Below are 112690 nucleotides of genomic sequence, written 5' to 3' on the forward strand. Positions count from 1 at the left end.
CAAGAATGACTCGATTGGTCTAATAGGCTGGTAAACCACGCCTGATTCCCAAATATGCAAAATAGTAATTAATTAATATATTGAGTCGAGTCACATAAGACTCGGGTCGAGTCTTCTGACCCGACCGAATTGGATATTTTGTCCATTCGTAAGTGGTACGTAAATCTAGTGATTAAGATGGTGCTTCAGTACAACGCGGTGGATCATGCTCTTGTGCATGTTCAAATTCAGTTGGATGGTCCACATGAAAAAAATGTGACATGTACATGTTCCTAAGCATTTCATTAAGGAGAAATCATACAAATTAAATCCAGAAGGTCTCGAGTCAAACTGGTGGGGCCACAATTTTAAGGTCATCTCAGCTGTTAATTTCCGTGTTCTATCGTGCTCATGCAACATCCAACCGTTCCAATAGGTTGGCCATGATGATCGCTTTTGGAAAAAAATCATGGTCATTCGTTCATTAGGTGGGCTATTCCATTGAAAACAATTTCTAAGCGTTGATAGACAACAAAATACAAATGTGGTCACATCCAACCCTTTCAATGAGTTGCCCATGATGATCGCCTTTGGAAAAAATCATCGCGTCTATACCATTGAAAACAAAATTTAGGTGTTAATATACAACAAAATACAAGTATCATCACATCCAACCCTTTCAATAGGTTGGCCATGATGATCGGCTTTGGAAAAATTCATCATCGGTTCATCAATGGGTGGGCAATACCATTAAAAATAATTTCTAACAATTTCTAGGCATTGATAGGCAATAAAATACAAATGTGGCCACATCTAACTCTTTCAATAGGTTGGTCATTGTTATGGGTAAAATCGGACTGATCAGGCAATTAAAATATGAAAAAAAATACAAGGTGAGTAGCTTAGAAACGGAGGTTGGATAAGTTTGCTTGATCCAAATATCTGAGCACGACCTCCATGATCAGTTCGAGCACCAATCACAAGTAGTGACCTTGGCCATGTCTCTAACATCTCATTACTGCAATCAATGAATAACTATAAGTACTAACTTGGCCTCAAAGATAGGCCCTGATTATAACTAACAATTCGGCTTGGTCTATAGAACCTTGGCCAAATCAATTTAGAGGCTGGCCATGACTTCCCCGAAAGCCAACTATCGGGAGATCTCCTTCGTATATGAAGATGATGAACTTCCCAAGATCTTCGCCAAGGATTGTGCCGTAATGCCGTGTATTCCGAGGACAATTCCTTCCATAATACATGACTATAGGGTAGATTCATCGCCATATACATAACTAACAACAAATGACTATAAATATGAACTCTCTATACATATGGTAAAAAGTATGCACAAAAACCCTAGTTATACTATGGACCCCTGCAGTAGTCAGGTTCCCATTGCAGTTTGATTTTGCAAGTACATGAAAGTCTAGCTGGGACAACAAAATTTCCACATTCACCTTTGGAAAAAATCATCACCATATGTTCATTGGGTGGGCCTGTACTACTGAAAACAATTTCTAGGCATTGATGGACAACAAAATACAAATATAGTCACATCCAACCCTTTCAATAGGTAGCCATGATGACCACCTTTGAAAAAAATCATCACCATCCGTTCATCGGGTGGGCTATACCATTGAAAACAATTTCTAAGCATTGATTGACAACAAAATACAAATGTGGTCTACTCGATTGATGGATGTGGCTGATTTTTGCATAAGGTGATCCTCATTAAAGGACGTGTTACATTGTCGCACACATAAAAGTTGGAAGTTTTTCATTGGGTGGACAGTTACCCGTGGTTCAACCGGTTGGACCTGAGATATTCTCGTTTAAACGAGTGATAGAGAAAATACCGTTTTTTCTCTCCTTTCGTTTTTAGCATCGAAGATTTCAGAAAAAACACATTTTCAAAGTCGCATGCGTTGATACCATGGATGGTGGAGCGTATTAATTCCACGGTTTGGATACGGTAGAGAAAACGCTTTCTTTGGATGGGCCGTCCTGCCGTTAAAATCGTTCAATTGTGTGTAGTGTGTTCGTATGCCGTCCAATCCATTCATCTGATGCGCCCAACCAGGATGATTGGATTCAAAAAAATCAGGTAATTCCAGTTCTTATGTGGGCCACACCATGTGAATTTAGAGTTTTTAGAAAATGATTTTACACTGTTATCTATGGGGTGTCCCACACGAGTCGTGGAGAGGACACGTTTTTTAGGTTTCTGGGGGCAGACCGATGGACAGAGTAGATCTGATGCAGATTTTTCCCGTGTGGTGGTGGGTTAGTTGTAGGTACGGCTTCCGGGTGACTATGCTAGCCAGGTAGTACTGGTCAATCGGAAGGGGATTATTCCTTGTGGCAGGCTGGCAGGCGAGGTGGGCCCCACCGTCATGTATGTGTTTTGTTTTTTTGGCGCCGTTCATCTGTTTTTCCAGCTCATTGCTCATTTTAGGGATGAGCCCGACATGGATTTTCTAAGAAAGCCGCCCTTACTCATGACTAAGTGGTAGACTCGCAGGAGTTTAGAAGTCGAGGTTACGTGTTGGAGTGTATCCATTGGGAGGGTTGGGAGTTAGGTGAGGCATACGTTGATGCTCGTAAAAAAATTCACCTATTTTTAGGAGAGTAGGACCATATAAGTCAAAAAATGATGTAAATCCAAAACTTGAGTGGACCAAAAGCTCTGGTGTATATGACACCACTGTTGAAATTTCTTTGATCCATGGTGATATTTATTTCCAATCAACCTGTTCATAAGGTTACATATACATGAATGAAGATAACTCACAAATATCACGTAAATGCAAAACCTTTTATGGCACGTAAGAGGTTTTAAAAGTGGGCATTCAATTGCTATTATTTTTTGTGGTGTGGGCCACTTGAACTTTGGAGATGTTTCATTTTTTGGATCATATGCTAAAATGATCTGGCAAGATAAATGGCGTGGATAAAACACATCATAGTAGGCCCCACAGCTCTTGAAACACCATAACTTTTAGGTAGGGCCCACCATAATCTTTGTCATCCATCCAATTTTTCAGCTCTTATTAGGATGTGCCAAAAAATGATATAGATCCAAAACTCAAGTGGGATACATGATAGGAAAAGGTGGGGAGGGAAATGCCTAGTGTTGAAATCTTCTTAGGCTCCACCTTGATATTTATGTGTCATCTAATTGGGGTCCTTAATCATGTATGTGGTAGGGTCATAGGAGTTTCAACAGGAGTTCATAGGTTCAAGTACCCGTTCTGGTGAATGTGACACATACATATTAGCCTGGTTCAAAACTTAGGTGGCCTTGAGAATGTTTCAACAGATGAGACTAGAGACACGGAATTATTAGCCTGATTCAAAACTTATACGGCCCAAAAATATTTCAAACCAGCTCTTCAGTGACTGCTTAATCCCCACAAACTAAAATGCCTACAGGGCCACCTAAACATCATGGTCGGCATTAAGAAGATCTCAACGGTGCACATTCCCTTCTACCGTTTCGTTTGGTATGACCTACTTAGTTTTAGATATATCAACTTTTAGATTCATATACTATCCTGTTATATGGTCTTGCAAAACTGATGAAAGATTCCCCTCCTCTTGTCGTCTTACAAAGTTGCTGGATGGGATGGATTTGTGATGTAGGTCGTGCCACGTATGCATTCTTAGCATAATTGGGCAAAAAAAAGTACAAATGAAAGGGAAATTAGTTCGTTAGAATTGTTTCCTATCTCACATAGGGCATAATGTAACTGAGTCTCAAGCATATTTAATTCGAATAAATTCATCCGAGATATGAAATAAATTTACTGTTCCAAGTTCTATTTGTAAAAGAGTCATAATTTTAATCAAAGTATCATTACAAAGTCATAACCTATCGATATTTATGTAACGATGATTCAGAGTCAATTGATCTGCATAGCAAGTTATGCACCTCTATTTCACATGAAAACGCACGCTTTCAATTTAAAATTGTGATTTTAGAAAAGTTTAATATTTTTAGTAATTTTTATTTTTGTCATATTTTTTTATTTTTAGAATTTGAGGATTTTTATCTTTTTAAAATTTGCTTATAATAATGCTAGGAATGATTTGATATAGTTTACTTGAACCTCTTTATTTTTGATAATAGAAGAGTTTTACTATTTCAGATAACTTTTAAATGAATTAAAAAATTAAGATTTAGAAGAGTTTTATTATTTTGAGTTATTTCAAATTATGTTTTTAGTTTTTATTATTAGTAGTATTTCAAATTATATTTTAAGTTTTTATCATTAGTAGTACAATCAAAAAATCATACACACATTATTTAACAAAAGTACCAAAATATCTGAATTTTCGCTTTTATTTTCTTGTAAATTCAAGAACTTTCCTTGTGGATTCAAAATTTTAATCACATGAGAAAGACAACAATCTTTCTCCTATTGTTTCACACTCTTCTCTTTGTCAATTTGTTACAGGCACCAATGTAGACCCCACACAACTTTCCACAATAGGGAGCACAAGCAATTCACGTATGGTACACCATAGGATTGCCATTCAACAGTGGATGACAGCTTTGTACCATGTTTAGTTTATACAAAGCTTTGTATAGAGTCCTTACTCATGCCTAAGCAGCAGACTCACAGGAGTTTCAACACGAGATCATGGGTTTAAGAACCCGTCGTGGTGAAATCTCACTTGTGGTGTGAGTGTGTGGGTGTGGATGGAGTGTGAGTGTGAAAATAAATAATAATAATAATAATAAAAAAGATTTGTATTAGATTCAACCTTATTGAAAAATGGAGACTGATACATTCACTGGTTGTCTAAAAAAAATAAAAATCAGCAGATTTGAAATCAAAATCAGTAATCCAATATATTAGAAATTCCTTTTGAGAGCAGGTCAGGTGTCTATAAATTAGCGAAACATGTAGAAGAGGTGGAAAGGAACTGTCACTTCATTAACGGTAAACTTGTATTAAAAAAATGTCATGAGACCTTAGCAGCCTTTATGAAAGCTAAGAAAAAAAGGGAAGAAAGAAAAGAAAAAAGAAAAAAGCAGGCCACAGGGAATTTTACTATTATTGGAGCATGTGTTGATAATTAATACTGCCAACATGTTTGAAAAGATGGTTTGTATAAATGTTGAACATGGTTCCATGATACAAAAGTCTTCGAGAAAACATTAACCATTATTAAATATCATTTCATCGTTTGAGAAAATATTAGCCATTGTCTACTGGATTTTTTGTTAGTCTTGCGTTGCAAAAGATGAGGAGGATTGGATTAATCCAATTATCATAACATGCACTCAGAGCAAGAGATACGGGGGATCTTTCATGGACTTTGAAATCTGCTAAGATTATGGCCCCACATTGATGCATGTGTTTCATCCATGCCCTCTATACATATATGCATCCCTTATATGTGACAGTTGAGTTGCATATGAATACAGGTGATTGACATTGATTGTGAAATTTAATGCATTGATTACAATTCCATGATCCATCAAACAAAGGTTTCAATTAATATGATGATTTTCCTAGAGAAAGAATTTGATTCCAAATGTTGATTAAAATGTTAAAATTCCATAGTATTTTTAGACATATAATCATCATGCAATAATGATATTAATTCCACCAAATGCAATTTAGGGCCTCTTTGTTTTTCAAAGAGATGGTAAATATACGGTGAATGGTAATTCCCCCTCTTTCAAGTGTTTGAAAATTCACAAGAATTCGTGTCTTTGAAATTGGTTCAAAAGAGGTAGCTTTAATTTTTGAACCGCATGATAATGCATATGATATATCCATTCCGTCCATCTGTTTTACTATAATATTTTAAAGCATGAGACAAAAAATGATGTAGATCCAATACTAAAGTGGCCCACGCCAAAAGAAACAGTGGCCCCACAAAGTTTTTAACGGTCAGTATTCAATTTCCTTTTTCGTACGACGTGGTCCACTTGAGTTTTGGATATGCCTCATTTTTTTACTCATGCTATAAATTCAACTGGAATAATGGATGAATGGTGTGGATAAGCAAAATGCATCACAGTGGGACCTACGGATATTTTGCAATATTCTTGGTTTTTGTGTCAAAAAGTAAGCAATCAAATCAGATATGATATAAATGTACACGGAAATAATTATTATTTTTTTAACTATTTACCATTTCACCGGGAAATCAAACATGCCCTTAATACCATTTAATCCAGTGTTCCAAATAAGTGGTCAAGTTAGAAATTACAATTCAAACAATTAAATAAATTGTGTCTATCAATTTTAATGATAGACAATAAATTGGTCATTAATACAAATTCAATGTGTACAATGAATTAGGGTGTATTTTTTGGTAATTCTTCATCCACAATTAGTCATGATCTGCACATGTCAAAATGTATAAGTAGTACATGAGTAATCACATCTTATAAAAACTGGTGGACTATTTTTAGAGTCTAGTTGAAAAGTAAAAAACCTACATGTATATTTTATTTTAGTCTTTATTCTTACCCCATTGTTCACAAGAGTTTCAATACAGATCAAAGGTTTGAATACCCAAGGTGGCAAAATCAGCGTGAGCGTAAACGGGTGTGTGTGGAAAAATAATACTTGTATATATATATATATATTATTTTTAAAATCATTAATTAATTTATAATGAGTGTTTATTTTATTTTAATGAGATTTCCTTTAAAATATCCTAAGAAAATCCTTACAATTTGAAAATCTCTCAAGAAATTTCCAAATAGACCCGGTAAGATTTCTCATTATGATAATGTGAGACAAACACCAAACTGAGTTTTCTCAGCATTCAACAACTTTGATAGTGTCAAAGTCTTTGGTATTATGAAATATTAAAAATATATAATATATAATTCATGCATTAACATAATGAATTTAGTTAATGGTTTGTAAGGTTTCATTGAGTTACCAGTGCATGAACATCAACTATCACACTCTGCCAGAGCATCAAATAATTTCTTTGACTATGTTGGGCTGAATGCTTTAGGCTGTTGGTTTAACGTGAGGCTCATGGCTCACTCATCCAAACCATTGATACGATGGGCTCTGCTGTTGGTGGTCCATGCCTCAAAATTTTCCAGAAAAGTCCAATATTTATGTAGCTAGGATCTGTCAATCTGGAGATTTTGGTGCATGGGCCATGTAAGTGAGGATGGGACGAAACCTTTTAAGATAAAAATACATTAGGGTCCATATTCAAATGTTTGAATCACTGGAACATTCGACCCATTGAACGTATAAAAACAGGAACGTTGTATTCATGTGGGCCGATCTCTGACGCGGATTGCGTCCTAACCCTGCCCAGACGGTAATCCGTACGGGCAGGGCTCTGTGGGGCCCACCGTGATGTAAGTGTTTTATCCACTACTTTCATCGCTTTTTTCAGATAATTTTAAGGTATTACACAAAAAAGTAGGCAGGTATAGGGATTAAGTGGACTACAAAGTGGGGATTGAACGTCAACCATTAAAAACTTCTTGGGAGCTGGAGAAGTTTCAGATCAAGCTGATATTTGTTTTTTCACTTCATCCACGCCTGCATGTGTCAACCATTAAAAATTTCTTAGGAGCTGGAGAAGTTTCAGATCAAGCTGATATTTGTTTTTTCACTTCATCCACGCCTACATGACCTTATGAATAGGTCAAATGGTTAAAATAAAAATAAAAAATAAAAATCACGGTGGCCCTTAGAAAGGTTTCAACGGTGGGTGTCATTATCACTGCAGCTTCTTTTAGTGTGGTCCTCTGGAGCTGTGAAACTGATTCACTTTTAGCAAAATAACTTAAAATGATCTGAGAAAAGCGATGGACGGAGTGGATAAAACACTTACATCACGTTGGGCCCCACAGAGCCCTACCCGGACGGACGTAGGACGCGATCCACGTCCGAGCATTGGATATCTAATACCTGAAAAACAGCCTTATCGTGTGAACGGGCAACCGCAATAGCAACCGCCAAACAAACACGTGAAACGATAGTGGCATCAGAGTCAAAGAAGACTCAGTTCATGGAAGAAACAAATGAATCAGGAGTGGCTTACAATCAAAGAGGAATTATATGATACACATGCCCATGCGATATGGCTGGTGGTCGGTGCTCTGTGAACCCCACCATGGTGTATATGTTTCATCCATGCCGTCTATCTATTTTTCTAGATTATTTTATTATATGAGATTAAAACTGAGGTATATCCCAATCTCAAGTGGGTCACATTACAGGAAATAGTGTTGAATGAATGACGACCATTAAAAACTTTTTGGGGCCATAAAAGTTTTGGATCAAGCTGATTTTTTTTATTTTTTTTTCCCTTCATCTAGGTCTGTATGACCTGATCAACATATTGGATGTCAAATAAACAGTACAGTGGGCCTTAGGAGGATTTTAATGGTGGATATCCAATCAATATTGTTTTCCTGTGGTGTGGTCCACCTGAGATTTATATCCCTCTCATTTTTGGGATCAAGCACTAAAATGATCTGTTAAAATAGATAAGAGGAATGGATGAAACAAATACATTATGGTGGGCCCACAGAGCACCGACCACCAGCCAACGGACTTGTGGCAGGGGAGTAGCTAATCCGTTTTCCCATTTATACTGCACACTTGTTTTTAGTTCCGACAGGTGGAGCCCATGGTTCAATAATCCTGACCTTACATTTATTTCTGTCCCACCTTGGATAAACCATGTCCAGAGAACATTCTCCTAGGACCATCTTAGTCTTTGGATCAGTTGCATTAAAGCTAGTTGACTAAGAAGAGAAATACAATGATGGTCGACATTCAACTAAAAGGTCCTTGTGGTTGGGATCTTCCAATCTTCGAAATTATTGAGGCCTGCTACGTCCACTGTGGGACCCACAAGGGAAAATGGCCTAGACTACCAAACCATGGCCCACATGTCAGAAGCTTCTGTTTAAAATGGTTAGAACTGAAAACTTGCGTGCGGCTGTAAACGCTATACAATTCTTTCAAAATTAATCAAGGGGAATTATTCTATCCGCCGCTGCATGCTTGATAGCCAGGCAGGCATTTGGAAGTCACATGCACTCAGTTTGAACCAACTAAATTGTCTGAGGCCCACCTCCATGGCTCAGTAGTAGATTGTTTCATCACTGAGATCATTGGATTGAGTGCCCATATACGTGTTGGTGTGTGAGTTATATTAAAGAAAGAAAAAGCTAAATTGTGCAACTCAATGCAGGAATTGCAACCGGACTGTTAGGGGCTTTTTGGCAAGTTGATTTGGAAAGGATTAGGTAGGATGGGATTCAAAAAACATAATTATTACCCATGGCAGGGATTGTTCCCTGTTTCCATGGGTTAAGATTAATGCCATGTTTTGTTAATAATACAGTGGTACATTAAATGGATATACCTACTATCATTTGAAACTATTGAGAATAACACACATGTGTTATATCTAAACCGTTCATTTGTTTTGTAACCTCATTTTATGGCGTGGGCCTAAAAATGAGGTGGATCCAAAACTTATGTGGCCCCAAAGAAGTTTTCAACGGAGTATTCAGTCCCCATTGCTTTCTATGGTGGGGTCCACTTGAGCTTTAGATCTACCTGATTTTTTGGCCCATGCTCTAAAATGATCTCGAAAAATGGGTGGACGGTGTGGATATAGCCCATTCCAATGTAATTCCATCACACCTAATCCTTTCCAATGCAACTGACCAAACAGGCCCTCAGTGTACTTAGTAAATTTTATTATATCAAGGTCCTTACTCTTGCTCCGGCTGCAGGCTCTTATGAGTTTCAACACCTGATCAAGGGTTCGAGTGCCGTAGGTGGTGAAATTCCACTACAGAGTGTGTGGGGGTACGTGTGCGTGGGGGCTGTCCACATTGAAGGTGGAGCACACACGTTGGTGGTTCACATGAAAGTAAGACCATACGATAGACAGGCTACATCAAAAGTGGGCTCCATATTATAGATAATTAATAATGGTGGGCCACACATGATAGATGATCCGCATTAAGATGGGCCCCACATGATGAATGGTTCTCATTAAGGTAGGCCAAACATGATGGGCGGTCCACATCAAAGGTCATCCCTGACAATGAGTGGTCCATATCCAAAGCGGGCCTGCCATGTATAAGTAACATCAAAGGTGGGGCCCACATGATGGACGATTCACATCAAAGGTGGGCTCCACATGATAGGCGGTGAATATTCAAGTTGGGCCTCAGATGATGGACAATAACATTAATGATGAACCCTACTTGATGGATGAGCAACATTAGGCTCTACATAATGAATAGTGCATATTAAAGGTTAGACCATAATGACTTATTTATGTTTAGATGTATTGAAGAAAAGAAGCTAAGAAAGAAGGAACACACTACGCATAGTTTGACGAGTCCATTGATTTGGTTGACGGGTCAAAATTTCACATAAAATTCTAAATTGCTTATTGGTTGATTTTTGTCAATTTAGACAGATTGAGAAATCTTATTAACAAGTTGAGAATTATAGAATTTTCAAGTTAAATTTTTTGATGCTTTTTTGCTGTTTTGACTGATCGATGATGGATGGATAGATGAAAAAAAATTGCATGATTTTTTGAATTTGTTTCCTAATTTGATTAGAACTATTTGATTATATTTAAAGTTTATTTGGAGTTATTTAAGAATATTAAACTTATTTTTTAATCAATCTATCAATCATTCATTCAATAAATTAATTCTTTAGAAAATTTTTTATTTCTCTCATAAATTTGAAAAAGCTTTTGTGAAATTAAGAGAGCCTTGTGAATTCAAGAAAATTATCGATCGATGAAGATGATGATCAACCTCATCACATCCTCCCCTACGTTAATGACCCACATCTAAGGTGTACCCATTTGATGAACGACCCACAATAAAAATGGGTCATACATAATAAATGATCCACATCAAATGTTGGCCTCACATGATGGTTGGCAGATGTAAAGTTTAACTTAAAAGATAATTACTTATAATGTTGAAAACTAAACACACTTTTCTACCTTTTAGTTGATAAGAATGTAAATGCTATATTAGTTGAACCAGCATAGACTAAGACAAACTACATATGGCATAAATACCGCGTCGAAAGTAATTTATGGTCCGTCCAACGTAACTTACGGTCCAACTACCCCCTCCCAAAATCTCCGGCTGCCTATAAAGTTTGATACTTAGGTAGTCAAAAGTTGCATACTTAGCCAGCTAGATTGTCCAATTCAGATTATCAACCCACTTTGGGACCCACTAGAAAAGTAGTCTAAATTACCAAACCTGGACCCAGTTGGAAACTTCTTACCCAGCTCTCGAAATCATTGTAAGGGAGTTATTAGATCCTGGGTTGATATGCAGGCAGTTGGAAGTTGTATATACTCAACGTATGCTTAACTCAGTTTGAACCAATTAAATTGTCCAAAGTAGACTGGCTTAACCATTTTAACTTCTGATATGTGGACGCTTGTTTGTTAATTCAGGATCATTGGTTTTTTTTTTTTTGTTCAACCATTTAATAAATATCAACTAATCTGATGCTCAAAGAAACAAATATGGTTAAATTTTTATTTTTTATTTTTTGGGTTCAAAATAGATATAAAGTGAACCCATAATTTGGATAATTTATTCTGAATTACTTGTAATCTATTTATATAATTTCAAAGTATTTTTCAAGTGCCTACGTATGATTCATCATACTCTGTCGGAGTATCCATGTCTTTCTCATCAAATAGTTACGAAAAGCGGATTTCCTGTGTCCCCTGCCACTGGACATCCCTGTGGCATGACAGGGCCAAGCTATGTGGGGCAAATTGTGATGTATGTGTTTTATCCACACCGTCCATCCGTTTATCCATGTGATTTTAGGCAGTATCCTATAAAAATCTAAAGTGGACCACACCACAGAAAACAGTGGGGATTGAACACCCACTAATGAAAACTTCCCAGGACTAACCGTTATGTTTTATTTACCATCCAATCCGTTCATAAGATCACATAGAGTTAGATGAAGGTAAATCACAGAGACAAGCTTGATCCAAAACTTCCGTGGCCCCAAGAAGTTTTCAATGCAATCATTTTTAATCCCACTTTTTGCTGTGGTGTGACCCACCTGAGCTTGTGATCTGCATAGTTTTTTATTTCTTTACATAAAATGATCTTTAAAAACAGATAGACGGAGCGGATGAAACAAATACATTACGGTGGGCCCCAGAGCTTGGGCCACGTCGTGCCAGAGGTATACTCTGGGGCTGGTGCCACAGGAACTCCGCTTCCAATAATTATAAGGCGTCAACAGTTTTATTTATTTATTTATCTAACGTCAACGTCGAAAAAAAATAGATAGCCTCCTTCCTTGTCTTCTCGAAGAAAGAAAAGCTTCGTTACTCGGGCAGAAAGTGATTCTTGATACACACATCAGTACTTATACACATTATGAACATAATTAATCATATTCAACCGTTCAAGTTGTGGTGCTCTGCTTAGATGTACTAGATAAAGAAAGATAAAATTTATTTATATTCTTAGCTATTAAATTTCTGAATATTTAATGGACGGATCATCATCATCTAAGACTTATCCGAACTAATGGACGGATGCGATGAAAATACCTCTAAATCAGAATACAAGGAACAAATGTTCATTAATCAAAGTCTAGGATAATTCAGTCAATCAGATTTTGAGTGAATTAAATGGCTTCGTTGGATTTGGGTCCCACAAATCGGACGGTTTAGTTGAGTTACCATTTATTTCTACCGACATAGCAACTGTAACTTCAGAAGGTACATTTTTGGAAAGCAAATTGAGTGGTGTACCATACACGCTGGAACGTTCAAAGGAGATGAAAGTTACATGGCCCTTAATAATATATTTATTATATCCATACCGTTCATCCATTTGGCAAGATCAATTTAAAGCATGAGCCCAAAAATAAATCATATCCAAAGTTCAAGTGGGCCACACCATAAATAGAAGTTGGACAATGATTCTTATTGTTAAAACAGTAGTAGTGCCCACCATATTTCTTTATTTTCCATTCAATTTGTTCATAATGTCACAAAGACCTGGATGAAGAGTAAAAACAATTATCATATTAATCCAAAACTTCTTGACCCCAAAAGAATTCCAATGGTAGATGTTCAATCTCTTACTGCGTTATGCAGTGTGGTCCATTTGATCTTTGGATCTGCTTTTTTTTTTTTTTCCACTCAAGCCTTATTATGAGCTCACAAAATGGATGGATGGTTTAGACATAACATCACAAAATGGATGGATGTTTTGGATATAACATATATGTTATGATTAGGCCATATAACTTGGCAACGTTAACACACCAGGGGTTGTGTGTTTCATTTGGTAGGGGCCACCTGAGTTTTGGATATGCTTATTTTTAAGACACCTGTCCAAAACAGATGGACGAAGTGGATTTGTCACTGACACCTCCGTGGCCAACAGCACAGCCCCGTGCAATCCGCCTTATTTTTGTTTTTGAGAAGTTATTAGGCCCCGTTTGGCCGGGCGGATTGGAACGGATTGGATAGTATTGGAAGGAATTGGAAGTTAAATCCCGTGATTGGCCGGGCATGCCAAACAGACTGGGTGAGCTGATCCCGGGGTATAGCAATCCCATGGATCTTCAGACAACCCACTGACAACACCAACATTGCCTTTAAATCCCATCCAATCCACCCTAATCCGTTCAAATATGCCTGGAAATTGTTTGGTTCGAGGGATTGGAAGGGATGGGGAGGTTTGATCCTGGGATTGGCCAAGCGTGCCAAACAGACTCGATATAGCAATATCGGGATATAGCAATCCAACGGATCTTAAGACAAACCACTGAAAACACCATCATTGCCTTGAAATCCACGCCATCCACTCTAATGCCATTCAATCCCTTCCAATCCACCCATCCAAATGGGCCCTAGATACTCTGGCAGAGTATGATACTCGATAAGTAGGTACACACCGTCCCAAATTGAACCAACTAAAAATTTGTAACCCACTGTCCATGACTCACACTCCCAAAATTATATTGGTTGAAAAATCCGAACCTTTTATTATTGGACGCTTATTTGTTGAGGTAAAACCCTTGGAATTTTTCTTCTTGACCGTACAATGAAGTCCATAATCAGATAGTTATATAGTCAAATAAGCATCATTCCATGTTTAACATACATCTATACTGGATGGATAATTTTGAACGGTCCAGTTTGAAATAATCTTATTTCAGGTAAGTAATTTCCAAGTGCCTGCCTATGATGGGTAGCCATCCGCCAGAGTATTAAAGTCTCTTTGTTTTTTTTTTTTTTTTGGCCTCAGGATTGATAACACCTTTTCTCTGGCTCGGATTGTTGCAAATGTACATGGATTTCCTGCCAGGGTATTGTTGCATGCATAGAGATACTGCATCTATATGCTAGGTAGGGCCTATCAACAGATTTGTAAGAAGTCCACTCTGTCTATCTGTTTGTAGAGCTCATTTCAGTATATGGGAAAAAAATGAGGTGGATCTGAAAGTCAAGTGAGCCACAAGAAAGGAAACAGTAAGGATTCAAGCATTCTTATGGCCACAAATATTTGAATGACCTTATAAATAGTTTGAATGACATATAAATATCAAGGTAGAGTTAAGGAAGGTTTCATTAGTAGGAATTTTTTTCCTCTAATTTTCCTATTTTGTAGCTCATTGGAGTTTTGGATCCGTCTCATTTTTAAGTGTATATCTAAAAATGAGCATGCAAAACAGATAAATGATCCCACCTAACATCCCAAGAAGCTCATGCAAAAGACTTTGAATAGAAAATCCACGGCGGTGGCAAATTCATCCCCCTTTCCAAGGATGTCACAGGATTGCATGAAATGACAAAAACATCCTTGCTAATATTTAATTTTACCAGTGTGTTATGGGTAAAATTGGTAAAATTGGCCCGACAAATTAACTGAAATAAGATGAAAGCAACACAAGGCTAATGGCATGGATGAGAGACCGTTAATGAACCCCACGACCAATCCAAGTATTAACCATAGGCGATAATTTTGGTCATCTCGCTGACATCACATTGTCTCAACCAAAGGGCAACTAATGAAGTCGACCTCGAAAACGGCCACCAAGGGTCTAGACCTTAGGAGTATAACTCCCTAATTACCTAATTATACTCATTGAAATTGCACTGATGACAATTTTATTATTTACTATCAAAATTTATAAGCATAATTAATTGGATAGTTTAAAATATTATTTACTTAAAAACTTAATTATACTTTTTATACCTAACCCTATTAGATTTGACTAATATTTATCTGAAAACTTAATTATACTTTTTATACCAACCCTATTAGATTTGACTAATATTTATCTGAAAACTTAATTATACTTTTTACACCTAACCCTATAAGATTTGACTACCCATGTGTGTGCGAGTGTGATTATGTGTGTTAAAAAATAATATAAAAAAAAATCTCGCCACATCATGTCAGAATCTCATAGAATCCCTCCCTATCTCTAAATATTACAAGGTTGATTAACTGAAGATCGGGTTAGGACAACTCTATAGATCACACTTTGATGTATTTTTTATTTTTATTTTTTCAATACACATTTTTCATTTGCTTACCACATATCATTTTAGGACGCGGGCCCAAAAATGAGTCAATCGAAAGCTCTGCTTATCATATATCATTTTAGGACACGGGCCCAAAAATGAGTTAATCGAAAGCACAAGTAGACCATGCTATACGAAATAAGATATAATGGAGGTTGACATCTATAATTGAAACCTTCCCCATGGCCCATCATGATGTTTATTTTCCATCCAATATGTTCATCATGTTATGGAAACTGGATGAAGGTAAAATACAAATATCATGAGGTTTTTTACAGATCAAACTCTTGGGATTGAAACTAAGGCCCCTCATCCACGGAGAGACGACCAAATAAAGGGATGCATTGCCAAAGGAGTACCAAAGATATTTGGTTAGTGCTAACCAAAAGAATTGAGCTCCTGACACGAGGAAGGAGGGCAACCATTCGGGAAAGGGGCTGGGAAGGTAGAGGGTAAGTGCATTGAGAAGCAGCAGCAGCAGTCCCAAATGTAAGGGAAAGAGTTCCATCAGTCATACTTCCAATTTCAAAAGCCGTTTCTGGTAGGACTGTATCAAGAAAGAGGAAGCAAGGCACTGTCAGTTAAAGATGAGAGTGGATGCTTAAGTGAGTTGAGAGTTGAACTAAACGTTGAGATCCAAAACTTCTATAATCTATTTTTTTTTTTTAACGGTGGTCATTCAATCGCCATTGTTTTTTCTATACCGTGATCCACTTGAGCTTTCTGCCTTACTTTTTGACTTGTGCCCTAAATAATCCAGTAAAACACATGGAAGTGGATAAAATACTTGCATCACTGTTGCCCCATAGAGTAGGGTCATCTCCTGGCAATCCACATCCTTAAAAATCAATCTAATCTAATCATCAGGTGGGCCATGCCTATGCAAAAGCGTTCAAATGTATGTTGTGAGCCAACCGATAGTTGGATTGACCTGCAAGGTTTAGGGCCTATTTGGCCAGCTGTATTAGGTGGGATTAAGGTGAATGGAATTACAAAAGTTACAACAAATGCATATGTAAGGTATTATCTTAGGATTGAATTTATTCCATGTTTTCTAATACTATGTTTGAGATGTATGCATTAAAAAATAAATCATAGAATATACTTTCAAATTGCATTTGGATTGAACATGGATGCAACCAAAATCCATTATTAGTGGGATTAGTAATCTCATCTCACACTTTCCAACACAAGACTCATTTTCCAAAGCTTATAAAGTTAATTTTAATCCCATCTCACTCCTTCCAAACATGCAATCCCAAATTTCAAAGTATGCTTAGTAATACAATCCCATTTAATACAACTTAATACCACTGTCCAAACATGCCTTTGGCATTTTCACCCAAGCCTGGCCAAATGAACAGGTGAGATGACATGCAAGCAGCATGGTAAGCTCTACATCCACAGCTAGTAACCAGATAAGGGTAAAATGGTAAATTTATCAAATATAATCATGCTGACGACTGTGTGAGGGAATATTCTACGATTCTGTAAAAAGAGGTATCTATCTGTAATAATCCAAACTAGAGGGGATTGTTTTACAATTTTCAGTAACCATGAAGGACGTATTTATAAGTATCTTTTTTTCTTTGATTTTTGAGGTATTTTGACTTTTCTCTTTCACGCGCTGCAGCGGAAAGAAAACAGGAGCCAAAAGGAGACCTACTGAAAGACAGCTACTAAAAGAAAAACGAACAAACAAAAATAATAAGAAAAACAGCTGCCCAGGGCTTTTTCTTTATTTCTAGTTGTTTTTTCCAAACGCGAGCGGACTGTTTCTACACTCGTTTTTTAGGTTCTCCGTATTTACACTTTTGCCACTCTCCCTATAAATCAAACCCCATCTTTTATCATATTTTCTCATTTTGGAAATTCTCAACGTATCTTCGAATTCGGGTTTTTGATCGGACTCCTGAGGTTTTCTCTTCCCCGACGTCTAGCTATGGTAATTTCTGCTGCTATTTTCTGCTATGGCTTTCTATTTTGAGGTGAAATGCGATTCCGGAGATGTTCTTTTCAGGATTTTGTTATTCTTGGAGTAGAAAATATTTGGTTTCTGTATGGAATTCTTCTATTTTCTGCTAATTTTGCATTTCGATATCAAGAAATCGTTATTCCCAAAGGAAATTTGAATCCTGAGGTGTTGTTATTATTATTATTATTATTATTATTATTATTATTATTTGATGCATTTGGATGTAGTATTGAACTGAATTACTATTTTTGATCGGTGAGGATGACGATCCGAATAGCAAAACCTCGACATGAACTTGAGGTCTACTTCCTGTAGATATAGAGAGAGGAGGTCCCGTTCAAATGCAACCAGCGGGACAGCTGCGTTATAGTCCAACTTGATCATAATTTCCAATGGGTCATGTTTGTATGGCATTCAACCGTGTGGAAGGTTTACCATGTCATGAAGATTGCCAAGCACAAAAACCAGGACAATCACTTGTCAGGTGGGCTACACGTGTACTTTGAATCAGATCAATGGCTGTCCATGGTTTTCTACAGCGTGACCCACTTGATGAGTGGATTGGATTGAATTTTGCAACGGGCGTTCTTCGTTGTAGTCCAACCTTTTGGACAAGCTGGACATTGTACATTCTTGAGACACTGTAACCCATGTGGTAGTTGGATCGTAACTTATCATCCAACTAATTACTCGTAAGACCTCCTGATACACATGCGCGCATGCCCATATGTATTCCAGTATTTGAAGCTTTTAGAGTTCTTCAGTGTTGAGTAAAAGGCTATTACTGAGGAGTTTGGAAGGGGCTTTTCTTTTTAAGAAATCATTCGATGAATCAAATTCTTCACATATAGAGGACACTTTATGCCCATCAATTTAGTTTGATTTTCGAGCTCTGCTTAGCCCACATGCACCTTTATCGTTAGTGACACATGCCAACCTGGTATTTCTGGGTCACATTTTATCCGTGCATCAGGTGGGAAGCCCTGTGTTGGTGACCCGGCTGAAAAATAAGGCCAGGCAAATCATCAGCTGTGTTCCACATGATGGTTAAAAAAAAGAGGATGGTTATAAAACCCAAGCAGCATATGCCGGATTAGGGACCTGAGAGATCACAGACTTGCCATCATCTGAGACAACTTGCTCGTCAAAATAGGGAGGAGGAGCTGGGAGAGATCCATCAAAACCCGTTTTGCCCAGTGGTCCATATTCTATGTATATGTGCCACACCTCTGATGAGTTCAGTGACCTGATGTTAATTCATGGTTTGGATGTCTATGTATCAAGCCGGCATGTGTAGCCATGTGTGGCGGTGCATGGGGACTTAATGGAACTCTTGATATTCAAGTAGTGAATTGCTGCTATCTTTTGGCAGATTGGATGTTGAAGGTTCAGCCAAAAGGAAACAATTGCTAGGGTCTGAGTAGGTGACGAACAGATACAGGTAGCAATGAGCTTTTGCTGTTTTGGGAAAGGGAGGAGTGCCAATGCTCGGGACGAAGCGGAAGGTAGTGGCTCCTTCTCATCAGCCTTCTGGTTCTTTAACTTTTTAATTGATGATGGAAAATGTTAATTGATGAAATAAGAGATGTGATCCCATTAAAAAAGAGGATGTGATGTCAAGTCTCCAGTCGTCATAGAGACCATGATTGGCTAAACTTTTGGCAAGTGTATCCATAGCCTTTGGAAGACTATGGGAGCCTAAAAAGGGCTATGCCATGTCAAAAGTGTCATCTGCAAGCAGGCATGTGCCTTTTCATTTTTTTTTTTTTAGTAACAATATAAATTATGAAAAATCATCACCTTCTTTCCAGTATAAAGTCCATCTGGTAAAAGTTGGTTTCATTTTCCTCATGCCTCTATGGAAAGTTCATTACACCAACAACTTTAACAGCCTGGACTTCACTTCTTTAGCATCTTTAAAATCTGCCAGCCGTGAGAATGCATTCATTCTCCCATCAATCTTTTCTAAGAGCATCTTCTATCCTAGAGGGGACTGGAGTAAGGCAGACCACCATCAAATTTAAAATTCCAACATTCAGTTGGAGGTTTCATCCACGTTGTCACCATCTTCTCCTTACTGTCACTGTCAACAACCACATTCACATTTCTCATCAAGTAAGATCTCAAACCATCTAAATTTCTTTCTTGATTAAGGCCCATTTAGTAAAAGAAGTTATGTGATTTATATTATATTCTCATTTGATGCTACCTCTTCTTTGAAATTCCCCTTAATTTTACTTTATGTAATCCCCACATGCTTGCATACAGAGGCATTTCCAACATTATTTGACCCCTAACTCCATTGGGACCTGCCTTCCAATTTCCTTCCCATCCTGGCACTTCTTTCGGCGAACCCAAAGTTCTGAACAATTTGGGAGAGAGAGAGCCGGGGGGAGGGAGGGAGACATTGCCACCTTACAGAGAACTAACTCAATAATCCCCACATTATTGCATGAGGCATCTACTGCATCAGTGACCCTTAAAAGGGACCTGCCCTCCAACTTGCTACCAGTCCTGACTTGGAGAACCAACAAAATTTTGGGGAGATTTTAGGGGAGAAGAGGAGAAGGAATTCCATTTTTCACAACTTACAGCAAACTACTCAGTAATTCCCTCATTGTCATATACAAGGGCACCTACAACATTTTCCGACCCCCTAACTACGTAGGGATATGCACTCCAACTTCCTACCGTACCTGCCAATATCTTTTAGAGAACCAGCAAAATTCTGAAAATATTTTAAAATATATTTCCATGCATCCCACCTTGTATTTAACTAATTGATGATCCGCTGCTTACCTGCTGCATGGAGCAAGTATTTACAAACCTTTGTTTCATATATTGAAGATGATCAAGTATTCGTATATTGTTAACTTTGAGGTCAAACTAAAGCTTCACCCCTATGTGGTATCGATATGCTTCAACAACAACAAGTCTGCTGATGCCTTTTGAAATTTGAAAATTCTCCACTATCCCATGGGTACGATATGCATATATTTTAGGAGAACTCTTACAGTCAACATGTAGTACCAAACGAGGGGATGAAACCCATGTCAAGATGTTTAGGTAACATAGGTTCTTTCAAAATTCATAACAGAAAGGATTGATAGCATCACTAAACCACGTGGCATATGGAAGCAAACTTTATAGATTCATATGGCGAGTGTTTTTCAGGCATAATGGTTTATCTTGGTTTCTTCTTTTTTGTCCTCTTTTTTGGAACTTGCACTTTTTAGCACTGACATGCTTACCTGTTGTTCCATCTGCCTGTCGGTGGTTAGATATCTCCGCTGCCAACAATGTGAGGCTTTTTTCCTACAATGAGTTAAGATCTGCAACAAGAAACTTTGGTGCAATGAACAAAGTAGGTGGCGGCGGCTTTGGAGTAGTCTATAAAGTAAGATTTGTAGGCTTACGTTTTACCATCTCGTATTATCTTACTCACCTATGCTACCACATTCACCCTTCAGAAAATTGGGCATCACTTGCACATATGCCATTTCACTTACATATATGCCTTAGTTTGATGGATCTCAGTCTACATAGAAAAGCCTAGGATGAAAATGCATCACTTCAACATGTTTGATTTGGATGTCTGGCCGCATTTGTTTCTAAAGTCCATTGTTGCTCTTGGCTGCAGGGGATCTTAAGGGATGAAACACAAGTTGCTGTTAAATCACTTTCTGCTGAATCAAGTCAAGGAGTGCGCGAGTTTTTGACTGAGCTTGATATGATATCAAATATTAGACACCCAAACCTTGTTCAACTGCTTGGCTGCTGTATCGAGGGCAGCAGTCGGATGTTAGTCTATGAATATCTGGAAAACAACAGTCTTGCAAATGCATTACTTGGTAATGATTTTGAATATTGGTGGCTTCATTTGAATATCATTGTTTTGGCACTTCTATGTCAATTAGGTTGAATTATTGTGAAATGCATGTTAATGAGAGGAGCAGTATATTCTGTCTGCTCAGCAGTGGTGCTTTGTGGAGCTTGGTTATTGAGCTCTGGGGCCTGGTCTTTTTTACACCTGTCTGGTTATTCTGACTGGGTTGTGTTGGTTTGCAATCTAATATAATACATTCTGATGAGAGTGTTACACGGGACCCGACCACGTTTCTTTGTCATTTCAGGTCCAAAGAGTAGACGAATTGCTCTTGATTGGCCTAGAAGAGCAGGGATCTGCATGGGTACAGCTCGTGGTCTGGAATTTCTTCACGAGGAAGCTGAGCCACATATTGTACATCGAGACATCAAGGCTAGCAACGTTCTTCTCGACAAAGACCTTGTCCCTAAAATTGGGGATTTTGGGCTGGCAAAACTTTTTCCAGATAATGTCACTCACATAAGTACAAGAGTGGCGGGAACAATGTAAGCATACCTGTTTGACCTTCTCATATTCTGGCCCATATAAGTAATTTCACTGGTTAATGAAAACTTGAATCAGCCATGAGATATTACGTATTTTATTGCATTTCATATGAAGGTCATGTTAAATAGGACATCTGTAAAACTGAAACTACAGCTAAACCTTTATTAGCTAAAACCATTGGGTCCGTCGGACCCATGTAATGATGAAGCTTCTTCTCAAGAGACACTAGTGTGTAGCATGTACTGATTCAGATATTAGGAAAAGAAAACATTGTCTTTATTCATGTTTTTTGGTATTATTTATACAATATTTGTAAACTACAACTTCAATGTTCACAGTGGCCGCTGAGAATTATGCACTCGGCATTAAAAGATGGGAGGAATTATACAATGCTTAGGCTAAATATTTGCGCAGTAAATTACCATTTCAGCCTTAAATTTGTACATCTGGGGCCCATTGTTTAGCCATCCAAATCATTGACATGATGGGATCCTCTGTGAATCCCAGATGGAAAAATCCTTGAGATGCCTAACAAATAGATGGTTAAGAAATAAAATACAGCAACAGTTCACAATCAGCTGAAAATGGAAAACATTCTATAGCTAGGATATTTCAATCTTGGACATTTTTCGTGCATACGCCATCCAGAGTGAGGCTCATCACATCAATACTTTAGATTGTTGAACCATGGGCCCCCTTGTGCAAACAGAAAACCTGAATGGACTTTACAAACTCTTAGCACGAGCATTGTAAAATACCTCAAAAGATGGTTACTGGGAATCTAGCAGACGTTTCAAGGTGTTCATTTTCAAATGACACCCATCATTATTGGGTGGTGGGAGATATGTGCATGCCCACTCTTGTTGCTCACTGTGTGCACACAATCTTTTCCCTTGCGAAGTTCTATAGTATTGTTCTAAATAAATTATAAGCATTTTTCTGTGTTTTATACTGGCATGATCTAACACAGCTAATAATATCTATAGATATTAATTGTGATGACATGTAAGTGTGTTCTGTTTCCCATTGTCATTTCTAACACAATCTCTTCTACATGTCTATGCTACATCATTCTTTAAGATGTTATCTATTAGATTTTTTATTTTTTATTTTTTATTAAAAATTTGTCATGTAGGAGGTCACTAATCAATGTATAAATATAGTGTTTAAGAAGCCTACCGCATTGATGAGTTATTTTGAAAGGTTTAGGCTTTTGGTTGGTTTGCTTGCTAACAATGCATAACCATTTAGTGGAAAACTGCATGTTGTGTGAGCTTAAAGCATTGAACGCTTTTCTTACATTTCAATCCTTAGTAGTCCATTTTATAAAGCTTGGACCTATGCAATTGCTAGCAAAATAACCAGAACCTACTGAAGTATTGTTGTCCGCTAATCTCATGATTGCATCACCAGATTGGCTTCGATCCATTTAGCTCATGAATGTTTTACCATATGAGTTTCCTGGGGCATGATTTTTAATCCCTGAAAGAGGATACTTGTATGCTTATACCACATGATGAGGCATTTGAAGAACTTATGAAATGCTTTAGAATGTCATGTGCCATGCTCTGCATCTCCTCCTGATTTCTAGTTTGTCTTAATTGCGTATGCAGGGGATATTTGGCACCAGAGTATGCCCAGTTTGGACAGTTAACAAAAAAGGCTGATATCTATAGTTTTGGGGTGCTTGTACTTGAAATAATCAGTGGCAGAAGTAGCACTAAGGCAGCATGGGGAGAAGATCTGATGGTTCTTCTGGAATGGGTAATTGTTTGCTTTAGCCAGCGTAGTTCTCTTTTTCTTTTGAAAATGACCCAAAAACTTCGCAATAATATCTATCTTGATGTGTTCCACCACAATTCATCCTTGATAGAAGTAAACCGGTGCTTACTCTGATCCGTACACCTCCATGAAGTGCCAATCAAATCCTCACACTATAACATGCATGGAACAGGTCTATTGTAGTCAAGTCAATTGATCTTGTATGCCATCATGTTGATTGGCCATAGCCCCAAAATCAAGACAGTCAGACTGTGGTATCTACCCAATCAGTGTGCTGTGAATGGGTGGTTTAATGCAAAATTGAGCAAAACCTGACCAATGCTCAAAGTTTAACAGGAAACTTCACAATGATTGAGTGTTTTATCTCATCCAGTTACCACGGTTACTCGATGATGGCCGATCCACACAACAGCTCACAGACCAACAGTTTTGAATGCTGCACACATTTGCCATGTGTCTGTGGGGGCCCGAACTCGTGGAACTTGCCCAAAGTCCACAGTACAAATGCATTCTCAAACCAATAATCATCGGTGTTTCTCCTCTTGGTTTTAACCTTACACTCTAACCATGACCAAAATCAACCCCTCGTGGTTGTTCACAAAAATGCAGTAGAGGATGAACTCATTTTGTTTGTGCTGATTGATTTCCTGTACAATGTATGCAGACATGGAAAATGCGAGAAGAAGAAAGACTGTTAGATATTTTGGATCCGGAACTAGAGGAGTACCCAGAGGAGGAAGTATTGCGCTTCATCAAGGTGGCCCTCTTTTGTACCCAAGCAGCGGCGCAACAAAGACCATCAATGAAGCAGGTAGTGGAAATGCTCTCAAATAAGATTACCTTCAACGAGAAAATGCTAACCAAGCCAGGCATCCTCAGGAACCCGGACCACTCTTCCAAAGACACAGGTAGTAGTTCTAATAGCTCACAGGGACACAAAGGCAAAAGATCGACGACAAACACATACCCAAACATTACTTCAAGCAATATAAGCAGCTCCCCTCTAAGCATGACAGATGTGGAGCCCAGGTGAGACGCTGGGATATTCACAGCAGCCCTTGTTATATTTTTTCAATAGAGATATAGTTAAGGCGCGTCGATGTTTTCTCTGGCGGGGCATGAACATGCACCATGGCTGCTTTTCATGTAACAGTGTTTTTCAATTGTTTGTAGTTGGATTTTGTTAGGGAATGAAAAGGAAAGAAATAAAGAATCTGTATACACTGATTGTATTTATTAATTACATATTCTTTTAGAAGAGTGGAAGGGCGGTTCTGTTCATCTCTGTGTCAGGTTCATGTTGTAGGAAACAAGCATGCTGATATGTTGGCAATTTTTTGTGTTACTTGCAACAGCTTCATGACATGGAACATGTCTGTATTTCTTTTCTAATTTTTTTATTTTTTTATTTTTTATTTTTAATGATATGTGCATTAAAACAGGAAGGAGCACATCACTGATTCTGTTGCAAAAGATTTATTTTCTCCAAAATGTTCATCTGAATCAAACGAATTCATTGAGTAGCAAGATAGCATTGAGGTTTTGCTAGAATTCATTCCAACATATTGTCATCAGACAGTTTGGGACGTTGGCCTTTGGATCGGGTGTTATCTTTCAATGATATAAACCGTTTACGTGATGGGACTCACATTGGATGGGGAATGGCTAAAAAAAAATAAAATAATAAATTAATAAATTAAAAGAAGCTCTCTTATTGGAATTATTTCAATAGTTGATCATTCGACTCTTTTACTTGGAAATGTATGGTCGTCTCAACCTTTGAACGATCAATCAGTTGAATGTTTTGATAAGAGATATCTTTTAATGCATGGTGAGGTCCACCGTATAAACTGTTTGTGTCACTGAAAAGGGCGGCGACTATGAGACTCATTTGTGGATTTACTACCACCATTTTCAGCATGACCCTAGTGGTTGCGAGTAGCTTGGGCAGGCGCATAAATGACAATGTTGTTATAGAGCGTGTTTTGAATATGAAGTGGGCTAAAGAATGCTTGAGAGTAGCATTCGAAGTATCGGTGTCACTACAAGTTTCACTGGCCAGGTATACAGAAGCAATATTGATATCGATGATAACCAGAAATATGGAGAAACATGGAAAAAGTGGTGGAATTTTCAACGAAACTTAACGAGATGTTAAAATGTACATTTTTGAATATTTAGAAAAAAAATGCAAAAAAAATGTATATTTAATAAGTTTCAATTTAATGGGGCCTATTTAACCATTCAACCTTCTATCCAAACATCCATTGATATTACAAAATATTAACAACATATGATATTTCAACAAAAAATCATCAAGAATTGGAAAGGAAACGAAAGATCGTAGTTGTGCGTGTTGCGATATCAATAATATCGAGATATTATTAATATTATTAATGACAAATTGAACACTATATACAACCACGTGGCGTTGAAAAAAAATTGAAATAATTTTTTTTTTTTAATAAACAAAATTTTGATGATATCAATACATTGGTGATATTATTGAAATATCATCGATACATTTATGATATAAGCATTAACTAAAATTCATATAGTTGAAAATATTGGCGATACATTTATGATATTGATGCACTGGCAATACAAGCGACACCTAGAATTTACATAGTTGAAAATATTGGCTATACATTGGTGATATTAATGCACTGGCAATACAAGCGACACCCAGAATTTACGTAGTTGAAAATATTGGCGATTACATTAGTGATATTGATATGTTGTCGTTGCTTAGAGATGCATTGCTAATATTTGAAATTTCTAATACCACTAGCGTTATTGGTATCGCTACCAGTGTTATTGGTATCGTTTAGGTAGAGATACAGATAATATCGGAGATAATTCAAACACTGCCTGAGAGTGAGGAGGCAACAAACCTTGACAATTCGAGGCCTTCGACAGTGGGAGCCTTAAGTTGGAAGATGTTCTGACAAACTGACGAGTTGGGCTGAGGTAGGATTCAGCAATGTTTTGCATCTGTTCCAAGGCTCTGAAAGAGCAATACCATTGTTGCAGTGGAAGCGGAGCGGCTCATGAAAGATGAGGACGGAGCTCACCAGACCTATTCTTCCTTCTCGGATGAGTCTTGCTTCTGCGGAGGCTTCTGTTTCCACTGGTGGAAGTGGTTGGTTCTCCTTGGTGATAGGTGACGATTAGGCCATTCTTCTCTCCAAACAGCAGCTCATGAGCTCTGCATTTTCAAAATGCCTTTAACTACCTGATACTATATCCAGCTGTCGTCGCTTGGCTGTGATGTTCACACGAGAAGAACTTTGATACTCTGGCGGAGTGTGATTGGCTGATACGCAGCAGACACTTAAGAAGATTAAGAAGTGAGGAATGCTCCAGTGTTTTCAGAGCACTATGAATTATAGTTCTCCTAGTTGAAATTGGTCAATTAATTTAATCCATTGATCTTGAATGTTCTTTGGGACCAAATCACATTACATGCCTGCCATGCAAACATCAAACCAACCTGGCAAACATGGACGGTCAAGATTGTTTATACAAAATAGGCACCACCAACAATGTGGCAATTGTAGCCATCAAGCAAACTCAAAGCCAAGTGGGCCATGCAAGAAGCAACAATGGAGATGACACTCACTACTGAAACTTTTTTGGAGCCAGCCAATTTTTATATCAGACCATGGTTGTGTTTTCCCTTCAGCACACGTTTTGGATGGGTTAGATGGCATGTAAAGATCAAGATCAGGCTCACAAAGGTTTCAATGGTGGGCTATCCATCCCCATTGTTTCATGTGATGCTGCCCGCTTGAGTTGAGTTAGGCTGTGATTATGGGTTCATCATGATGTATGTATGATATATCCATACGGTTCATTTGTTTTTTTCAAATCATTTTCAGGTATGGGCCAAAAATGAAACATAACCAAATTTCAGGTGTAACACATTACAAAAAAACAGTGCTGATTGGCCATTAAAAAAATTCCTTGTAAGCCATAAAAGTTTTGGGCTTTGACACTTACATGGCAAATAAATAATGATTTTATTATTATTATTTTTTTAATGGTGGACGTTCAATCACCAATGTTTCTGCGTGGTGTAATCCGCATTAGATATGAATCTACTTTATTTTTGGCCCTGAAATGATATGGGAAAAAAGAATGGATGGTGGGGATATACAACACATGCATCAAAATGGGCCCACAGTGCCGTGTAACACCAGAATGGTTATTTCCTTGACCATGGGGCCACCTTGATGCAGTTTTTATATATCAGGTTGTCCATCAGTTTTTCCGGATCATTTTAGGGCATTATACCAAAAACTTAAGAAGATACCACATCAAAGGAAACAGCTGTGATTTACCATTTAAAAATATTTGGTGAGCTAAAAGCGTTTTGGATCAAGTTAAAATTTGTGTTTTCCCTTCTGTATGTGTGACTTTATAAATAGGTTGGATTTATAAATAAACATCGCAGTGGACTTATGAAGTTTTTAATGGTGGAAATTCATTAACTATTTTTTTCTTATAATGTGGTCCACTTGAAATTAAATCGACTTAATTTTTTTCACCATATCATATAATGACCTTTAAAAACTTATGGACGGTGTGGATATTCATAAAATACATCAATGTGGGTCCCACGCTCAGTGAAGCACCCATTATAGTGTTACCCGGGTAACACCTGACGCCGTGAATAGGACGCTTGATAGGTGCCTTTACACAGTATACTTGGGTTCTCAGTTTTGGTCAATAGGATACGTTGATCAGTAATCAAGACCGTTAGTGTATTACTTTCCACCTTGATGGACCATGTGTTAAAAATATCACAAATTGAACAATTATAGCCATCGATCGTGGCCCTTCACTCAGTTGAATGTGGACCGTTGATAATTTTCTCATCTTAACGAGATAGGCCATAGATAGATCGGCCAAGATTCATCTACAAGATTTTTTTAGGGGGTCCAGGTTGAGGTGACAAATCAATAGCGTTTAGCATCGAACACTGAACAAACGCACGGCAGAGACAGGGCCCACGTGTCCAAATAGAAAACCCGAGTAGACTGTGGAAATCCTCGGGTCGAGGACAGACGAAGCGGCATCTTCAAGTCTATATAAAGGCCTTCTCCTCATTTGAAACTGCTTGATACAGGGAGGGAGAGAGGAGAGAGGGAGAGAGAGAGAAAGAGAGAGAGAGAGGAGGGGGAGGAGAAGAGAGAGGCCCTGCTTTTTCGAATCTGGAATCATTAAATGACTCGACTAGGGTTTAAATCGACTGTCTTCCATGGCGATTCGTGCCTGGGCGAAGCAGAGATTTTCCCCACTGAGAAAAACCCTAGTTTCCAATTCCCAAACAACGAAATTCGCATCAATCATTTCTCTCCGCCAAGTGATCGCTGCCCACCGCTCTCGATTCTCCAGACAATCTCCCCTTTTGCCGTCCGATGCAAGCTCGAATCAAAATCACCGCCATTGAATTGCCTACACACGTCATGCTTCCAAGAACTCAAGGTTTTAGTGATTGACTGTTAAAATTCTTTCTTTCTTTTTTCCCAAATCTCTGTACTTATTCAGTTTTTGTTCAGGGTTTTCACATTTTTACTGATTGGACACACGAATGCTGCTCATTTTGACCCAATTCTTTGGGATTTCTCTTTATAATTTCACAGACAGCAGTAGTTGTGCATGGAGATGAAGAAGTGCATTTGGTAGCAATGCAGAGTAGGCAGGACAAGATTCCTGGCTTCTTCTGGTGCTGTGCGGTTCCGCTTGGTCTCTATGGTTCTTGCAAGGGGATGCTGAATCCCCGGTGCCTCGCAATCGTGTTCGATCTCGACGAGACGCTCATAGTTGCGAACACGATGAAATCATTCGAGGATAGGATCGAGTTCCTCCAACGCAGGATTGCCTGCGAAACTGATGGCCTTCGAGCTTCGGGCATGAAGGCAGAGCTCAAGCGATACTTGGATGATAAAGCTCTCTTGAAGCAGTACTCAGAGAATGACCATGTCAATGATAATGGGAAACTGATCAAGATTCAGCTTGAGGAGGTTCCTCCGATTGCTGGTAGCCCAGAACCAGTCATTCGGCCAATTATAAGGTTGCAAGACAGGAATATCGTCTTAACTCGCATTAATCCAGAGGTGGTACACTTTTCTCCTTATTTCTTCCTGCCTTTATAGGGCCTATATTTTCTTGCTGTCACCTTCATCAGTCCCGTTTTGACATAGATAAATGCTGCATGAATTGGGATCATGTATTTTAGTTTTAGATTTCCAAATAGAAAAGCGTATAATTGCCAACCCCGAAAGGGAAAGCAAATAGATCAAAAAAAAAGAAGAAAGAGGCAAACCCCGAGAGGGAAAGCAAATAGATCAAAGAAAAGAAGAAAGAGGCAAACCTCGAAAGGGAAAGCAAATAGATCAAAGAAAAGAAGAGAGAAATGGTGGAAAAGGACCCAACAATCCTCTAGCTGAATGCTAGAAAATGCCATTGCAAGACTGAACAAGCTCAACGGTCCTCTAGTCTTAAACTAGATATCACTTCCCCCCTTCAGCAACTACTGTAGAGAAATAAGGGAATTTACGTGAAAGAAATATCATTCAACTTGTCTTATTCCATAGGCCATAGGCCTTATATAAAATCAGTCCTTATAATCTGCAATAAAAGCTATAAAATCTAAAAATAGAATTAGTAGCTAGCAAAGATCCGAAAAATAGGAAACTACTTAAATAAGAGAGTACTTAACTAAGAAGAATCTAAGATTACTTCTTGCCTAATATAAAGATATCAAAGGAAATTACCTAATGTAGAGATTTAAAAGAAATGGAAAGTAAGGATATTTTCTAATGTAAAAATTTGCTTAAAAATAGAAAAATAGGAATGGCCTAAAAAGGGAAAGTGTGCATTTTTTGTGTGCACAAATGCAGAACGTGCATGCATGAGATGTGGGTATTTTCTTCAAATCTTGATCAATACTAAGTATATTACAACCCGAGAATATTGCATTGATGCACAATTAGTATGAAGTCCCAAAATGACCACTTTTAATACCTTGGGTCAATAATTCATGGGAGTGGAAAGATTGAAAAGGATGTTTCCCATAGAATTCAAGTTGGGGGGAAGAAATGGAGAAGTGCCTCTGGAGTCTGGAGCTTTCAAACTGAAAGGGAAATTTTATAGGATAGCGATAAGACCAGCCATGCTTTATGGGACAAAATGTTGGGTAGTTAAAGAACAACATGTTCACATGGTGATTGTAGCTGAAATGAAGATGTTAAGATGGACAAGGAAGGATAGAATTAGAAGTGAATGCATTCGAGGGAACTTAGGAGTAGTACTAATATGTAATAAGATGAGGGAAAGTAGACTTAGATGGTGTGATCGTTTGCAACAGAGAGATCAGGAACCGTGCCAATTAGAAGGATTGAGTTGGTACAAGTTGAATGCTCTAAAAGGGTAGGGGGAAGGCCCAAATGGATGTGGATGGAGGTAGTAAAAAAAGACTTGATGACCTATGGTCTAATCGAAGGTTTGGCCTTGGATAGAGTGGAATGGTGGAATAGGATTCATGTAGCCAACCCCAATTAATTGGGATAAGGCTTAGATGATGATAATGTTGACAACATTAATATGAGGGAAAAAAGGGGATAAATACTAGCAATGGTGGGGACTCTAGTATTAGGACAGATTTTGGCATTTCTTAAGTCGGAAGCACCTTAGGCTTGTTTTAAATAAGCAAATCTAAGTCAGTCTCAGCTACATTTTCACATAGAATCAAGTTCCAGAAACAAGCTCCTTGGTTTGTTGGGTAATGATCGAGATTGCAACTTAATCTCTAATTTTTCAGCTTCATCAAGTCCTAGTTTCATTAGATGGAGGTCCTCATGCATCTCTCTTGCACTTAATAGATGTTTTCCTTTTCCTGTAGGTTCGTGATACAAGTGTCCTTGTGAGGCTTCGGCCTGCTTGGGAAGATTTGAGGAGTTATTTAACTGCCAAAGGGCGCAAACGCTTTGAGGTTTATGTTTGCACGATGGCTGAAAGAGATTATGCTTTGGAGATGTGGAGGCTTCTGGACCCAGAAGCAAACCTAATAAGCTCAAAGCAACTTCTGGATCGCGTTGTATGTGTCAAATCAGGCAAGTGTTGCTTCATGAGAAATTTCATGCTCAATGCAGATTATGATGATTCATGTTACTGTTTTACTGCTGAATTTATAAAAGAAAACAGAAGCTTGCTGCTTATGTTTTATACAAGGTATTTTGCAGGATTAAATATTTCGTAGTTATTAGCCTTAGGCGCTCTTTAAACGTCTCACATTGCCAGATTTTAATGTCAGTCCTTTATTCATCTTTTTTCCTTTTTAACTCTGAATCCCCTTGTGGCCTCTTTTAAACTTTGTAGACTCTAGGAAGTCATTGTTGAATGTTTTTCAAGATGGTATCTGCCATCCAAAAATGGCGATGGTGATCGATGACCGCCTGAAGGTTTGGGATGACAAGGATCAACCTCGAGTACACGTTGTTCCTCCCTTCACTCCATATTATGCACCTCAGGCTGAGGTATTAATTTTCACTTCTTTTGAGAGCTCTAATTTATCCATAAAAAAAAGAGAACTGACATTTTCCTTTGCTTTTATAGACGGCGAATGCTGTTCCAGTGTTGTGTGTTGCAAGAAACGTTGCATGCAATGTCAGAGGTGGATTTTTCAAGTAAGTGATCTGTATAGTTTACTTTGCATGCTTGTAACAAGATTTATGCGGGAATATCCAGGCTAATGCAGCTCTGTTTTTATTTGGGTGTTGGTCATAATCGGTTTATTGTGTTTGAACCATGTCATTCTTTGCAGAGAATTTGATGAAAAACTGCTGCGAAGAATATCCGAATTTTGTTATGAAGATGAAGTACTAGATTTACCTCCTGCACCTGATGTGAGCAATTACTTAATGACAGAGGTAATCAAGCATATTTTACTTTTGATCTTTATAGGAATAGTTGGTTTTTGCATATTTCCCTATTAGTTGGTTGTTGATGAATTTTTAGGATACTGGTGTCATGCCAAATGGAAATAGAGACATTCCTGTTCCCGAAGGCATGAGTGGTGCTGAAGCTGAACGAAGAATGAATCGACCGGTGGGTTTTATTACCTTGGTATATAATTGCTGACACATTACTCTCTGTACTGGTATAGAAGAAATAATAGACTGAGACAAATCCTGATTGGAAATAGGTCAACTTTTTAGCAACTTGCTATATTTCTTTCTACAGATGTTTTCTTGTTATCAAATGCATTGTTCATCATATTCTCCTTCATTATTAGGATCAGAAGCTTGGTGTGGAAGCCAGCTTACCTTTCGTCATGAACAGTCCTGATTCGAGGTCTGAACTCTCTCAACAACCTTTGGCCATCACATCTAATTTTATAACCCCATCAGTGTCTAGAACGACTATACCTTCACAGAGTACGAACTCATCTCATTTCACTGGTATACACAACTGTTGATGAGTATCCTCTTCTCATTATCTTATAATCACTTCTTCTTCTTCCTCTTTTTTTTTTCATCAGGACCTGGTTTGTTGGGAGCTTCTCCAAAAGAGGCAGAGGCCTCCCAGTCGGAATTAGATCCTATCATGAGGAGAAGACTCCTCGCTCTGCAGCATGGCCCAGATATGCCGGGAAGTAGCTTAATTGATCCTTCTTTTAGATCAAGACCACCTGCAAGGATGTCAGCATCGCCCATACAACTAAATGGAGGCTGGTTTGTTGCCGATGAAGACGTCAATGCTGGGCAACTTATTAAGCGATCTTCAGGGGCGACTCAAGAATCTGATGCATTACAACCTGATAAGCATCGAACTATTTCTAATCCTCCTAATCATAGTGCAGAAACTTCCATTCCCTTCGACAAATCCCATCCTGTGTCTGGAGTGAAAGCTGAAGAGGTTCGTGCAGCATCCTTCGGGATTCACTTGCTAGTTTTGACATTTTATGCACAGGTTATCATATGAGCCTTAAAGGAAAAAAGTCCAGCCAGTTAAATCTTTGTTATCTGCAGGCATGTCTTGTAGATGAACGGCAAAGGCAAAATCAAGTACACCCAAGTAATTCTTCCATTTCAGGTATATTTAACCGGGACATATTTCATTCGTTGACTGAGTTGATTGTGGTTGTTTTGGTTGCACGCATGTCTTTTATGCTTTCTTTTAGTAGCTCGCTGCATGCGGGTCATTGGTTTTCGCCTATATGTTATTTCTTATATGAAGTTTTTCTCAGAAGATGATGAGGTATCCTTGAATCGGCCATCCGTTAACAATGGTGAGCTTCATATTGAAGTGACTCCACAACCTTCTGTGTATATAGGAGTACTGCAAGAAATTGGACGGAGGTGTGCCTCAAAGGTATTGCTCATGACCTTTGAGGTTGCAAGTTTATCATCTATTGCATCTCTTATTAACAATGACATTTCCTGTTGTGTAGGTTGAGTTCAAATCTGTTATCAGCACCAGCAAGGATCTGCAGTTCTCTTTTGAGGTTAGCAGTAATACAAGATGTCCTGGATTCTAGTATCAGCATTGCAGTATTTATTTTGTATGGTCAAAGAAAAATGTTTTCTAGGCATCTCTCTCTCTCTCTCTCTCTCTCTCTCTCTCTCTAACACACCCAACCACACCACACACACTCACACACCCACCCACACCACATGGGCACTCAATCCTATGATCTCAGTGTTGAAACGGAGTCTGTATACCGCTGAGCCATGGAGCTGGACCCATTTTCTAGGCATCTCATGACCTCAAAAACTACTTGAGAAGAAACTGAAAATGGAAACAAGTTTCACTTTTGTTGTCCACCTAGGCTTGGCCTTTTAATTGTATCCCTTGAAGGCAACAAAATGCTCTTTCTTTTTCCCTAAAATTTAGCTCTAGTTTATCTTTGCTATAAATAAGCAGGTGATCTTCCCCACTTTCTCTGTGTTGTGCTCATTAAAGGGGCTACCGTAGGTTCAGTAAGCTCACTCAGTTAACTCCCTGTTTAGGTACTCTTCAGTGGGGAAAAGATAGGGGTTGGGATTGGTAGAACACGGAAGGAAGCTCAATTCCAAGCTGCTAAAAATGCTCTTCGGAACTTGGCCAGTAAGACCTCTATCATTTATTTCATCCCTAAAGCTTAGCTTGTGTTGGAAGATTTATTTTATTCCAAAATTTGTTTGTATCACTACGAGTAAATTTTATAATTTTTTTCTTTTTCTTTTTGAAAGATGAGAATTTTATTGAAAAAGCAAACAACACAAGGACAACACAAAAATAGGAAAAAAAAATGCAGAAAAAAAAACAACAAAAACAAAAGAAAACCAAAATACTACAAGAAGGCTGCCCCACTGTAGCCAAACCCAAAAATACAAAATTAAGGGGCCCAATCCTTGAAGAGAACTAAAACCCTAGAGAACACCCCTGTGGCTAACGCTGAAAAATTCTTAAAGCAATTGTTGTTACGCTTAGCCCAGATTGCCCAGAACACAACAAGGAGAATAGTCCTCCATTTTCTTTTGCTCGGAGCTCCTCCAGGATCCGCATGCCAGTCACAGAGCATGTCATCTATAGAACTCAGCATAACCCACGAAATCCCAACGAGATGGAGGACACTCCACCAAATATTCAAAGAGAAAGGATAATGCAAAAGAAGATGGTCTTACAGTCTCTTCCGCTTGAAGGCATAGTGCACATGCTTTCGGAATTTGCATTCCTCTCTTCTTCAAGTTGACGACTGTGAGGATTCTTTTCCTACCCGCAAGCCAGCCAAAAGTAGCAACTTTAGGCGGAACTCCATATGACCACACTGGGCCAGTGTGGGGAGGAGAGGAGAAGGAAGAAGCGGACAGGGACCAAGGTGTTCTGTAACGGTAACGATGGCCGTAACGGCCACCACCGTTACCTTTACGATATGGGTTGTAACGGCTGTTACGGCTATAACGGCCGTTATGGTTACTTTTTTAATTGAAAAAAAAAATCCTGAAAAACATGTATTTGCCCCGTAATGTTGATTAAAAAGTATGAAAAACTTGTATCTGCCCCATAACAGAATATTACGGGGCTGTTATGACTTTTATAGGGGACGTAACGTGCCATTAACGGTAATTACGAGTCATTTTTTTTTTTTTCTATAACGGTTGTTACGGCTGTTATGACCCCGTAATGCGTAACGGTTGCCACCGTTACCTTTATGTAATGGCCTTTATGGCCCCGTAATAGCCTTTACACCACACCATGACAAGGGACTTGTAGAAGGACCGCATAGAGAACTGTTATGTAGGTAACAACAACCAGCGCAAAGAGTCCTCCGTAGATGAAGGAAAAGAGCTGGGAATACCCTGCAAGAGAAAAAGGAGCCGAGTAAACTCTTCTATTTCAAAATCCGAAAGGTTTCTTTAGAAGGAAGGAGTCCAAACACCCTAAATCTACTTCTTATCTTTGTTTAGATAAAATATTAAGTTTTATTTAAAATAGAAAATGTAAGAAATCATCGAAAACATTATGGTCTTAATGTTGTAGTGAAGAATAACTTGTGATGTAAGCTATGTAGTGTATAGCGTATGAAAATTATCATACAGTGTAGGCTACACATGACTTAAGCTATTTTCATGAGCTACTTGGCATTAAGGCTAAGCTATGCTATGTAGCGTAAGCTACATGCTACATATTGTAGCTATTTAAAACACAAGTCTATCATTAAACACTAGCATAGGAGTCTTGCCTTCGATAAAAAATGGTTGGTTGGAAAAACTGCCACACAGTATCTAATGCATGTGCATTTTCACACCGGTCTTGAGTGGGGTGGCTTGTGGGATGCAGGGGCACACTCGGGCTGGGCGGCCCGTGTGAGGTGGGACCCACCCATGTGGGGCGGGTGGCTCGTGTGAAGCGGAACCCATGTGAAGTGGGGCCCATGAGGGGGGTTCGGCCGAGGACCAAACCCATGGGATGTGGGACCTATGCTATGAGATAAAGGGATTGATTCGCCATGCTCTATCAGTTCGAGCTTTTAGAGCAAGTGGTTGTCCTGCATCAGTATCTGAATGGGTCCATTGTGGCAGTGATAGCATGGATCATGATCAATGGTAGTTAGCTTCCAGACTGTACAAAGCATATTGTTTGCACATGCAAATCACATACATATTATACTATTCTATCTTTGTTGGGCTAACTATCAGCCTAGCTATGCAAATCCTTTAGCATCATTCCTGCACAATTTCATGTTATCAACTTCTGCATGGGTAACACACAAGCATAGAATCGATAAACTTTATATGACTAGCAGTTGTAGTATCGTGATTATTAGGATCCTCTGAGACAGAGACTGTAACTTGACAAGGAGGATGAGGAAGATGTTTAAATATAGTTCACCTCTTCGATATTGGTCATTTGTAGGTTTTTCAAGCCCACACGTGTGTAGAGCATTGCCATGTAGACACAAGCACGTGTATCAATATGGCATACGTATGTGAGATCCAAGCTTTTCAGCATTTGGGTGCATCTTATGGCAAAACAATCATGTGGTTTCATTCTTAGGTGGGTTACAATGTGCATAATAAATGGTGGGTAAAAGTAAAACAAATTTTCTAGCCATCCATTTGTTTCTACACTTGGGTGCACTGGGCAAGGTTCCACATGCATGCAGTCATAGCAAACCTCTGGTCATCTATATTGAACTCCTGTTTATCAAAGATTTTTTTTTTTTTTTTTCTTTTTTAATATGGACTGCAGCAGACAGATGAAATGTGCTTATGCTCTCAACTCTTCAGTGATGAGTACTTCTACTTGAACACTGGAATCAATTGAAATAAATAAACCATAGATTGAATAACGGGCTTCACATCTAATTTCCATACTTGACAGGCAGCTATGTATCACATCTTGCACCTGACACCGTAGCTGTGGACAGAGGTTTGGATAAGCTCTCTTCTGGAAATGAAAATGGATTTTTGAGGGACGTTGCCACTCCTATGTCAGTTGAATTGCCTATGAAGGAGGAACTACCCAATGCGAGTATGTTGGAGCAGTTGGGTAATGGAGATGAGTCGACAAGATTATCTGTTGTCACCTCTGGCATCAAAGATTTAGTAAGGAACTTGAATATGTGAATGTTATTCTCCAAATGCTTAATAATTGGCATACATTTATCACTTACAGTACTGATTTGGTCTAGTCAAATTTATTTGCAGTGTGTGGCAGGGGGCCTCAGTCTATTCTTCCAAGATCAGCCCCCAGTTACCATGACTTTAAATAATGGAGAGTTTTATTCTCAGGTTAGACATCTGTTCTATTTTTTCCTGAAAAATATTTGATCTTGGCCAACTCCATGTTTTTGCTTCGATTGAAAAAAAAAAGGAAACAAAACTTGGGATAACTTTTCCAATTTGGGTAGTTCCATCCAAATTATTATATGATTTGGAAGCTATATTTTATCTAACTTTACTTTTGGGTACTAACCTAGGAAGACATGGTTTTATCTCTGCTTTCATTCATATATATATATTTTTTCATGTGGCTCCTATTATAGGTTGAAATAGCAGGAGAGGTTTTAGGAAAGGGAATTGGTTTGAGTAAAGAGGGAGCTAAGCTGCAGGTTGTTGTATTCTATCATTTACATTTAGTCCTTTTTGCTTTGTGTGTGTGCACGTGCGTGTGTGTTTCTGACTTAGTTGATTTAGTTGGCACTATTCTTTTGTAACTTCATCTGTTGGTCATTACAGCATCATGTCTCCATAAATGATATTGTTCAACTGTTAATTCCATTGTTTTGAAGATCGATGATGCGGTCAAATTGTAACAGGGGTGATCTGGTCTGTTTGAAAAAGGGCCTGTATTGGCTTGATTGTCTGATACAAGCAGTCTTGTCGCCGATACCTATACAGGATTGATATGGCTGATATGACTGGAAAGGTCCCGTTCAAATTTTTTCCCAACTTTTCTATTGTTTTTTCACTTTTTAGCATGGTTGAAGCTTAAAAAACTAATTTTATACTAGATCTAGGTCGATTTTGGGGATCAAAACACAAGATTTTTGAGTGAGATATGATGAATTGAAATGGCAAGAACCATTTTTGGGAAAAATTGGTAGAAGGGGAAACTATTGCTTTTTAATAGTTTTTCTTAATATGTCAAATCATGTGAAAAGCAATGGTTGAAAGATCGATAGTGATTTGGGTTGGTGAACGAGGAAGATCAGCGGAAAGATTGAGAGCACTGAGGAATGCGGAGTTGCGAGATGATCGTGGAACCATAGGGGAAAATTTGAAGGCTATAGTTATGTAGAGGTAAAAGGGTACAGAGAGAGATCGACCGAAAGAGACGAAGAGGTACGGATGAGAAGGGCTGAAGGTGCGGAAGAGTATGGAAATGAAAGGCCGATAAGGGTTAGAGGAAGCTCTTTGGGGAGGGTAGGATTTTGTAGAGAGAGGTAGGACCCTAGAAAGGAGAGGGGTAGGGAATAGAAGGCTGGTGAGAGAAAAGGGGAGTGGATGGTGGAAGGGAGGAGGGGAAGAAGAGCTGGGATGAGGGCGAGGGTCAGGTGGCCGAGGAGAAAGAGGGAGGGAGGGAGTTATTTTTCAATTGCAGTTGAAAGTTGAGATTCATAGAGGAAGCAAGTGACTGCTGGCCGCCCAACAGATAAACTTGAGAAATTGATAACAAAGTGGTGGTATTTCAAAGGGAAGAACTTGAAAAATAAACAAAGGAGCTGGCTAATTTGATTGTCTAAGATACCGTTCCTTTTGTTCCTATCCATAGTTGAGACCATTTCTTCACATTTCATCTGTTGGCCTCTTTCCATTAAACATGCTATTAGTGTTTTAAATATCAACGATATTAGCCGATATATCCCACGATATATCTTGTATCCCACATGCGCGATACGAAACACATAGGTAGTGCCGATATATCCCACCTATTTGATCCAGTGAGCATTTTCGATTTCCGATCCATGTTTTTTTTTTTTTTTTTTTTGTTTTTGTTTTTGTGTAAATCACGTTAAACATGTCAAATTGTTACAAATTTATGATTCTTCATATTTTCCATGAAAAATCATGGATTTGGAACTTCGATTTCGAGATTTAGGGGAGATGGGTCAAGTTGCGGAAAATTGAGAAAAATCGAAATTTCTCAATTTCTCGCAAATCAGTTGCAATCTTTGTATCCAAATACAAAATTAAACATGTATGTAACCTAATCTAGTGATTCTTTTTTTGCTTTTGAATGTATTGCTTTTGTTTTTATACGTCTTTTTACGTTTATAAATTATATGAATGGACTTGGAATATACTTGCATCAGTTCAGTTGGAAAGCACATATATTAGGACCCCATACAAAGGAAACCCCTATTTTGTGCATTTTTTTTTTTTTTTTGGTAATGTTTTGATTTCTAAGTGTATTGATGTTTTTTTTTGGTAATGTTTTGATTTCTAAGTGTATTGATGTCTTTTTCAACAATCCTTGAAGTTTCATTGAAAAATTTGACCAATTTCCCAATGTTCCCACGTTTCCCAATAAGGGCGATACATTACGCGATACAACCGATATATCCCATTCGATAACCGATATGTATCCGTATCCTAAGTGTGTGACATGTTACACTATAATGATATTTAAAACAACATTGCATGCTATTGTTAGTGGCATAGGATGAAACATTCAAAGACCAAAAAAATAATAATTAGGGGTCGTTTCGATGCCTGTAAAATGGGCGAGTGGGAAATGAAATACACGTATATGAATTGCAGGGACTGTATGGATGCCGAAATTGCCTCTAAATGATTACAGCTTCCACCCGAAATTGGAAACGTGACTTAAAGTCATGTTTTCATTTAACTGTAAATGGCCAAATGGCTAGTTTTTGGAAAATCTTCTATAAAGGGATCATCTTCCTTCTCTCTCATCTCCTCTCCTAACAGCTGTGTGTGTGATTTTTGCTCTCCTTTTGGCGGTCCCTTTCTCTTCTTCCAGTGATTTCTGGGGAGCGTCTGACGATCTCTGTTGCGGTAGGGCCCTAACTGCGAGCTCTGTAGTCTTCCTCGCTTTTGGCCTGCTTTCTAGTACGCTTTATCCCTTCTAGTAAGATTGGACATCTTCCGGCAATCTCTTTTTCCACTAGTCATCTCTCTCCAATAACTCTCTCTCTCTCTCTTTCTATCAGCTCTCTCCATTGACACAACATATGCAATATTTGATCATTTAAACTGATGAGAAGGGAATTATGAAAATAAATATAAATTTTGAATCAGTTTATTGAGAGATCTGATGTACTTTGTTTTATCTTTTAAATAGCTTTAATCTGAATGGGTCTCTTGTGAGTTTCATTTCCTACTGAAGTGCAAGATGGGAGAGATTCAAATAGGTATAAAATGATACTGGGGCAATTAGCAGACCATGCGAAATTAGGTAATTGATAATAAATTGGTAGTTTAAGAAGATACAGAGAATTAAGAACTTCAAAAAGAAACAGAAGAGGAGCTGACTAATCTGACCATCTGAGTTATTGTTCCCTTTGTTCTTATTCACAACTGAGACCTTTTTTTGACATTGCATTTGTTGGCCTCTTCCCAGTGAACATCTTTAGCAAACATGTTCTTGTTACGGTGGCATATAATAAAACATTGAAAGACATAAAAAAGATAATTAGGGGTCGTTTGGATGCCTATAAAATGGCAAAATGGGAAATGATATACAGCTAATTGAATTGTAGGGTCTGTTTGGATGCTGAATTTGCATGCAAATGGTTTGCAGGCTATAAACCATTTACAACTTTCACACGAAATTGAAAATTTTCATTCATCTCTGTGTGTGTGTGTGTGTTGTGTGATTTCTAGCCCCTTTCTGGCGATCCCTCTCTTCTTCTGGCAAGTTTCTTGTTATTTCCGGCTGGTAGCGTCAGGCGATCTCTGTTGCGGTAGAGCCACTACCTGCAAGCTCTGCAGTCTCCCTCGCTTCTAGCCCACTTTTTGGTGAGCATCATCCCTTCTAGGGAGATCGGACATCTTCCGGCGTATGTTTGTATTTCTTTTTTTTAAGGCCTTCAGAAAAAAAGTAATATGCTTCAGTCTTTGGTCCTCAAGTTTGTTATTTACTACTAAATAAGGATTCTTAAAATTCTGGGAGCCTGAAGTTTTCTGTAGCAATTCCGCTCATGGAGAGGTGTCTATCAGGGATGTAATCATGAGTTATATTCTACTTCACAGTATTGGATTACGAATGTGTTGTCAAAGCATTGGGCGTCAATAAGTTTTCATATCATTTAAAGTAGCTTCCTTGCTAATGGTTCATCGTCACCTAGAGGTTGAGCATTAGATAGAGCTTAGCTGAGTTTATAACTCCATGCCATTACCATGTCACATGCTGTAGTAGCCTTGTGTAGCATGCGGCCTTCAACATAAATTCCTTGCAAGGTTTTGCACTTGGAGTATTTTCCTAAACATATGGCCTGCAAAAAAAATAAGAAGAAGCCTTGTTACACTATGGCAACTCTCCAGTATTTGGCTTGTGACCATAGTTAGCAAGCTCCATTTTGAACTCCACATTTTTCGTCCAAAAAAAACATATTAAAAAAAATAAATAATTCTTTTGAGGGTGATTTAAAAAAGACATAGGTGGTCATCCCCATTAATACAATCAGCATTTCAAAAATCGGGTGACATTTTTAACAATATTGCCGATATTATCAATATCGCCAGGTTGACATACGGAAACTATTGGAAAGTTCAAAAATTTCCAAATATCGTCAATATTTTTGACAATATTGGTGATATTTGGCGATATTATTGATATCAACAATATTTTGAGAAGAATCCCTTATAAAAGTTTCATGGTATTGGCGATACCATTGATATTATTCCTGATTTCAGCAATAATGTTCCTAATACCAAGGAAACATTTGTAAATAGGTGAAAATTGTCAGAAAAATGGAAGAATTCTAAAAACAAAAATCTCCATCTTTAGGGATTTTTTTTTGGAAATTTGTTCCTTTAGTGGCTTTGATCACATTTTTTTTATAATGAAAGTTTGTGAAAGTTTGATTTAGGGAGAAATCTCGACTCAAAACAAATACAGGTTGAAATTTAAAGGTGGTGAAAAATCCATAGAACCTTCTTTTTTGTTTTTCAAATGTTTTCATGGATCGTAATGGGAATTCATGTCTATGCATGATTCTCATGCATTGGCATGGATTTGTGATGAAAAAAATTAATATTTAAGTGAAATATGAGGGGAATTGGTGAAATCTGAAAATTTCCATTTTTATATTAGAAAACATGTGTTTTTCACTGTTCATTAATGTTGAAATTTTATATATTAATCAGTGTTGGCTGATCTATTGATTGGCTACAAATTTTATATATTAATCAGTGTTGGCTGATCTATTGATTGGCTACAAATTTTATATATTTATTTTATACTTTTTTTTTTTCAACGACACATGGTTAGACCCCTCTAAAATGGAAACTTATTTCGTATAATTGTTTCTTCCAATATTTTGATTCCTACATGTATAAACATGTGTCTTTTAATCTTCTGAAGTTTTACTGAAAAATTTCACCTTTTTCCCAATGTTCCCTCAGATAGTGATATTTTTTTCGAGTATTGGCAATAATATCGGCGAGACCAATACATATTTCCATATCCTTGGTCATTGATACATGTGAAGATACTGATACTTCAACACTGTATACAATCGAGTTAATTGTGGAAGATTTTAGTAGAGACGGATCGATTTATATGGGAAAAAATTGAATAGGAAGGTTTAAAGAGAGTCGAAGAATAATACAAAACTGCTATTTGTTAATCTATATACATAATTGCTTATGCATAGAGAACTTTTAATTATCTTATTTGAAGTTTTCTATTTTCACCTTACTTAGATATAACACACGCACACACGTATGTACATATATAGACCTTTTTAATTCTGTTTTGTTGAGTCAAAACTTTTTAAACCTGAACTTCTCATTCTCCAAAAATTTTAATCCTTTTTTAAACCATCTTTCTAATGATTGAGAGTGAATTATACCCAAACATTTTCTCTACTTTTTTTTTTGGGTGCCACAGTGTGTTTTACTAACTATGCTTGTGAGCTTTTATGTTGAGGTCCTAAGTTTATACCTGATTTCTGGTGGATCCTTTACAGGCTGCTGAGGAGGCACTAGGGAGCTTGAAATCCATGATCAGTCAGCAAGCCTCGAAGCGTTCAAATTCACCAAGGTTATTTTATGCCTGCTCAACTTACATTTGTTTTCCCTACGAATTGGTTTCATCTTCAATCATAACCACTTGTGCAATTTCTGGTGACTTACATTTCAAATACTTTGCCATGAAAGCACATTGTGATTCCTCTAGAACCAAGAGGCTTGAATGGCCATTATATGGACATAAAAGCTGACATTTATCGATTATGTTTTCTTAGACTTGTTTTTAGTGAACAATTGCATGGGTATTAATTCCAAAATATATGAGATATAGGAAGATGTATTAGAAGTAAACAAAATGGTTCGCATCATCACGTTGTCCTCGCTCTTTGGGGTAGGCTGTATGAATGCTGTTTCTCGGATCATATTTGGAACAAGCATTCTAATAGTTATTTGGAAAATGTCTTCCTGTTATGACTGTCTGCCCACCTGTCATTAACCCTTCTCTTTCAACCAGGCCCTCTAAATAGGATGCCAATTTTGGGGATTTCCTGCCCTAAACAGATTAACATGTTCTTTGTGGCAAGATGGGTAACAAGTTTCACCTCTTGCACTTTCTTCTTTGTAGGTTGAGACAAACATTGCACCTCCTGGGCTTTTTTTCTTTGTTTCCCAAATACAGCAGTTAAACTTACATTCATTTAATCGTGCTTGTTCAGGTCGCCGCCAACCATTCCAAACAAGCGGTCAAAGGACGAACTCCTTCGAGGGTTTCCAGCTCTATCACCGTCACGACATCAAAAAAACGGGCACCCAATTTCTTGAGAAACAGCATAGGAATGAAAGAAACGGCCATTTCAACTGTACAGTGGTAACAATTTTGAGGTTTATAGGTCAACAGCAACATAACGTGGCATGCATCTCTTCCAGTTCGAGGCTATCTACCTGATATCCTTTTGAAGTAAATCGGGATATTCCTTCTATTCAGAAGTTTTTCCTTTTGTCAATACAATATATAGTTTTGGAATGCCCCATGTTCTACTGTAGCTTCTTCAGAAACTGTTCAAGTCAGTGTTTTTCTTAAACAAGTTATTGTTATATAATTGTCTCCTCTGTGTGAGTATAGTTCAAACACACAAACACACATACAAAGAAGAAGAAAAAAAGTAGAGCTTTTGACACTCTTGAACGGATGATACTCATTTACCTGCCTCTTGAATCCAATGGAGATTGTTTATTGCCATAAAAGAATATGACTAGTTTCTGCTTGAGCCATCTGATATATTATATAATTCTCTATTGGTTTTGTCTAACTTGGGACACTGGAATACTGGATCTCTTTCAGCGATTTGGACTGGTGGATGTTTGAAGAGTCACCATCTTTTTTTCGTTGGTGCAAAACTAAAGAATTATTTAAATAAACTAAAGAATTATTTAAATAGTTTATGGCAACTGAGGATCCCAATACATGTGGCTGCCCCATTGGGGGCACAGGGCTGAGATTGTCCAGTACATTTTTGTTTTCTAATCTAAGATAGCGGGGCGATGGTAAAGAACCAGGTGTTCAATTGAGTAGATTGATACATTGTTATTAATGTTTTATTCTCAGAATTCTCAGTGCATGAAACTGCCAAATTAAGTAGTAGAGGACGCCACTGTTCTGTTTGTATAATTTGGGAATCTAGTTGGTGGATTGGGTTGGCCGTGTACCATAAATGCAGAACAGTGGAGGGATACGGTTCTGGCAAATTTAGTTGCCTAATCCGTGGATTTCAGAAAACAAACATTAATCAGATCAACGGCTTGGATCACTTGACCCATGGCTCATGTTCTTACAAATGGAAGTTTGAAAGATACTGGGCCGTATTCCACTTTGTACGATGATGGCAAATCATTCACCCAACATGCGACTTAACATGTATTGTTTGGTTCATCTAAATACGACTACTTTATCTCAAACACAATGATCAGTTTACTTGCCTGATTCTTTTGGGCCATGGCTTGTTCACTGTTGGCCTCCATCTGATGAGGCGCTCGAATGTGCTGTTGCAGTTCAATCAGACGAGACCACACATTTTAGCTAACTGCTTGTATTCAGTAAACGTGTGTGATTAGGATAATGCCAGGCATACAAAGTTGACTTGAGTTTGATTAAACGCTTGTGACCTCCATGGGTTGGACTTGTGAAGGTTGTCCAGCCACTAATGTCAATGTGCAATGATTAGGCTATTGAAAAGTGGAGGTTTAGTCCCCTTCTGAATGAGATTTTTAAAATTAGGTTAGTAAGTAATGCAATAATATTTTAAAATAATTAAAAATAAACGTTGGATCGCTGATTTTGTTAATTTAGAATGAAGATTGATAGAATTAGTGAGAAAGTAAAATAAGCATTAAAAAATAAAAGATAAATTGTAGTTATTTGTGTGAACAAACAACTGATGTGAATGGTTAGCACGATGTGAGTGTAATCCAAAAAGTATGAACTCAGTTGATTGGGCATCTAATAACAATGAAAGTCGTGGATAATAATTATGCCACTTTTAAGCGTGCTGCAATGATGACATTGGACAATAGTGATTTAAGCTATTTTAAACTCTCAACTTGCTACAATGAAGGACTTAAGGCTAAAATTAAAATAGACAATGTTGTGTTGGAGAGATTGTGTGATGGCTCAATTTGTACCTACTCTACGTTAGGTGCTCTTTATATAGACTGGGAGAGGCGACAACTATATTGGGTTTCTTTGTTGGTCTACGTTATGGAATCGTAACCTAGTTGGACTCGGATTCCTTCTTGCATCCTCCTTTTTTTTTTTTTAAAAAGAAGCATCCATTTCTTGAATCCTTGTAGTCATTGCAAAAACGTCTATGAGAAGTTTTTTGTCTGAGCATGATTGTGTGTGATGGCCTTGCCAAGTGTATCTAAATTGTGATAGATTTTCTATTTTGGAGGGGCTTTATATAGCTTGCGGAAAATGCTACTCGATCATATGTGCCATTCATGTGTGGACCATGTGTCCTTTTTAAGTGTCTTGCTTTTCTCAATTGCAAATGTGCAAACCACTCTAAGCCGTTTTGCTTTTGGCAAGTGATGTGATGCAGGGGTCAGAATATATCCTCAAGATTCATCAAGTGTAAACAAGTGCCACATTTACATTTCTATTTTTTTTTTTTCTATGAAGTTTCATTTGAACAAGGCAATATCTTACTGTGCAAAGCATAGGACCTTAACCGGGCTCTGATTTGAGAGAATAATAGGGCGACAGTGGCCCAGGCCGAGTTTTGTCCAAGCCCAACCCGCACCTTTAACCTAAGCCCAAACCTAGCCTAGGTCCAAGATGGGCCTTATTAGTTCAGCTCATGCCCGGACCAGAACTTCTATACAGGTCCAATCCAAGCCCTGCCTAGGTTCGGTCGAAACAAAGTTTGTTCATAAAGGGGTGCATACCTCAATTTTTTAAGGGGCCAACTATTATGTGTTTATGAGATCTACTCCAACCATTAGATGTGTAGTGAAAATGCCAGGCTTGTAATTAAGATGGGTCACACCAAGGGAAAATTTGCGACAGAGACGTCCTCCCTTGGTTATTATAAGGCCCATGATGATAATTATATAAAATCTACTCCAACCATTAGATGTCACATCAATATGTAGGCATGGGCCTGAAAATAGGCCCATCTGTGATTCAAGTGGGCCATACCAAGGGCACAGTTAGGAGGATGAGCCTTGCCCTGTATACTGTTCAAATTGTGTGGGCCCACTAGAATTACCATTGGGGCTGATTTTTGGGCCATGAACCTTACATGATATGACATACCTGATAGACGGTGGATTTTACATCAACACCAAGGTGGAGCCCAATCTAAGCACGGACCCCTTTTTCCAAAAGACAATTGTATGTAAAATGACTCCTTGGATGGCTCACCCTCAATTTTTCAAAGGCCCGCCTTGATGTGCATGTGAAATTTACTCTGACTATTTGATGTGAAATCCTACATTAGGCCCATGGTAAAAAAAAACTGAGCTAACCCGTAATTCATGTGGGCCACACCAAACACCAAGGGAAACAATTGAGGGAGAGATGTTCGCCCTGGATATTTACAGGATACAGGAACCACCATGATGATAATAACTTCAATAATTAGATTCCAAACCAAAACTTAGGCCTCAGGCCAAAACATCAGCCCCATCCGTTGTTCAAGTGGGCCGTATAAAGGGAAATAGTTTGGAGGTTGAGTATTGTCCTTTACATTTTTTTGATTGTGTGGTCCACTTGAAACATGGATGGGGCTGATTTTTAGTCCCCAACCCTAACATGAGGTGCCACACTTGGCATTTGGGGTGGGTTTCACATCAACACTATGGTGGAACCCACCCCTTCTCTCCATCCCATTTATTAACATTAATTAATGCCTTGGAGGTCCAAAGGAATGGAACTGGACCAAGAGAGTTAACCTAACCTGGCCCGGATTGTTGAATATAAGTCCAAACCTGGCCTGGGCTGGCCCCAGCTTGGCTCAACTGTATATATATAGGGCTTGGCCTGAGCCAGGCCGAACATCAGCCCGAGAGAGAGAGAGAGAGAGAGAGAGAGAGAGAGAGAGAGGAAATAACCGCTCTTTCTACTTAAAAACATAAATATTTAAATATTTTCATGTTTAGAGCCGTTCTAAATCCATTACCTTGTGACCCAAAACTAGTAAACATCAGCTGGCAGGGCATATATCCTCCAAACTGCAACAAGAAAAATAACATTTAGAAGCAAATAAATTTCCTCATGAAACTAGTCTCATGTGAGAGATCACCACCTTTTACCCAAGTACTCGATGATATCTGTTGTGAGGGTTGCACGTTTCTTATTCATGAAAGCAAGCGAGGCAGCCTTCCTGAGGAGTGAAGAACCGGCTATACACCCCAAGACCATTGGATTCCGTGGACTTGCCCAGCAACACAATCACATAATCATCAAAATCACACCAGGGAATATAAAGAAAAACAAGCAAAAGCATAATCGCAAGAGATTCTATTATCAAGAGAATGGCATGGTGATAGGAGGTAACCTGTTACTGGAATCATCTGTTGCTGAAGTTTGCTGTCTCGCCCAAGATGAAAATAACGCAACACTGGCATTCCATGGATGAAATTCAGTTTTCAGAAGATAAGTATGCGAGTGTAATTACAGAAACTTATAAATGTTCAATGTGAGAATTGTTGAGTCGCCCTCAAGTTCTATATGTTCATAATGAGAGAAATTAGGTGATCCTCTGCCATGGATATGTGAAGGACCCTTGAACTGTGAGTTTGGGTAAACAGGGCCCATTGTTTGGGGATCCAGGCCATTTATCTGATGGACCTCATTGTGAAAGGCCTCCCAGATTCGGAGATTCTAGCAGCCCAAGCTCTGTTCTTCTTCTGTAGAAAGGTAACTATTGCTTTATGTGTTCTCTTCTTCTTGTGTTTTTTTTTTAAAAAAAATAAAATAATTAACTGTCTATTTTCTTGCAGACCACTAATCACCACTGATAGAAGAGCCAGAATTGTCACATTAAGGATAAGTTTGGGGCATGGTACATCTACAGTGGAGACATTAGGCAAACAGCCAATCACTGAACCATGAGCTCCACTCCTACAAACTCCAGGCAGGAGGATTGTATCCTCATGCGAGGATCAAATAACTATTCTCATTAAAAAAAAAAAAAGTTAGCACAGAAGAAGAATAAAACTTACACTAATAGTAAACAAGGACGTCCGCATGCCGGGCCCACCCAGTCCCAGCAGTACAACGCATGGGTAAAACATGACCACCAAGCTACCCAGGCGGGCCTTCTCCCACAAGAATTAATGTAATATCATGTGGGCCAATGGCCCAGGTGATAATGTTGGCCAACCCCAATTAGCTGGGACAGGGCTTAGATGATAATGACAATGGTCATGATGGTGGGCCAATGGCCCACGTATCAGATATTTGAACTGACAAGAAGATAAACTACACTGAATCTTAGCCAAAAGGCTGAGAAAGGTAACAAACCAGGACTTGGTAAATCTGAAAACTACAAAAATCAGAAACTTCACAGATTATTCAAGAACGAAAATGAAGTTTCAAAAACTATTCTCAGGGCTCTTTGGCAAGGAACCTAGAAATTTTGGATGAGTAGATTATATTTTCTAATAATCCACACTATAACAAATGCTTTCATTGTCCTTGAATGGACATATTCATAATGTCTCACATCAACATTGGCCTTTTTCCCATCAACATTGGTTTTTATATTCATATAATTCAAGCTTCTATTATTAGTAATAAAATACCCACCTTTAATTATTAAACATCAAGTCGAGTTGGATCCGACACTTTGAGTCAACCCGACCCAGCTGGATCTCAACTCGAGTCTTTAAAACTATGGTAAGAAGCAATCAAACAATGACAAACCTTCCGGAAAGGATATCACCTTGGCCACCACAACGTCGAGGAGATCCATACATGCTCACCATAGTGACTGCATAAAGCAGTGAATCATAACAATAATGTCACACTCCAAAAAGTACAGTAAATGATGGATGCACATGCTAGCACACAAGGTATAGGTAAAAAAAAAAAAAAAAAAAAAAAAACCGTAACAATTGAATAAAGAGGTGGTCACAAGTCCAACTAGTTGAACCACAAAGTTATGGTCTACCCAACAGATAACTTCCAACCTATTAAGTAAAGACAACATCCAACCCTTCCAATAGTTTTTCAACAAAAGTGGATCACCCAGTGCAAAAATCAGTCCCATCGACTCATCAAGTGGGCCATACCATGGAAAGCAATGACTAGCCATTGATAAATAGAAAAAAATACAAGTAGTCCACTCGATGAGTGGATGTGGCTGATTTTTGCATTAGGCAATCCACATGGTTAGGCCAACCTATTGGTCAGATTGGATGACTTGCGCACAAGAAAGGTTGGAAGTTATCAGCTGGGTGGACCATAACTTGTGGTCCAACTGGTTGGACTTGAGACCTTCTAAAACAAAAATGTCATAGTTTTGAGTAATTAACAGATCCTTAGGAGAGAAATGTCAAATACATCATCAAGAAAATAGAGATTCAATCATATAATTCCGAACCTGTTTCACCATCACTGATAAGGTCGGACTTCCCTTTCCTTAGTATGGTTGCACCACCAATCCTGACCAAACAGAACCCATTTGATTTCAGCTCTTATGCTCAAAGGAAAAGAGACCATACAGATAGGGAATAATTACCGTCCTGCAAGGGATAGTAATTGCTGAGGAGCATCTTGATCATTCACTTCACAATCAAGCACTTTTTGGATCAAGCGCTTATACTCGTTCACATTCGGAGTTAGGACAGCCAAGGGATATCCTTTAACCAGGTCAAGATTGTTTGTGACAAGAAAGAGACCATCCTGCATAAATCATTCAGAGATTCTGCATTATGAAACAAACTAAGGGGCAGCCACCAATGCGCATTGGCCACAAACTGTCGCTTATTGACAACTCATCAGATACATTGAGCCCGAAAACCAAACCAATTGGACGATCATAACCAACTCATTTTGGTAGTTGACCAAGTTCTTTTGAATGGACACTTGATGAACACCGATCAGAAGGCTGAGATCATCCTGTCAGTGCAATTTCTGAGCTACACCCATCCATGATGGGGCCCACAATTTTGATGCGTCTGCTTCAATATGCATGTATGCCATATGTATCAGGGATGACTTGCCACAGGGTAATAGTTTGTCGCAAACATACATTGGAGTAAAGCCCCAAAATGAATTCACAAATGGAAGGGGACTGATTGACTGCTTGAATTGTCTCATACTCATTGGTACTCTTGCAAAGGACATACCCCATCAATGACAATTGGAGTGTTAGATTGTCGTGCAAGCTTCATGATTTCACTCACACAGCCCTAGAAAAGTTGAGCAAGAGTTATAACCTCTTTTTTAAGACAAGTGGAATAGGATGTGCAAGACAAAGAACTGCAAAAATCTTTGGTAGAACATGAAATTGCAAAAGAAGATAATCTCGGGGAAAACCTACAAGGGGACCAAAGATAAAAAGAATGGGATGCAAAGGGAACTTTTCAATTAGTTGCACTAATATAGATTGTACATACACCTGACAATAGAAGTACAAAAATGTTCTTGAAGACATCTTCATAGGATAACAGTATAATGCTTTTTCTATGAATAACAGTATATGCATACATGTACAAACATACAAACATGTATTTCACAATGCAACCATGCAACCATAAAAAAATTGAAATGAAATTAGTTTTAATAAACAGATTTTTGGTGATATCGATACATTGGCGATATTATCGAAATATCACCTATACGCTGGCAATACAAGTGACTCCTGGAATTTACACGAATGCAAATATTGGTAATACATTGGTGATACTTAGCAATATATTGCCGATAACTGGAATATCTCATACTACTAGTCTTATCAGTATTGCCGGGCTGGAGGTATTGATAATATCGGGGATGTTATTGATAATATTGAGGACACTCGGAACAATGCTTACAACCAATAAGAAGTTAAAAAACTTTACCTTGGACCAAAAAGCCTTCCTATGATTACAGGGTTTTTGCCCCCTCTTTAATCTTTTGGGGCCTGTTTGGAATGTGGGAAAAGAAAGGAAAGCAGATGACTTTTCCCACGATGGGATGTTTTACCTTGTCTGGATGACAAAGGAAACATTGCACTTCAAGATGTAGTCATTACCAATACACCATAATCAAATTGGGGAAAGCTTTATTTGGATTTCCACTTATTATCCAAACAAGACCCCTAAAATGGAATCCACGGGAATCCATGCTCATGAGTAATCTTGGAAAATCATCATTGGATATAATCAGTACAGTTTTCTTTTCCCACCATCCAAAGAAGCCCTTGGTGAGTTCTTTCGAAAATTTTAATAGATTGTGATGAAAATGGCAATAATAACAACCATCTTTCTGCCAATTCTCCCTCATCCATTCCACCCAATCCCAGTCACACACTCTCCCTATTCCTTTGCCTCCTTTTCTCCTCTCAACTTTTCAAATTGCAGTTTCCAACTCTTCTAAAAACATTCGTTGTATAACCTTCTCCACATGTCATTTTGCTCTCGTGAGTACCAATCTCATATTCTAGCATTCTCTTTCAGTGCCCCACCCCCTCCCCAGCCCCCCGCCTCTTTTCTAATCCTTTTTTTTCCTTTGATCACGCAAGATGATATTTTTAACTTGTTATCTCATTAATTGTAAGAAATAAGACCTTTATCTTATAACATACAAATATGCAGTTTGTAGAGTTTTCCAAGATCTATGCCTAACACCATTAGTCCTTGTCCTACAAAGACATGTCCGCATTCAAGTCACATAGGTTATAAAGAAAAAGTAATTGCCAGATTTGCATCAGGAGTAGCAGTAATATGAAAGATGAGAACAGTTTGATAAAAGTGATGCACTAGAACCAGTACCATTGTAAGCTTACGATGGCACCGGGAAGATGTGGGCTCCCATGACATATTCAGGTCACCAACCCACCCATCACAAGGGTCATATGATACTACGGCCAGATGCCAAAAACCAGCCTGATCCGACACTCAAGTGGGCCACAAAACAGGGAAAATGTGAGATAGAATGCCCACCCTTGATTTGCAAAGGGGCCCACCTGAATTGTTTTGCCTTAGTATTTTTTTGACCCTTCTTCAAGGCCGGATGAAGGGTTGGAATGGCCTAGATTCCATATACACAACATGGTGGGCCCTCCACACAAATTAAGGGTGGCCTTCCTCCCAATTTTTACCGTGGACTGATGGCCCCACATCTGCCCAGTATCACTGTAGCTTACAGTGGAAACAGTACCACTAGAGTGTGCCCCTGGATAAAATCAATCTAAACTTGCCTGAAAACCCTTCCTATTTTCCACTTTCCCGCTACTTTGATAGCATATGAAGGCAGAATTTAAAGCATTTAGATTCATTATCAAGTAACAAGATCGCACCAGAAGAAAAGGGTCCCTCCCAAGGCCTGGGCCAACAACAATACAATCAAATCTTTCCATCCATTTACCAACTTCGTAAAGAACCTTGCTAGAGACTGAAGCTTTTTCATCATCCCTGAATCAATTCTTTCATGACAATCAGTGCCCTGCTAGAGGATCAAGAATATAAGATATTCAAAAGGTCCAGACAAATAAGTCCACCTGACACTGTATGATTCTTCTAGCAGAGGGTGCACAATCAACTCGGGACTATAACTTTTTATAACTGCCCCAGCATCTTTTGTACAAAAAACATGTGACAAGTCTGCACCCTGCATGAGACACGGTGGTCTACTAAACACCTTTATTCGCGAACAACAACATATAATCTTACATTCTACAAGGTAACAGTTAGCTAAAAATACTCCACACAAAAGAACATAGGCTACGGTAGTTCACGTGAGGGGTGGATGAGGCCATTTGTGGGAGACATGCCAATGTGGCGCAGGCGTGCACTGAATCTGAAACAGCCGTCATGTGGGGTTCACCATCAACATATCCTAGTCTAGAAAACACAGACTGGTCCACTCATCAGGTCAGCTGAGGGCCAAATGAGTAAAAGTAGCAGTAAGAAGAAAGATAGCTTATGGTCTTTATTCAATTTACACATGTGGCCCACCTGATGTGTGGGCCCTCTTGATTTTTTCATCCAGGGAATGTTTACAGTGGCCCCCACCTGACAAGTGGACCAGCACATATGAGCCAAATTGGCATGTGTGTCACAAATCGCCTCTTCAATCTCTTCTCACTTGACTTAGCGTTTCTCCCTATTCAAATCAGGAAAGATAAAGATGAATATGATAGAAGAATTAAAAGTCAAAGAATACTAACAATTTTTAAGGCTGATATAGCGGCGAAATATGGAGCACCTGTGTATTCGCGACATCCTCCAAAAACAGCTATCTTCCCTGCAAATATTTAGTTATGAATAAGTGACATGAAATACACATCTACCCTTATTTGTTCAAGAAAACAAGAAAAGATTGTTACAAAGTGGAAGTGAATGTTTACTGAACAGTTAGGGTTCATAATAATGCAGTATATGGAAAATTAAATTCTCCAAGTAGGAAAAAACTTGGGGGGAAAAAAGCAGGAATATCTGTTGATCATGCTGCATATCTCAGCACTCACCATGACAAATCCATTCAAAATGTTCACCAATTATTATGATTTTTAGAGTTATGACCACATTATTCTCAAGGTTGAGGAAATGTCCAATCTTTCCCTATTTTGTGTCAACATTCTGCAAATTCCACTTTAAGTTTCTTCTGAGATCCCCAATATCTTCTCTTGGTTTTTTCTCTTCTTCTCAACTGAAATCTCCATAATTTATGCTGTTATGTTCTAATTTCTAATTTTGCAAAGTAATCCACATGCTGCTTAAAGTTAGCCAAATGTATTTACATTCTGTTTCTTGTAGCTTCTCTACAAAATCAACTTACGAAAAAGGGAATAAAGATTATTGTGTCATGAGTACATTCTATGCAAGATATTATGAAGGAAGATGGTGTCATGTGCAAGGTTGCCTGGATCGAGGGTGGCTCCTTGACATGGTATGCAAACGGGTACACAGTATGCTACTTACTCTGACGTGTGGTAAGCTGGGGTTAGGATCTGTGTGGGTCACTCCAGTGTATATACTAAATGTATGGATTAAAGTTTTATATATGAATCCACATTGCAATTTATATCATCACCATAATCTAAACCTTATCTCAATTAATTGGGGTTAGCTACATGAATACTGTTATGCCATTCCACTCTATCAAGGGCCATAACTTCAGTTAGAGCATAGGTCATCAAGTCTTTCCTTAATACCTCCACCCACTTCTTTTTGGGCCCTCCCCTTGCCCTTCTAGAGCCTTCAACATGTATGAACACAAATTGTAATTTATATATGAAATGAAATTCTTTCTATAGACAGGTCCCGGGTTTGGGCCAGAGTACCTATAAGAAAAGAAGTTACCATTATAGACCCCAGTATGCAAAGTATTATATTATATGCATGATGCTGAAGAAATCAAAGTATTGCACTGCAAATTATACACAATACTTAGGTTTTCAGTTTGTACAAGTGGGGCACATGGTTCAGTGATCCAAACTGTTGTTATTCCAGCTCCTGCTATGCATTGTATATGAATAAACAATCCCCAGACTGGAAGATCCTTGCCATTGAATGTTAATGTCTTTTTTTTTTTCCCGTCAAATGTGCTCTAATCTTATATTTTCTTTCTTAACTGTTTATTTTTTCTATCGTGCTTAGCAAGCTTGATTGTAATTGCATCTCCAGACCTTACCTTTCACAAATTTCCCATTTTGGGTACTGCATAGTTATTGGGGTAAAGTGCATTGCTGCACATGATTGTGTTGACATGGTAGAGCTGTTCGGTGAATATTGGTGAACTCCATGCTACTATTTCCCACCAACCACCTGTGCATGTCATTTCCACTTTTGACCAATGAAAGATATTTTAATTCGCACTCCTAAAAAACTCCTACATCTAAAAAAAATCCGATTTCACGGACGCTTCTACAACCAATTAAAAAGTAGGAATACCACATCATCATTATCTTAAGCCGTGTCCCACTAATCGGGGTCAGCTAAAAAGGTAGGAATACCTCATACACAAAAAAAGAAGAACCATGTTGCTAGAAATTTGAGTCAAATGAGAACTTTGCATGAAGTTAGTTGTGTTGTAGAACTCACTTCTATCATCAATGCATTGTGGTGGTACATGACTACACCATTTTGTATGTGGCCTTGCTTTAAACAGAAAAATAAGAACCACTGAGCTAGAAGGACGAATTAACAACATGACCAAACCATTCCATTATATAAAACTACAAGCTACATTTCAGAATTCTTTGTTTATAATCTCATCCAAATAGAAACATATATAATTGAAATTAATACTCGAATGAAAGCATACCCGCCTGGCCTTTATGCCGACTTGGGTCAAGGGCGGGAGTAATTCTCCTTAAAATATTCTCAGCATCAGCTTCAGCAGCAGTCCCATTTGCACATTTTGTTTCCAGTGTTCTTTCCATATTGGTTCGATTGTGGTGTCCTCTTAGAGACCTTATCAAGAACTGCTGTCTTCTAACAATAGGCGAGGAAGCCAACATACAATGGTTTGGGCTATCCAATAAGTTCAAGTAATGATTAATGTCATGTTTAGGCAACGCATTTGAAGGGTGCATGCCCTTCACTTCAACCTGAACAAAATAGCATCTGTAATTAGTCAAATCCAAAGCTATTCACCATAAAGCATCATCCAAGCTGCAGCATCTGACAACAAAACATTTTTGACATGAAAGAAACTTAGCATGCTTCCACTAGGTGAAAAAGGGAAAGAAAAACAGAAAATAGCCCAAAATGCAATGACTTAAAATATTACAGCCAAGTTGAAATACCAAGACAAACTCTCAACAGTCTAAATTATTTTAATAATTTTCAAAAGGGTTTTCATTCAATGATGTCACTGAACAATTGAACTGAAAGGCCTTACTCTTTTATGGGAGTAAGACTGAGTTATCCAAATGGCATTATATAAAGTAATTTTGAGTGAAGTCAGTTAGGCATGAATTATTTATAAAATGGACTTTTGTTTTCCGAGTTCAATCAACCATGTCAGTGAAAACTCTCAGACTTAATTAAAAAAGCCCCAATTGGTAATCAACTCCACCGGCTTTTTTTTTTTCCTGCTTCAAGTACACCTACTTTTAATGAAATCAAATTTGAGATAACCACTCAGACTAGGACGAAGCCAAGTCAACTCATTTGCATTCCAAGTCTATTGATGAGTCTAGGAGCATTGAATTACCAAGCTATCTAATTTGAACTTAAAAAAAAAAAAGGTAAAAAAAAGAAAGAAAGCTTCTAAGTGCCAGATGTGAAAATAATATGCAAATGTTATAAACAAGGGTTCAAAATATAGGTGTCAGAGAACATATCCGGCTCCAAAAACGGCATGTATCAGTATGTATCATGTGAATTTTGGTTGAATAGGCCCATATCATATCGGTGATACATAAAAAAATGTATCATATCAGTTTTGATAAAATAACGACATGCAGTTTGAGTCATGGGTGTAAAAGAATCCAAAGAAAATGGCAGGTTTCAAACATAAAACAAAATCCATCAATTAAACCCATATCAGGTGACAACGACATGACCACTTCACCTTCAATGGGTAACTGGCCCAGCCCATCTCCTATCAAAAACATGTCAGATTTTTTTTTTTATAACCAACAGATAGATACTGCAGAGACACATTAAGGGAAAGGCAATTGAATCTCTACACGGAGTAAACAAACGCCCAGCAACAAGATAACGAAATTCACAATATTGCAATTCAAGGGTCTTTCTACCGGTTTGAAACTTCAAATCAGCCAGTCCAACCTGTTTAAACCAGCCCAATCCAACTTCCTGTCATCTCGAAGCCGTTTTCATGCATTATATAATGAAATCTGCAGACTAACATGATTGTGTTTTTATACCATTTCTATGATTTATGTTCAATGGAAATTGATAGTGGTAGTGTTTGGACATCCATTAGAATTTAATTTTGATAAATCACTCCACTAAACTGCAAATGACCAAAGCGGACTGAGTACCCCCAAATTGCTGTTACCATCATTTCAAGTCTCAAGCGATTTTAAAGGCATGGAATTGCGATTAGGGGTTTGATTCTTGTTTTGATGGGAAACACAAGCGCTCTCTCCAAATTGCTATTACTATCATTTTAAGGGTCTTTTGACAGCTAGTAATTCCAATTCCAGAGGCAAATCCTTGTGTCCGGCAGGCTGAAAAAGTTAAGGTTTAGAAATGGATTCCAGCAAAAGGCCATTACTGAATTCTTGTTGGGAGGGTGGCTTGCAAATTCCTGGAAATTGAAAACCCTCCAAACGATCATCTTTTCAAAATCCCGATTGAATTGAAATCTCTCTCTCTCTCTCTCTCTCATGAGCTACCATGCGGAAAAGACACGTGTGAAAGTGGCCATGGTTGCCACACACTCGAATTTCAACATAAGAGTATACGCACCGTTACGACACTTTCTCCGGATCGGGTTGAAATGCGAATTGATATATCGGTTGGAGTTTCTCTGGATCGAGCTCTGCTCCACACCGCTTTCGGAGAGTTGGTAGAACAAAAGAGGATGAGGAAAGAAGGCGAGTTATTTGCTACTCTGACAACCTACGGGACTTCATACACCGGTTTGTGGACTCTTGTTCGCAGATACAGGATTTCATTGTCATCACGAGACGTGTACAATTTTCTCAACTCCCGCCTCCATGGGCGCGGCTTGGCTGAGATCCGGTTAACAGCTTGTTAGCTAAGGCCCCTACGTGGAGCATTCTCATTGGGTGAGGGCAGTTAACTTGCCCGTGCGGGATGGTTCGTGGTTTGGGTCGCACCCTACCAGGACATGGCTAGAGACGGACGGTCCTGTCAATGGATCTGTGGGAATTTATCAGGCCGTTCATCTATTTTGAAATATCATTCTAGGGCATGAGCCTGGAAAGTAAGTAGGTTGAAGCCTTCAGTGGACTACACCAAAGCTTCTAAGGCTCACAGGAGGTTTTCAGCCGTAGGCAATCCCCACTGTTATCTATGGTGTGGTCCACTAAAGCCTTTGATCTACGAAAGCGGATTGCTTACTGAGTAACTTAACTCAGTACACTTAGTGTACTGAGTGAACTTTGTGGGCCCAAATGTCATTCATGCATTTCATCCACCCCGTCCATCTCTTTTGACAGATAATTTTACGGTTTTAACGCAAAAATGGAGTGTATCCAATCCTCAGTGGAGCAGACCACTGGAAACGGTGTGAATTGAACATCTACAGTTGAAAAATTATTAAGGGCTAAAGAAGTTTTATATTAAGCTGATATTTGTGTTTTCCCTTCATCTATGTCCGTCTGATCTTATGAACAGGTTGGATGACAAATAAACATCACTGGGCCATGGAAAGTTTTCATCAGTCGAAATCAATACATTTACTTTTTTCCAGTCCACAATTTTGGGTTTGACCCCTAAAATGATTTAGAAAAACGAATGAACGGCATAGATAAATAACATACATTCATGGTGGGCCCAACAGAGTTTAAGTATGATAAGATCATAATGAGTAACTCAATATGCAATCCGATTTCCCAATCTACCTCCTTTACGCGCCCTCAATTAATATTTCAAAATGAATCAACAGCTTGATAAAACAAATATATCATGCTGGCCCTACGTAGCCTTGAAAGGACTGTAGGTTTCTAACTAGATCCCAGTGGTAGTGTAGGACGCTATCCTCACGAGAAAAAATAATATAAGGCTGATCCAAAACTTAAGTAAACTGCACGACCCTAAAAAGTAGATTGGGAAATGATTACTGCTAAGACCTCCTTAGGGTACATTGTGATGTTTATATTCCATCTAAATTTTTCGTAAGTTGGTGCTCCTGGGATGAACCGAAAAACATGAAATATTTGCTTGATCCAAAGCTTTGGTGGCCCTGCAAGTGTTTCAACAGTTCATATTCAATTTTTGTAATTTTTTATTACGGGGCACACTTGAATTTCCGAATCTACTTGATTTTTTGTGCTAATATCCTAACATGATATGTCAAAACAGACCAATATATGAATTTCTCACAAACATCATGGTAGCCCCATCTAGACCTATCAAAGGGTTTAGCAGGCAAACCATGTGGATTGGGTACTACCATGCCCCATTTCGAGATCAGCACAAGCAGGGGATCTGGGCCATCGTGGTATATGTGTTTTATCTACACTGTCCATCCATTTTTCTATATAATTAGGTTTTGAACTCAAACATGAGGCAAATCCAAGGCTCAAGTGAGCCATACGGTAGGGATTAAATAGGTTAACTATCAAGTGGATATTTGTGATTTCCCTTCATCCATGTATACGTGGACCACAAAGTTTTGGATCATGATTTCCCTTCATCCAAGGTGTATGGGAATAAGTGGACCATAAAGTTTTGGATCAAGATGATATTTGTGATTTCCCTTCATCTAGGTCCATGTGACCACATTATAGGTTGGATATTAATTAACCATCACAGTCGACACTCGGAAGGTTTGCTTCCTGTGGTGTGGTCCATTGATCCTTGGATCTGCCTCAGTGATACTGATAGGACTAGGGCTGTTAATTGGCTAGGCTTGGGTGGTCAATCTGAAATCGATCTGAAAAATATTTAGATATGAATGACCCAACTCGATCCGCACCGATATTGGCTCGACGACGGTCGACGGCCTTATTCAAAATCTGATTTTTCAGGCCCAAGTCCGGCCCATTGACACCCCTAGATAGACCGGCATCTCTAGCTAGGTACTGGTGGGGTAGACCCAATAGGTACTATTTTCAGACTTTAACACGTTCTGGAAAAAAATGGATGGACAGGGATTTCTCACAAATATCAAATGGAAGGGACCGTTGTAACGTTTATTTGCCATCCAACCTGTTGATTAGGTCTCACAGACTTTGGTGAAGGTAAAACACACATCAGTTTGGTTTTTAATGGTAGGGCGTCCAATCACCACTGTTTCCTACGGTGTAGTCCACCTGAGATTTGGATGTGCCTGTCTTGAACGGACGGAGTGGATAAAGAAACGCATACAGGTGGGTAGTGGTGGTGTCACTGCCTGATCCAAGGACGCAGATGTTACTCCCTAATCCATTGCTCAAATGGTAGACTGAGTGAAAGATACCTTAGTTTCAACACTGAGGTCTTGGTATGAATGGCTAACAGTGAAGTGTCAACTGACAGTACTAACAAGCTGAAAAATGAAAAAAGAAGAAAAAAGGGACCCAGATGTTGGGTGGGGCCCAACGAGATGTTTGTGAGAAATCCAACCCGTTCATACGTTCTGCGATATCATTGACGTGCGACCAGAAATGAGGTGTATCCAACAGTCAAGTGGGCCACACGAGAGGAGAGGAAACAGTGATCATTCAGTGAGCGTGAGCACCGTTGAAGCAGTCTTATGGCCATAAAAGTTTTGTATCAGGGTATCTTTTTGGTTTTTTCACTTCATCCCATTTGGAATGACCTTATAAAAGGTTTGGATATCACATCAAGGTGGAGCCCAGGAAGGTTTCAACAGTAGGGGTTTCTTTCCCCAATTTTCCCAATCGTGTGACCCACTTGAGTTTTTTATCCACCTCATTTTTGGTAGTATGTCCGAAAATGATCTCGCAAAACGGATGGACAGAATGGATTTCTCACATACATAGAGATGTACCACTGGTCTCTTTGGCAGAGCTGCAAACATGCAGACGCACGTACATCCTTACGTGGCATAAATGAAGGCCAATCCCTAATTCTAGCATAGAAATGGGCCTGATCATTCAGTGGCCACAAATCTAACATTCAGGACTTCATTGCACCGTAGCATCTTTCCCAGATGAAGCAAGTGGCATTCCGTCCAGATGAAGCATTTGGACGGTTCATATCAACGTGGGCCACCTCGCCAAAACTGGGTGGGACAAGCAAGCTGGCCCATTTCCACACTTAGGCCACACCCTGGGAACAATGTAAATATATGCCACCAAAACCTTCCAAACGAGATTCTTGACCACCTGAGGTTTGGATCTCGACAGCAATTAGAATGCAATTCAATGGTGAATAATCTCCCGTCTCAACTCCAGGAATTTCCTAACAACTTCATACATGGTAGAGGAAGATGCAAGTGACAATGGAATCAAGTAAATTGTCTGTAATCCAATATGGGAAAAATATCCGAAATAAATAATTAGGATACTGAAAAATATATTAAAAAATTATTTCAAATCATGCTAAAACATGTATTAGATATGCTGTCCTTAAAGCATGATTCGCCTCCTTGTGGATTAGAGATCATTGATGGGTTGCTGATGAATTGCTTACGGTATACGATAAGCCTTGTTTGATCCTACGTGCAGCAATCACGGAGAGACTAACTTAGGAACTCAGCTAACACAGTTAAAGTGTCTGACAGACTTAGTGAGTAATTTGATATAGAACTTACTGAGTTTGAGTACTCAATGTGTTACTAACTTATTAAAGAAAATGTAGATGATCGATTAAATTTTTTTTTTTTGATGCTCTGAACCTAGAGAGGTCCGGTTTATATATATGGAGTGAGTGGACCGTTGCACCTGCGACTATCAACGATCAGAACATTGTAAACCCAAAGAGGTCCGGTTTATATATTTGGGGTGATTGGTCCATTGCACCAATGATCAGAACATTGTAAAAAACAATTTTTTTTTTTTTTACTGTTGGTATTAACCAGCGTCAGTTTCTAGCCGTTATGGCCTTGTCAAACCGTCTCGGGACGCACGACTGAAGTACGCCACTAATGTGTCTACAACTACAGTCCACACGGTAGCAAGGGCATGTTCCAGTGTAGACAACCTAAGATTTCTCTCCCTTTTTTCAAGTATTCTCAATACCATTTATAAACCCAAGAAATCTCCCATCGTGGGACAAATGAAAATCACCTTTTTTCACACATTTTCAAAATGGATTCAAAGCATAACGAAATAATTAAAAAAAAAAATGATTTTCAAAAATTCAAAACCTTATTTGATTTAACCAAACAAATAAGGAATTCTCAACAGTTGAACCTGTCAAAATTACAAAGTTGTAGCTTCTGATTCCTTACTCTATCCTAGTGTAGTTTCAAAACACAAAAAGAAAGAAAAGGTAAAACCATGGCATTGTCAAGCAAGTTCAGTTTGGCAACACTGCCAACATTCAGTGTACTGATGACTCAAGAATCGATGTGTGAGGACTCCAACCATATATAATCCAGTAACTCTGGATCTTGGGACCCAGTGTGAAACTATATATATTCTGGTTGTCCACTTGTCTTTGAATGTTTTGGTCCATCTGAGGTGTGAAATGGCCTCATTTTTAGGCCAGAGAACTTAATGGTGAAACCCACTTGATGGAAAGCTCAGATCTCGCAAAAATGTTCACATGTGCCTGTATGTGGATGGGAAGGGCTCCCAAACACACATCAAGTTAGCAAACATCTAGAAAAGAAATAAGGTTCCCGGCAGTTGACTTTGTGCAGCTAAAAATCTCCAATACAGCGACATAAAACTGGCCAGTTGCTTCAATTAAAATTTCATTATCAGGGCCATTTGATAATTCCACCAGGAAACTAGTTCAACAGAAAATCTTTAAAACCGTCTGCAGGGCACCTTCTGCCACCACCGCCCTGCAAGAAATATTTCAGCAGCACAGCTAAAACAATCCCATGGAGCTTCTGCACCTGAATTTAAATTTTGGTCTTTTCCACTCTCTGTCACCCTTCTCATATCCCTGAGCTTACTGTCAGTATCTGCCACCACCTTGGGAAACAAAACCGATCAACTTTCTCTGAGTGCATTCAAGGATCTGATAACAGATCATCATCATGGACCCTTGAGCTCATGGAACATCAGTTGAGATTTCTGCAAGTGGCAAGGAATTAGATGCAGCCGTAGGCATCAAAGGGTCACAGTATTGAACCTATGGGACCAGGACATGGTGGGTCCCATCTCTCCCCACATAGAAAACCTCACTTTCCTCAGAATAATCAACCTTCACAACAACAGCTTCCATGACAAAATCCCCCAAGAGATTGGTCATTTGTTTCGGCTGCAGCATCTCAATCTGAGCAAGAAATCTGTCAAATCATGAAGGGGAAATTCTGTCAAATCTCTCCCAATGCTTGGACCCCAGAATCATCAATCTAAATGAGAATAAGCTTGTGGAGCAACTTCACCTGAGATAAGTGTCCAAAGCTTGTCTCATTGTCAGTCATCAAAAACCCTCTTACTAGGACCATTCCTTCATATCATATGAGCCCCTTTCATCCTTCACCAATTCTTTCTCTAAAGAGAAACATGATGCAAGACAATTAACCAGTTGCTCTAAAAGCTCGAACTATTAGAGCATAGCGAATTAATTTCTTAATCTCATAGCCCAAGTCCTACATCTCATGGGTTAAGACCTTGGCCGAACCTCCATCGTGGGCCCCAAATCACATGGGTACCGCCTCACACGGGCCGCCCACCTCGAGTGTGTCCTCACATCCCACAGGTTATCCCACTTGAGCCTGGTGTGAAATGTGCATTAATCACCTCTGGTGAGGAGGCTCAAACACGAGACCTCTCCCGTGGGCCCCACCCACCCCGATTATGCCCCTGCATCCCACGGGCGACCCCACTCGAGCCCGGTGTGAAAATGCCCCTGCATTAAAACAGCCTAGAGGGGAGCATTCCGCATGAACCAAGATGAATGACAAGCTTAAAATGCTTTCAATTCAATATAAATAACATTTCTGGTACACTTCCTTTGATGCTTTAGACATGGTGTGGTGTAAAGGCCGTTATGGTGGCAACAATTACACGTTACTGGGTCGTAACGGCCGTAACAGCCATAATGGAAAAAAATGATATGTAACTGTCGTTAACGGCCCATAACATCCCTTGTAAAGGCCATAACAACCCTGTAATGGTTTGTTACGGGGCAGATACAAGTTTTCCTGATATATATATATATATACATTATGGGGCAGATATAGGTTTTTCGAGTTTTGTTCTTTTTTTTGTTTTCCCAATAAAAAAAAAGATCGTAACGGCCATTATGGGGTTGTAACAGTTGTTACAACCCGCATCGTAAAGGTAATGGTGGTGGCCGTTACGACCACCATTACCGTTACAGAATACCTTGGCTTTAGAATGTCTCATCCATCAATTATATTTCACTGGCAGGTAACCAACGACAAGGAAACCTTTCGCCTAACCTATGCCTTTCTCTTCCAAATCTATGAACCCTTTTTGTTGGAGCAATCACTTACAGGGCTCATTACAGTTTCATTATCCAATGCTTAGGGGCTCATGCAACTTGATTTCAGTGATAATGATTTTAAAGGGCTGGTGACTGCAAATCTGGGAAGTCTACTGGACCTGCTTTGGCTAGATTTCAGTAGGAATTAGCTTCAAACTAAAGAGGCTGATGACTTGAGTTTCCTCACTTCTTTGACCCAACTGAAGCAGTCAACTGATATTAGGTCTTGGAAGAAGATCAACTCAGTGTATTGCCCAACTCTGTAGCCAATCTTTCAACCCAAGTCAGATATCTAGTCATTGGAGGGAATCAGATATCCGAAAGCATCCCTATGAAGATTGATTAGTATGCCAATTTAACCCTGTTAGGTATGGAAGATAACCTTTTCACGGGAAGTCTTCCCAATACTAGTGGGAGGCTCGGAAGGTTGCAAAGATTGGACTTATCTCGAAACAGGTTTTCAGGGAAAATCCCATCCTCCCTAGGCAACATCACAAAGTTGAACAATCTATTTTTGGAAGATAATGACCTACAGGGAAGCACCCCTTAGAGTCTTGGAAACTGCCAGGATCTGCTTCTTCTCAACCTTTCACATAACAATCTTAATGGCAGAACGCCTGAATTCTATGGCTTTCCTCCCTATTTATTTCAGTCAACTTGGTTCAAAATTCTTTCAGTGGATCCCTAACATTGGAAGTGGGTAACTTGAAAAATCTTCAGGAATAAGACATTTCGGCTAACAAATTGTCTGGTGAAATTCCTGGAACTGACAATTACTTGATCTTGGAATGACTTTGTATGGAGGGTAACCCTGCTTCAGGGAACCATTCCATCTTTGAATATTTGAAAAGGTATTGAAGACCTAGATCTATTCCACAATAAATTATCCAGGAAATTTCCAGAATATCTAGAGAAGTTTTCTTTGCAGAATCTAAATCTTTCTTTCAATGATCTGGAGGGTGAAGTGCCAAAAGAACGGATTTTTATAAATGCAAGATTGGTTTCACTAATTGGTAATGGTAAGGCCTGCGGAGGAATCCTAAACTGCAATTGCCCACATGCTCCATCTGATCCTCAAAGAAAGAGGGAAGCTCACTTGCTTTTAGTTTTGCAATTCCAGTAACTAGTGTTGTTTTATGCTTAATTTTGTCATCATGTTTCTTCACCTTTTTTTTTTGAATGTGTTACCAGGGATTATCTTTCAAAAAAAAAAAAAACACTACCAGGGATTGAACCCTATATTACTCGCACATACTACATTGTCTTCGCCAATTTTTATTGGATAAGAAAGTCAAAGGAGCTTCCTTCCACATCCTCCTCTGCAATTTCTTCAGAATATATATATATATATATATATAAAAGTTTCCTCCCCGCATTTGCCCATCTTTGCTATGGCCCACCAGAGTTTTGAATCAGGCCAAAAGTTGGTCCCAGGGGGTTTCAAGGGGTGCTGTATCACATGGACCGTTCAGATTTTGTGCCCAAGACGTGTGTGAAGGTGTGCAGGTGCGCGCGTGAGCATCTCTCTCTCTCTCTCTCTCTCTCTCTCTCTCTCTCTCTCTCTCTCTATATATATATATATATATATATATATATATATATATATATAATCCAAAGCTCCTCCAAAAACTAATGGGTTCTCATTGGCAAGTTGGTAAGTGTGGGAAATTACAGTTCTGTATATATATATATATATATATATATATATATATATAAAATCCAAAGCTCCTCCAAAAACTAATGGGTTCTCATTGGCAAGTTGGTAAGTGTGGGAAATTACAGTTCTGTATATAAAGGTACACTGGATTACAGCAAAACAGTTGTTGCGGTGAAGGTACTCAACCCCCAACATCAAGGAACTTCTACAAAGCTTTATGGCTGAATGTGAAGCTTTGAGATACATCAGACATTGGAATCCAGTCAGGATCCAAAACTCTAGCTCAAGTATAGATTTCAAACATAATGAATTCAAAGCTCTAGTTTTTAAGTTCATGCCTAATGGGAGTCTAGAGAATTGGTTGCATTCAAATGAATCAGACAACAAACGGATAATTTAAACTTTCTTCAGAGTATAACACACCCATCAATGTGGCTTCTACATTGGAGTATCTCCGTCATCACTGTTCAGCACAAGTGTCTATTGGTCTATAAGATTAGATATTATTTCAATTATTAACTCCAGCACAAGGATATACACCCAAATATGCCCAGAGGAGAAGCTTTTATTGAACTGGGAATCAAAATACATTTCAAGTTTTGGTTTGGCATAGGCCCTTAATTACATTATCTAGGAAAAAAAACCCTTGATTAGAAGGTAAAATCGGCGAAATCAAATCTATTACATGATATAGAGTAGTATAATGTAAATGATGCATAAAGTCCTAATCTATGGTCTTTCGTCTTTTGAGTGTTCAGATCATCAATCGAATTGAGGAAACTAGTGAAGGCCTTTGGCATATAGGCACTTCATAGCCACTGGGCATCGACATACTAGCAAATGATGTGTGTCATGTATCTTGAGAGGAACCAGCTTCAAATAGCCATGCAGCCATGTGGTGTACAGAAGCATGGATTATTCTAACATTGCCAAGGGTCTCACATGCCAGAGATGACAACGAGAATGCATCAAACTGTTAGCGCTTGCCATCTGGTGACAAGATCCTTAGCATCTGTCGCTTAAGGCTTTGCACTTAACACAAGGGTCGGACTGAGGAGAGAGACTGGTCCTAGATCACAGTGCTTATTGTCTGTGAACAATAGCAAAGAAGTGGTACTCTGAACTTGACACAAATGCTACAATAGGTCTGCACCTGGTGCAAAGCTCTATCCTTTGGAAGACTAGTGTCAAGAGGTTAAGTTCCTGGTGTTTAGGCATTAGTGCCTATGTCTTGGCAGACTGACAGTAGGACCTGCAAGGAGAATTTTCTGAAAGATCTCTCCGCATGATTGGTACGGAGGGTGAATTTTAGGCACAGAGCATCTGGAGTTGATCTAGATAGGCACTAGAGCTCCATTTAATGCGTCCAAGCTCATTTTAGGGAGTGACATACTCCATGTCAACAATCACTGCCAAACACCAATTATTCATTGTGATCTAAAGCCAAGCAACATTTTTCTCAGCAATGACATGAACGCCTGTCATTGTGATCTAATGCCAAGCAACATTCTTCTTGAAAATGACATGAACGCCTGTGCAGGTGATTTCATTTTAGCAAGGTTCCTTTCTGAAACCACAACCTATTCCTCTCAAAATCAATCCAACACAACTGGGATAAAGGGATTGGTAGGGCATAATGTCAATCACAATAATCAGATGTTGGCACTAACCACCAAAACAACATCGACAACAACAACGATAAGAACCATGGCAACACTTAAACTAACACAGTTGCTGCTACTGCGAGTGTTGCTACTTTTTTTTTTTTTGAAATAAACTGGAATTTTATTAAGAGCACTAAACTGGCACAAAACTACAGAATAAACAATCTTACACGATTAATGTCACAAGCTTCAGAGATGAAGCCCATCACAACATCTCAACCTTAACCCTCCCAAAACTTCCCCTGCCGTGCCACTTTTGTTTTGGAAGCAGTGATTATTTCTTTCCCTCCATATCCCCCAACAAACAGCCATGCAGACGAACCACCAAATCAGTCTTCAATTGACTCTTCGAAAACCCACTCCATGTTAAAGAAAACAAGGAATCCCTCCCAAACACAGTGGATGAAGAGATGATCAATGGACTCCACATTATCCATACACATGACACATATATTGGGGAGCACTAGCGATCTCTTTTGAAGATTGTCAATAGTTACAACCTTCTTCCTCCATACAAGCGAAACAGAACAAATCTTAGCCATGTGACTACTTCTTGTGTCCCTTGTGGGATTTCGAAGTGCCACTTTTTCTAATGCTAATGAAGTAAATTAATTATTACCACTACTACTGCTATAGTTATTTTGCGTAAATTGGACTACTGCTATTATTATGAGGGAAAAGATCCAGTGTTAGACTGATATATCACAGTTAGTTATCATGCACTCTTATCTCCATAGATGTGGCCTACATGCACGAGTTTGGGACTTTATTCGCAGGACACTACCATTGATGGGCTGTACAAGAATCATATCAGTGGGACAACCGCCAATGGAATGAAATTTGAAAATTATAAATGGAACAGTCATAAAATCCAACCAAATGTCGATATACAATGGGCAAAGATTTTTCCAGAAATAACCTCAACTCTCAACAACCTTTGATAGAAAGAGCCCATTTTTTTAATTTTTCAATTTTTTAATTTTTTTTTCTGCAAAACAGAACTTGAGAAAATTCAAGTGTACCAGCAAGCTTGGAAATGCCAATACAGCAAAATGAAGATGGATTTCAAGCTTTCCTCAAACATGAAGAAACTCCAAGAAACAGCAAATCCATGAACATGGGAAAGGATTGACTATAAATTACCGCATTACCAAGTAGGAAATGTTCATCATAATCAAACGCCAAAGTTTCTTCATTTATGGATAAAAAAGGCTTCTGAAATCAGTTGAAATTCAAAAGAAAAAGATGTCAACTAAACAAATATTCACAGACTCGTCTCTCCAAAACAATATCAAAGAACCACTAAAAAAAAGATCAAAGGTACATCCCTATAAGGGCCAGACCCTAGTGTGATTAAATGGTGGCAACTCATCCACCATTAATATGAAATAAATTTACTTCATTCTAGACCGTTCAAATTGAAAGCTCTATGGTGGAAGGATGACAGAATGAAACACACCACTTATGCAATGATAAACATCCCATTTCACTCACTGAACTCAAACCACTGATCATTTTCAATCTTAACCATCCAACAGCCACCAACCACATATACAGTGTGGCCTGCAATTTGTACATCTGAATAGGCGGCCCCACACGCACGCCAAATATACAGCACATGATCGCCACCATTTAACACGGTGGGGGCGAAATCCAAACCTAAGCCAGGCCATTCCCTATAGCTTCAAGATCTATACAATATAAAAATCACGCACATGGGCGGATCCTACTCGCCCATGGTGAAAGTAAAAAATTACAAATTCAAAACCCTAACAATCAATCCAGACATCAAAGGAAATGCATTGACAGAAAAGATCATAACCGCACGCAATCCACAGAAAACAGAGTTCTATACATCCAAATCAGGAAATTACCGACACGTCCTCCTGCCAGATCCCAATTTATGCATAAACCAAGAAAAAAAACCACAATCGTAGAAACTCAACATAAGAGAGGTGGAGCGCACCTAATATACAGATGTATTAGGGCTGATCAGCCGACCTGATCATCAGATCAGATCGGACGGTCAGTAATCAACAACCTCAGCGTCGGTAACAGAGCGGGAGTGCTGGACGATGGAGCGGCCGATGGAGTTGATCCACTCCTCCTTCTCCTTCTCGGAATCGGCAATGAAGTACATGGTTTCTCTGTTGGTGGAGAGCTCGAAGGCGAACTGCTTGTTGAGGACGTCCTCGGCGCCCTTGACAGTGAGGCACGTGCGGACGGGGATGATGCCACGTGACTTGGAAGAGCGAGTCACGTGAGATTCCTTGAACCAGAAGAGATGGCCTTGCTTGAGGACGAACCAGCGGCGTCTCCATGTCTTTATGTACTCGCCCTGCTTCGTCAGCCACCCGGTCCGCTCCGGGCTCGTCCAGAACTCGATGCTCGCGCTCGGGTCGTCCGGTTTGGGGCCGGTCGAACCGGTCGCGGCGCGCCAGAGGCTCGCCATCGAGTCTATCTTTTCCCTGTTTTTCTTCTTCTCTCCGACGGTGCGATGCGATATATGAGAGAGAAAGGGTTAGAGAGAGAGGGAAAAAGAGTCTGCTCTGTTTGGGGATGCTCGCTTTCTGTTCCGGCTTCGCCGAAGAAATGAGTTGGGGGCTTTTGGACCTTCTGGTAAGACTTTTCCTTTGTTTTATGGAAGAAGCTTTGATACTCTGGCTGAGTGTGGTATATGATACTCATGCACTTAAAAGATTACTTGAAAGATATCTAATGGTCCGTCTTCTACAAAAAGGTGGCCGCTAACCAGTGGTTAAGATTGTTGAGACAGTATGATTTTGGTACTGTGACTTCAAGAATACCAAATACAATTCGTTCAATTTGAATCGGTGAATGGCTCGTGTGTAATTTCTGAGTCCCTGCCCATCAAGCGTCGCGGGCCCTGGCCGTCGGGCCTACCTTGATAAATGCATTGTATATCTATTAAAAGCTCCCTGTGGATAGGCTCAATTGCATGGAAAATAAATATCGCAGTGGGCTTTAAGGTGGACCATGAAAAGTTTTTAGTGGTGGTACGCGGTTTGGCTAGTGACGCTGCCACGAGCCAGGTGGCTAGTGGTCAGTGCTATGTGGACCCCACCATGACGTGTGTGTTTTATCCATGCCGTCCATTTATTTTGAAAGATAATTTTATGGTTTGATCCAAAAAATGAGGTAGATCTAAATCTCAGGTGGATCACACCATGGGAAAACAGTAGTGAATGAATGTCCACCATTAAAAACCTCCTAGGGCCACTGTAATGGTTATTTGACATCTAATATGTTGATTAGGTCTCACAGACTTGGATGAAGGGAAAAAAAATATATTGCCTTGATCCAAAACTTGTGGCCCCTACGAAGTTTTTAATGGTGGACGTTCAATCAACACAGTGCGGTCCACTTGAGATTTAAATCAACCTAATTTCTGGGCTCATACCATAGAATGGTCTGGAAGAATGGGTGGACGGAATGGATGAAACACATACATCATGGTGGGGCCCACAGAATACCAACCACTTGCCATTGGCTGGTGGCAGAGTCGGTAGATGGAGGGACGACGTATACATCAAGATACGCCCTACGGACAGAGCCGCAATGTGGTGGGTGAGGTGGGGGCCGCACCTAACCCTCTCTTAAGCGTCGTACTGCTCCACTTGTTTTATTACGAGGGAGTTGTTTGATTCTCTGTCAGCATATTAAGCTTGATGCGCAGGTATTCCCACACGTTGTATGTGTTAACTCAGTTGAACCGACTACACTTTGGAACCCATGTCAGACGTCCATTTGCTGAAAATAAGATTGGTTGAAGAATCCTAACCTTTGATTGGCGAACACTTGTTTTTTGGAATGGTAGCATTGCAATTTCTTCATCTTTAGCTTCCACCAATTCAATAGCCAGATAATCAAATTCTTTGATATTTTTTTTTTAATTCTTTTTTAAATTTTGGTAGTGGGGCCATAATTCCTACGATGTAATATTAAGTACTGAAGTATCATCCATCACATTCTGCCACATTATCAAAGTAATTTTTTTCTTCTTTATTACGAGCATGCACCTTGCTAATGTGCACTGGGTGTGAGGGAGCTGGCAGCGGATGTGCATAGAGTAAGGGGATGCAGATTCGGTGGTGTTGGTGAAATGAGGTAGATTGATTGTGACGTAGGGATGAACGTAATGAAGTCGATCATCATCTTCCTTAAGGGTAATTACTCCGAATCCATGCAGCTTTTCTAAACTCCTCACATGTACTTTTCGAATCCATAGGGAAAAAGTGAAAAAAATAGAAATAAATTCTATAAATCTATATTTTGATTGATAAATGAAATAAACTACTTCACAAACCTTTAAATAGGGATATTAAGCAATGAAAGAAATTTCATAATCAAACTACAGCTAAAACTCCTAAAATTCACAACTTGTTATTTATTGGTGGTCGTGATGTCTACTAGTGTGCAAGGTTTTCAACCAAAAATAATAAGTGTCCTATTTGGCTTCACCAAACTATTTTTGTAATTATTCTAAGCACTTTTTATGTTGTCCGCAACACCTAAAGCCCAACGGATGTAAAGTTATAATCAAACTAAAACTTACTATTTATAGTAAAAATGAAATTAAAATAAGGAAACGACCATCGATGTGATGGTATTTCGCAAATCCGGCTTGCACGATGGCTAAAGTAGCTCGTCCTATCCCAAAATCATATGTGGTATGTCGAATGACTTATTTAGGATTGCGAGATACGCCCGATTTAAGATCTGGTGGTCAGGATCACTTTTGTTGTCGACTGGGCCTTTTTTGATCTATCTTAGCTATGAAACTGTCCGCGACCCGCTCTACATCAGATTGGTATGGCTTTATACCATCAAAGATGGGCCTGAGCTTTTAAAGGTTTTTTAGCTTAGTATATACTTAGCTAATTTTGGACAATGTACAACCCGTCAATCAAATCTTGCAATGTCATTTGAGCTACTCACCACCCAACCACATCCGAAAGAAAGCCAAGCCCTCATTAACTAAGGACCTCACGCCAAGGTAGAGCCCAGCCTGCAAGGCCCACCAGCCAAATGCTTGGCCACCCATTAAGGGTGGCACTAGGCCCGTCGAATCACTGGGCATGACAAGCCAACCGGCGCTCGACCTATAAGTTGGGCCTGTGGGCTCGACTTAGGCCTCACATGCATCGCTCTTCGGTTTCTAAGATGTGCTTGCGCTCAAGTAATTTTAGCCCAACCAAACCTAACTTCATAGGTTAAAGTCTTACATCCTATAAATATTCCATTTTAATCCTTGATTAGACAACCTAGACTCTTGGACGGAAAATCACTGATTTTGTTTCTTTCTGTCTCTATTTCTTTGAGCACGTGCTTAGCCAAGGTTGGGTCAGTCCAGGACCAGCCGTACCTTTTGGGCTTGGGTTGCGTCATGTTGTGATAAGCCCATGCTGGGCTTGAGCCAAACTGGGCATTGGACCTTGAGGGTCGGGTCAGTCACGAGCCTACCCTGGTCCAACCAAAACCCAGCCTCTTGCCACCCCCACCAATGTTGAACTAGTTGAGCAGGACTGGTATCCAGGGTGTTGCAACAATGCGGGCCTGGTCCAACCCAATGAATTATCAGACCTATTAAGGCTAGGGCTGAAGGTTGGGCGGGTTGGGTCGGGTTGGTGCTCAACCGTAGCCGAACTTGAGGTTCCTATACTTCAACCTTAACCCAACCCATCCCAACGTCGGGTTGGGAATTCTCAACCCAACCCAACCCAAGCAGGCTTGGTCAGATTGGTCCGGTAGATACATGCTAATATTTTTGTTATTATATTAGTCTACTATATTTCAATACACGTCTTATTTTTTGTACCTATGAGTTTATTAATTATATATATAGTTATTTATTATAAAGAATTTAATTTTTTCTAAACAAACAAACAAAAATAGAAGACAACTACTTCTTTAAAGTCATGTTGTGTAGCACACAATGTACTTGAGAGAGAAATCCAGCGTATCATGTTAGCTCGAGTCATTGGAAATGACGTGGACCAATGAGACCCGACAACATTTGAATGTCCTGTGCCTTCAGTACAGACGATCCACGCTCAATTATAATTTATAAGTAACTTATATATTGATCGGGTTCGGATTGGGTCAGGCAACCCAAGACCTCAACTTGAGCCTGACCCAAGTTTTAGCAGATTGGTGTTTGTATAGCCCAAGCCCGAGACCGAACCCAATACATCATGCCCAAGTCCAACCCAATGTTAGGTCAGTCATCGGTTGGTCAGGTTGAACCCACCCGACTTTCAGCCCTAATTAAGGCTTAGGTCCCACCCATGGGCCTCAAGGTTCACCCCTGTCTCGGTGGATTCAGGCATGAGCAGGCCAGCCCAGACTTCTTCCAACCCTAAAGATAAGTTACTCTTGGCACGTGCATCTTGTCCGTGGGTAATATAGGTATTAGCTGGCTATGGCCCATATATTGGCATAGACTGCCCGAGAAGCAGTCCGGATCCTGGGGATATCTGCCACGAGAAATGCACGTAGAGTGGAAACAACGACCATGAAAAAGTTCAGAAAATGCACGGTGCTTCATTCATCTAACATAGAAGTTTTTCAACCGTTCGATTCATCTATGAGGAAATATATTGCAATTTTGACGGTGCAAATAAAACTAAGTAGACTGGCATCAACCTATGATGAAGGGAGACCCAATGGATTGGCGACTCAGACGAGTCAGATGCAACTCGTCCGAGTTGACTCAAACTTGGGTATGGACCCAATACTTTTTGACACCAGGAGTCACCCCAGCTTGGCCGAGTAAGCTGACTTTCCCCTAACTAAGGTGAGTCGTGACTCGACTCTATACCGGATTACTCGGTCTGGTCGCGAGTCTTATGTTCATGTAGTGACCCAGGGATGGACGTGATGAAGTCGATCACCATCTTTCTTAGGGATAACTACTCCGAAAACACAGCTTTCTCATTTTAATAAATTAAAAAATAATTTAATCGATGATAAAAATGAATTTACAATCATTTAAATAATAATACCAAACCTAGGAAAGAAGCAAACTCCAACTAAAATTTTCTGAAATTGGTGACTTATTATAAGTGGTAAACTCACTATTTTTAGACCCCTTTTCATGTTTGGCACAACTTCTAAAGCATGAAGAGTGATAATTGAACTAAAACTTAATATAAATAGTAAAAACGAAATTAAAAAGGATTTTCGATCATCGATCTGGTGGAATCTTGCAAATTCAGCATGGGTAGACCGAGGTAGCAGGGTTGGGTGGCTAAAGTAGCTTCTCCTACCCAAAATCATATATGGCACAATCGAATAACTCATTCCAGTTTGCAAGATACACCCATTTTAGAGTTCTGATGGTCTGATCACTTCCACCTGTGATCGGGGCCTTTAAAAGTCCATCTTGAACATGAAAGTGTCAGACACCCACTCTATGTAGGGCCCAACACCAGTTTAATGGTCCTCTGAATTCATCTTTCTCTGTGGACCCCAGCTTGAAGAAACGTGTCCTTGATTACATGCATTTCCATGACAACATCTCTCATCTGCATTCGTTCTTTCGGAGATTCAACAGAGCATGCAACTCCGGTTCTGATTACTGAGACCAAGCAATCCCACATCCGACGTCTTTTGTCCTCTCTACGTTGTAGATTGTTGAAAGCTTGACTGTCATTTGCTTCTTCTACCTCTTCTTCTAAGAGCCGGGGATCAACGATCTCCAACACTCGATCGGGTAGAGCCATCTTTGCAAATTCATGAAGGCTTAGACCATCCTTAAACATGTCTCCAGTCGGCCTTCTTCCCGTAAAAATCTCCAATAAAAGAATCCCATAACTGTACACATCTCCACATGTAGACACGTCTCCGCCCAGACCATACTCTGCCAGGAAGAAGCATTTAGATGCTTAAAGAGAAGAAAAAAAAAATGGAGATTCTGTAATTTAAAGATCCATTGGATTGAACTTCAACACATGGAAGAATACAATGTTACACATGGAAATCATGCCAGTGGTTTTGGATGCATGGATACCTAAATCAACAAATCTTAACCATCCATCAGGTTTGTCAGTGGGCCCTAGAGAAAGCTTATTGTAATCGAGTGCCTTTAATCTATGCATACAGAAATTCCCAAAATTTCCCCTATGCTCGATGGACGCATTCTTTGATCCTATCAAGGGCCTGTCGATGCCACTCGATCCTATTGAAGGTCCCATCAATAGAATTGCTCAATTTTACGAAAGTGTGTGTTTTATTTACTAATTTGATTGTACCTCTCTATAAGAGCTTGTAATCAAGCTAATTATAGTTGATAATGTGAAGGGCTGTTTTGAGTGTAAGGGGAGTAAAGCTAGGATTTTTTGAAAGGGATTTTAAGGTTTTCGGATCGGTAAGTCCATCCATCTCTGGTAATTCATTTTTCATAGTGTATTCTTTGCCGCTTTGTGTCATAATTTTCTTCTGCGAGGGTTTTTTTCATGTGTAAAGTGCTTATTTGCATTTATTTTTCTCTTACTTGATTCGTACTTGATTCGAATTCAGAATTTGCTTCCGCTATTCCCCAACAAAACTCCCAATGGTTGGAGAAACTTTTGAATGGATGGTATGGACCAAGAAAGGTCCAGTGATCAGCATGAATAGTCCGGTGATCAACATACTTCAATTTGGATAAGATATATCTGGAATAGCCATGATTTTCTAAAGTGTGGCCCATGAATTTGGAGGCAAAACCAATAAGGGGTCCAGATAAATGGTTAGACTGACCAAGTGGCATGTGATTCCAGAGTGCAAGCCAGGCATGTTGACAACCATAGTTTGATTATTGTTGAATTTTTAACTACTGTTCACGTATTTACCACAAGTTAAAAATCAACCACAGCTAGTTCAAAATTAACATCTTAACCTGAAGTGTCTGAGAAGAAAAAATGTTACTTTAGAAGGGTACTTAACAGAGATAGTGTATATAAGATGGATTCTGTAGCTCAGAGGATTAGAACACATGACTATGAGCGATGTGTTGAATCCCTCCTTGCCCATAACCAGCTCAAAAGAGAAGGAATTTGGAAAAATCATGATTGGGATAGTAAAGACTAGAATTTCAAAAAGCCGAAAATGTGACAGAATGGATTGAGTTGATACCTGGAGCAACATACCCAATGGATCCTTTTATTGCAACTGAGCTTGTTTCATTTTTAGAGAAATGAGTGGTCCTTTCAGAAAGGAACCTTGCCAGCCCGAAATCTCCAACGTGGGCACTCATGCTTTCATCGAGAAGAACATTGCTTGGCTTCAGATCGCAATGAGCGATCGGCGTTTGGCAATCATGATGAAGATAATCCAATGCAGAAGCCACATCAATTGCTATATTCAGCCTCTGAATAAGGCTCAAATTCCTCACTTGATGCTGTCCATCTGATTTCAAGTGCAACCACTTCTCTAGGCTCCCATTAGGCACAAATTCAAAAACCAAAGCTTTGAAATCGTTACCTTTATAATCCAAGCTTGAGCAGGAAGTTATGATCTTGACAAGATTCCGATGTCGAATGTTTCTCAATGCTTCACATTCAGCCAAGAAGCTCTTCGAAGCTCCTTTCTGCTGAAGGTTGATCACCTTCACTGCAATAACCCTTCCGTTGTGATCCAGAATTCCTTTATACACTGAACCATAACTTCCAACACCAATCAGTTTACCTGAAGAGAACCCATCAGTTGCTTTGTGGAGCTCAGCATAAGAAATCTTCATATGGGGATCCTCTAGTGTCGATTTTGGAGAAGATTTCTTTCTTGACTTTCTCATCCAGCAAAGAGTAGCAATCAAACATGATAAAAAGACTGCAAACAGAACGGTACTAACAACGGGAATTATTATTTTGAGATGCGATTTATGTTTTCTAGAGGCTTTAGCAAGGCATGTGGGCAAATGAAGATCGAAGATCCCCCACAAAGATTACTATTTCCACGTACAAAGACATTCTTCGCGCTTCTAAACACCCCTTGTTTTGGGACTTCACCCTCAAGATTATTGAAAGATAGGTTTAGATACCGCAGAGCTTGAAACTTCTCAAGATATTCTGGAAGCTGCCCAGATAAGTTATTAGACGAAAGATCGATTGCGACTATACCTTTTAAATTGCTCAAGGCTGGAGGGATGGTTCCTTGAAAGAAGTTATTCTGCAATTCAAGGAATTCCAGGCTTTCGCAATTGCCCATTGCTCCAGGAATTTCACCTGACAATTTGTTATCTGAGAGCTGCAATCCCCCAATATTTTTCAGATTACTTACTTCCAACGGTAAAGATCCGGTTAGAGAATTGCTACCCAATTTGAGGAAAATGGATAGTGATGAAAGCCCGATGACTTCTTTCGGTATGGTGCCACTGAGGTTATTGAAAGAAAGGTCCATCAATTGCAAGGATCGACAATCTCCCAAGCTCGAAGGGATGCTTCCATGGAGGTTGTTCTCTCTTAAATATAGTCGGTTCAGTTGAGAAATGTTTCCGAGGGAGGATGGAATTTGCCCTGAAAGTCTGTTTCTAGCCAAGCTCAGATACTGCGAATTTTGAAGCTTCCCCATGCTAGATGGAATGCTGCCTGTGAAAAAATTACTGACCATATCCAATGTTGTTAGATTGATGAGATTCCCAATCACTGTAGGAACGCTACCAGATATTTAATTCCCTCCCATTATAAACAGAATGAGATGGGTTGAGAGATTGCCTATTGAATTGGGCAATTCACCACCAAAGCCGTTGTCTACTATCGCCAGTTTTTCTAAATTGGTGCAGTTGATTAAAGAAGTAAGAAAGCTCAGGTCGTCTGGTTCCCCAGTTCCTAGCTGATTCTCGCCGACATTGATTTCGACGAGGTCCTTTAAGCTTCCTAGATTTGTCGGCATTCCCCCAGTGAAATTGTTGCTGCTTAAATCAAGTCTTACAAGGCTGGAAGCATTGGGAAATGAATTTGGGATGGGCCCGGTGAATCGGTTTCCTCCCACGAAAAGTTCTTGGAGATTAGGAAGATTGAATACTATGTTGGGTGGAAGACTTCCATGAAATTGGTTCTCTGCCACATCAATAGTTTCAATAGAAGAAAGATTGTATAAGCAGGAAGGAAGCTTACCGGAAAGACGGTTCACAGATACTTGAAAAAATGTTAATGCTGTGATCCGGCATAGATCGTCTGGAATGCTGCCCTCGAAATCATTTCTCAACAGTGCGAGCACGTTAAGGGATGATAGATTTCCTAACGAAGGCGGGATGGTTCCAGTTAGATTGTTGATTCCCACACTCAAATGAAAGAGCTTTGACAAAGAACCCAGCTCGGTGGGAACTCTCCCTACAAGGTTATTGAAACCCAAGTCGATGACTCTGAGATCTGCGCAGTGGATGAGACTCGAAGGAATTTGACCTGTGAAAGAATTCTCGGTCATTAGGAGGAACTGCAACCGGTACAAACGACCAATTTCTTGGGGGATTTCGCCATGGAAGGTGTTTGATCGAAGGTTGAGCTGACGAAGGAAGGTGAGGTTTCCTATGTAAGGTGAGACAGTGCCCTTCAATTTCAGCTGCTGTAGTTTCAAGGCCGTGACTCTCTGGTGGCGGCGACCGCATGTTACGCCTTGCCAGTGGCAGAAATGGAGAGAATTATTCCATGAGCTCAACTCTGTGAGAGAATTGTCTGTTATTCCATCCTTGAAGGAGAGTAATGCCAGCCAATCCGTTACGTTGTTTGTAACGGTGAAAGTTTCGGACTGTGACTGTATGCATGAGAAGAAAAGAGTTGTGTGGAGTAGAAGAAATGAGAAAGATAGCCTTGCCATGAGAGTGCGAAGATGGGGGAACTCCATTGGACTGAGAAAGCAAAGAACCAACGGTGATTTATACAGGTGGGCCACGGTGATGGATCACTTTTGTTTAGGAACGAGGCTAACATGATTGGGCACTTGACCGTTGATTGTAAATTTACTATATCAAAAAATTTCATTTTTTAAGAGTTTAAGAGTGGTTGTGAATTGAGACACTTGGCATCGAGTCGAGTCCCACTGAGTTAGGGCTAACTCGACTTGATCCGGTTTTGAAATAGGCCTGACCCGAACTCGACTAGACTCGGTACCGAGTCCATCATGACTGAACCGATCTAAGTCCGACCTGGTCAAAAGTATCGAGTTGGTTGTAGTTGACACCGATTTATATCGAGGGATGAGGGAGGGAGGGAGTGGAGAAGAGAGAGAGACAGAGGAAGGTGGTGGGTGGATGCCGGGTTTGGAAGAGGAGGGAGGGAGTGGAGGAGAGAGAGAGAGAGGAGGGTGGTGATGGTGGTGTGTGGTTGCTGGGTTTAAAAGAGGAAAATGATGACAGAGGGATAGAGAGACTTTGGGATCGGGTCGGATCGCGGTCGAATGCGGCGTATAAGGTTAAGTATACTTAAAAATTAGGGTTTATATATATATCCAAATCCGAGTCGAGTCTGACCGGATCGAGTCAGTCGAGTTACTGGGTAACTCAAACTCGACTCAATTTGAGTTTGGATTGGGCGAATCCTACTTGGTTCAGACCGACTTACTCATTCGGTTTGCTTCGAGTTAGATCTAAACGAGTCGAGTCATCCCATGCCTAGCTCTAGTTGTGATTAAAGAAGTTATTTCAAATGAAATTAATATTTTATGACTTCTTTTGTTTATATATGTATATCAAATAAGTTATAATTAGCACTTTAATTAAGTTTAATAGTGAGTGGTGGTTGCTCTGCAAGAGTGTGAAATCATATGGAATTGTCAAGTCGGCTAGCCCAGAAACTTTCAACGCCCACCACGGGTCAAAGAAGACATGCCAAGTGGAAGGGACTTGAGGTCGGTTAAAAAAGACAACGAAAATGAGATTGTGGAGTCGTCACAGGCACGGCACTGACTTGGGTGTGCCAAGAAAGAAAAGCAGATTAAAACGGCCCTAGCTTCGGTGATCTTTAGATCTACTGAGGTTGGTGTATCCCTTATTGTGGGGCTCACAATAACGTATATGCCTTAAATCCATGCCGTCCATCTATTTTTAAAGCTCATTTTAGGGTATGGTCCAAACAATGAAGCAATACAAAATCTTAAGACCACACTACATGAACTAGCGGTGATTGAATACTGTTGAAAGGTTGGTCTTGCCTTTAAGATTGTTGGGCTGCAAAATCAGGCCAATATATTAATTGGGTGGGCCAAAATTTACAAAAAAATAATAATAATAATACAACCAATGGATTGACTGTGACCCGTGTTGGAGTGTTAAGTCTTTTTATATACATTGAAATGCCATCGTCCAATTGCTCGAGTCAAAAAAACAAAAAAAAAAATGGTGATTTGAAATGGTATCAATGTCAAGTGTTCAAATATCAGAAGGACCATTTATGGTGTGAGTTCAATGATCCTCCGCCCTTGCCAATATGTTTGGGAGTGTATTAGACTATTAAGTCCATTTACCAAAAATGAAAGAAGGCCCAGATGAGTGGGCTCATAGGATTCGATGGTTTACACAATCATGGGATCTTCACAAAAGTAAGAGATGGACCATACTCATATAGTGGTTTACCTAATTATTATAGTACTAGAGAGATCTAATCACTCATCTGATTCTAGGATTAAGATGGCCTTAGACCATTTATGGAAGCAAAGAGGTCTGATCACTCTTCTAAGTCTACAATTAAGATGACCTCGAATTTTGAGTAATGGCTAGGATCGTATAAGGTAAGACCAATGGATAAATTTGATATAAAACTCATTCTCTTTATTTTATTTTTGACACTTTCAATTAAAGCATAAAAGAAAGGGTTGAAGAGTTTGGATAAAGTTGAAAGTTATTTAGTCTTGTTCAATTTAATTCTATCACAATTTCATATGGAATTTAAATTATATGAAAGAAAACCTGCATGTCCAACACAAAGGGTGGCTTACAAGCTGTATCAAAGCTACGGTGAAGAAAGTTCCTTATGAAAAGGAAGCAAGGTGAAAGGAAGTATTTTTCAGCAATTTGGCATGTATATTGGTTGTTTTATATGTATTCATAATAATTTAACCTAATTTTTTTAGGGTCATTCTTGATTAGCATCTTAGACCCACATATCTATAGATTAAGAATTTGAAATTTTAGATTTAATAGCTATGGGTGTTACAAAAGAGATATTTGATAACGTTTCTTCTGAAAGTTTTAAAGACAATTATTGCTTTAGTGTACACTAGTTAATTACATGACTTGGATGACTAAAGTATGTGAATCTTTAAGGGCGTGATCTTTGTTATTGATGTAAAGGTTCCGTAGCTCAAAACTAGACAGATTCTATTTCAACACTAAGATCATCGAATCGCATTACCATGTGGTGTGGGTGTAAAAAACATAAAATGAAATCAGGATGTCAAAGAATGATCGATTGAAGACGATAGGAAAAAAGAAAATTTAATGAAGCACTAGTAATTAAAAAAATGATTTGTCAAGATATTTAGACATTAGTAGAAAATTTTGATCTATCAATCTAAGGTTTGAATTAAACTTAAGGAGCATTCTTGAAAATATAATATTTCAGGAATGTACCTGGACCATGGGTGGATTTGACACCAACACCATTGTGGCCCCCACCTAGCTTTATAGCATAGGAAATTCCTGCTAAAGCCTTTGGCGGGCAATCGGCATACAGGAAAAACGGAAGAGGATTAGCTGCTGTCACCAGCTACCGCTGTTGGTGTATGTATGTGGAAAGAAGATCAAAGTTCTGTGGCCCATCATGATGTATTTATTATATCTACATGTTTCATGCATTTGGCGAGATCATTTTAGGGCATGTGCCCAAATCTGAGTCATATCCAAAGCTAGGTGGACCACATCATAAATAGGAGTGGGACAATGATTCCCACCATTAAAATATTTGTAGAGCCCGCCATATATATATATATATATATATATTTCATTCAATCTATTCATAAGGTCACAAAAACATGGATAAAGAGAAAAAATAAATATTAGATTGATCCAAAACGTCCTTGACATCAAGAAGGTTTCAATGACTTTCAATCCCCCACTGCTTTATGCAGTACGGTCCACTTAATCTTTGGATCTGTCTTATTTTTGGGCTCAACGCGTAGAACGATCTCATAAAATGAACAGACGGTTTGGATATAACACTTACCTCACTTCTAATATATCAGACACAACCGAAGTACATAACTACAATAAAAGGCTACAATTGCATTCTTTACATCAATATTAATTACATGCTCAACAGTTTTCAGCCATCTAAATTTGGGCAAGATTTGTGAATTGCAGTAGATATGATCTGATGACACCCACATTGAAGTAAGATGAATGGCCCCCACATCAGCTAAGGCTCTTGTAGCATCCTTCCCTATGCATCCCAACCCCAAGAAAATTGTCTCTGATCACTTGCATTTGATTGACGACAGCTTTCATCTGCATCCGTTCTCTGGGGGATTCAGCAGAACATGCAACTCCAATACCAAGCACAGAAACCAAGCACCCCAATACACTCTCTCTTTCATCTTCATGAATATTGATGTGATTGAATGCTATTTCTTCTTCTATTCCTTGTTCTTGTTCTTGTTTATGTTCTTCTTTTTGTTGTTTTAAGAGTTGCAGATCCACAATATCCAGCACCCGATTGGGCAAAGCCATCTTGACAAATTCACGAAGGCTTAAACCATCCTTGAACATGTTTTCTGTGGGTCTTTTTCCCGTGAACATCTCCAATAGAAGGATTCCATAACTGTACATGTCACCCAATGTAGATACATTGCCGCCCATACCATACTCTGCAATTCAGACATTTCTACCATTGTAAAACACAAAAGATACTATTTATAACATTTAAGACAAATAAAAATGAAGATCGAGTTTATTTTTTAATTTTCTCTACGGAGCATATATACTAACATTTCATCAACTTAAAAATATTGGTAATGGTTAGGAGCAGAGGAAAGAAACATGTCTAGGCTGTATAGCCTATTAATTTAAGGGAAAGTCCCATAAGCAAGTTTTAAACTAGACTTTTTGTGCAAGTAGCTATATGTGGGCCCTCTGTGTTGTCAGTGTGTCATCCCTTTGAAAATCATACCAATCCAACTATTAGGTGGACCCATGTGCATTTGGAGGTTTCTATGCGCTTGTACTTCTTTAATAATGTGGCCCATTTGATAATGGATCGATCTAATTCCTGGGGCATCTCATTTTTTGTGTTAGGATGGGTTTGATGCTGTACGCACACCACCATAGGCCTAACACACAGCTAGTTGAGTGAATATCTTGTTTACTTGTATGAGACATTTTCAAAAACTAATTAACAAAAAATGAAGAAATTTGTAGAAACTGGTTTAGGGTGTATTTGGTGGCAACAAATATCATGAACTTTCATGACTGATGAGTCTAATCTGATGCAAAATATCATTACATTTCATGATATTTGGTGCAACCAAATACACCCTTAGTCATCACAGTTTCATTAAGGGTGCACCTGGTTGCACCAAATTCTCGATTTGGTAAAACCAAATTCACCGTAAGGAATTATAATATTGCATTACCAAAAATGGAAAGAAAAGAAAGGGTCTGTCTAACTTAGTTGAATTTTTAGATTTTTTAATTAAAATTTTTTTTTTACACGGAAAGTCCAACCGGTTGGACCACAAGTTAATTATAATCCACCCAGGTAACAACTTTCAACCTATCAAGTGCATGCAAAATCCAACCCTTATAGGTTGATCCACCATAAGGATTACCCTGTGCAAATATCAGCCCTATTTACTGATGAAGTAGGTGTCAACATTTGAAAATTTTCCTAACCATGATAAATAGAAAAACACAAGTGCAGTCCAATCAATTAATAGCTATTGCTAATTTTGGCAAAAGGGAATACTCACGATAAGGACAACCTATTAAACAAGTAGATGTCATACATCTATGAAAGGTTGGAAGTCATACGTTTCTTGTCACTTTCTCTCTCTCTCACACTACATATATAGTAAAATAAGAAATTGAAAGAGTTCTTCTTTCCGTCAGAACAATAGGGCCGTTATGCTCATTATTAAACTTGTTGAATGGGTGAAATATAACCAAGATATATCTTTTTGATCCGAGGTTGAATTGATCATCAGAGGAAGAATTAGGCAAAAATTTAGGATACATTATGGGAAAATGAAACTTCCATGGAAGAGAAGCAAATGAAACGCTTTCATAAAAATTCTCGTGTGCGTGTGTAGTCATGCTCACTTGTGCAACTATGCACATATGCACCTTTGCACATGTGTCATGGCGTCTAATCCTAACGGTCCATGTGCTGCGGCATCCCATGAAATCCTAATGAAATAAATTTTCACCTTGATCTAAAATCTTGGTGGGCCATGGAAAAGAGAAATGCAAATCAAGGGAGGAAACTGTTTTCATTTTTCATGGCCCACCAAAGTTTTAGATCAAAGTAAAAGCTGGACCATGGGGTTTCATGAAGTGCTGCTTCACGTGGACCGTTGGTATTTTGGAATCACATCATGTATGATGAGTTCTCAAAAAGTTTTTGCATGAGTTTGTATGAAAGGGTGTGCAGTTTAGCATTCATCTATATATATATAGACACACACACACACATAAACACACACACACACACACGTGATGTGATTTGCATAATCTTACTTTGATCCAAAAATTTTGTGGATCATAAAAAAAGAAAATAATTTTCTCCCTTCATTTGCATCTCTCATTGCGATGGCCGACTAGAGTTATCCATCACGCTGAAAATTCGTACCTTGAATTTTCATGGGATGCGGCATCACATGGACCGTTTGGATTAGACACCTATGACACGTGTGCAAAGGTGCTCGCGTGCATAGGCGAGCATGTCTCTCTCTATATATATAGAAGGTCCGTCCAATTGGTTGGAGTACACTTTACAATCCACCCGATAGATTATTTCTAACTTGTTAACTGACTGTGATATCCAATCCTCCTAATAGGTTGGATATACCATTACGATCATCTAAAGCAAAAATCAGCCGTATCCAATCATCAAGTGAGCCACACCATTGAAAATAGTGAATAGCCATTGATAATTAGCAAAACCTAAGTGTGGTCCACTTGATCAGTGGATGGGGCAGATTTTTCCACAAAGTGCTCTTCATGGTGGAGCCAATCCATTGAACAGGTTGGATGTCCCATGCACTTTTCAAGTTAGAAGTTATCAGCTAGGATTCCTTACCCTGTGGTCCAATTGGTTGAACTTCAGACCTTTCTCTCTCTTACACACTTTATCTTGGTATCAGCTATATGTAATTATATTACGAATTTTGAAAAAAGAATCACAACAATAGAAAAAGAATGAAAGAAAAATGGAGGGAGTTGTTACCTGGAGCAACATAACCAATGGTTCCCTTTATAGCAATGGAGTTGGTTTTATTTCTGAAGTGATCACCAACAGCCTCGTAAACGAACCTTGCTATACCAAAGTCACTCACATGAGCAACCATGTCAACATCGAGAAGGATGTTACTGGGCTTGAGATCGCAGTGGGAAATGGGCGTTTCGCAATAGTTATGAAGATAATCCAATGCATAAGCTACTTCAACGGCTATGTTTAACCTCTGAGTAAGGTTCAAACTCCTCGGTAGATCTTCCTTATCGGTTTTGGGATGCAGCCACTCCTCCAAACTTCCATTGGGCATGTACTGCAAAACTAGCGCTTTGAAATCATTGCCTTTAAAATCGATGCTTGAGCAGGATGCTAAGACCTTGATGAGATTCCGATGCCTGACATTTTTCAATGCCTCGCATTCTGTGAGGAAGCTCCTAGAAGCTCCTTGTTGTTGAAGATTGAGTACTTTCACTGCAACAGTTAGGCCATCCCAAACGAAGTATCCTTTATAAACAGAACCATAGCTTCCTACACCAATCAGATTGTGTGAAGAGAACCCATCAGTTGCTTTAAGAAGCTCTGCATATGAGATGTTTGTGTACCGGTCTTCTGAGGAAGAAGTGTGCAAATGCTTCTTTCTTGATTTTCTTCTCCAACAAAGAGTAGCGAAGCAGAGCGAAAGTAAAATCAAACACATGGCACCAACAATGACTGGTATGATTACTTTGAGGTTTAAAGACCTTTGCCGTTTGGATGTTGGAACAAGGCATTTGGGTAGTTCTAGTTTTGGGATACCACCGCAGAGCTGATTGTTTCCAATGACTGAAATCGCACTGACATTTTCAAACACCCCTTGGATAGGCACTTCTCCTTCCAAATCATTGAAAGAAAGATTTAGTTTCTGCAAAGAAGTAAAACTCTCTAGATATTTTGGAATTCGCCCACTCAAGTTATTTCGCGAGAAATCCAACTCTGTAAGGCCTCTCAAGGTGTTCAAAGACAGAGGAATGGTCCCTTGAAAGGCATTACCTTCCATGTGCAAGCGTTCCAAGCTCTGGCAACTGCTTAGCGTTTCAGGAATGTCACCGGACAATTTGTTATCCGAAACATCTAGTTCTTGAAGATTTTTCAAGCTACCCACTTCTGAGGGCAGGGACCCAATCATTGAATTTCTAGCTAAGTTGAGAGATTTCGACAGAGACAAAAGGCTAACAAGCTGTTTGAGTATTGAACCATTAAGATTATTTTGAGAGATGTTTAAAACTATCAGTTTTTGGTAATTTCCAAGACTCGAAGGGATATTTCCGAATAGGCTGTTTTCTTGCAGGTAAAGCTCATTTAGTTCAGTGAGGTTGCCAAAAGATGATGGAATTTGCCCAGAAAATCTGTTCACCGACAAGTCTAAAAATTGCAGCTTTTGAAGCTTCCCGATACTGATAGGAATGGTACCCGTGAAATTGTTATGATCCAGATTCAGTTGAGTCAAGCTGACGAGATTCCCAATCCCTGGAGGGATGCTTCCATACAAGTGGTTGAATCCGATCGCCAGCCAATTGAGTCGGGTCGACAGATTGGCTATGGAACTGGGAAGCAAGCCTTGGAAACTGTTGTTATGAAATCCAAATTTTTCCAAGTAGCTACAGTTGGGAAGTGAATCGATGAATTTCAACTCATCTTCTTCCCCTGTTCCAAGTCGGTTACCACCAATGGTGAATATACGAAGATATTGAAGAGTCCCGACATTCATAGGAACTCCGCCAGTAAAATCGTTGTTGGTGAAATAGAGCTCTTGAAGCAATGAAGCATTGGCTAGTGAAACAGGAATCTGACCGGTAAATCGGTTTGCCGACACATAAAACAACCGGAGATTAGGAAGACGGAGGCCTAAATCGGGCGGAAGCGTCCCGTGAAGGCGATTCAACGTGACTGATAATAGAAATAGTGAAGAGAGATTGTAAATTGCGGTAGGGATTGTGCCTGAGAGACCGTTTTGAGATATCTGGAGGAATTGTAGATTTGGGATTCGGCCTAAATCGCTCGGGATGCTTCCCTCCAAGTTATTTCTTGAAAGAGAAAGGCGGGTGAGGGATGAAAGGTTTCCAAACGAAGGTGGGATTCTTCCGACGAGATGGTTGACATAAAGAGACAACCGACGGAGCTTCGGTAAAGAGCTAAGCTGGACAGGAATCTCACCTACGAGCTCATTAAAGCCTAATTCGATGACTTGGAGTTCCAAACAGTAGGTAAGATTGGATGGGATTTTTCCTACCAACGAATTGTAACTGAGATTGAGAAGCTGGAGGCGGAAGAGGTTTCCTATTTCTTGTGGGATTTCGCCGCGGAAGCTGTTGTCTCCGAGGTGGATTACGTTGAGGAAGGTGAGGTTTCCTACCTGGGGATGAATAGAACCTTCCAGTTCGAGGGATGTTAGGTTGAGGACGGTCACGCGCTGATCCCTGAGACTGCACGTGATTCCGCGCCACTTGCAGAAATGAAGAGAATGGTTCCACGAGCTCATGGCGTTGAGAGGATCTCTGGTTATTCGGCCTTTGAAGGCGAGCAGAGACAGCCGATCGGTTTCGTTGGTTGAGACTGTGGCAAATCTGGACCGTTGGATCAGACACGAGAAGAGCGTGGCGTGGAGGAGAAATGAGCAAAATAGCCTTGGACTCACAGATGGGAGCTCCATTCCGGAGTAAGTTGGGGTGTGCTCTCCAAGCCATTGCTCTGCTCCTTACTTATAGCGAAGCAGGGGTAAAGATATGTGGGTCCACGTGGCGGTGGTCTCAGATCTTGTACGTGTGAGGAATTATATGATCCATGACCCCAGTATAGGCGCAATACACTGGGGTCGATGGTTGAGTGATCAGATCAACGGTCTGATTGGCTCCATCATGGACCGATTATGTTCTCTAGCTACTGATTATGGGCCTTTTGCTTGGCTGAACGTGGACACGCAAGCTACAATGAAAGGTTATGATCGTCCCAATTAGAGAGTTTTATGGCACGCTCTATCCAGAATGGGTCACACCGTACAAATGATCATTTGTACGAACTGAAAATCAACCCGGATTGCATGTTGACCTTGCAAGTAGCTGTCGTGCTGGAAAAGCTGTGGCCCTACCATGATCCATTTTTCCCAGGGGTGCACACGGGTCGGTTGGGTCTGGTTCGAGGTGAAAGCGGAACTGAACCGTTCGTGGAAAATTGGAACCGGAGCTGGACCGAACCTGAATTGGACCGGTAAAACCCGATTAGTTATACGGTTCTGGCCTTTTTATAATCTAGAGAGAAAACCAGCTAGATAGACAGAGAGAACCAGGGAGTGAGAGAGAGCACCGGGCACGGCGAGCGAGGGAAGAGTGCCGGTGGGCAGACAGTGGGCGGAAGGTGGCTGTTCGGTGGGTGAGAGAGAGAAGAATGGATAGGGGCAGCCGCACTAGGAAAACAATAGTGATTGGACATCCACGGCCATTAAAATCCTCCTAAGGCCCACTGTACTGTTTATTTGACATTAAATCTGTTGATTAGGTCATACAGACCCAGATGAAGAGAATAAACAAAGATCAGCTTGATCCAAAACTTTTATAGCCCCAAAATGTTTTTAATGGTTCATGCTCATTAACAATGTTTCGTAATGTGGTCCACTTGAGATTGGGATATACGTCATTTTTGATATCATGTTATAGAATGATCTTGGAAAAATAGATGGACGGCATGGATGAAACACATACTTCATGGTGAGGCCCATGGAGCACCGACCACCAGCCATTGGCGGTGGCAGGGGAGTAGCCAATCCGTTCCCCAGTATTCAATCCCCGTACGAAAATCGATAGCGTGTATGCATTTTCCAACATTTCCTGTGGTTCATCTGTCGGAAGTTGTTTGCGTTCATGAATGCATGCCTATCAATTCAGACCGTCCAAATCACAAGCCCCATTTTGGATATATATCACCCAAAAGTCGCACTGATGGAGAACTTCAAATATAGAGACCTGAAAGATGTGGGGGTAGACCTGATATATTCAGGTACAAGCTGGGACTGGATGCCTACCCTTTATTTGAATTGGTAGTACCCGTGCAGTGCATGTGCAATTCGGTGCATTCAGACCATTCATGGGCCTGTATGAAATCAGGCTGTTTCAACTCAGGTGAGCCCTCGTACACTTGAAGGGTGGGCGTTCTCTCCCATCTTGTTCCCTGTGCCGCACTCCACATTAGTGTTTCATCAGGCTATTTTATGCCTAGAGTGTGGCATGATCTCGCACATCTCATGGATGGATTGGATGTCCTGAATTCATCATGTGGGCTCCACATCAGTCTGGTACCATCACAAGCTTATGGTGGTATCAGTACTACTGGAGCACACCTTTTCAAATTAACATTGGCCGTTTATAGTTTTTAGAAGATGGGATTGAATCGATGGGGATTGAGCGTCTACCTGTGAAAACTTCTTGGGGTTAAGAGAAGCTCTGAATGGAGCTGATATTTGTGTTTTTTTCCTTCGTCATTGTTCCGATTGTTTTGTATGGTGGGGTTCACCTTGAGCTTTGGAGATGCTTGGATTTTTTTACCAGTGATCTCAAAATGAGCTGTCAAACTGGATAGATAGTATGGATAAAACACATCACACTGGCTTCACAGAATCGATACATCACCTAGCTACGTGGTGCTGGGTTCACCAGACAATCCAGTCGGAATATGTACAAGACATATTCAGAAAAATCAAGTAATAAGTTCGGGGCTTTAAGGAGGGATGGTCCACTATGTGACAGCACATGGAGGGGTCATATTCAGAAAATCAAGCAATTCAGTTGGTAGCATTTAATGAGGATGGCCCACTCAAAGTAAAGCATAGGTGTACCCATTCAACTGCCATAACCCCAAAGAACCCCAAATAAGCAAGTGGTAAGATCCATTAATATAGGGTCCTTAGGCCTTACTCTTGGCCCGGTGGTAGACTCACAAGAATAAGGTGAATAAGGTGAAATCCACTCCTGCTTATAAGTGTGGGGGTATATGTATGTGGGGCGTAGTGGGTGTGGGCTGGATTCTGACCGGAATTCTTGACCGATCCGATCTGGAATTCGATCCGATCCGATTCTATTCGATCCGCACAATGTTTATTCAACATTATTTCTTGTAATATTGTCCACTTGAGATTAGGATATACCTCACTTTTTGTTTAATACCATAAAATGATATAGAAAAATAGATGAACGGCATGGATGAAATAAATACATCATGGTGGGGTCCACAGAGCACTGACTACCAACCATTGGCTGGTGGCAGGAGAGTAGCCAATTTGTATTTTCACCCCTGCTCAGCACAGGTGCTCCGTGGGAAGGAGTGGAACTCGGGAATAGACCTGTGTGAGTTTTGCACCATTTAAAAATTGTTCAAAATTCACTTCAACCGTACCATGGCATAGTTGTATAGCAATCCAGACCGTCCGAATCGCTAAAGCAACGGTAGATGGCTCATAGTCTAAAAATTGTAGGAAAGATAATATTAACCATCTATCTTTTCCCTTCGAATTTCCACCACACTGTTTTACTTTTAACTGTCCACTTCGTGGTGTACCAGAGTCCTCTTCGTCCTGGTTTACCCGAGCAGAGGCGATAACAAAGCTCTGTGGGCCACCATATTGTCTGTGTGACATCTGATCCGTCCATCGGGTGCATTTCTCAATGCTCGGCCATGAGGACAAAAATCAGCAAGATCCATAACTGTGTTGGGTCACACCACAGGAAACAATGGAGACGGCACGCCGACCATAGATTTGTGTCTGGGTCCATCGTTGTTTGTATCCTTCGTACAACACAATAGACCCCACAAAACTAGGGTGTTTTACACGCAGGTGTTGTAGACGATTCCGGTCCCTCAATAGCCATTAACTGCATGTTTAGAATTACCAAATCACTGTGATTTTATATATACGCTCCATCTAATGGGATACACAATTTAGACGGTCTGGATAGCTGTACACAAGTTCCAAGTGTGAGGAGATGAGTCACCATCATTGTTTTAGCGCAGGTGTCGAGCCCAGAGCTCAGGCTACGAGCCTGCCGCATCGACCCACGAGCTCTTTGACGGACACGGATTTCAAGTGAAAGCCTAAGTTCTTGCGTGGGATGTTGGGTGGGTCCCACCGTGATGTTTGTGATAAATCCACACCGTCCATCCGTTTTGGGAGCTCATTTTAAGACATGCGACCAAAAATGAATTGTATCCAAACCTCAAGTGGCCCTTACGAGGGGAAACAATGTAAATTCAATGACCACCTTCATCAGTTTTCCCTCTCGTCTGGCACACTCGAGCTTTAGATCCACCAATTTTTTGGTATCATGTTCTAAAATGAGCTCTCACAACTGATGGACGGTGTGAATTTCTTACAAATATCACTATGGGCCCACATAGCATCCCAATGCAGAAATCCTCGTCCCAATAAAAGAATCCAGATGCGGATTGGCGGCTTTACCAAGCACCAAGCCAGACGTCAGCGAGTTTTGTGGGTCCTAGCATGAGGTATGTGTTATATCTAAACTGTCCATCCATTCGGCGGGCTTGTCTGAAGGCTTGATTTGAAAAGTAAGACAAATCTAAAGATCAAGTGGACACACTGCAAAAAGCAGTGGGGGTTGAACGTCTACCATTGAAACTCTTTTAGGGGTCAAGAAGATTCGATCCGAACCGTACCTAACCTGATTCAACTCGATTTTCTTAACTGAGTCGGATTCTGTTCAGGTCAGGCTAGTAGTGTAACGGATCGGATCGAGTTAGAGGGCTTGGACTCGGTCCCGGATCGGATCGAGTTCGGGTCATGCATTGAAAATTTCAGACTAAGTCGAGTTGGGCCCAATCCGGTCCGACTTGACTCGATGCCCACCTCTAATCAGTATCTATCGAAAATCCGTAGCCATAGAGAATCTTTCTGTAATTCTTGGCCCATTTAATAAATGGGTTGTGCTTTGGCGAGGTTAGTGCTATGAAAATAGGATGGATCCACACATCGAGCAGCACCCAGCATCAAAATCATTGGACATTTTTTTATAAAAAATATCCCCTTAACCTGACCTTAATTCCAAAGATCAAACGAGTCTCAGTAACTAAAAGCCCAGATGTAGGGTGAGTATAGAGCTGTCAATGGGCCGGTCTTGGTCCCAGATGTGGGGTGAGTACAGGCCGCTCCTCTAAACTTCCATTCGGCATGTACCTGCAAAGTAGTGCACTTTGAAGTCATTGTTCTTAAGATCGATGCTCGATAAAGATGCTAAGATCTTCATGTGATACTGATTCCTGACATTTTCCAATGCCTTGCGTTTTATAAGGAAGCTCATTTTCGTTGAGGATTGAGAACTTTTACTGCACAATTAGACCATCATGAACAAAGCATCCTTTATAAGCAACGACCTTAACAGTCTCAAATGCACTGCTTAACAGAGAGGAAGTGCGTGTAGGCATTTTTTAAAGAAAGAAAATCTTATTAACACAGCAACAAAGATGCGTGTATGCATCTTTTCATAACCCTTTGTCTTTTAAGCTTAAACTACAAACGTTTGTAATGGATCTGGGCTCATGAGAAGAGGAACAAAAAACGTACATGAAGTTAACATGCAACACAATATGTTAACAGTTGTTACATAACCAAAGAAAAAGGGAAAAAAAGAAGAAAAAGAGAAGCGGAAACTTCCATAATACTTGTACGTAGACGGCTCCCAGACATGACCATGGTCCAAGACAACTACCATGAAAGTCCCCAATTGCAATGTCCACATCAGTAACAATTACATGCTCTAAAGTGGTTTTCAGCCATCCAATTTTATCGATATATGCAAATTGCTAGTGGACATGAGCTGATGACAGCCACATTGATGTAAGACGAATGGGCCCCACATCAGCGAAGGCTCTTGTTTCGTCCCTCCCTATAGATCCCAGCTCCAAGAAACATGTCCCTTACCACATGCATTTTATTGACTACGTCTTTCATCAGCATCCGTTCTCCGGGGGATTCAACAGAACATGCAACTCCAATACCAAACAAAGAAACCAAGCACCCCAAGACACTTGCCTCTTTTGACTTCCCGATTTCTGGTATGATTGAATGCTAATTCTTCCTCTATTTCTTGATCTTTCTCTTGTTCTTCTTTTTGTTCCTCCAAGAGTCGCGGGTCTGCTATCTCCAGCACTTGATCTGGCAAAGCCATCTTGACAAATTCATGAAGGTTTAAACCGTCCTTAAACATGTCTTACGTGGGCCTTTTTCCCATGAACATCTCCAATAAAAGAATTCCATAGCTGTACACGTCACCCGCCGTAGAAACATTGCCACCCATACCACACTCTACAATTCAAATATTTTATTTTTGTAAATATAAAAGGTGGCATTTTATAAAGATCAGGCAATTTTTTGATATTTTGATGCGATTTGCACATGCAGCTAGTTGGACGAATCTCTCTCAAATAAATCATACCATTCCACAACTAGGAGCATTTTAAACATTCTCTTAAATAAATCAACCATCAAACAAAAGGAAAAAAAAAGTTTCATGGAAAATTTGGTTAGTCATTGTAAATTGATGGAGGGAATTATAATAATATTGTGTTACCAAAAATGTAGTATAAGAAGTATTTATCACCAATGGGGTTGTCCACACATTGATCCTAACCCTCATGTGGTAATTTTTCTTTTTCATTTTTTCACTTTCTAGTTATTTCTATTGTTAGATCTTTTTCTTTCTATTGAAAATTATCTAGAATTTTCGAAACAATACAACAAGAAGGAAAAAAGAAAAAAAGAAAAAGGAAAAAAAGAAGAAGAAGAGAGTATGAATAAAAGAAAAAAGGATGGAGTTTTTACCTGGAGCAACATACCCAATGGATCCCTTCACTGAAATGGAGTTGGTTTTATTTGTGGAGTTATCATCAACAGCCATGGAAAGGAACCTTGTGATGCCAAAATCACTCACATGGGTCACCATGTCATTGTCTAGAAGAATGTTACTTGGCTTGAGATCACAGTGAGAAATGGGTGTTTGGCAATGGTGATGAAAATCCAGAGCATAAGCCACATCAATGGCTATGTTTAGCCTCTGAGTAAGGTTCAAACTCCTCGGTAGATCTTCCTTATCGGTTTTGGGATGCAGCCACTCCTCCAAACTTCCATTGGGCATGTACTGCAAAACTAGCGCTTTGAAATCATTGCCTTTAAAATCGATGCTTGAGCAGGATGCTAAGACCTTGATGAGATTCCGATGCCTAACATTTCTCAATGCCTCACATTCTGCAAGGAAGCTCCTAGAAGCTCCTTGTCGTTGAAGATTGAGTACTTTCACTGCAACAATTTGGCCATCTGAAACAAAGTATCCTTTATAAACAGAACCATAACTTCCTACGCCAATCAAATTGTGTGAAGAGAACCCATCAGTTGCTTTGAGAAGCTCCGCATAAGAGAAGTTCTTGTACCGGTCTTCTGAGGAGGAAGTGTGCAAATGCTTCTGTCTTGATTTTCTTCTCCGAAGAAGGGCGAAACACAACAATAATAAAATCAAACACACAGCAACAACGATGACTGGTATGATTACTTTCAGGTTTAAAAACCTTCGTGATTTGGATCTCAGAACAAGGCATTTGGGTAGGCCTAGTTTTGGGATACCTCCACAGAGTTTACTGTTCCCTATGACAGAAATCCCACTTGCATTTTCAAACACCCCTTGGACAGGCACTTGGCCCTCAAAATCATTGAAAGAAAGATTTAGTTTCTGTAAAGAAGTAAAATTCTCTAGATATTTTGGAATTAGCCCACTCAAGTTATTTCGCGAGAAATCCAAATCTCCAAGGCCTCTCATGGTGTTCAATGACTGGGGAATGGTCCCTTGAAAGGCATTACCTTCCATGTACAGGCGTTCCAAGCTCTGGCAACCGCCTAGCGAGGCATTGCCTTCCATGTACAGGCGTTCCAAGCTCTGGCAACTGCCTAGCGTTCCAGGAATTTCGCCGGACAATTTGTTCTCTGAAACATCAAGTTCCCCAATATTTTTCAAGCCACCCACTTCCATGGGTAGGGACCCGATCAAAAAGTTTCTAGCTAAGTTGAGAGAAATTGACAGAGACGACAGGCTAAGGAGCTGTTTGGGGATTGTACCGTTAAGGTTATTTTGAGAAAGGTTCAAAGCTATTAGTTTTTGGCAATTTCCAAGACTAGGAGGTATGTTTCCCAATAGGCTGTTTTCTTGCAAGTAAAGTTCATTCAGTTCAGTGAAATTGCCGATGGATGTCGGAATTTGCCCAGAAAATCTGTTACTTGACAAGTCTAACATTTGCAGCCTATGAAGTCTTCCCATACTAACAGGAATGGTACCTGTGAAATTGTTATGATCCATAGTCAATTGGGTCAAGTTCTTTCCGTATGGGATGAATTCTATACCCTTCTTTTCATTTCTGTTTTCACTTGGGATGGGATGGAAAGAATTGTGTAGATCTCCACCATTGGGGCCCACTGTGATGTATCTGCCTTACATCCACACCGTCCATCCACTTTGAAAGCCATTTTGAGGCATGATTCCAAAAATGAACTAGATCCAAATCTTAGGTGGACCATACTACACGAAACAGTAGTGACTGAATCCCCACCATTGAAAACTTCATGTGGGCTACTAGAATGCTTATTTGCCCCTGTAGATAAGGTCACAAAAACCCGGATGAAGAGACCACACAAATATAATCTTGATCCAAAACTTTCGTCGCCTAAGGTAAGTTTTTAGTGGCCAGTTACAACTTTCTCCTACATTATGATCCACCCGAGATTTGTATCCACTTCATTTTTTGGAATAATTTCCTAAAATGAGTTTTCAAAATGGATGGACGGCGTGGATGTTTTCCCTTCATCCATATCTATGTGATCTCATGAACAAGTTAGATGACAAATAAACATTACAGTGGGCCTAGGAAGGTTTCAACGGTGAAAATCATTATTACTTTATTACTGCTTCATGTGGTGTGATCTATTTGAGTTCTGGATATCCTTCAATTTTAGGCTCAACCACTAAAATGAGCTAGAAAAATGGATGGACGGTGCCAATAAACCACATAAATTTCCGGTGAGCACAGCAGAGTTTTCTGTGTACGATGAAGCATTCTCATGGGGAGCGGATTAGATACTGACAACCCAAGCCCGTGTCCCGGTGACTTCCGTAGACTTACTTTCCACGGCCGTTCAACTATCAAGGATTCTGAGTAGGGTGATGCAATCGGTTAGTGTTTTCTTTTCATGTATCACGCTGCTTCCAAAGAGAAACCGTGTGGACCCATACACGTGCATTACATGTACCCACACAACAAAGCCCTCATTGGGGCCACTTTAATATTTGTCACATCACACGCATTCAGCCGTCCTTGGGGCCACTTTAATATTTGTCACATCACACCCATTCTGTCTGGCATTTGGGCCAGCTGATATCCGGGCCTGAGTGTGAAAATATGGTCGGGTCAAAATTTTATACACAATGTTGCACACGCTAATAGGCCCGAAAGAGAAACCGTGTGGACCCATACACGTGCGTACAAATGGGCATTGTATGGCCCACCTTCCCGAGGCCACAGTTTCTAGCCAGGTTACTTCATCTTTTTGAGACTCACATTATGAGCAGATTAGATAGGATATAAACATCACAAACGGGTCCCAAGAAGGTTTTCAGGGTAGGTGTTTATATAGCCATTCACACCCCTATGGTGTGGTCCACTTGAGTTTTGGAACGTCTAACATGAGCAGGCTCAAATGATGGATAGATTAAATGTCCCTTGCACAGGTGAAAGTCTACTTTTACCAACGAAAATTGTAATTTCGTAGGCAAAAGTAAACTTTTGTCAACGTAAATTTTCGTTGGTAATGGTTATTTTTATTTTTAAAAAAAAAAAAATTTTTTAATTTACTTTTACCAACGAAATTTCATTTTCGTAGGTAAAAGTGTTTTTCCCGACGGACATCAACCGTCGGAAAAAATCTGGTACGATGCAAGTACCAACGAAATCTATCTTCGTCGGTTGAAGTGTTTTTCCCAACAAATATAAACCATTGACATAAATCCCATACAATGTTTCTATTGATGACAAATAGTTTTGTCAGTAAAAGTGTTTTTTCCTACGGACATGAATCGTTGGCACAAATCCGGTACAATGTTATTACCGACAAAATGCATTTTCGTTAGTAAAGGTGTCTTTCCCAACGGACGTCCACCATTGGCAAAAAATTAGGTACAATGTTATTAGCGACGAACACGTTCGTTGGTGAAAGTGTTTTTTCCAATGGACTTAAATTGTCGGCATAAATCCCGTACAATGTTATTACTGACGACAACTAGTTTCATCGATAAAAGTGATTTTTCCGACGGACATGAATTGCCGGCACAAACACAGTACAATGTTATTACCAATTAAATATATTTTTGTCGGTATGTGTCTTTTCCGACGGACATGAACCGTCGGCAAAAATCTTTCTTACCAATGAACACTACATTGATAAGTGTTTCGGTAATATTACTTATTACCGATGAACTAAAACCGTTTTTATAATTAAAAGTAATATATAAATGATTTGTAATATTACATGAAAAAGAATATTGAAAAGTTTAAAATTTTTAACAATGTTTGAGAAAAGTTGAGAAAACAAAATGATGCTTTTGAAGAAAAAAATCAGCATTTTGAAATTATTGAGAAAAAATTTAAAATGTGAGAAAGTTCTGAAATTTTGAAAATAAAAATGTTATTTTGTTAAAATGTTTTCAAAAATATACATTTTTAAAAAGAATGTTATTTTTAAATGGAAATTGTAATGTTTAAAAAAAAAATTACTAAATTATTAGGCACATCTGCTAATTATACCTTTGACCATTTTTTAATAATCTAATCAGTACAGATTGAAGAGTAAATAACTTCAAATGTTTAAATCAAATTTCACTAAAATAGTTGATGCCCAATATCCTTTTTAATATGTAACCTGATCGGGACGAGTAACTATTGAAATTGAGTATTGATCAGAAAAATAGAGTGAATGGACCAGACATGTAAAATGGGGCAAATATTTTGGTCAAAACTGTGACCCAACTTTATTGACCTCGTGAGAACCTGAGTGTTGATGTTAGTAAGTTTCGTGGGCCCCATCATAATGTGTGTCAAACATCAACACCGTGAATTTAATGTGTCCCCTTCAGGTTATGAGATATGTAAAAAATCATCCGTATATGAAACTCAGGTGGGCGATGCCATCTAAAACTATGTGAAGACACCCTAAAAAATATATAAGAAGTTGGTGGGGCCCACATGAGTTTTGGATGCGGCTGAAACTTGGTCTGACCCCTCATCCAAGTGGGACACACATAATGAGTGGGTTGGATATCTGAATCACATTTAGGCAGGCCCAACATATGATTATGAATGTTTTAAGGAAGCCTCTCTCTCCACTACATTTAGGGGCTTGTTTGATTTTCCAATTCAGAGGTAAATGCAGTGTAACTGCATAATGATCATTTCCTTGTGTATTTACAACACTCTTCCTTATATTTGATTTGACCGCTTACTTTTTGTACACAAAAATCGAAAAGGCTACAAAATGGTTGTGGGCCCCACCGTGATGCATGTCGCTTATCCACACGATTCATCCATTATGCCAGATGAATTTATGGAATGAGTCGAAAAATGAGGCATATCCAAAGCTCTAGTGGACCACGCCGCAGGAAAAAAAAGTGAATCAAATACTTATCGTTAAAAACTTCTTAGGGCCATTGTTTCTTTTGGTGTGGGTCACTTAGTGTTGGATGTACATAATTTTTCAGCTCATGTCTCAAAACGTTGTGGTAAAACGGATGGACGGAACAGATATGTCATATATGTCACAGTGAGGTCCAAAAATTTCAACTAGCACTTTTGAATAATTTCCAAGGCAGGAATTTCCAAAAAATTTCAAACAGGTGAAAGGATCATAATTACCCATTCACCCAGTATTTACACTTTCAATGAGAAATCAAACAGGCCCTTAGGTGAGTTACTCATTACCCTTACTAGAGTAAACTTTGTGCAATCCACCGTTTTTTATTTATTTTATCCACTCCATTAATCTATGTTAATAGATAATTTGAAATATAAAGAAGAAATAAAAAGCATATCAAAAGCCCAAGTGGACCACACCACAGGAAATAGTGTGATTGAACATCTGCCATTGAAAAATTCTTAGAGGCCATAGAAGTTTTAGATCAAGCTGATGTGTTTGTATTTTCTCTTCATTCATATCTTTTTAATATTATGAACATGTTGGATGTCAAATAAAATTACTGCGGACCCATGGAAGGTATCAATAGTTGAAATCATTATTCCACACTGTTTCAAGTGGCATGGTCGACTTGACTTTTGGATTTACTGAAAATTCAGAATCAACTCACGTCGTTCATCCATTTTTCGAGATCATTTTAGAGAATTTTTCAAAAAATGAATCATATCCAAAGATTAAATGGACCACACCACAAATAAGGGGAACAGATTGGCTACTCCCCCTGACACCATCCAATAACTGGTGGTTGGTGCTCTGCGGGCCCCACCATGATGTATGTGTTTAATCCATGCTGTCCATCTATTTTTAAAGATCATCTTATGGCATGAGACAAAAAATGAGGCATATCCCAATATGAAATGGACCACATTACAGGAAACAATGTTGAATGAGCGTCAACCATTTAAAACATTTTGGGGGCCATAAAAGTTTTGGATCGAGATGATTTTTGTTTTTCCCCTTCATCTAGGCCTGTATGACCTAATAAACAGACTGGATGTCAAATAAACAGTACAGTTGGCCTTACGACGATTTTAATGATGGATAACCAATCACTATTGTTTTCATGTGGTGTGGTCCACCTGAGATTTATATACCTCTAATTCTACCATGATGTATGTTTTATATCCACACTTTCCATCCACTTGGAGAGATTATTTTTGGGCAATATCCAAAGAACGATTTATATCCAAAGCTCCAGTGGACCCAAGCATAGAAAACAGTGGGACAGTGACGCCCACCATTAAAAACTTTTAAAGGCCACAAAAGTTTTATATGAAGATGATATTTGTGTTTTCCCTTGTTTCATGTATTTTTTAACTTTTGAACAGGTTGGATTTGAAATAAACATTACGATGGGCCTTAAGATAGGTTCAACGGTGGGAATCACTCTCCCCTCTGTTTTCTTTGGTGGGGTCCACTACATATTTATATCTGCCTCATTCTCCGGCTCATGACTTAAAATGATATCTCAAAATGGATGGACGGTGTGGATATAACAAATACATCATAGTGGGTCCCACAGAAAATAGATGGACCGAGGGGCATTCTCGTCCGTCCGTACATAAAAATGAATATAATCTGAGAGATATCCCAGCCGGCGAGAAACCCACTTGCAGCTTCTCTCTCACTGTCTCTCTCTTCCTCTCTCTGATCTCTCCACCCACCTCGAGCTCTCTCTCGCATCCTCTCTCTCCTCTGTCTCTCTGTATCTCTCTTCCTCTCTCTCTAAACTCTCTCGGGCGGACCGTTGCCGAACGCCCTACCTACGGCGGTAGGGGTAGGGATTTGGGGACCGTGAGGTATCTCTCTCTCTCTCTCTCTCAATCTTTCTCAATCTTAATACCGATTTAGGGATTTAGGGATTTAGGGATTTAGGGATTTAGGGATTTGGGGATTTGGGGATTTAGGGGTTTGGGGATTTGGGGATTCCCGTTCCGAAAATTTGCCCATTTTATGATTCTCATATTTAAGATGGGTTGGAAGATTTTCGGAATTACATTCTCTTCCAACTGTTATATTGTTGAAAAGGATAAAAAGCCTCCGCTCTCCTAATAACTCTTTCCCAGTATCCAAACAAAAGAGCTGGATTTCTAAGAACTTTTTCAATACCAAAACATGTAGACAGAATCCCTTTCGTTTGGAAATTCCAGACACATATTCATGACTCCTAAGATTCGAGAAATCCATACAACCTCTTATATATTAATCGTTGTAGGCATGTCTGATCAAAATGCATAATTCTCTACATGGAAAGTTGGTTGTTGTTGAAAACTTGGAATGTTTATGTTCATGTGTATGTTTTTGGAGGAATATTAATATGCAGGTCACTGCCTATTAATTTTATATTCGGCTCCCTCCTCACAGTGATCGGATCTATTGATATTGTGGGCCACCACATGGACAGACCATATCTCACAAAGCAAGGGGATTGAACTCTGGTTCATTGTATCAATTGCATGCAAAAAGAACAATTAGAGTAACAATGCAGATTCACCAAGGAAAAAAGAACAAAAAAGAAAGAGTTGTCCTATCACTGTTTCAACCATAGCTTATCCACTTGGTGGGCCACCAAGATCAATACCCCCAATCAGCATAAACGTTTGCCACAGGTGCTGCAAGGAGAGCTACATTGAACTTTATTCAGCAATCTGCTTATTAGCATTCCTGTATTTTTAGCAGCTAGATGTGTTCGGTAAGAGATAGTATACAATGCTCGGTGTGACAGTGAGTATAGTATGCTAAAGTTTTCAATTTGTATAAGTGGGTCCTAATGGTTCCATGATCCAAGCCACTGATATGATTGGACCTGCTTTGGATGATGCAACACAAATATCCCATATGAGTTGATCCTATCTGGTTTGTCTTCCAGCAAATAGACATTTAAGAAAGAAAAAGAAGCAACATCATATTCAACCAAAGAAAGCCAAATGTTTGGTAGCTAGAATCATTCAATCTAAGGAATTGTTTGTCTAAACTAAGGCCCATCCTACCATCGACTGGGATCTCGCTGAACATGGGCCCCACATGTACAAGTTGAAAACCCAAACAGGCCATAGAACGCCTCAGGCCAAGCATTATATATACCTCAGTTTATAAACAAAAAGTCAAAAATAAGCAAACTTAACTACACCTTGTTAATACAGGAAATCCATCTTTGAGTGCCTTTAGATATACAACACCCTTAAAAACATAATGCAGCAGAACTCGAAGTCGACAACAACACTATACATTCTTTTTTACTTGCGCATTAATATGTGATTTTGGATTTCTACTCTTACACTATTAGTAGAAAATCCAAAAATAGTTAAATGATATTCATGTGGATTTGAAAGAACTCTTTTGTCTTTTCCTAATAGAACACAAAACATCCCCATTTTGTGATTTTTGGAAATCTACTAAGAGTAGAAATTCCAAAATCACAAATTAGTATAGCCACAAGTGCAGCTTTTCACTCAATTTTAAATGATGAAAATGTGTCCTACTATTATAATGAGGACGGAGCCCTCAAAATGCAGTTATGTTTCTTTTGACTCCAACTGAGTGTAAGGTGGTTTCAATATGGAGATCATTTGAATGCACAATTCAATTGAACTGTGTTTGGCTCAGCCCATTAGAAGAATAATTTCTGATTTTGGGATTTCTACCCTTAGTAGAATAACCAAAAATTGAAATCACACAAAACATCCCCATATTGTTGGGATGTTTGATTCACTCAAAGATGCCCCATGCATGTGTTTTATGCAAGAATGTTGGCGATCGTAGGCCCCAGTTTTATTTTTGGATGGCGATCGTAATTTACGACCTTGGTTTTGTCAAGCTGCCATTCCTACTAAATTTGTGCTGCAAAAGTATAGGTCATTTTGGATTTCAATCTTCTGTCATTCAGATTGAGTTATATAATAAAGTATTCTTCATGTACAAAATAGTTCACCAAAATATACTAACACCATCTAAATTACCTGGTGCTTCCACCATGAGTCACCAGTCACAAAAATCAGGCCAGTCTGCTCATGAGGGCCGGTCGCCTTGTACAAGAAGAATGGACAGTCTGATTCAACATGCAAATGAGTGCCTATTTGTTGAGTGGACCAGTCTGATTTTTGCATCAGGTCATCTTCATGGTGGATCCCACCATTTACAGCTAGATGTATTACACTTGACACATTGGCAAATGAGCTTTGTGCCTCTGAAGCTCACATGCAACCAATTGTATGCAATCATACAGGTGTTGTCAACCCCAAGTTGTTTCCAACAGCAATGAGTAAATCGACTGTATTATCATACCAGGTGATCGCTATTGTCTGGCCCACATTCTTTCATGGATCAGATCTTCTGCACATTTGACACATTGGTGGGAAAGAAATGGCTGTAATGAAAGTTCACATGGAAACATATAAAAATAAAAAAAAATCTGTTGTTTCCCTTTTTGGTTGATCTTTACCACTGATTAGAGGACAAGACTGCCTTTCTTATCTGCTTTTTGTTATATATATATATATATATATATATATATATATATATATATATATATATATATATATATATATTGTTTTTCTTACTATTTATCATATTTTTCGTCAAATTTAGCTAGTGCATATATGAGGAAAGGAAGACTTAATGAGGTAGCCTAGTGTTGTTGCCAGGCTCTTACATTGAACCCTCGCTTGGTGAAATCCTTGTTTTGTTTTATCATTTAGTTTCCTTCTTTTATTGTAGATGCATTGAAATTACTATTTGCATATCTTCTCCTTATTGGCAGGTTGATGCTCATAGCAACCTTGGTAATCTAATGAAGGCACAAGGCTTAGTACAAGAAGTAAGTCATAGTGGATTCGATACATTATTTTCATTGGATGTTCTTTAAGACTCGAAGTAGAATTCGAGAACCATGATCCATGACTGGACTGCACTGGGTTGAGCAGTTGTTCTAGTAATGGTGTGTCTTAATTGTTCTAATAAGCTGTTTTAAATCTATTTCATGATTTCCTTTGATTGAATGAAGGATTGTAATTGTAATTGATTCATTATTGAATGAATGAATGATTGTAATTGTAATTGTAATTGTAATTGATTCATTATTGAATGAATGAATGATTGTAATTGAATGAATGAATGATTATGCAGGTGGTAATTGAATGAATGATTATAATTTTTTTTTAAATGTAGGAAATAGCTACGGATATTAACCGTGGCTGATAATCTGTTAACCGTAACTGTTACCTACGAATCATTTCATAGGTAAACGTCAGGTCAACGGTTTTTACCTACGTCCAATTTTGTAGGTAAAAAGTCTTTGCAGTGCCATCACCATATGTACCTACGAACAATTTCGTAGGTAAAAGTCTTAACACAGTTTGTACCTACCAAAAATTTCGTAGGTGAAGGTCTTAACACCAAAGTATTAACACAGTTATTAGCTACGAAAACATTCGTAAGTAAAAGACTTAACACAGTTTGTACCTACGAAACATATGGTAGGTAGAAGTTTTAACAAAGTTTACAACTACGAAGACGTTCGTAGGTAAAAGTCTTATTTTCGTAGGTAAAAGTTTTAACAAAGTTTTTAGCTACGGAAACGTTCATAGGTGAAAGTGTTAATACAGTTTGTACCTACGAAACATGTCGTAGGTAAAAGTTTTAACAAAGTTTGTAGCTACGAAAACTTTCGTAGGTAAAAGTCTTAACACAGTTTTTACCTTTTTCGTCGGTAAAAGTCTTTAGCCACGGCTTTTTACCAACGAATTTACCGACGAAATATTTCGTAGGTAAAATTCTTTGCCTACGAAATAATATCATTTACCTACGAAATTGTTCGTAGGTAAAAGTGAAATTTCTTGTAGTGAAAAGCTTTCGCCGCATCCTTCGGAGAGGGGGTGAAGAAACGTGCGAGAGAAGGAAAACACTGCATGAGATTAAATGTTTTAGGTGTGATTCTACATTCTTCATCTTGTTGGGCACACCAGAAATAACGCGGCCAATTTATAGATTTTACGGTAAAAATAAGAGTATGAAACTGATGGATGGAGTGGATGTCGCATGCAGAAAATGGTGGGGCCCAGACAGCTAAGGGCTGATTTGAAGAGTCGTTTTCAAGGATTTCAGTGTAAGAGACTGGGTTGCTTTTTCCATATGGGATGAATTCCGTACCCTTCTTTTCATTTCTTTTTTCACTTGGGATGGGATGGAAAGAAGGGGTGCTGATTGGGTGGATCTCCACCAGTGGGGCCCACTGTGATGTATCTGCCTTACATCCACACCGTCCATCCATTTTGAAAGCCCATTTCAAAACATGAATATTCCAAAAATGAAGTAGATCCAAATCTTAGGTGGACCATACTACATGAAACAGTAGTGACTGAATCCCCACCATTGAAAACTTCATGTGGGCTACCAGAATGAAAATTTGCACCTGTAGATAAGGTCACAAAAACCTGGATGAAAACACCACACAAATATAAATCGGATTGCATACTGAGTTGCTCAGTACGCTTTTAGCGTACTAAGTAAACTCCGTTGGGCCCACAGTGAATGTATGTAGTCTATCCACACCGTCCATCTGTTTTTACAAATAATTTAAGGGGTTGATCCCAAAATTGAAGCATATCCAAAGATCAAGCCGATTATACCACAGGAAACAGTGGGAATAATGATTTCCACCATTGAAATCTATCTAGGCCCCACAGTGATGTTTATCTGTCATCCAACCTGTTCATAAGATCATACAGACATGGATGAATGGAAAACATAAAAATAAGCTTGATTCAAAACTTACTTAGTCCCCGAGAATTCTTCAACTGTAGATGTTTAATTTACACTGTTTCCTGTCGTGTGGATCATTTTAGTGTTGGATGCTTATTTTTGGGCTCAAGACCTAAAATTATCCAATAAAATGAATGGACGGAGTGGATCAAATACATACATTCTGGTGAACCTCATAAAGTTTACTCAGTATGCTAATCGCACTTCCGAATTGGTGAGAAAAATAATAAGATAGATCTAAAGTTCAGTGGACCCCACCATAGAAAACGGTGGGGACAGTGACATCCACCGTTCAAAACAGTGACATGGGGTTACAAAAGTTTCTGATCGAGCTTATATTTTTCCTTTTACTTCGTCTATGTCTATGTTAACTGATGAATAGGTTAGATCTAAAAAATACATCATGGTGGCCACTTGAACGGTGGGAGGGACTGATCCCATGGTTTTCTGTGGTGGGTCCACTTGAACATTAAATCTATTTCATTCTTTTTCTCATGACATAAATTGATCTCTACAAATGGTTGGACGGTATGGATATAATACATGCATCATGGTGGGATCCACAAAGCTTGGTGACGTAACTTCAGTATCTTATCGGCGCCCATTCTCATGACTCAGTACAGTGGATCCTGAATCCACCCAAGCCGTGTCCCAGTGACTTCTGTAGACTTACTTTCCTCGCCGGTTCAACTGTCAAAGATTCTGAGTAGAGTGATGCAATCGGTAAGTATTTTATTTTCGTGTATCACGCTGCTTCCAAAGAGAAACCGTGTGGACCCATACACGTGCATTACATGTACCAACGCAACAAAGCCCTCCTATGGGCCACTTTAATATTTGTCAGATCACACCCATTCTGTCCGTCATTTGGGCCAGCTGATATCAGGGCCTGAGTGTGAAAGTATAGTCGGGTCAGAATTTAAGTGAGCCAGTCCTAACATTGAAACCTTCCCAAGACAGTTTGTTTGTTTGTTTTTGTTTTTTTATTTTTATTTTGTACATAGGATATAAACATCACAAACGGGTCCCTAAAATCAGGCATATCCAAAATCAGGTGGGCCATACAAAACAAAAAGAACAGCCATGTCCACGGTTGAAACCTCCTTGGAGCCACCACGATGTTCATATGCCATCCAAACCGTTGAATTTTAAACTTACTCAAAAATTTCATTTTTAAGACTTTAAGAGTCGGGTCGGATCGCGGTCGAATGCGGCGTATAAGGTTAAGTATACTTAAAAATTAGGGTTTATATATATATCCAAATCCGAGTCGAGTCTGACCGGATCGAGTCAGTCGAGTTACTGGGTAACTCAAACTCGACTCGATTTGAGTTTGGATTGGGCGAATCCTACTTGGTTCAGACTGACTTACTCATTCGGTTTGCTTCGAGTTGAATCTAAACGAGTCGAGTCATCCCATGCCTAGCTTTAGTTGTGATTAAAGAAGTTATTTCAAATGAAATTAATATTTTATGACTTCTTTTGTTTATATATGTATATCAAATAAGTTATAATTAGCACTTTAATTAAGTTTAATAGTGAGTGGTGGTTGCTCTGCAAGAGTGTGAAATCATATGGAATTGTCAAGTCGGCTAGCCCAGAAACTTTCAACGCCCACCACGGGTCAAAGAAGACATGCCAAGTGGAAGGGAGTTGAGGTCGGTTAATAAAGACAATGAAAATGAGATTGTGGAGTCGTCACAGGCACGGCACTGACTTGGGTGTGCCAAGAAAGAAAAACAGATTAAAACGGCCCTAGCTTCGGTGATCTTTAGATCTACTGAGGTCGGTGTATCCCTTATTGTGGGGCTCACAATAACGTATATGCCTTAAATCCATGCCGTCCATCTATTTTTAAAGCTCATTTTAGGGTATGGTCCAAACAATGAAGCAATACAAAATTTTAAGACCACACTACATGAACTAGCGGTGATTGAATACTGTTGAAAGGTTGGTCTTGCCTTTAAGATTGTTGGGCTGCAAAATCAGGCCAATATATTAATTGGGTTGGCCAAAATTTACAAAAAAATAATAATAATAATACAACCAATGGATTGACTGTGACCCGTGTTGGAGTGTTAAGTCTTTTTATATACATTGAAATGCCATCGTCCAATTGCTCGAGTCAAAAAAACAAAAAAAAATGGTGATTTGAAATGGTATCAATGTCAAGTGTTCAAATATCAGAAGGACCATTTATGGTGCGGTTTGTGTCCTCTTGCAGTCGATTGTCCAGGATGCGGATTGCTGTCAGGGCTCTGTGGGGCCCACTATGATGTAAGTGTTTTATCCACGCCTTTCATCATTTTTCTCATATCATTTTAATATATGAGACAAAAAATGAGGCAGGTACAGGTCTTAAGTGGACCACAAAGTGGGGATTGAACTTCCATTATTAAAAACTTCTTGGGAGTTGGAGAAGTTTCGGATCAAGCTGATATTTGTTTTTTCACTTCATCCACGTCTATATGACCTTATGTATAGGTTGGGTGGTAGAAAAACATCACTGTGGCCTTTAAAAAGGTTTCAACGGTGGGTGTCATTACCACTGCAGCCTTCTTTGGTGTGGTATACATTGAAATGCCATCGTCCAATTGCTCGAGTCAAAAAAACAAAAAAAAATGGTGATTTGAAATGGTATCAATGTCAAGTGTTCAAATATCAGAAGGACCATTTATGGTGTGAGTTCAATGATCCTCCGCCCTTGCCAATATGTTTGGGAGTGTATTAGACTATTAAGTCCATTTACCAAAAATGAAAGAAGGCCCAGATGAGTGGGCTCATAGGATTCGATGGTTTACACAATCATGGGATCTTCACAAAAGTAAGAGATGGACCATACTCATATAGTGGTTTACCTAATTATTATAGTACTAGAGAGATCTAATCACTCATCTGATTCTAGGATTAAGATGGCCTTAGACCATTTATGGAAGCAAAGAGGTCTGATCACTCTTCTAAGTCTACAATTAAGATGACCTCGAATTTTGAGTAATGGCTAGGATCGTATAAGGTAAGACCAATGGATAAATTTGATATAAAACTCATTCTCTTTATTTTATTTTTGACACTTTCAATTAAAGCATAAAAGAAAGGGTTGCAGAGTTTGGATAAAGTTGAAAGTTATTTAGTCTTGTTCAATTTAATTCTATCCCAATTTCATATGGAATTTAAATTATATGAAAGAAAACCTGCATGTCCAGCACAAAGGGTGGCTTACAAGCTGTATCAAAGCTACGGTGAAGAAAGTTCCTTATGAAAAGGAAGCAAGGTGAAAGGAAGTATTTTTCAGCAATTTGGCGTGTATATTGGTTGTTTTATATGTATTCATAATAATTTAACCTAATTTTTTAGGGTCATTCTTGATTAGCATCTTAGACCCACATATCTATAGATTAAGAATTTGAAATTTTAGATTTAATAGCTATGGGTGTTACAAAAGAGATATTTGATAACGTTTCTTCTGAAAGTTTTAAAGACAATTATTGCTTTAGCATACACTAGTTAATTACATGACTTGGATGACTAGAGTATGTGAATCTTTAAGGGCGTGGCCTTTGTTATTGATGTAAAGGTTCCGTAGCTCAATGCTAGACAGATTCTATTTCAACACTAAGATCATCGAATCGCATTACCATGTGGTGTGTGTGTAAAAAACATAAAATGAAATCAAGATGTCAAAGAATGATCGATTGAAGACGATAGGAAAAAAGAAAATTTAATGAAGCACTAGTACTTAAAAAAATGATTTGTCAAGATATTTAGACATTAGTAGAAAAATTTGATTTATCAATCTAAGGTTTGAATTAAACTTAAGGAGCATTCTTCAAAATATAATATTTCAGGAATGTACCTGGACCATGGGTGGATTTGACACCAACACCACAGTGGCCCCCACCTAGCTTTATAGCATAGGAAATTCCTGCTAAAGCCTTTGGCAGGCAATCGGCATACAGAAAAAATGGAAGAGGAAGAGCTGCTGTCAGCTGTTGGTGTATGTATGTGGAAAGAAGATCAAAGTTCTGTGGCCCATCATAATGTATTTATTATATCTACATGTTTCATGCATTTGGCGAGATCATTTTAGGGCATGTGCCCAAATCTGAGTCATATCCAAAGCTAGGTGGACCACATCATAAATAGGAGTGGGACAATGATTCCCACCATTAAAATATTTGTAGAGCCCGCCATTATATATATATATATATATATTTCATTCAATCTATTCATAAGGTCACAAAAACATGGATAAAGAGAAAAAATAAATATTAGATTGATCCAAAACGTCCTTGACATCGAGAAGGTTTCAATGACTTTCAATACCCCATTGCTTTATGGGGTATGGTCCACTTGATCTTTGGATCTGTCTTATTTTTGGGCTCAACGCGTAAAGTGATCTCATAAAATGAACAAACGGTTTGGATATAACACTTACCTCACTTCTAATATATCAGACACAACCGAAGTACCATTACTACAATAAAAGGCTACAATTGCAATCTTTACACCAATATTAATTACATGCTCAACAGTTTTCAGCCATCTAATTTTGGCAAGATTTGTGAATTGCAGTAGATATGATCTGATGACACCCACATTGAAGTAAGATGAATGGCCCCCACATCAGCTAAGGCTCTTGTAGCATCCTTCCCTATGCATCCCAACCCC

At 39.2% G+C, this 112690-nt stretch overlaps 7 protein-coding genes and 1 non-coding gene across 32 annotated transcripts; 2 read left to right on the forward strand and 6 right to left on the reverse strand.

The window, feature by feature from the left end:
• Positions 1–17254: 17254 nt before the first annotated feature.
• Positions 17255–24980, forward strand: LOC131252560 (cold-responsive protein kinase 1-like). 3 transcript variants are annotated; one of them, XM_058253170.1, is made up of 8 exons: positions 17255–17515; positions 18918–19050; positions 20827–20942; positions 21186–21396; positions 21679–21916; positions 23531–23681; positions 24364–24510; positions 24579–24980. In XM_058253170.1, exons 2-8 carry the CDS (start codon positions 18993–18995, stop codon positions 24609–24611), a joined length of 954 nt encoding a protein of 317 aa, XP_058109153.1. In that variant the 5' UTR covers positions 17255–17515; positions 18918–18992; the 3' UTR covers positions 24612–24980. The 3 variants fall into 3 exon arrangements, with proteins under 3 accessions (XP_058109153.1, XP_058109151.1, XP_058109152.1); XM_058253168.1 differs by having other exon boundaries at positions 17258–17515; positions 24364–24980; XM_058253169.1 differs by having other exon boundaries at positions 17258–17515; positions 21186–21252; positions 24364–24980.
• Positions 24981–28830: 3850 nt separating this feature from the next.
• LOC131252561 (RNA polymerase II C-terminal domain phosphatase-like 2) lies at positions 28831–45124 on the forward strand. Of its 20 annotated transcripts, none has more exons than XR_009174540.1 (19): positions 28832–29189; positions 29348–29821; positions 31609–31819; positions 32085–32242; positions 32322–32392; positions 32530–32635; positions 32724–32813; positions 33001–33142; positions 33247–33623; positions 33737–33800; positions 33955–34079; positions 34159–34212; positions 34718–34814; positions 37575–37798; positions 37901–37984; positions 38239–38304; positions 43852–43925; positions 44367–44477; positions 44569–45124. XR_009174540.1 is itself a non-coding variant. In XM_058253176.1 (19 exons), exons 1-19 carry the CDS (start codon positions 28929–28931, stop codon positions 44672–44674), a joined length of 2694 nt encoding a protein of 897 aa, XP_058109159.1. In that variant the 5' UTR covers positions 28832–28928; the 3' UTR covers positions 44675–45124. The 20 variants fall into 20 exon arrangements, 8 of the variants coding, with proteins under 8 accessions (XP_058109159.1, XP_058109156.1, XP_058109157.1 ...); XR_009174538.1 differs by having other exon boundaries at positions 44367–44473; XR_009174539.1 differs by having other exon boundaries at positions 44367–44440.
• A 3326-nt stretch (positions 45125–48450) lies between these two features.
• On the reverse strand, positions 48451–59089 carry LOC131252563 (ATP-dependent (S)-NAD(P)H-hydrate dehydratase). 3 transcript variants are annotated; one of them, XM_058253180.1, is made up of 12 exons: positions 58946–59089; positions 56829–57114; positions 54730–54806; positions 54061–54170; positions 53860–53974; positions 51707–51769; positions 51097–51260; positions 50959–51020; positions 50280–50346; positions 48910–48972; positions 48658–48786; positions 48451–48583 (listed from the first exon to the last, which is right to left on the reverse strand). In XM_058253180.1, the coding sequence occupies exons 2-12, from the start codon at positions 57097–57099 to the stop codon at positions 48556–48558; spliced, it is 1149 nt and encodes a 382-aa protein (XP_058109163.1). In that variant the 5' UTR covers positions 57100–57114; positions 58946–59089; the 3' UTR covers positions 48451–48555. The 3 variants fall into 3 exon arrangements, 2 of the variants coding, with proteins under 2 accessions (XP_058109163.1, XP_058109164.1); XM_058253181.1 differs by lacking the exon at positions 51707–51769; XR_009174550.1 differs by lacking the exons at positions 48451–48583; positions 48658–48786 and having other exon boundaries at positions 48914–48972; positions 50163–50346.
• Positions 49668–49872, reverse strand: LOC131254409 (U2 spliceosomal RNA). The gene has a single exon (XR_009175524.1). It is a non-coding gene; the product is annotated as a U2 spliceosomal RNA (small nuclear RNA).
• An 11756-nt stretch (positions 59090–70845) lies between the features above and the next one.
• Positions 70846–71675, reverse strand: LOC131252565 (pleckstrin homology domain-containing protein 1-like). Its single transcript, XM_058253182.1, has one exon. It carries the CDS (start codon positions 71511–71513, stop codon positions 71088–71090), a length of 426 nt encoding a protein of 141 aa, XP_058109165.1. The 5' UTR covers positions 71514–71675; the 3' UTR covers positions 70846–71087.
• A 4444-nt stretch (positions 71676–76119) lies between these two features.
• On the reverse strand, positions 76120–79672 carry LOC131252566 (probable LRR receptor-like serine/threonine-protein kinase At3g47570). Of its 2 annotated transcripts, none has more exons than XM_058253183.1 (3): positions 79183–79672; positions 78200–78892; positions 76120–76943 (listed from the first exon to the last, which is right to left on the reverse strand). In XM_058253183.1, the coding sequence occupies exons 1-3, from the start codon at positions 79670–79672 to the stop codon at positions 76534–76536; spliced, it is 1593 nt and encodes a 530-aa protein (XP_058109166.1). In that variant the 3' UTR covers positions 76120–76533. The 2 variants fall into 2 exon arrangements, with proteins under 2 accessions (XP_058109166.1, XP_058109167.1); XM_058253184.1 differs by having other exon boundaries at positions 76695–76943; positions 78214–78892.
• A 57-nt stretch (positions 79673–79729) lies between these two features.
• Positions 79730–80905, reverse strand: LOC131253751 (LRR receptor-like serine/threonine-protein kinase EFR). The gene has a single exon (XM_058254889.1). It carries the CDS (start codon positions 80903–80905, stop codon positions 79730–79732), a length of 1176 nt encoding a protein of 391 aa, XP_058110872.1.
• A 3128-nt stretch (positions 80906–84033) lies between these two features.
• Positions 84034–97833, reverse strand: LOC131252567 (probable LRR receptor-like serine/threonine-protein kinase At3g47570). The gene is made up of 3 exons (XM_058253185.1): positions 97382–97833; positions 96302–97330; positions 84034–84859 (listed from the first exon to the last, which is right to left on the reverse strand). Exons 1-3 carry the CDS (start codon positions 97821–97823, stop codon positions 84408–84410), a joined length of 1923 nt encoding a protein of 640 aa, XP_058109168.1. The 5' UTR covers positions 97824–97833; the 3' UTR covers positions 84034–84407.
• Between the last annotated feature and the right edge of the window lie 14857 nt (positions 97834–112690).

This window comes from Magnolia sinica, chromosome 8 (genome assembly GCF_029962835.1).
Source record: "Magnolia sinica isolate HGM2019 chromosome 8, MsV1, whole genome shotgun sequence".
Classification (NCBI taxonomy): domain Eukaryota; kingdom Viridiplantae; phylum Streptophyta; class Magnoliopsida; order Magnoliales; family Magnoliaceae; genus Magnolia; species Magnolia sinica.

What these genes read in the sequence shown, in the direction of transcription:
- LOC131252561 (XM_058253171.1), top strand. Translation starts at nt 28,929, where the DNA reads ATGACTCGACTAGGGTTTAAATCGACTGTCTTCCATGGCGATTCGTGC. An exon ending in ATTATGCACCTCAGGCTGAG is followed by an intron (nt 32,243 to 32,321) that starts GTATTAATTTTC and finishes TTGCTTTTATAG; the next exon opens with ACGGCGAATGCTGTTCCAGT. An exon ending in AACGACTATACCTTCACAGA is followed by an intron (nt 33,143 to 33,246) that starts GTACGAACTCAT and finishes TTTTTTCATCAG; the next exon opens with GACCTGGTTTGTTGGGAGCT.
- LOC131253751 (XM_058254889.1), bottom strand. Translation starts at nt 80,905, where the DNA reads ATGGAGTTCCCCCATCTTCGCACTCTCATGGCAAGGCTATCTTTCTCA.
- LOC131252566 (XM_058253183.1), bottom strand. Translation starts at nt 79,672, where the DNA reads ATGGTCAGTAATTTTTTCACAGGCAGCATTCCATCTAGCATGGGGAAG. An exon ending in AGCCTTGAGCAATTTAAAAG is followed by an intron (nt 78,893 to 79,182) that starts GTATAGTCGCAA and finishes TTCTGTTTGCAG; the next exon opens with TCTTTTTATCATGTTTGATT. An exon ending in CATTGGGTATGTTGCTCCAG is followed by an intron (nt 76,944 to 78,199) that starts GTATCAACTCAA and finishes TCTTCCTGGCAG; the next exon opens with AGTATGGTCTGGGCGGAGAC.
- LOC131252563 (XM_058253180.1), bottom strand. Translation starts at nt 57,099, where the DNA reads ATGCACCCTTCAAATGCGTTGCCTAAACATGACATTAATCATTACTTG. An exon ending in GGTGATATCCTTTCCGGAAG is followed by an intron (nt 48,973 to 50,279) that starts GTTTGTCATTGT and finishes ATGGAATGCCAG; the next exon opens with TGTTGCGTTATTTTCATCTT. An exon ending in ACAGATGATTCCAGTAACAG is followed by an intron (nt 48,787 to 48,909) that starts GTTACCTCCTAT and finishes TTGCTGGGCAAG; the next exon opens with TCCACGGAATCCAATGGTCT.
- LOC131252565 (XM_058253182.1), bottom strand. Translation starts at nt 71,513, where the DNA reads ATGGCGAGCCTCTGGCGCGCCGCGACCGGTTCGACCGGCCCCAAACCG.
- LOC131252567 (XM_058253185.1), bottom strand. Translation starts at nt 97,823, where the DNA reads ATGGATCATAACAATTTCACAGGTACCATTCCTGTTAGTATGGGAAGA. An exon ending in GGAACGCCTGTACATGGAAG is followed by an intron (nt 97,331 to 97,381) that starts GCAATGCCTCGC and finishes TGTACATGGAAG; the next exon opens with GTAATGCCTTTCAAGGGACC. An exon ending in CATTGGGTATGTTGCTCCAG is followed by an intron (nt 84,860 to 96,301) that starts GTAAAAACTCCA and finishes TCTGAATTGCAG; the next exon opens with AGTATGGTATGGGCGGCAAT.
- LOC131252560 (XM_058253168.1), top strand. Translation starts at nt 18,993, where the DNA reads ATGAGCTTTTGCTGTTTTGGGAAAGGGAGGAGTGCCAATGCTCGGGAC. An exon ending in GCTTTGGAGTAGTCTATAAA is followed by an intron (nt 20,943 to 21,185) that starts GTAAGATTTGTA and finishes TCTTGGCTGCAG; the next exon opens with GGGATCTTAAGGGATGAAAC. An exon ending in ACAAGAGTGGCGGGAACAAT is followed by an intron (nt 21,917 to 23,530) that starts GTAAGCATACCT and finishes TTGCGTATGCAG; the next exon opens with GGGATATTTGGCACCAGAGT.